Source organism: Ambystoma mexicanum, chromosome 1p (genome assembly GCF_040938575.1).
Source record: "Ambystoma mexicanum isolate Mex_15411 chromosome 1p, UKY_AmexF1_1, whole genome shotgun sequence".
Lineage (NCBI taxonomy): Eukaryota > Metazoa > Chordata > Amphibia > Caudata > Ambystomatidae > Ambystoma > Ambystoma mexicanum.
The window spans coordinates 199,877,886-200,022,064 of record NC_090921.1 but is presented as its reverse complement, the minus strand read 5'-3'; the positions used below and the strand labels follow the sequence as shown (position 1 = coordinate 200,022,064).

The 144,179-nt window shown below is 43.2% G+C and overlaps 1 pseudogene; it reads left to right on the top strand.

The window, feature by feature from the left end:
* Positions 1 to 53,409: 53,409 nt before the first annotated feature.
* Positions 53,410 to 130,856, top strand: LOC138467692 (extracellular calcium-sensing receptor-like; annotated as a pseudogene).
* The last annotated feature ends 13,323 nt before the right edge of the window (positions 130,857 to 144,179 follow it).

The window sequence follows — 144,179 nt, the reverse complement described above, 5'->3', positions numbered from 1 at the left end:
CAGTCGAAAAATCCTTTCTCACATTACCTTCAGAAGTGAACTTTATGTCTTAACAGGCACTTTGCAAAATTATAAGTTGTTAAACACTGAGAAAGGAAGGAGAAAAGAAGAAGAAGGAGAGTGTGAACGATTAAACAAATAGCAAAGAAGGGACTGATATAGCCTTTATATGAACCAGAAAGAGATATGTCCTTTGGAGCCATGAAGCCATGAAGCCATTCCTACCTGCGTGCTCCCTGAAGGCCAACGGATGGTGCTAAAATTGAGGCGAAGAGTCATGCCTGTAAGAGACCTGGCATCAAAGCTCCCTACTATCACGTGACTGACGGTGGCCACAGGGTTGAGCTGCCAGTTTACCACATCATAGCGGGCAGTTGGATTTCCATGCATATCAAAGACACGTGTTGAGCCATCTTCCTCTGTAGTCTCTAAATGATTAAGGTGATGGAGGAGCTGGAAGAGAGAAAGGGGTGAAATATATGATGTCATTAATTCGTTCTCTTAACCAAATCTGTCATTTTTCTTTATTTGCCAAAACATTTGGGGGGTTCCTCTACTGCAAACAAACAAAGCCAAATAACACATTCTTTGAGATGGTGCCCAATTGTTTAAAATCATATTTATCTTATTGAATGTATTCGATTTTAGTCATTTTGATATGGTTTTAGCAAGTTTCATGTGTATTAATTATGAACATGTAATTCGGATTTTTTTCCATTTCTTGTTATTGGACTATGTATATATAATATGTAATCATGTGAAACGTTTATTTATAAACTGTAACACATTAATAATAAATTAAAATTAAAATCATATTTTAGCTTCGTTTTTCTTACCAGGGAAGAAATAGTAATTTGTATTTTGCATAGCAGTGTGGTCCCACCCACAAGGGCCATCCAAGACAGAAATGCTAGGCCTTTCTCCTCTGAACAAGAGTAACCCAAAAGCAACCGAGACACATGTTTGTAATTTGTTGGGCATCATCAGTGAGGTGTGGGTGAGATGCAGCATCTCTCTGGGCATAGACATCAAGTAGTCCACAGTTGGAAAACTTTTCTAACTTACAAAGAGTAAACCCAAACTTTCTACGTTTGCCCTCTTTACGTATGAGACACTGCAATTGAGTATAACACATTGCGTGGTCTGTTGTTAGCACCCGACTCATCCAGGGGCCAGAGCTATTATGAGCAGCTCCTCGTCTGTTTTTCAGAGGTGCAAAATTCACTGTGGACCTCAGATGGGTATTTAAAAAGCAATATTTCTTGCCTGATTGGTGCAGCAAGCTACCTAGCTTTCCAGGTCCTGTTTCCACCTAAGCTTACCCATCCACCATTCATTGCAGTGCAGCATGGAAAGACATAGAGACACAGGCTAGATTTTCCCCACATGATTATAGACTCACAAGTTGCATCCTGTGAAAGTACTCTCTGCTCTGGCAGCCAGAACAAAGGGCTTCTAACACTTGGATGAAAATGAAGAAGGGAGCTTACCTGCTGGGTGTGTGACCTATTTCATATTTGAATCCAATCTTGAAATTGCAGTGAGCATCCCACCTTTCCACTGCTACCTTATTCACAAAGTTGGAGCAAATGTTACATTATCTGTTTTCTGAAAGTATACATCAAGTTATACAAGCCCCTCTTTGATATTCTTGACCATGTGGGTGTCATCTTCACAAATTACGCTGATGACACCCAAATACTCATCCCCATCACTGGAGACCACAAAGTAGATTCCAAAACTGTGAATGATATCTATCTGGCCATTCAGGCCTGGATGGCCCAACACAGGCTTTGCCTGAACGACGACAAAACAGAGTTACTACTCCTTGGGTCTCAACCTAGACTCAACAAGTTGGATCTGCTTTTGACTCATTCATCATCGATGGAAACATCATTAAGGTATCTAACAACACTAAAACCCTTGGCATATACCTAGATTCCACACTGTCTCTAACTAGACAAACTAACGCCATAATCTCCTCCACAGCATACACTTGCAAACTCATCATCGCCTGTAGACCATTCCTTACCACCACCAACTGCACCACTCTAGCTAGAACCCTTGTACTGTTGAAACTCGACTTCTGCAATGCCTTCTATCTAGGGACTGACCAACGGAATATAAACAAACTACAAGTAACAGAAAATAACGCCATTAGGGTAGCCCCAGAAACCACTATATCTCGGACACCAGACGGGACTTACACTGGCTTTCTGTCTCCCAAAGAATCACATTTAAATCATTGTCACTCACGCATAAATGCCTTGCCAAGCAGGCTCTGAAATACTTGTCTAACCTATTCACACGCAACACCTCAGATCGGCCCCATAGAGCGGCCCAAGCACACTGCTTCCTATTACTGAGGTTCAAGCTTCAGAAGATGGGGGGCAGTAGCCTCCCAGTGCTTGCTGCAAGGCTATGGAACTCTTTTTTTTAGCCCACTCAGAACTGAACACTCCTTCCAAGCCTTCGGAAGTAAAGTCAAAATTTGGTTGGTAGCACAGAACCACCACATACTCTTCTAACCAATTTTTAGCAGTGCACCTTTGGTGATACTGCCGTAAATATCACCTGTATTCAACTATCTATGCAACATGCAATGCTTAGGTAAGATGCAATACCTATCTAATATTTTTTGTCTCTGTAACCTTATGTAAATATATGTAACTGTAACCCTCCTAAGAAATGTACCCAGATGCCCACGGGCCAAGTGCGCTATACAAATAAAATAAATACAAAATACAATTACTGCAATCATGAAACTAAAATGCTACCTATTCACAAAGTCTAGAATTGGAGCAAATGTTACAACATTATCTGTATTCTCAAAATAAATATGTAGTTATTCAATAACTGCTATCATGAAACTAAAATTGTGAAATTCATTTACTTACATTGGACACTGGAGAAAATGAAAGAACAAGCCTCCAGTGCCCTTTTAAATGTTACACTGTGATAGGCAATGTCATCTGCCCCATTCTGAAGCTGCAAACTCACCTCTAGTAAACAAAAGGAGGAAATCCGACTGGCCCCCTGTCATCACTCTGCAGGTCTGCCTTTTCCTCAGCCAGTCTAATATTGTTCATGCCAATGGCCTACTTAATGGTGAGCTGGAACATGTGGTAATGGCCTCCTTATGAATATGGTGTTCATGGAAGAAACATGTGGTATTTTAAATACCTTCTATTTGTAAAATACAACCTAATTATGAGTTGGGCTCACATGAGATATTTATGGAATGGGATACATGGAAAAGACTGGTAGGCAGTATAAACAATTACAATTGAATTAATTAAATGCATCCTACCATACTGGCATAGCAGGCAGCATTTGATTGTAATTGTACATGCTGCCTGTCATGCCCGCATCATTGGCAACATGTACCATTAAATGCTGCTTACCATGGTCGTGTGGCAGGCAGTGTTTACAGTTACAATAAAATGCTTCCTACCATACATGAATGGCAGGCAGTGTTCAATTTCAATTGTAACCACTGCCTGCTATGTAAGCATGGTAGGCAGCGTGCACAATTAAATACTGCTTGCCATGCTCGCATGACAGTCAGCATTTACAATTACAATTAAACGCTTCCTAACATATTCCCACGACAGGCAGTGGTTAATTGTAATTGTACACACTGCCTGTCATGCTCGCATGGCAGTCAGGATTTACAATTACATTTTACTTACCATGCTTGCATGGCTGGCAGGATTTACAATTACAATTAAACACTTCCTACCATACTTCCATGGCGGACAGTGTTTACATTTAATAGTAAGCTGTGCCATGTGAGACAGCCTTTGCAATTATGATGAAATGCTTCCTGCTATACTCACATGGAAGGAAGCATTTAATTGTAATTTCAACTGCTGTATGCCATGTGAGCAGTACGCAGTGTCTACTCATTTGCATGAATGAGTGTACATTTGCAGGGAAAAATGTCTATTATCCTGCACATATGCACTTCATCGTGCAAATAGCCAAAACGTGTTGGCAGGGACCTGGCTTTGCCTAAGCGTAAACATACCATGTCCAAGTCATCAAATGAGGATTTAATATACAATAAGCTCATATACATGTACTTGTAAATGGCCCGATCCCTGTAGTTATCTGCATAGCCCGGAGTGCACACAGTCTTTTAATTACAGAGCATTATAGACCTGGACCTGTTAGGCCACAACATTAAAAATTAAATTCAAGGGACATATACCTTACACCTCTCTTCACCTCCCCCACTGCAGCTGTTTTCAAAATGCTAGTCTTCACACCCAATTGACTAAAGATCCTGCTGTACTCCAGACCAGTTTGCCAAAGACAGGCCCATCACAAAGCATCACAATAAGTGTCACACCATCTGTAAAACTTGAAGAGACCAACATATGTGCCATACACCCGATCCATTATGGGTAAACGTGCTCCACATGTAAAGTCACTATGCACTAAACACTATCCTCTTTGACGTAGTATTAGCCTGGAGAAGAGAGAGTACCTCTCATAGAGCCTGCCGTGTCTGAGAAACAAGAAGGAGCGGAGCTGGTGAGCTGAGGTTGTGAGCCAGTCTGCAGCAGCAGTCCAGTCATTCCACATTGTTGTGAGGAGGTGGTGCCTATATCTACCCTAACACACCGCGGAGCGGTGAGCAAAGCTGGTGAGCCGAGGTTGTGAGCCAGTCTGCAGCAGCAGTCCAGTCATTCCACATCGTTGTGAGGAGGTGGTGCCTATATCTACCCTAACACACCGCAGAGCGGTGAGCGGAGCTGGTGAGCCAAGGTGGTGAGCCAGTCTGCAGCAGCAGTCCAGTCATTCCACATAGTTGTGAGGAGGTGGTGCCTATATCTACCCTAACACATCGCAGAGCGGTGAGCGGAGCTGGTGGGCCGATGTTGTGAGCCAGTCTGCAGCAGTCTGCTGCAGACGCGGAGCCAGAGCCGGATAGAACCCGACGTGCGAACGTTGAAATCAACAGCAAAGTCGCCACGACCTAAGGCCCCAGGACGCAAAGAGAAGGATAAGTTGGAAAAGGGGTCCGGTCTACGAGCTCCGTCTACAGAAGTGAACGAGTATATGACCGAGCATATGGACCCGATAATCACAGGCCATACATCGGAAAGTGAAAACAAATTGAAAGAAGCGAAAAATCACGTGCCCAGAGAGGAAAGAACAGCCGTACCTGAGCCGCTGATGGCGGCGACATCGGGTGAGGTGGACTCGAGGCGTCAGGCCAGAAAAAGCCCAGCGGACTGGGTGACGTCCTATCGTAGCAGTGTCGAAGGCCATGAGCAGAACATCACGGAGGAGATGAGGAATCCGTCTTCCTCCGCTGCTTCCGCAGCTGGTTGTACTCCACCATCCGCCGGTAAGGCGAGTGGAGCCCGAGCGAGAGCGGTCGGAGGACGGCTCCCGCCGGGCGCCAAGTGGAGTCCCTGCGGCGGCGGTGGGGGAGCGAGGTGGAGGAGTGGAGCCGGACGAGAACCAGGAAGAGGCAGAAGGCGGCGAAGCCGCACTCCTTCAGACAGCCATAGGAGAGGCTGAAGTCGATACGGCAGAAGTGGAAAACGGCCCTGACGCTCTGGGGCCACATGCCAAGGGGGCAGAAAATTCAGCTGAAACCCCCGGAAACCCCAAAATCCGAGAACTCGAAAAGCCTGTAAAAAACAAAGAGAACGGCCCTAATAAAGTACCGCTGAATGGATTCGGAAAAGAAGAAAATACACAAAACAAAATAAAAATATTGGCATTGATCCATAGTGATAGTAGAGAGTATCACGAAAAGTCGCCAGGGCGGGTGATGCCCAAAACAAACGAGAAAAGGCTGCTTAACAACAGCAAAAACATTATAGAGATCTCCGGAAATGAGGCAGACACGGAAAAGGAAAAGGACGATGAGTCAGAAGAGGTTGACATTGACCCAGAAAGTATAATGGAAGATGAGCCCGAAGACTCCAATAAGGAGACTGATGGGGAAATACTCAAGAGGAAAGAAAAAAAATAGAAATAAAACAAAAATGGAGGCTAAACCAATAAAATCAGGGGCGAAAAATTCCTCAAAAACGAGATCAACAAACAAACTTCCTGTGACGGAGCAGAATGGAAAAAAAAGTTAAATTAAAAGAAAGTGGGGGTTCGAAAGTGACCAAAAGGTGAGGGCAAACTCTACAAAGCCATCAAAGAGGAGATCCAAGACAACACTGCGATTCTCATGAATATGATAACAAAAATGTCACAAGTGGAAAGTTATATAACGGCGGTAGAAGACAGAACTACCAGTCAGCAGAAGAACTGGGAAAGTAAAATTGAAGCCTTAGAAAGAAAAATTGAAACGATAGAACAAATAAATAGAAAACTAACGGAGTCAAAAACAATTCTTAAGTCCAAAAACACAGACTCGCAGATACAGCGTATGGATTTGGATAAAATCATGTCTTCATCTGTAACAAGACATAGCGAAGAAGCTCACCAACCAAACCAAAAAAAGGACCCCAGAAAAATAGTACTGCAGTTAGCGGGCCAACAATAAGCTAAACGAAGAGAAAAAGGTGATCTTTGTAGAGTCGGAAACAACACACAGCAAAATGGGTCCGCAAACAAGGGAGCAGAAAGATAGCGCTACCAAACGGCCGACAGATCGCCAAGAACGGCAGAGGAATTTATGAGTAAGTCCGACCTAATGAACGTATCACAACACGTAGAACAAAATGAGATGGAGATAAAGGAGGACGACCTAAACCAGGAAAAAGCAGCAAACAAGGAAGGAAGTAAGAAAAGAAGAGGAACACTCCGAAAAAGAGAAATGCTGCGCAGGACTGCCGAAAAAAAAATGACTCACACTATAAATCCAAAAGACACTTAAGTGAAGAACGAGAAAAGGAAAACAATCAAACAACCAGAACCAGAGGGAGTCCACGCCTGTATCGAACATCAAGAGAGGAGGGGGAAAGGCAAACAAAAATAAAAGAAGAGACACGTGTATTTTAGTTAGAACAAGTGGAAGCATTGGATGAGGATCTAATACTAAATCGACCAACAGTATTGCAGATAACAAAGAAGATGAAAACTCTATGGAAAATCAGAACAGAAGATCTAAAACTAGTGGAACCATACCACATTGAAAGAAAGGCCAAAGCATATCTGCATGTTAAATCAGCCGGAATCAAATACATCGATAGCTCTGCATTCAAAGAAATTGAACAAATGGGCTTTTGCCTAACAGAAATAAAAAGGAGGGGACGAAGGGAGCAGGAGTATGAAAAGAAAGAAATTATAAAGTACACAAAGCATTATCATTTGAAAACCGAGGACCTATACCAGCACAAGCGCTGGATGAATCCCAAGGCAAAAGATGAAGCTTGGTGGACAAACCAACATATGCAAAGAAATGAAAAGCGACAAAGCAACAAAATTGGGAAGGAGGAAGAGGAAAAAAACAGGCAACAGACCGATTATAACAGGAAATACCCAGACAACGGGCAGGGGTTATGGAGAAGATGAGGGAGGAACAAAATGAGCATCGGACTCATACTGAGCCTAGTTCCAAAGCGCAAGAGCCGAAGAGAAAGGCAACGGAAGCCCACTTGGCGAAAAGGACAGGGTCACCCCAAACGAAAGGCCCTTGGAAGTGGTGGAGTGAAGCTAAACCAGCAAGGCACACTATCAGAAAAGATCAGGGTCAACAGAGGTGTCAAACAGGGATGCCCTCTGGCCCTGGCCCTATTTATCGCTTTTTTAGGCGATTACCAACAATCGGAAGAAAAAATTAGGGCCTTCCCTCCAAAAATCAGAAAAACCAGCATTCCGAGACTACTGTACGCCGACAACATTATCTTAATAGACAAGACGAAAATTGGGCTTCAACGCAAATTAAACAACCTGGCGAAGTACATGGAGGACAATCATCTAAAGATAAACAAAACTAAATAAAAAATCATGGTAATCGAGAAGGCACCGAGAAAAGTAACTAAGCATCTGAACTGGTTCCTCGATAATACCAAAATTGAAACGGTAAAGAACAGTCATGGACAGCTCAGGAAGGGATATGGCAATGCAAGATCTGCTGTGGGATAAAGCCAAATGGCTAACATTTCAAATGAGAGAGGTAGACAGCAAGTTTGGGAAGTTATCATTAATCCCTGCGATAAACTTTTACAAGACCAAAGTTGTCCCAGCACTGGTGTACGGAATGGAAGCCTCGCTGAATATCCCATGTCCACTCTGGAATAAATTGGAAGGGCTTGTTTTGGAAAGCAGTCTTGGGCTTGCCAAAGTCGTCCTCCATGCCGGCCATCAGACGAGAACTGGGATTAGTATCACTAGCCTCGATGGTCGACCAATGTGCCATGAGGCTACATAGGAAAATCAGCATGACCGATACATTACCTGCATATCACATCATTATGCAAGAAATCGAGATCAGAAAATGTGCAGCCCTAAAGAAATGGGTAGACAACAGAAAAGAGAAGCTAATAGAAATATCATGTACAGAAAAGGAACTAAAGGAAAATCCTGACAGAATCAAACAGAAAATGGAAGAGATGGAGTGGATCCAGACGATTGAGAAAGCGGCAGGGAACAAACTCTTAAATCATCTTCCTCTGACCTGCAACAAGAGGAAAAGCCCCCTAAACTATTGTGTCAAATTTCCTGAAAAAAGAAGAGAAATCTCTTCATGAAAGCCAGACTCAATTTGTTACTAACCCAGGAGATCATAACCATCCGGGGATCGAAGAGTGAAAATGCCTGTCACTTCTGCAAAAAGACAGCAGTGACTAAAACCGTGAGACATTTGGTGATAGAGTGCCCCAAAACCAAAAAAAAAAACGAAATACATATCTCCTGCCGTTGACAACAAACCACTGGATGCTGCAAGAAGAATAGCTATCTGGAGAAACGACTAAATGGACAGTGGCCATAGTAAAATTAATAGAACTAGCATTTCTGCAAATCAACGAGATCGTCCAGTCCACAGTTGAACCAAAACAGTTGGACCAAAACTCTGCTAATGGACAAAAGTGAGGAGTGAATTACGGGGAAAGTCTCTGCAGGATTTTCCACATAGACTTTAGAGAGGACAGGACGACAAGTTGAAACAAAATTAAAAAAAAAAAAAAAGAAGGTTCATTCCACCTCTCCGACCCTAGCATGCTAGCCCTCTACATGCTGCAGGATTCTGTGCACCAGCTGGCACACTCATGCAGGTGTGTCCTGAGTCTCTTGAGAGACATTTGCATGTAACAAAATGTAAACAACAAGGTTCTGCAATATGGGAAAGTTACACCACTTCCTTGCCTGTCCCTGTGTACACACATCAACTGTGGAGAACCGATGTTGGGCTTTGCATGGAGCTGGCATTCGGTCTGTCACATTTGTGAGGAAGCAGCGCTCAACTAAGTCAGCATTTGCACGATCATATCAGGCGCTAGTCTGGCTGCAGAAGCATTTCCTTTATTATCTGATCCGGGTTGTGGCTTACGGGTGAGTCATCGGCGTGATTTCCGCTCCATTTAACGAATCGGGTGGGGTGTAAAGGAAACGCCTATGCTGCCCTTTGCATGTATGGCATGCTTGCTGTCATTCCCAGCCGCTGTCTTTGATGAGGGTGTTGAGAGGCAGATAAATACATCATTCATGGCGTCTGTCCCTCCCCTGCCTCTATACCGAAAATATGGGAAACGCTATGCATTAAGGCAACTCTACTGACCTTATCGTGGAACAATAGAGGAAGAAATAAACCTGCAAACTCAAGAAGAAATGAACATGCTGTAACCAAAGATGACGAGAACAAAGGACCTCACTGCCAAGCTGACACATGAGAGTAGAATAGACGTGAAGCAGATATTCACTCACCATGAAGAAACACGGACATTAGGTCGAACATGCATTTAACCATGAAGAATATTACCTGCTCCATGTAGATATGAAGCAGGTCACATATCACAGCGAGTAGAGTGCATCGCTTTGGCATCCGTGCAGAGCCTGGTGACGCAGTTAGAATCCCTGCAGTGCCAAACTCAGCTTTCAGCCTTCCGAGGTCAATAAATGAGCACCACACACCGTCGGTAATAATAAGTAGCGCTCAGATGCATGAGGGCTGGTAGCACTATATAAATGCAACATTGTTATTATATAACATAATAAATACATACACTGAAACACAACACAAACAATATACATATAGCTCATTAAATGCAGAAAGGCAATGGCAATGAGTGGCCATCTTGAACAAAATGGGTGACAAAACTACGTTAGAATGAATGGTAAGACGTGAAGCTGCAGAGAGATTCAACTTTCTGAATAAGCTGAAATACAGATCCAAGGTTATTGTAGAAAAGAGAGGTCTGCAGAGCTCCAAGGAGAAAAGAAGAGAATAATTCCCAAGTGTTAGACATATTTCTCTTAGATTAAATTGAGAATGAACAAAATTTGAAATCCAGGTGCCCATTTACTAGAAGCTAAGCACTGTATGAGGAATGGCTCGTCCGAGTTTCCAGTGGCCAAAGAGAGTAATAACACCTGTATTAATATGAGCTAAAATCACGGTAACTGCAGAGCAAAATAATGTCAACCAATCGTCTCCTCGCACTTAACCTTTAATTGGAAGGCAGTGTCTATTAATTAACTCCACACACAGAAAGGCCCCTGCCTTCACTCCCCACAAATTCTCAAAATTTAGACGCTGGACAAGGCAAAGTTCAAAGCTTGATGCCCTGGCCAGTGGCCTAGGATACAAGGGATGATGTCTTATTTAACTGAACAAAGCAGTGCCTTGATGACGCCCTCCTGCCAATATATTTTGCTCATCTGCTGATGACCTGCCAAGTGTTCAAGGTTGGTAGGACTAATGCCAACAAATCACATCTCTCTAAATGAGCCACCCTGTAACTGTTGCATGAGCCAGTTACCTGTTGTTAAGATGATGCCTGTTTTACCTTTATCAATTCTGGGATGGTTAAAGGTGGGGCCATCAGATAGTTATGTTCAATGAAAAGACTAACCATACATAACATATTTTTAGATAATTCCCCTAAATCAATCCCTCAACCCCATAGGTTTTTGTAACTAAGATTGTGATGTCAATTATGGTGTAGTTCTTGGTTAAAACCTGTTGTTTTTTACTGGAGAATCAGAGCTCCCTTGAGACGTGAGTGCTTATTGCTATCTTTGCTTTATATGGATTGTTAATAAAGCAGACTTTGCCATTTATGTTGACTATTTCAGTTATTGGGCATGCGATTTCCCAGCCTATCTGCTCCGCTTGCACTAGAGTCATTTGGTGCCCCACCCTAAGACCTGATTGTGGCTCATCCTCCTTGATCCTCAAAATGAGTATTCCTCTCTATATCGGGCCAGGGCTGACACATGGCCTGGCCTCCTGAAGGCTCCTGTATGTTATCCCATTATGCACCTCACTGATTATGTGGCCCTAGGAACTATTGACACTCGCTTTGTTAAATCATTATTGTTCTACTGTGTCTTTACACCAGGGCCCAACCCTCTAACCAAATGCTCACACAATTATATTGGCTGGTTCGTCCCTCTGGAACAGTCTCCGTGCCCCCCCTCATACTTGAGCCAGATCTTCTTAAATTGCAGAAACTTCTCACAACTTTCCTTTACTCCTCTTCCTTCCCTCTCCCCCTCCCGTGCTAACTCTCCCTCTGCGACTGGGGCCTGGTGCATTTAGAGTCATACAGGGGCCAGTCCACCCCCACCAGTCCCCCCAGCACTTGCCATTGATATGATATGATAGGTTATTAATAACATGCTTAATACCCAGAGGTTTCTAAGCGTGGACCCGGGGATCGAACCTGTGTTGCTCCGTGTCATTTTGCTTTCAAGATGAGCATGTTGCCCCTGAGCAATCCTCTTGAGACTACCTTACCCAGAATAGCCAAGCATTGTCCTCCCTTTCCACCGCACTCATCCTGCCTTCCCCACTCTTTCCCTTGCACTTGCCGTCCTGGCCCACCTAGCACTTTGACACCCCCCTCCCTCGGCGCACCTTACTCCTGCACTTCTCCCTCTACCTCCTCCCCACTGCACCTTCCACCTTGTCATGCACTTGCACCATAGGATTGTCACAAGGCCAATATAACCGTTTTTGTTGTTCTATTTTTGTAGTTCCCATGTCTCCCCTTTCCCCCATTTGTCTTGTGGCACCTGGAAACACTTCATAGGCGCCATACAAATGTACAATAAATAAACACAATATTGCATTTTTTTTTATTTATTGTTTTCTTGTTAGGTGCTTATACAGGAAATAACATTTTGTTTCAAAGCACCCACAGGGCAGCAGGGAGGAGACATGGCGTAGCTGTACAATTAAATACTAAATATACAAATAAATACAAAAAATACAGTGGGGAAAGGGACAGCTAAACCTACTATGCCTTGTGAGTATTCAGAACGTGCAAGTGGAGGAAGGAAGAGGGCAATGCGGTAGGTGCTGAGATGTCCGTGCTCAACGGTGAGCCACAGATGAAGTGCACAGTATAGTAAGTGCTATGCGCCAGGAGGCGCGTTGGGTGGAAAGTGCAAATCTCCAGTGTGGAAGGGGAGCCGAAGCAAGTGCTGAAGGAAGACAGATGCTGGGGAGATGGTCAGGGGCCCAGTAGATGCATAAGGGTCCAAGACACCAATCACAGCAACTGTGGGATTATGAGAGAAGGGAAGGAGGAGAAAAAGAGGATAGTCTTGAGGTGCTTTTTGAACATCAGAAGGTCCTGCTCAACACGCAGCAGGAAACTGCTCCAGATCAGGGAACAAGCTGAGGAAAGCAAGCAGCCTCATGTTCTCTGTTTAGCTAAATGCTTTACACATAGAGAGTTGGTGCCAGAGGAGGATAGAGGTCTAGAAGAAGAGTATTTGGTAAGAGATAGTTGCAGGTAGAGTGCACGCCGGCCCCAAACAGTCTTGTGGATGCTGCAGAGGGATTTAAATTTAGATTTGGCATATTGTTCCAATGCATTGCTGCACCCCATGGGGATGCCCACTCTAGTCTGAAATTCTTCCTGGAGAACCTCTAAAATAGGAAGAAACAGTTACCTTGGAAGGCACTGGAAGGTAAACAGGAACACGGGACCACATGCAATTGTAGAGAGACTCAAACACACACAGATATGCTGACTCACTTCTCTGCACCAACAAACAATAGAATGCAGATATACCACTCGGCTAATTCAGCCTAGCTGCGCACATAAATATACACCACCATGAACACCCAAATCGGCCTAGTTGCACGCATAGTCTCATATACAAGCAGCTCTGCCAGAATGCAGCTACCCCATGTCATTTGGCCTTGCTGCACACTTACTACTGATTCTCACACAACCTCCACGCCACTCGTAGCATTAGAATATTCTGGCGGGTTGCGCACAAACTCATTGCACCAAAGCGCTACCCTACTCTCTCCACTGACTTGGACTACGGTCGCCGGCGGAGTTCAATCCACAGCGTTTTGAGATCATAACAATGGTAAAAAGGGCACTACACAAATGCACAATAACATAGCAAAACACCCAGCCAATGTTTGCTCGGGCGCTCAGCGGCATAGCCAGGATTGTCTAACAAGTGGGGCATGAAGCTAATGTAGTTGGGCCCACCACAGTGACATTAACATCTGTAAATGCCCACACAGCTCTGCAGAGTGGGCATTTACAGATTTTGAGTGAGCCTTCCCCGCTCAGGCCCTACGCTGTCGATCCCTCTGCTAGTGATAACCGCTACCACTGGGCCCCATTCGCAGAGTAAATATTGTCCTGATGAAAAAACAAGTTGATTTATACTGTCCATAGTTACATTTAACTCCTGTGTCCTTTAGTCAAGTGTTGTTACTTTCCCTTTGCAATCTCTTCATTCCTAGCACTTTTCCCCCTCACTTGTGACCTAGAGTATTGAAGACATGTCTGTCTTATTCTTAAATCAAGCCGGCATGTTCATCACTGCTCACCTGCCAAGGTTTGAATCCAAGCAGAAAAGGGCCCTTCCCTGCCTTGCGGGAAAGCAGCTCGTGTAAGGCCCTCGCAATGGAATAAACTGCAGAGTACACATTATAGGTGACTCTCCAGTAGGGGGCGTCTTTGTCAGCATTGTTGAGTCTCTTCACTTCCTCAGCCAATGCACAAGGACCCGTTTTGTTGGTCAAGACATTGCGCTCCAGCAACAGGCAGCCCAAACCTTCTTGCCAGAATGTTCCGTCTGATGTTTCACCGGGCGGGATAGTGGGGATAACCCTGCTGAGATGCTCTTTAAAGCCTGGCATTGGCCTACTCTGGATGGCAAATCCAATGGTGCCAATGAGAATGGCTGAGAACCTCTCGTTAGAGAGGAGGTCAGAGGTTGACCACGCCTCGCTAGCAATCCAGATCTTTCCTGTCACATTGTGGCGTATGAGCTCTTCCAGCACGGGGAGCAGGTATTTGTCAAGTGAAAATACGGCAATGGCATTGGCTGAGGAGTTCCTGATCACCTGGTCGATGAGAGGTGCATTCTTGTCCTCTTGACCTGTGAGGATGCTCTCAGAAAAAGCGATGCAAGCTCCTGCATGGACAAGCTGCTGCTTCATGAGTTGGATACCCTGCTGGCCATACTCACTGTCCTCGGCCAGAAGACCCACCCACGTCCAACCAAACCGCGTCACCAACTGGGCCAGCCCACGCGACTGGAAGTCATCACTTGGGATGGTCCGAAAAAAGGATGGGAACTGGTTTCGGTCACTCAGGAGTGGACTTGAAGAAAAATAACTGACCTGTCAAGGAAGAACAGACAAAGTCCCATCATTCATATGTTTGACACACATTTCCTAAAACAAATGTTGCTTTTATTTCTTTAAGAATTGAGTGTTAGTACAGTGACAGCTGATGAGTAGAGTGTGAAAGTGCATGCTATATTCCGTATGGTATGCAAAGAGAATGTACATCCCCTAGTGTTCTTTGTGGCAGCATTCATTCTAAAGAAGGCTAGGTGGATGACACCCAACCTCTGGAGGAGATATTGCATGGCACATAACCACCACAAAGTCTAATGCATGACCCTCACACTCCTGGAGCAATCACTCATGTCTGTAGGATTGTGTACCATGCCACTTTACTCTTCTGGGCCTTAATGCAACTAGACAACAGTATCTCCTGACGTGTAATGTGGTAACTTCCACTAGGGGAGTCCCACCCCTAGACCTTCTCCTAGCCCAGGTCTCCTGTTGCTCTACCTCTTACATAAGCAAATGATAGCATTGCAATTTATCCTGCCGCCAGAATCAAGGTAATATTGACCATGCCCCTTTATCCTATATCACCTCGATGTATATAGGTCATCAGCTAGAAATTAGTTGCATATATTGCAGGGGTCGGAGGGCGGACCCGTTTATCCAAGCTTCCTTCCTTCCTTCCTTCCTTCCTTCCTTCCTTCCTTCCTTCCTTCCTTCCTTCCTTCCTTCCTTCCTTCCTTCCTTCCTTCCTTCCTTCCTTCCTTCCTTCCTTCCTTCCTTCCTTCCTTCCTTCCTTCCTTCCTTCCTTCCTTCCTTCCTTCCTTCCTTCCTTCTTCCCTCCCTCCCTCCTTCCCTTCTTTCCTTCCTTCCTTCCTTCCTTCCTTCCTTCCTTCCTTCCTTCCTTCCTTCCTTCCTTCCTTCCTTCCTTCCTTCCTTCCTTCCTTCCTTCCTTCCTTCTTTTCCCTCCCTCCCTCCCTTCCTCACTTCCTCGCTCCCTCCCTCCCTCCCTCCCTCCCTCCCTCCCTCCCTCCCTTCCTTCCTTCCTTCCTTCCTTCCTTCCTTCCTTCCTTCCTTCCTTCCTTCCTTCCTTCCTTCCTTCCTTCCTTCCTTCCTTCCTTCCTTCCCTCCCGAACAACCTCCCTCCCTCCCTTCCTTCCTTCCTTCCTTCCTTCCTTCCTTCCTTCCTTCCTTCCTTCCTTCCTTCCTTCCTTCCTTCCTTCCTTCCTTCCTTCCTTCCTTCCTTCCTTCCTTCCTTCCTTCCTTCCTTCCTTCCTTCCTTCCTTCCTTCCTTCCTTCCTTCCTTCCTTCCTTCCTCTTTTCTCTTTCCTCCCATCCTTACAGGATAGAACATCTATTCTTTCATCTGAAATAGCCAACATTGTTTCGATTCATGTGCTTAGGCCTACCTGAGGATATCTGTAAATGCCCAACAGCCTGGCTAGAGCAATGGAGTGTGTCGAGCTGGCTTCCCCCACAATGCCAGACAAAGGGGGTGTGTGCTGACAACAATAGTTGAGTACTATTTCCTCCTGTCCGGTAAGCATCCACAAAGTCCCCTCTAGCGATCGTCGCAGCATGACACAGGAGTCATAGATCCGGAAGCCCAGGGTGATGTTGGGTAAGAGATCAGGATCCCGGTTTATCTCCTCAATGGCAAAAAGCATGGCCTGGATCCACTGGAAATGCTGATATACAAACCTGAAGCAGATATTGGAAAATAGATGATTGCAGAGTAACAAAGAAGAACCAGAATAACAGATGTTCTGAAAATAATATGCTATGCTGTTGATATTAATGTTTTGCCTTCAAAAGTCTTAATGAATAACCAGTTTGCCAAGAAATTAGGAGCACATATTGTTGACGAAAGCTCGTACGAATCGCAGAAAGCTTTCTCTGCATGGTTCTGTCGATTGATTTATAGTTCACCTAGCAGCCTGAAACTAAACATCATGCAATCATGAATTTTAGTGCCAAGCTGTCAAGCAGGATGATTTTGATGCTTCATTGAATTATTCTTCTGTTAAATGAATGGAGGAAGTGAAACACGTGAACCTTTGGTACAGGCCTGCCACGCACTGCCTCAGTAGTAGTTAGTTAACAAAATTTTTGTTTGAATGACTGAAAAAGTCTTTAATAAAACCTCATCTATTAATGTTTTTTCCTCATAGAATCAGCCGACAGGTGTTTCACCTAAGTCGTCCTCAAGGCCTTTATCTGGAATACCAATTAAGTCGGTCCAGAATTATGCCGCGCTGATTAACTATGGGTAGTCTCTAAAAATGTTCACTTGTTTCATTTTTTTTGAGGTCTTTATGTGCAGACATCGTGGAAGTGGCTACGTAGCTTGCCGTTACATTGTTCTTAGGTGGTCATAGCGTACTCTCGAGTGGTTAGACCCATACATTTTGTTACTTTCTATGGAGGAAGTTGGTTGGAGGCAATGCACCCCTTAAAGGCATCCCGTCGTCCTCCCTTGTGCCCTAAGTGTACTACACACCAGCTGCATGTCCCATCAGGGGTCTATGCAGATACAACCAAATTACCCCCATCCTCATCGACCTTCACTGGCTCCAACTGCAAGTTTAACTTCAAGTCTTGCTGCATCATCTTTAAAGCAGTCGCAAACAAGTCACCCAAATACCTTGCAGAGAAACTCAGCCTCTCTGGTGCACAGCGTAAAACCAGGAGCCAGGACAAGTGCAGACTTGAAATCCGCTGCTGCAACAATAAAAGGACCAGAAAACAAGCCTTCTCTGCCTACCCCCCGAGAATATGGAACCTCCTCCCGTGAGCATAAAACTCGCCCCATGCACCTACAATTCAGAAAAATACCCAAGACCTGCCTCTTCAAGGAGTCTCTCTTCCTCAACACCTAGGCCATCATGCCACCACTTGCGCTACCTGGCTCGATTGACACTGCTTGACCCTCTCCTCCCCGACACCTGGTACTGCTGTACCTCTCCTCTGTGCCCCTATGAATCCTACCCCCCACCCGTATATCTGTTGTGTTGTTACCTCTTAAAAGCGCTCTGCCATGTATCTGTATTGCTGGGTACCTTTGTAAATTGCTCCTTTGCTTCGCAAAGCTAGGTCTGCACTGAATAAATACCATCATGAAAATAATAATAATAAAAGTGTTTTTGAGAAATGGGAGTTGCCTTAGATCTGGGGATTTTTCATGAACGTGTCCCTGTTTGATCAAATTGTTTAAGAAATGTTTAATTAATCACAACTAAAGTCAACGGGTTAGCGACCCTGTCTCAACCCATACGTAGTTATAACACAACAGAGACAGAATATATTTATTCAAATTATTCCTCAATCTTTGTTCCCTTCAACTAACTCACTGTCCCTACAGAATATCTCTTATGTGCCTCACTCAGATGTTTTCTTGCCCTGGTGGTGCAGTGGTGCATCGCCTGTCAAGGTTAGGGGATAGACGAGAGCTCTCGCCCTATCCTCTCGCACTACTTTTACTGATTTGCTAAAAAAGGTGCACACTATTGGAAGTCAATTTGGCTATTTTTGATTATTATTGCTTCCATTTTGTGTGACTTATACTGCAGCACTGTCTGACAGTAACAGTAAAGTACTTTGACAGGTAGGCACTTATTTTGTTCTGTCCCCTAACACATCCAGGTCCCGTTGGTTGAAACCACTCTTGTTTAACTGAAGGCATACGAGATGCACAAAATACTGCAAAACAGGTCTGTAAAAATGGCAATGATCCATTCAAATAAAAACAATAATCAAATTGATGAGTAGCGCTTGAAGGAAGATAATGGCCTTTATAGCAACAAATGACGAATTTAGTACTCATAAGTGATTCTGATGCCTCTCAATTTGCCTGCCAGAGGAGATGATGTGTACAAATGGAGACTTCGTGTGAGTTCAAAAGAAAGTATGACAAATCGTCCACCACACTATGGGCAACCTATGGCCATCCTATGGAAGCTTAAGCTCCATAAATGCCATATCATATCATACATTAAATCATATCATGCCATAGAGGTACATATGTGAAATGGTCTATTCTGCTTCTTCAATGTCACCGTTTGTGAGGGGAATAATGGACAAAGGGTTTGATGTCATTAGCTTCTTGCCTAGGTGGTGTCCAATACAGGTCATAGAGAGCCCGACCGGCACAGGGCTTCCAGTATAACTATTGACCATGTTCACAATGCCCAAAGATATTGAACATATGAAACTGTATTGATTCTGAAAACAGAGTAATTATAGGTCTAAAGCAAATGTGTTGTGTGATCCGAAGTGTTGGATCCTACCTCATCCCTTTTTACATTAACGTTGTATGATGTGTCTTTTTAAATTAACTTCTAATGTAATGTTCATGGGCAATATGAGTGCTCGTGGGCTAATAGAAATTAGCAAGGATGCGTTTTCTTCCCTAAGTTTGTCATTTGACGTCTAACCAGGCTAGTCATTGGCTAAAGATTGGCACTATTGAAATACGCTTTCATCTTGTTATCTCTTTTTTCACTTAATGATCCCATACAATTCAATGTCTGCTTCTTAAAATATTCGTTTCAATATTGCTGCTCACAGTAAACAGGGCCTATAAGGGCCCCAATGACATAAGCCAAAAGTAAGCATTCTATGCCCAACAACGGCAATGTTTTAGAAAAGTCAATATCATTTAACAGCCTGTTCGCAGGTTCATAATTCATGAACCACACTGTTCTCCAAACACGGAAGTAGACAGCTTGATGTCATTTGGCTGCACTACAGTTGTTCCAACGAATGGGAATCATAAAAAGAATGATTCACGCTCTGAAACACTTGTTCGCACTCTGAAACACTTGTGAGCGCAATATAAATAAAATATCATTTCATTTCATCGCCATTCAAAAAACAAGACGTGGAGAGTGTAGTGCAATCTACTCCTCCAGCTGAAAACGGGGCGCAACCAAGCATCAAATTTAAATTGGGGGTCTTGTTACATGCATGAACCCACATCTTAAGTCACAAACGAAAGTCGTATCACACTCCTGGGTTGAAACTAGGCACTGGCATCAAGCTAGACATCAGAAGATAGAGGGTGACTCTCAAGGACCTTCTCCAACAGGCACGGAGGATTTCTTTGACTCTGATTGGAAGGGGCATCTTGCCCTGCATTCATGGCTTTTCTGCAATTTCAAGGAGTGATCACAATGAAATCTAACACCATTTCACAATCCTTGCAATGTACCCAGTGGTATGCATCTCTGTGTGTGCTGATGATAAAATCAGACCCACTCACTATTTAAATGGACACTGATAGTTCAAAATGTTCCATCGTAAAATAATTGTCTATCTCGTCTGCCTCTTAGATACTTGGTTCAACGTCCATACAGTGTTTCTGAAAAGGTAATCTTACATGTGGCTTCTCTCGTACTCCATTTATAGCACCCAGCAGAGGAATTGCAGACACCTAATTACATTTTGATTGTCATGAAACATCTGTTCAAGAGCTACCTAATTGCTAGATTGCACCGCTAACACAGAGACGTGCATCACTACTGATAGATGACATTTTAAATTCTCCTGAGACCACCGCGGATACAGAAATGTGATTGGGGCTGTTTTTAAGAAAGTGGATGTTTTTAAGAAAGGAGAGTTTTGAACACCGAGTGGTTTATGAGGATTATAGAGGATTTTTTTTATTTTATTGTTTTTATTTTTATTTGCATTATTTGAATACAATGGTTTAGCAAATCAAATTATAAAAAGAGTACAACACGTCCAATCCAGATCCATCATGAATTTTGATTAAAAAAAGAAAACCTACAAAACCTACAGAGTTGTCCATAACAGGAACGGGCAGTTATTACTATCCTTCTGCATGGGGTGAAACTCCCTGCCCAAAGATATTGAGAAAGTGAGCATCAGGGATTCAGGCATTCTCGCCACCTCCGCAGTACCCCTTCTTGTATACAATATTTTGTCAGGCGTGGGGAAAATCAGGTGTTAACTCCACATTTGGAGTCGAGGTTACATTTTAGGTTGATACCTGTGATTCTCAGGGGGGTACGTCTGTTAAACGGGAAATCATATTGTGCCTCCTTCTAGTATATATATTGGCCTAAGCCTAGTCGCTCTGCGAAGAAAACCGCGTTGCAAAGTTCTGATTTTAGATCGACTTCGCCGCCATTTTAGGATCATCCGCCATTTTGATTTCTGTTCATATGTAATTCTGTGTTCTAAAATGGTGGACTGTGTTTCCAACTTGTAACCGAGCCTTCCAGACCTTTGTCCCTAAGTTAATGGTTAGACTGTCTGCAGCCCGAATATTTAGCCTTGGTAATGAGACCTTGTCCCGTACATGACTTGTGGTTTTAGGATTGGCTGCACCAACAAGCCTCATCCACGAACATACATCCAGGACAATGTAATGCAAATGTCGAGCGTGGACACTGGCTTAAACACATTGTGAAGGGATATGTGCTAAGGCTTACTACTAAAACCTGGGGTACACTTTGCCATTGTAACTTGTTTGAAATGTAAACCGAAGTAATCCTTGTGCATATTGTTTTATGAGCCATAAGTGAACTCAGCACGAACTCTAGACCACAGATTATTAACTTGCAGAGGGACTGGACATTATTACTATACTGTATATAAATGTGAATGTCCAGATGTCCAGTACCTCTCACTCCATACACTGAATGGCTCGTACTCATTGTGATGTATTGAGGGCCAGATAGCTATCTGAATTTGTCTCTTTGTAACTGCGCAGTAGAATAAAGATCTGTGAATCTTTATAGCCCATATTTAGTGTATTTCCTTTTGTGGTACTCAGCCTCGATATTTCCTTTTGCTTTTACACTTCAACCTATAATCATGAGGTCTTTTTTTTACATGCTATTAATACCTCAATACTAAGAAAATGAAGATTTATAAAAGCAGTTTGTGCCTTAAATACTGCTTGTTTTTACAGTTGTCACCACACTTGTTATGAATTTTGGTGCTGTTTTAAGGGTGAAGGGAGCAAAAGATTTAGACACATGTACGCAAGGCTTCAGTATACGCAGACACACACACTGGACACCTCATTTACTTCAACTGAGCGCCCAACAGAGATTCACTTAGAATTCACCCTGACATTTGTACACACCATTCATCTATATTCTTCCCCTCACTCATCGGGGCCCAGGGGACAGGGAGCTGATATTCACATGGTGGGTCCTATTTGCCTGTCATCTTGCCATTTAGACTGAGAGGCAGAATGTTGGCACATGCTGTGTGCATCTGTAGCTCAGGGAATGTTGGTAGAGTGCTTAAATGAATGTTCTGAATGCCAGCTAGGGGATATGCTTGGATAAATGAGGTGGTTAGTTTTGTTTCCTGGGTCTATTGTTGCTTAACGCCTAAAAGTGGATTACAAAATCGTAAAGCCTAAGTTAATGTGTCATTCCTCTTGAAAACCACATCACCTTAGTTCTTTAAAGTATGGATGCAAGGACGTGATGGAGAAACGTGTGCATGTAGGTCATCACACTGAAGGGAAGTCCAGTTAATGTGATGGAGAGCCCACAGCCTTGTTTTTAAAGTTACTACAACGCTCATATTAACCCTTGAAGACAATAAACATAGACATATGTATTTATAGACCTGCTTTTTTACAGGTCCTGTATTTACTTGCCCTTTATGGCGGGTGAACAGTATTCTAAAAGCACCCACTTGCGCTGTAAAATAAATCATTGATATATTATTTTATAAAGCCACACTGCAGAGGCACCACAGTTCTGGGCACAGTTGTGAGCATGTGTACACATTTGAAATGCAAGAAAAAGGAAACAGACATGATATTCAATAAACTGAGAAGGAGTCTGAAAAGCCATTTCAGGGCAGGCTGGATATGCCGGGAATGACCCGATCCAAGTTTCCACAGCAGAGGGACCCAGCGGAGCCTTCCCAGCTGGACACTGTGGGCCCGATTCATGGTATAATTTTCGAGGAAAAAATTGTACTTGCACGCCAAACTGCGTGCACAACCGCGTTTGGTGATTCATGGAATCGAATGCACGGTACATTTCCTGGACTTGCATAGAGTTTGTGCAGGCTGGCACGTCTCTGGGAGCCGTCGAGTGCCTTGCGCAAGGCTCCACGCAGAGAGTGGGTATGGCTTGCACAGAGGGCTGGGAGGGGGGGTGAAGAACTTGCAATAAAGTGGGTGTTCCGAAGGACTGCCTACAGGCAGTTTGTCGCACGCCCACAATTGCACGGCACAAGACGTATTCATGGATTCGATCGTGCAACCTCTCGGACAGGAAATGTCCATGCAAGTCCTTCATACTATCCGCCACCAGAAGGCACATGTAGACGTAAGTACACTTACGCATAGGAATGGCAGCGCGGAGTTGGGTTTGCATATCAGATTTTACGGCATGTGTACGCAAGCAGGGTGTCGATCCAATTTAGGGGTACACGTTCACATTGTAGCAGGGTGCAGTGATGGTTTATGGGAGTTTGCACGCAGATATTCCGAGATTTCAACTGAGTTATGATTTTTCATATGCATGTTGTCAGGTGCTGGATACAGTTATGGGGGACCCTGTAAGCAGGCCTGCTTGTGGGGGATCCCAGGCACTGTTTGAAGGGTGCATTTATTCGCGCTCGGGGGAGCATGCAAAGGTAGCTGTCCTGGCTGTTTCTTGCTTTTCATGGGTTTGTTTCGGGTGCGACTTGCGAATTCAGTTACTTTGAGCAGTAAATTCCACGAATACGCGGGGCGCAAATTATTTTATGTTTGCACAGGCTCTCACAGTGTCCTTCACGGTGCGCGGCCCCTGCAGGATTTCTGCGTACATTTCAAAGAATCGGGTCCTGTATGTCAGTGGTGGCCCGGCAAGTACTGCAGCAGAAAGGTTTCCCAGAGCGTATCCTCATGTTGGACACTTATGGAAGAAGCTGTTTAGGGCCTAGCAGCAGGTAGTGGGGAGCAGCAGAGTCTCTCATACAGGCCTCATGTCCTCAGAAGGAGCGGGACCAGCAGTGATTCCTTACGTGCTCCCTGGCCTTTGGTAGTGCCTCTGGCATTAAACCCAGGAAAAGGCCACTGTGATTAAGCTGTGCAGCGCCCCTCCTGACAATGGAGAGCCGTCCAGTAAACGAGTGGGCCACAGCAGTGAAAGGTTTTTTTGTGTCCCTCCTGGCAAAGGGCACTGCATTTACGGTGACAGGACCCAGTCTATGGCAGTGATTATGCCAGCCCTCCTGGTATTAGGGTTCCACAGATCCTAGGCAAGTACAACCAGGCATTCGTAAAACAGGCACAGAGCAAGGTGCCATTTCGCCCACTAGAGTCATGGTTTTCCATGCTTACTTTGTGACCAAGGCATATACTTGCTTTTCGGGAAGATTTTTGTATAACAGAATGCATAGGTAAGTGTTCCGCAAAACCTAATATAGTCTTTGTGAAGGATATTGCACTTAAAAAAAAAAAAATGCAATTTGCAAGAGAAATTACCACTGCCTATATTTGCAAAATGTTTTTCCATAACTTCACATGGAGAACACCAGAGGTCAGATTACAGAAACTTTGCCCTGGTGCAAGTGAAAAGTCTGCAGGGTATTAGCACTAGGGCAACGTTTGCCCTATTTTTAAAAACAATGGGACACATTCGAAAACTATTGCACCATGACAAGTGAAGTTTGGCAGGGTATAAGCACCATGGCAAAAATTGCCTTTGGGGCAAAAAGATACATTTTCACAGCATTTTTGCAACAGGGCAAAGTTGTCCCCAGTGCCAATACGGAACGGTATTAGCACTAGGGCAAAGTTTGTTCTTGTAAAATAAGCATCGAAAATGTATCTTTTTTGCACTGGGGCAATTTTTGCCCTGGAGCTTATACCATGCCAAATTGTACTTTACGTGGTGCAATTGTTTTCTAATATGTCGCAGATTTTTTTTAAAATAGGGCAACCAAGAATGAAAAAGACTTAAAAACTCAGCCAGCCGGGATCAAGCAATGAACAGTGAATCAGCACTACGCTCTTATGAACCTGACATCAAACCTAGCGAGCATTCGCCCCCATCAAAGGAAATAACAATCTACAAGCCAACAAGAACCCTCAGGTCAACGAACGAAATCCGCCTGGAACTAAAACCTTACATCAAAAAAAAACTCGGAGGCACCGCTTCCTACCACTTAGCCGCAAAATCCTGGAACAACATCCCAAAAGAAATAAGGAACACCAAAGATCACCTTAAATTCATAAAAGTACTAAAAACCTGGCTCTTCAATACCAGAGACTAAAACCGAAACAACAGTAAGACAAATGACTAAACGTGACGCTGGACAGAGTGGTTCACATGCGAGACTCAAGGAAACGGAGGCAACAACCCCAGCAATCCTTACCATCCACCACCCGCCTGTATAGCTTCAATTGGGTACCACCGGGTTGTGGAACTGGCGAGATACCATCAATCACCACACTAACTGAGGTATGGACACTGGCAGGTGCACTAGCCATGTGGGTGGGGGTGAGGAACATGCAAGGTTGTTAACGGAGCGGGCGGTGGAGGCAGCGAGATGTTCAAGGGGCCTCAAATGCAAAACGGGAAAGAACCTTCAGAGGCACAGGGTGCCCAAGATTACACGAGGCCAACTGGTCAATTCAGGACAGAGATACCAACTAACCAATACCACTAACATTTTCCTCCTCTACATACACCTCTCAAACTCCAAACCAAATACAACCACAAACCTCCAGCACAACAAACCGCACAAACTTCACTACACTGCAACAACAAAACAATAAACACACATAGACTCGCACATCAGTACACGACGACTACCGGCCGCATACAGCACAGGCCCAGCCGACGGACCCACCGGGCTAAGGCTGCCAACAGCACATCACCGCGCTCTTGCTCTTTTCCAGCCTCCACCCACTAACTCACCTTCCCTCCCTCTTTCAGAGCCGCCAAAGCGCCAGGGGACCACTCTGGTGGTGATAGTGCACGGTACAAATCATTAACATTAACATTAACATCAATAGCCCCGTTTTAAGAAAGATTTCCAGGGCCCTGTTTATTACAGAGCCTCTGTTTATTACAGAGAAGACTGTAAAAAAAAAGAGGGTAAAATGTTGAAATGCAACTGTTTATAATACAAGTGTAATATACACGAATTATGTAGAGTGTTCTTGCTTTTGTCTTTTTCTTTGGTGCATTTAGAATAATATTTTGGGAGAAAGGGAAGATTTTTAGGTAATACATGTGGCATGTTTCCCATAAAGATGGAATAATATGACTAGCAATGAAAAATAGCTGTGTGTGTGTTTCTTCTCAGTGTGTGTGGTTTCTGAGTGGAATATAATACAATAGATTTTGCTGGGCGTAAATGAATCAGCAAGGAGGCCTATGGAACATAGATCACTAATGTATATAAATTAGTGATAGTACCACAGGTTATTGAGAATGCTACATGTAAATTGTGGTATTTCTGAATGTAGGTCTGAGGCCTCTATAGGTCACATTAACAGCCTAAGAAAAAGAAGGATTTTGTATGTTGGGGCCACAAATAAAAAAGAAAAATTATGCTCACCTAAATACCACCAACAAAAATGTATACCACTAAATGATCCTGTGTACTGTAATAAGGAATGGTCCCTGAAAGGAAATAAGGCCAAACCCAATCTAAATGCAAGGAGTAGTCATTGCCAAATTACCATTATTTTTGGCAGTAAGAAAATACCGCCAGGCCTGAAATCTACACAAAATATCCTACATATTTATGGTGCGTTGCAGGCCGGGAAAGTGATCATAGAGCACCTGCTGGGCGTGGCAAGTGTGTCTCAGACTACCATTTGTACATTAGAGGGAACCCATTTCATAATAGCAGTGTGTCACTAAAAACGAATTTCTGAATGTCTCAAATGGAAGCCATATTCTCAGAACTAGTGCAATATTTAGAGGCAAAGTTATATGCACATGGGACGTGGTCATCGAACAATGCCACAGAATGGCACGACCGCATTTATGGTGAAGCGCAGAAAGAACCACTAGACAACATTTTTGCAGAAGGCAGCATAATTCAGGTCTGCCTTCTGAGATTATTAAATGCAGCTGATAAACATGCAGTGAAAGATTGTCTGATACGGCTATGCGCCAAGACATGGTTTATTTTGAATAGGTCCCTGAGAATGCAAGCAAGTGATACTAAGTTGGTTAACCGGTTAAAAGCCGACCTAGATGGGACAAGTAAAAAGGACGAAATGTTAAGAGCAGAATTAGAAGGGTGTAAAAAAGACATGCAGTTAAAATGCAGGGATTTTGATATTCAATTGTTCAAAAGCAAGAAACAATTTGAGGACAGTGAACAAGAATTGCTACACTTAAAAGCATTAGTGGACCACATTAGACAAGATAAAGATGATATTGTTTCAGAAATGCAGATTTTACAAAAAGAACATTATGAAAAAGAAAGTGATCTCCAAAATGCAGAACAGGAAATGGTTAAACTGTTTCAAGAAAGAGACAAGAGAAACAAAGAATTCAATGAATGCCAAATGCAAATGTGCGACATGCAAGAGGTAATTAATAAAATGAATGATGAAAGCAACTATTTGCAAAACGAAGTAGCCAGGCTCCTTAAGAAGTGTTAAGGATTTGGAACAGCAAATATGCATTTCCAGGTCCCAGGATAGACGGCAGGGCACCACATTCAATGGAGTTGAGGTGAATTCTATTTCTACCCAAAGAGCCAATGCCCCAGTGATTGGGCCGGTGACTGAACTTGGTTGCAGCGCCTTTTGGGGGATGTGATACACCGATTGGGGGCCGCCACCAATCCCATACACCTGGAACCAGGGTTGAATCACCAAGTAGTGCAATTCCATGCTTTGCAACAAGTAGCCCCATAAAGATAATGAAATCCATCAAAGCCCTGATCAAACCATTTAAAAAGGGAGAGGAATGCTGCATAGAGGATCACTTAGAGGCAGTACATGACGTATTTAAAGCCCTCCAGATACCTAAGGAACAATACTGACAGTATTTTCACTTAACTCTAGACGCTCCCACAGCCAGTATCATAAGGGGATTGAATGAACAGCAGAATAGGACATGGGCAGAGTTTGAAAAAGAGATTAGGCATCATTTTTCTCCTTTCCAATCATTGCAGGAGGCAAAGAAACTTGCTTACACAATCACTGCTGGGCCTAATATATCCCCTTGCCAGTTTTTACAAGACTTAAAAAGGGAATTTTCTCGATTTGATGTATCTTTTAACCCCAACTCTAATGTATTTAAAACTGCCTACTTCTATGGGTACAGAAAGACATCAGATCAAAGTTGGTCTGCAAATTTAATCGTGACAAGTCCCTTGAGTGGATTGTACACCAAAGCACAAAATGATATGAAGTACTCTATTGTCAGGGTAGAGAAAGTGATAAAATGAAAGGCACTAAACCAAAAGTTAAAGAACTGTCAGCAACAGTGATGAAAATCAGGTCAGCCAAAATGTCCCTTGAGTCTGCTCAAAGTCCAGGTAAAAATAATTTGACACCTGAACAAAGGGGTAATCAACAAAGGTTGTCACTTCCTGTACCAATGTTTCAATCACATGATCCTAGTAATAGGGAGAGCTACATCAGCCATAGGTACTTAGGAGATAGGCCCCGGGCAGGCTATCGGCCTGATATGTCAGGTATGAAAAATAACCAGAGGCAAAATCAGGATCAAAGAAATAATGGTCCCTACCAGACATTGGGGACACAGAGCAGATTTGATCCCAATACCATGATATATGGTAATCAGGATGGACCCCGATATGTGGATAGATTAACTGATAATGGGAATCAACATAGGGGTCAGTACCCACTACATGAGAGACAGGGCATGAGGCAGAATATGAACTACGCTCCACGTCAGTACAATGATTCCCCACCAGGGGTCTACAACCAAAGGATGGGTGCACCTCGCTCGCCTACACATATGAATCAAGAGTTCAGGAACAATCCCAATAGAAATCATTCCCCTGAGAGATATCAGAATAAATCCAATATCGATCTAGGCCACAGAGAGAGGATTATAGAGAGATAGAAAGATTCCAGTTTCTCGAGGCCCAAGTGAAAATGTTAGCTGAGCAAATAGAAAAGCTCTGTACAGCACAAAAACAGTAATCAAAGGAGGGGGCTGAAGGCCATAGCAATGACCGGGTGGCTTCTGAAAAGTGACTAAGTACTTATAATACCTGCAGTGCTAAGAAAACAGATTGCTCTGATGTGATTTTCCATAATGACTCTGAGATGTATAAGGATTCAAAAATAAAGATACCGGTAAATGAAAATGTGACAGAAAGTGCAAATACCCTTATGAACGAAGTTCGGTTTAACCTAGAGCTAAATCTAACATTGGAGATTTGTACAAATAAAAAAGGAAAACCGGAAATTCCGAAGGAACAAAGAGACAGATTTAAGAAAAATTACTCATGCATGGGGAATACCAGTGAACAGGGAATGAGTGGGAATGCTATAACTATATCCCTGGGCAATCAGAATTATAACCAAACACAGGCAGAAAAAAGAAATACTCGAAAGGAGGGTGCCGGTCAATCACCTGAACAATTCTTTGAGCCACATATTTTTGAAGAAGTTAAAAGGACTGGTACCATACTAAATAATCACAAATGCACAGAATTAGACAATAGAAAATTGCCAAGTGATGTTGTTACACATGTTCAGTTGGAGGATTGTAATGTGACCTCTGATGATACCTGGATGGATGGGTGAACAGTGGCCACACTCCAATAAACCTCTGAACATGGTGAAATGAATAAAGTCTCCCACACAGAAATGGGAAAAAAGGAAGGAAAAATGTCTTTCCATTTACCAATGTGCTTAGCCAAAAGTGAAAAAGGCTTGAGCAAGGTGAGCCCTGAAATCAGTAAGAATTTGCACTTCCTTTGTGTGTTAGAGGAAGTTGAAGACAGGTATTATGCTCCCATCACTGTAGAAGAAAAATGCAATACATTTGCAATGATTGACACTGGCACACAGGCCACAATTATGTCTAAAGAATTGGTAAAGAGTTTCAATGAAGGGAGATCCCCACAGAATCAGATCACAGTGAAGGAAAATCAAGATCCAGTGCATAATTTTAACGGGGAGGAGGTGCCTATTATAGGTGTCAACGAGGTTGACATAAAATAGGAAAACACAGGATGAAACAAGAGATATTGATCACATCTATTTGTGAAATTCCATTTCTGTTGGGAACAGATTGCCTGAAAAGATTGTCTCCGCTCATAGATGAGGTGAATGGAGTACTGTGGTCCTTAACCAAAAAACCATTGAGACCTAAGAAACAAAAATCACAAAACAGCAATATAAGTGAATGTCACACCGTTGCCAAAACAAATGATGCAGTGGAGTTATATCTCCAGAACAGCTGTATACCTAGCGTCACTGTTATCTTGATGTGTCAAGATAAAATGCAGAGTGAATATGAGAAACAATTTGTACAAATATATTTAGACCCAAGGAAAACATGGCAAACTGTCATAAATGAGCACACATTATGTTTTTATTTAAAAGAGAAGACATGCAAACAGAATACTGCTATTAAAACAGATACAGAAAAACATATCACCACTCTTGCTGAAATACACATGGAAGATGAGCAACCATGGGTTCACATTGGTATAAATGACTATTCTAAAACAATAAAAGCCACTTTAGCAATTGAACAGGAAAGGAGTTTCATTAATGAGAAATAGTTGCAAAAAATAATGGAGAGGGAGGAGATCCTGAAATTTAGAATTAAAAACCAATATGTCTCTGGTTTGGACAGTCCAGACTTTGAAAACCGGATTGCAGGCAGATGCATGCTGAAGATTAGTATTGAACAAAAAACAATTCACCATAATTTTTGGATAGTGAGTGGGACACAAAATGACTTTTAAATGGGCAATGATATCATGCACAGAATGTGTATGGTGTTAGATTTCCGTAATCAAAAAATATGGTCACGCCTAGGTGGGCTGGTACCTGAATTTGAAGATAAAAGAAGGGCTTATCATTGTGCACAGCTGGTCCCATATGCAATTGAATTACAACTGAGGAAGGATACTATTATCCCTGCATTCACCAGGCAGTTTGCAATAACGCTGAAGTGCAAAAATGGACATCAGATGAAGGATCCTGATGCATTTGTGTGTTTGAATGAATCCATAAAACAACAAGGACTGGATTATGAATATATTCCATTGATAGATGTTGGTGAAGGGTCTGTAAAAATTATGGTGAATAATAAAAGGTGCCAAGATATTCATTCAGAGGAAAATTCCTCATTAGGAATGGCCATACAAAAATCACATTATACTGCAGATCTAAATAACATGGTGATTGGAAATATCCCTAAAAAGTATGTGGATGTCAGGGGTGAGTTGCCAGAACACCTGGAATCTCAGCCCAAAGGAATATTTAAAATTCATTCTGTGTACCCTTATGATTCAAATGAGACAGTATGCTGTCATCAAGAGGATTGGGTAACATTTAACTTAAATGAAAATGAAACATAAAATCAGCCCATTTAATTGGAAGCCTATATACCAAAAAAAGTGGTAGAATTACAGAGAGACACAGCCACACAGTTACAAGAAAACACAGAGATTCCTCCACTAGAAGATTTCCTAGAATTTTCAAAAATGGTAGAGGAGCAGATTCTATCGGTTGATGCGTCCGACAGCGATGAGGATAGAAATGAATTGAGGAAGATATTTATGGAGTTTAAAGATGTATTTGCTAAAGATGCTTATGATTGCAGTCTAACAAATTTACATGTGGCCAAGCTACCGGAAGGGTGTAGTAGAAGCCCATATTTGTGCGCCAGTATAGATTACCACTGGCATATTTAGAGTAATTGGCAGAGATAATTAAAATTGTTGAGTCTCAGGGAATTATCAGGCTTATTCATAGCACATCCAACACACCTATTTTAGGTCTGTTAAAGCCAAATGGTCAATGGTGGCTATGTGCAGATTTGAGGCAGTTAAATAAAAGAGTACCAGTATCCAGAGGGCCACTGCCATTCATTGATCAGGGCCTGGCTCAGGTACATGGTTCAAAAGTATTTACCATGTTAGATCTCACTTCTGGACATTGGTGCGTGCCATTGGCAGAGGAGATTCAGAATTTATATTCATTTTCATTTGATAAGACCCAATACACATGGGTTAGAGTTCCATTCGGGTATGTCAACAGTGGGAGTGAATTTGGAATATTTTTGAGAAAGGCCATGCCTGATGCTGCGGAAAGAGGTACCATAGTTTATGTGGATGATGTACTGATAAAAAATGAAAGCTTGAAAAAACATTTTGATGAAATAAGATATGTTCTTGGCCAATTGCAGAAAGCAGGCGCCAAAGTATCTTTACAAAAAGCACAATGGTGCAAGAAAAAAGTGAATTTCCTAGGCCATGAAGTGACTGAACATTGATTAAACCCAAAAAAGAAGAAAGTGGAGGCCATACAAAAACTAAAAGACCCTAAAAGTGTGAAAGGGGTAAAAACTTTATTAGGAATGACGGGCTATAACAGGAAGTTCATTGAAAATTATGCTGAAATTACTCAACCATTGACTAAACTGTTAAAGCTGAATACACCCTTGAAATGGGAAAAAGAGCAGTCTGAGGCAGTGGCTAAATTAAAGGAATGTCTTGTAAAGGCACCATGTTTGGCATACCACATAAAGGATAGCGATTTCTTAATTGAAATAGGTTTCTCTGAACATTGTATGTCAACAGTGTTATCACAAAAACATGATTTGAATCACAAAACTATTGCCTATGCAAGTAAGGCGTTTTCCCAAGTTAAAGTTAAATTCAATGAATGTGAAAAGGCCCTTTTGACCACTGTGTGGGCGTTACAACATTTCCGCCCCCCTTGATCAGGGAGAAAAGGTGATTATCGAGACAAATCATCAACCTTTGCAGTTTTTAGAGAGTAAAAGAATTAGGTCAGGTAACCTAGCACAGTCCAGAATCACTTCATGGACGCTGGTGTTACAGGGTTTTCCTGTTGAAGTGAGATATGGTCAGAATAAAAAGAGCCCAGTTGCTCAAGGTTTGGCAGATCTACATGACTGTGCATCTGAACATGTATCAAACGAAGTAGAAGTGGAATCTAGTTTACAGGAATTTGGGCAATCACCACTCAAAGCTTTTGATGAAAAGACATGCAAGGATTTGCCGACTGTATATGTTGACGGTTGTGCTTTTCACATTGAAAATGACAGTAATAAACAATTAGTGTCAGGAATAGGAAATGTCTGGTTGAAATGTGAAGGCATCCCCAGTGTAGGGATGAGAATTGGGGCTAGGAGCAGTCAAGTAGTGGAATTGGCAGCCATTTATAAATCAATTGCTACTGCAGTTGATAATAAATTTAGTGAAATTATCCTGGTGACTGATTTTGATTATAACAAAATAGTTTTGTGGAATATTTGCCTGGCTGGAAAGCAAGAGGCATGGTTACATACAATAAAAAGCCACTTAAACATGGAAAAATGATACAAGCCATAGACAAATTGGTGTCAGAGAATGATTTGACAATATACTGGAGAAAAATTCATAGACATTTAAAAACTCCAGGAGAGGATAAGGATGGGAATGATAAGGCAGATCACCTGGCTAAAGTTAGGGCTGTGATGGGAGAGTTGCTACCTATTGGTAGCAAATACAGTGGGTGGTGCCCCTTTCATTCAGAGGGCTAATGCTACACCATGCACATGAAGCAATAACTGCAGGTCACAGAGGTTCACAAAAACATTGGAGATACTAAAAGATTATGATTACTGGCCACATATGTCCCAAGATGAGGAATTATATACTAGAAGATGTCTAGTATGTGCCCAATTCCAACCTGCTTCACCAATGCATAGAGCCCCAATAATGAAAAGAGGCTTAACTCTTCCATGGTAAGATTTGTAAATAGACTATGTAGGCCCTGTAAAGAGGTCGAGCAGGGGTAACCGGTATATTTTGAGTGTGGTCTGATTGATGTCAAAATAGATAGAGTGTATTCCTGCACCAGATTGTAGTGCGCAAACAGCAGCTACATTACTGGTGAATCATATATTTTCAAGGTTTGGGTTACCACAAAGAATAGAATCAGACAGAGGAAGTCATTTCACAAGCGCTCTAATGAGTAAGGTATGGCAAATACTGGGAGTGAAAAGAAAATTACACATTGCATATAGAGCTGCTTCTTCTGGGGAAGTTGAACGCTGTAATAGGTATGTTGTGGACATATTAAAGAGGTTTGTAGCAGAAGCAAGTTCCAGCTGGGATTTACGTTTACCTTTGGTTTTGATGGCTATCAGATCAACTCCTGCCAAGGCAACAGGTATTAGCCCCCATGAAGTTTTGACAGGTAGGAAGATGGTGTTGCCGCAACACCTACTATACAGAACTCATGAGCAGACACTTGTAAGCGCATCTACAGTTCATGAATACATGGATTATCGGAGGAAGCATTTACAACATGCATTTGCTTTTGTGCAGCGAAATCCAGAAAGGGCTGCTGACAGTACAAAGTCATATTAGGATAAAAAGACATTGTTGAAAGAGTATTGTGTGGGGGATCAGGTATACAAATTTCATTTTGGAAAAAGTAAACAGAAAAATTCTAAATTTATGGCAGCCTGGCAGGGGCCATTTCGAATTATAGATAACATTTCTCCTATGGTGTACAAAATTTTGAAAACTGAAGGTGAAACAGCAACAGAACAGTTTGTTCATGTAAATCAAATTAAACCATGGCACCCCAAACATGAGGTAAAGAGGCTTGAGCATGTAGAAACAGATAAAGCCTCTTAAATACATGAAAGAGGATAAATGTCTATTCATAGAACAATGACAGAAAAATAAAAATAGAAGTGATTGTTGTAATAGAATGGATGTAAACAAAAAAGACTATATGTGATGATCATTATGATCATATGTTGTGTATGTGTATTTTCTCTCTAACATGTGTTTAATTTCAGAAGGCGAAAGGAAAAGGGCGAATGTATATATATATTTATATATTTCTTTTTGGCAAAAGGGTGAAGTTAGTATTGTGCTATATACTTAATCTGTTTCTTTTCTATTTGATTTAGAATACTAACAAATATTTGGTCGGAGGTCACGGGACCGCAGGACACGGGAGACGATGGAGTCCTGGAGTCCACGCGGATGGATTCCGGAAAAGCCCCGGGGGGGGGGACGAAGACCAAATCTACAAAACAAGTAGCATTGATGATGACGCCAACGATATGGCTGATTATTATGACAACAGGAAGGAATTTCAAAACTTTGGAAGCACAGGTTGTCATTGAGCCTGGACCAGCATCTGGTATTGCGGTAGAAGAAGCACCAGGATTCATCATGAGTGATAGAAGGATGATTTTCCAGAACATTTATATACCTTTGAATCCTAATACTCTGATGAAAAACATTTTAATAATACTGGAATTAAGTCTGAACAGACTAAGGAGTGGCTGGAACTAAGGAAAGAGGACGCCAAGCAGTCGATAAGAGACATGTTGATGCAATTAGAGAAAACATTTGTGAATTCAGCAGACATAAAGAAAAGGAGAGGAAAAAGAGGAGCATTAATGCTTGCGGTCTCATTGGTGATGTCTATAGTTGGAGCCATAATAGGTACCACGATGTCAACAGCCAATGCCATTTCGGTAGGGACGCTGAGTACTAAAGCACAACAACATAGTATTGACTTAGAAATGATACAAAAAACTTTAGATAGAATTAGGGGGGATCGGATGAACAAATAAGGTTTATAAATGAAACTGCAATCATATTGAATGAACAAGCGGATATAATTCAACGGACAAGCAAGATAATTATTAAGCATGACCGAATATTGAATGAGATCCTGAATATAGTGAATCCTGTTGATAGACTGTTGATGAATTACATGAGGGAAGTTCAAACTGCAATTTCACAATTGATTCGAGGACATATACCATTGTATTTCGTTTCACAAGATATTATTCATCAAATAATAGAAAGGTTGACCAGGAGGTAGATTGATGCGGTACAAGTGAAAATTGCATTTCAAATGGGTAATGCAATGCCCTTATATGTGGATTTGGTAAAGTTGGAAATAGGGTTTTTATTATACATCCCATACGTAGCTCCTGAACTCATTTATCAAACTAAGTGGGTACTCAATGTGGGATTTTGGCAAGAAGACAAGTTTATTAAGATCAAGACTCCAGAAGTGGTGGCATTTCAGTCTTGGGAGTCTGAGGTTTACTTGATCCCAAATTTCGAAACCTGTGTAAAATGTAAAGAACAAAATTACATGTGTCCGGGTAAACCGTTTATTCCTGATGCTATAGACACTATTTGTGGTTTGAGATCTAACCCAAGTATATCAGGAGGATGTGAAGTAGTTATTAGCAATATGGGGGGTGGAGAGTTGGCACAAGCTAAAATGGTCAAAGGTAAATGGTTGGTCAGCACCTGTATGAAGAATCTAACGGTAATACATTTAAATCATGGAACATTTGTTGTCAAACAGGTGAAATTTAATGTATTTTACTTACAGGTTCCAAAGGACACAATTGTTTTAATTGGAGATTTAACATTGTTTCATATTACAAATTATATTTGGGAAAGCCAAGTAGAAAACATTGAATTTTTTCAAAGGGATGCATTTCCTATAGGCCCGGATGCGGAGTTCTTATTGAATCATAAAGAGAAGATTGTTGTGAAAATGAATCGGAGAAAGAACAATATCACAGTTAGTAACCTGGGTATAATAGAAGTGGAAAAGTTTAATTGGGGAACCTGGGGGGAACGCTCTGAGGTGGGTTTAGCTGTTCTGATGCTAATAATAGGAGGATGGTTAATTGTTTTGTCCGTAAACGTGAAGATGTTGCTCATGTTATTAGCTACAATAGGGAATGAAAGATATCCCAATACGCATACATTTTAAAGGAAGAAAAGGAGCGTGTTTGAGTTTCTTCCAATTGTGGCTTGGACCATTGCCAAATTCTCAGAAAACGGAGGGATAATGAAGTATAATTTATTGTGTTTTAGAATACAGCGCCACTGAATATGATAATATTATTGCCAGCAATAATGTGGCACATATAGCCAGCCCTATGTCGCTAGTGTAACATATGGGTATGCAAATAGAGACAGGCTGCATATTTAAAAGCACCAGAATATATACATATATATATATTTTTCTTTTTTCTCTTATTTGAAATGCCTCATTTACAGGAGACTACATTAGCTGTCTAATTGACTGACTTAATTAACAAATACTATAACTATTACTAACTCAATAACATTATAATGTGCTCTCCATGTGGAAAAAGAGGCAGAAAAGACATGCTCTGAGAGTCATTTTAAACGTGCATTTAGATTTTTTTTTCTTGCTCTCTCTGTTCACTGTGTTTGCAGGAAGCAAAATCTGCATGCCAGGAAATGAGTTTAGATACAGTTTCTTACTGTAAAATTTGAGCTATTATAGAAGGAAGGAGGATACAGTCTTTTGAATTTGATTGGTGCAGAGTGTCTGCAGTGATTACACGTAAGCATAGGGGGATGCAACAGAGTTCTGCTGTACAAGCTCTGACAGAACTAAATTCAGATCGCTTTGGCTGAGCTGCTGTGAGGCAGGTCCAGTCTCACTTGGCACTGGCTTGAGAACTGCAGATTACTGCATGTTCTCGCTGTGCGCTCCAAACTTCAAGATTACAAGGATGACCCTGGGCCCATTCCTCGAGGAGGCGTGTGCGGGGAGGTCGCGCGTGGGAGAGCTACAGATAGCTGGTAATTATCCAAGTGAATTGGAGTTGTGTGGTATGGATGCCCTTCTATAAATACCAGGCAGGGAGAATAGCAATAGGGAATTAGGGAATCCCTGTGTTTAATTTCCACGTTATAATGTTGCAAAGTGAATGCCATGCTGTCGCTGTATTTTTATCTTCTTCTTGTTACAGATGATGCAAAGTGAATTTCGTTACGTGGCCATGTATTTTGCTTCTGTTTATTACAGAGAAGACTGTAAAAAAAAAGAGGGTAAGATGTTGAAATGCATAATACAAGTGTAATATACACAAATTGTGTAGTGTTCTTGCGTTTGTCTTTTTCTGTGGTGCATTTAGAATAATATTTTGGGAGAAAGGGAAGATTTTTAGGTAATACATGTGGATTGTTTCCCATACAGATGGATTAATATCACTAGCAATGAAAAATAGCTGCATGCGTGTTTCCACTCAGTGTGTGTGGTTTCTGAGTGGAATATAATACAATAGATTTTGCTGGGCATAAATGAATCAGCAAAGAGGCCTATGGAACATAGATCACTAATGTATATAAACTAGTGATAGTACCACAGGTTATTGAGAATGCTATATGTGAAATTGTGGTATTTCTGAATGTAGGTCCGAGGCCTCCATAGGTCACACGAACAGCCTAAGAAAAAGAAGGATTTTGTATGTTGGGGCCACAAATAAAACAGAAAAATTTTGCTCACCAAAATACCACCAACATAAATGTATACCACTAATTGATCCTGTGTACTGTAATAAGGAATGGTCCCTGAAAGGAAATAAGGCCAAACCCAATCTAAATGCAAGGAGTAGTCATTGCCAAATTATCATTATTTTTGACAGTAAGAAAATACCGCCAGGCCCCAAATCTACACAAAATATCCTACAGTTCCTACTGATGTTATAGAGCAGTGGGTGCATTTTTTAAACTTGATTATGATTATAAAAAAAACAGTTTGCAATGTTGAGGCCACTTGCCACTTTATCTCTCAAAATATCTTTCCTGTTTGGAAAGGATATGCTCCGATTAAAATCAACAATCTCTTTCCTTCTTGAGCGCCAAGTCATTGCTTTGTTTTGTTGTGAGTCTGAATAAATTAACACACAGGAACATTAATATATAATATGAAAATTTAAAGAAGTGGGAAATAAGGTTTGCTCTGCTGCTGTTAAACTCATAAAAGATCATGCGTTTATCAGGCGCTGCAGCATTTTTGAGAACCAACTGTGCCAGACTTTCAGCTTGCTGTGCACAGAGTTACAGTAATGTGCTGTTCTGTGCCGACTTGCAATCTCCATTATTTTAGGCCCCACATGGCCTTGGCTGTCTAGCACTCTTGGTAAGTAACATGCCCTATAAGTTTCATTATGCACAATGTTTTTGGAAGCATTGCATAATCCCTGGACACATCTATAGAAACAGCATTCTATAGGGAGCAGTCTTTAAATGGATGGAGAGCCCGGCTTCGCAGGATCATACAGGTTCTGCCAGGCACCAGACACCCTGATTCACACAGATCATCATGTGCCCCAGAGGACCAATCACCGGCGGGCCCTCAGTCTGAGTAAAACAAACAGCCCATCCAAACTGATGACCAGAGCCAAGACTGAGCTGGAGACTGCACAGAACAAGCGCAGTAGGGGGTGCAAGCCAAGGGTGCAAGGTATGTATATCTGCCTACCTCTATCGCCACCCCCTTGCTAGCTTGTTTGCATCACAGAATGCAAATGATTATATTTTGACATGCTCCATTCGTCATATCTTTTCAGTCACATTAAAGTGCAGAACCAAGTGCTAACGCTCTGGGTTTTAAGTATTTTCTTGCATCTGTGGTTATACTTTCGTAAACCAAAGAATTTACAGAACAGACTGTTTATTTTACCTCCTTTTATCCCGCTTGTGAATTGCTGGAGGCAACCCAGCCATGCCTATGACAAATTTGTATCAGAGGTGTAGCTACCTTTTTATGTACTTATATTATTGTTGAAATTTGGGACCTAGCTCGAGAGCACTGCAGGGCTGTACAGAGTATGGGTAGCTAGAATGTGTGCTGCCATATTTGAACAGTCGAGCAGTTCTGAGAGTTAAGGTCTGTGCCTCGGTATGTACATCCATTGAAATTAGTCCTTTGTCAGGTGTTGTAGTAGAATCCATGTTTTGAGAGATTTGGGAAATTGGAAAATTGTAGGGGCATTCTGAGCCAACGCCGAGATCAAGTTCCAGAGCGTGGATGCATGACAAGAGAATGATTGTTTGCGGGTCCTCTCTTTGTGGACGAGTTGTGATGTAAGCCAGTTGGTCGATTTGCTGCATGAGGGGCACGTGACACCAGATATGTGGAGCTTAGCCGCCAGGTATGCTGGCGTGCGTCTTGTGACTGATTGTAGATGATACATTCAGTCTCGAACAGTATCCTGGCCTGGAGAGGAAGTCAATGTACTTTGCGTAGGAAGGGGTCAAATTTCTGTGCACCCATAATAAGACGTACTGCAGCATTGTGGACTGCATTTAGGGAAGCCAAGTGAACAACGTGGAGCACTGTCAAGAGAATATTTCCCCTCCGATGTGCATGACCTAAGAGCCTGCACTATGTTCCGGACGTCCTGCAGCCGGACGTCCTGCAGCCTTTTTCAAAGGTCAAAGATTCGGATCCAGGCTGTTCGGGCCTTCTTCGCCATGTATTTCTGGAAGGACAGTGCTGAGTCAAAGAGTTTTGGATCAAATCCCTCAAGGAGAATATCATTGAGCCATTGGTGGACGAGTCATTTTTTTAGCAGGCAAACCAATGAGGATGAATTCAGTCTTGGAAGGGTTTATTTTGATGTAGGCAGTCAACATCCAGGTCTCTATGATTGCTAGGTAATCACGCAGGCGATTGCTGTCCTGCGTGCAATTTACTCACATGTATAACAGTGTATCGTCCTCATATTGGTGGATGGCATATGTGGATCTTTGAGGAGACTGTGTAGAGGCTCCATGTAAAGGTTCAAAAGGATTGGTAAGAGGATGGAGTCTTGGGAGGCAGTTAGAATGCAACAAGTTTGTCTCATCTGCCTGGTGTCAGCCTGAGAGGCATTAGGTAAACCAATTCAGGACAGTGCCAGATAATCCAATCCTGTCAGCATCGAAGGAGAGAATAATGTGGTGGTCGACAGTGTTAAATGTAGCAGAGAGTTTAAGGGGGATGAGGAGGTATGAGAGGAGCCTATCGATGATTTGGAGGGCATCATCCACCACCTGGATGGTGGCTGCAACAATGCTGGAACCCTACTTGTTCCAAGATTATGCCAATAAACAGAAAGTTCTGAATTAACCAGTAGTTGGCCAGGTCGTCTGGATTTAGGGTGGGGTTTTTCAAAAGAGGTCATACGAGACAAGTCTTCAGGGTGTCTGTGAATGACCAATCTCTGAGGGAGGTATTAATGCTGCTGAGGAGCGTGTTGAGCGCTGGGCCCGACAATTGTTTAATGATAGAGGCAGGGATTATATTGTCAGATACAGGTTTGATATAGGCAACCATTTTTAGGATATCTGGGTGAGAGAGAGGCGAGAATTTGGTCCAGAGGGATGTGCGTCTGCTGGGATGCAGGGGACGCTAATGCTGTAAGTGGTTCATTTGATGGTCTCTTAAATTTTGTCTATATTTTCCATAAGAAAATCATGTTGATTAAATTTTTCTTGCTGAGTTGCTAACACCACCGGGTCGGGTGCAGGTTTGGAACACTGCTTTATTGCTTCCAAGATGGCTTTGCTCCTGTTATAGGCAGCTACGACGGTAGTGGATGTGTAAGCAGCATTGTCCTTGGTAATCAGAATCCCACAATTGGCGCAAAAAAAAATTTGAGGTTGGTGTGGTCTCCCGGGTTATGGTCTTTGCACTACCATTTCTCTAGGGCTCTGATTGAACGTTTGTTGGAGGCTAGCTTGAGGGTGTACCAAGGGGAGGATGCTTTGGTCTTAGCCTGCCTGTTTTTCAGGAGAGCCTGAGTCTCCACAAGTATCAGAGTTGTTGAATAATTCTAGTATGTCTGAGGTATTCCATGTGGTGGGGTAAGTCTACAAAGTTTGCTTCTAGCTCATTGACAGGGAAGGTTTTGAATGTGCAGTGTTGAGTGAGGGTGCGTTTAGCCTTACCTTTGTAGGCCACAAGCAAGTGGGTGAACGATAATAGGTTAGTGTCATGGTCAAGTGGGATAGGGTCTGCAGAGGTGATGTGGGGGGGTGATGTGAAGACTATGTCTATGGTGTTGCCTTTGGTGTGTGTAGGGGAGAGCACAATTTTCTTAAGGACCATGAAACTGGTTAGTACGTAAAGAGTGCTTGAATGTTCTTGTCAGCCTGTGACGCTGGGACATTAAAATCTCAGAGAAATACATTATTTGAATGTTCTAATTTGGCAGAGGTGTGTATGTGGGTGATGTCAACAATGAAAGTGTCACTCCTATGAGGTGGTCTTTAGATGATTTCAAAGGTGATGAATTCCTTGCGCGGTAAAGGGAACTCGCAGGGGTGCGATTCAATCAAGCTTGTTCTGGGAGAGGGGCTGATGGAGCATGGCCAATTTCTCCTGTTGATGATTGCCACTCTGCCTACTGCCCTCCTGGATTGTTGGCATGTTGGATGCAGTAGCCTTGGGGGTTGAGGACATTGAGAACATGTGGGGACAAGGGGGAAAGCATGTTTCATTGATTGAACAGGGCATCATTGCAAAAGATGAGGTCAGTGATCTCTGCTTCGTGAGTGACTGCTGATCGAGCATTTATCAATATGAGAGATAATTCTGCTGATCGATCATTGATCGACATGAGACAGCGTGTGCGTGTGGTGCATGGGTTGTAGAGGAGGAGCCAAAAGTCTCTACTGGAAGTCCCGTCCCTAAGCTACCTATATGTTGGGAACCAGAAACAGTGATAAGCAAGAGACCTGTAATGATGCCAATAATACGAGCAGCCTTTCAAACGAAGTACCTGTTAAGAAAAGCATTCTTTAGGGTCCAAGAAGAGCTGACAGTCTCCTAGGGAAGACCCCAGAAGAGCAAGAGAAGATGAATGAAAGAGCAGACTGGTAACGTCACACAACATAAAATGACACACCAAGAACAGATGACAGAAGAGAAAGTAAAGAGAACCTATAGAATCCTGTCACAAAGTAAAGAAGTGAGTGATCTTTTACGTGCAAAATGAGGATAACACATGTGAAGAGCAAGAAAGAAAATGCAAACTGTTTTATAAATGTACAGACACTGTAACGCAAGTAGAGCTAAGTAATCATAAAGGCCGGCTATACGTAGTGAATAGATTGCAGCAATGCACCAGTGTATACATATGCATAAGAAATCTGGATGTTCCACATCGTGTTTTAGCAAACTGGGACCCCATGCGCAGGAAAGTTGAAAGTGTGGACGCAGTTAATAAAAGTAGCTGAAAGCAAGAAATAATTCAAGAGGGCTTGATTGGCCCAGTGTCAAAAGGCCAGGGCAGCCGAGAACTGGTTGTCGAACTTCAAGAGATAAAATGAATTCAGGAGAAAGGCCAAGCCCTGCCAAGCTACAGCAAAAGTGCCAGGTTTAATTTGTTTTAAAAACCATTAAATTCCAAGAGGAATATCGAAACGTGGTCTCCAGTCACGTGATCTAGATAGAAATAGACTTGGGCGGATGACGCTGAGGCAAGAAGATGCAAGCATGCTCACACTCTTTTTTTATTCCCAGCAGTTGTGCAGTTTGCAAGGCCATGTTGTGGGATGTTTTACCCATTAGTCCCGGCCCTGAACCATTCCTGTGTGCTGCTTGCATCAGGAACATCAGAATGGCCGCTGGAAAGCATTATGCACTCTAAAATCACCCAGAAGTGTACAGGAAAAATCTGAAAAATAGGCTGCCATCCACTTTTGCTATGTCAGTGGTAACACAGGAGACCACTGCCAAAACCCACCATTGGGCTACCCACAGAGCAGCCTGAAACTACTTGAAAAAGCAATGTTGATTGCAAAAGAAACGAAGAGCTGTTTGGAAATCTGTTTTCTTGGTTGGCAAATTTGCAAAAATCATGGTTCACAAACCACACAAAAGATCCAACCTCCTTGTTGGATGTTAAATATCATTTTGCTTCAAGAATCCACCTAATGTCAGCAGAGGTACATTTATCAGAAGAAAATCCACTTGTAAAAGATGCTTGCTTGAGAAAATATGTTGAAAATAGGTGCAATACCGCTACTCGCCTCTGTCAGAAGCGGCGATCTCTAAATCTGTCAGGTTAATCTTGTGTCTCAAAATCTAAGTGTGGGGAAAGAAGGGACTTCCATCAAATGCAATATAGGGTGCCACACATTGATTTTCATGTTGAAAAAGACTGGAATTGAAGATATGTTGCTTATTTTAAATTTGTAACTGTAATTTTTCACCAGGAACAATGTCGCAATTCACTATAAGGTAACCTGATTCAGCTAAAACTTCAAAGAGTTTTTTTCCCACTGGGAACACACCACCCTGTTTCTTCCAAAAGGAGAGAATATCTCATTGGGATGCTATTGAGAAGGGGAGGAGACTCCCTCTGCTGCTCTGGTAAAGAGACAATGGGTTCCAGAAATTAAATGCTAATTCGGGTGTGACTGACACCAACTGCCCAGGAAGACAAGCCCATGTGACTCTCTAGCCCAGCCAAGATCTTGGAGGCGGAGACAAACCATTGTGTCTATTCAGAGAGCACAGAAAATATTGTTTTGGAAAACATTTATAAAAAAATGTACCGAACTGGCAAAAATAACTGGCAAAAATATGGAATTTTGAGATTATTAAAATGAAAAGATTTCTCACAAGTAGAAACTACTCTGGAATTTTTGCGATGTTCAGAGACTGAACTATCAAAATGTGGACTTTGTAGCAGTTGCGATTATGTTAAAAATATGAAAATGTACAGGAATATGTCCAGAGAGTATGTGCATGTATGGGGAAACATTTGTATAGATTTAACATTGAGAAACCAACCAAAAGCGCGAAAAATTGTCATTTGGGAACCAAAATTCTTATGAAGATGGGACTTGAACAGAGATGTGCCTTAATAAATCTGTGATGTGTATATGTAATATTAACAAGTTGGGGATATTATAAATATGATTTTTGGGAAAAATTGATTTTCTGGGTAAGAACAAAGGGGAGGGATTTTCTCTGTACCCTAAACACAGTGTCACTCTGACACATGATGATACATCATGACACACTGTTCCTTTCTCAAATCAGGAGAAGGCGAATTCTGTGGCCTATCAGATTCTTAGAGGGTTGGGCATAGTATAATCAGCCTGCCCACCCCTTTGGAAGATGGATAAATAGGGACTGTTGAGGACCCAAAGCACACACATTCACTCATCACTGATCTACCGGCGAAGCGCTCTGCAGGAAGAACCCATCTCTAGACTCCAGACTCCAGAATCAGACTCCAGAAACCTGAAGCAGAGGCCCAACCCAAAAAGCTAAACTCTTCTCAGTGGGCCTTTAAAATCCTGCAACCTGATTTGAACCCCTAAACTTCCACGGGGCCTAACCAATTCAACAGCCTGGCTGTGCTGTGTTGGCTACCTCTGGCCAAGAACCCTTGCTAGAACCCAAGTTCCAGATCAGTCCAGCAGAGCTGTAACCCAGAACCCGTCAGATCCAGTCCAAGAGGCCGTGCAGACCAGAGTGCCTTGCTGAGAGCAGAACCCAGCGCCTGAGACCTGTCCGGTGGCGAGCGAAGTCCAGTCCAAACCTTTGTCCAGATCTTTGATGGGCCCATTCCCAACCATAGTTGTGAGTATTTAGTGTAGAACTGTCCATAACCAACCTCTTAGTTTAAGTAATCCAACCCATTCCAACAAATCCATAACTGCATTATAGAATCTCTTTTGTCTATCCTAAATCCTTCTCCCATCCACATAATCTTGTGATAATTGTAGTGATAATGATCTGTGCACTTATATTTTTCTGAAGAAAGTCAAGTGTCCTGGTGGACAAAAGTCGGAGCGGAGGCGCCGCTGCTCTGGTGGCTGGCTGTTGGGTATCTTACATCTTCATAGCCCCTTAGTATAAGTCCATTCTTGTTGGTAAATCTTCAAAAGTGCAATCCCATTTGTAAAATCTTGTCCCTTTTTTGAGAAAAATCGACCTTTATTAAAACCTCTGTAACTTTTGAACCATACGTGTTAGGAACATAATTTAAATGTCAACTTGAAGCTAACATCCTCAGCCTCTAAATGCATTCCAACTCCTTCTGCTGTTATCGCGTTTTTCGTGCACTGAAAAGTTTGCTGCGATTTTGCATTTGGCTCAATTTCACCACATGTAAAAACAGCTATTTCTTGCTTTCAACTTCTGAAATTCGTTTTTAATCTAATAATCATTCACATAATCATTGCTGGTGTTTACCTGGACCTATCCAAAGCCACTCTCACTAGTTCTGATTCCTATTTATCGAATTAAAATCATTTTTAGTATTTTTCCCATTCAATTCAAACCACATTTAAAAGCAATTGACCTGTTTTAAAATCATTACTGTTCTCTCTAAGCTTGCTGGAGGGAATTGGGATTGAAACTGCATTAAGTACGCGCTCTAAGTAGTGCTGTTTGCTGGCCGGAGTTCCTGCCCTACGTGCTCAAGAATACAGGAATACTGCCTGACCTTGCCTGGACACTTGCTGATCCCGCCCCTTACTACAGGAAGTGTTTATAATCTACTTCCGGCGCGCATTTGCGCGTGCGCATTAAGTACATACTCTAAGTAGCGCTGTTAGCTGGCCGGAGTTGCTGCCCTACGTGCTCAAGAATACAGGAATACTGCCTGACCTTGCCTGGACACTTGCTGATCCCGCCCCTTACTACAGGAAGTGTTTATAATCTACTTCCGGCGCGCATTTGCGCGCGCGTTAAGTACGCGCTCTAAGTAGCGCTGTTTGCTGGCCAGAGTTGCTGCCCTACATTCTCAAGAATACAGGAATACTGCCTGACCTTGCCTGGACACTTGGTAATTACTTACCTGCCCTCATTTATGTTACTATATAACCTAATGTAAGTATATATTACTTATATATGTCCCTTATTCTTATTATTTCAGCTGATCCCGCCCCTTACTACAGGAAGTGTTTATAATCTACTTCCGGCGCGCATTTGCGCGCGCGCATTAAGTACGCGGTCTAAGTAGCGCTGTTTGCTGGCAGCCGGCAGCTGGTTGCCAGTTACCCTAACCAATACAACCCTGGGCGAAAGAGTGCGCCCCACTGCTGGTTAAAGCAACGTGGCTCACACTTAAATTTCCTTCTTGTTTTCCCATGCTCTCGGTTGTTGATGCTACCTCAGACAAGGTGCTGCCATTCTATCTAGTACATGTATTGGTTTCTGTTTAGTGTGCTTTGAATTAACATCCTTAATTGCATCAAATAGCCTGTATCGCAAATCTTTCTCTCGTAGCATCCCTGGTTTCTCTCTCACTCACATTTCAATTATGGCGAATGGACTAAGAAGCATAAAGGGTAACTTGACCACTCCCTCTTCGCTTTCTTCTAGTATTATTGACTCGCTTATATGTCATGCGAAAACTTCATATGTTGAACCGACTGTCCCTGAGGTCTCTACTGCGACCTTGGTTCCAGAAGAGAAGCCCATGTCTTGTAATGGCCTACATGCTGCTCAAATACATGTCCGAACTAAGTCTCAATCATTCAACCATACTTTGTCCCCTGTACCATCTGTGCCCCCTACCTCTCTCCCCTCCATTAGCCCGGATGTGCGTAAGGCCATAGACAACTTTAAAAGCTGTTCTGAATCACCTTTGCCTCTTGAAACTGACAAAAAGCACTTTGATCTAACGATGGAGAAAATGGAGGCCCTTGACCAGGCTGTTTGCCGTTCCATCGGCACTCTGACACCAATAGTATTCAATTCAACAAAAAAACGCATGTCCTTTCATTCGCACATGCCCAACTATCCAAAACATCTTTTGGACATGAGCGCTGAAATTGTTGACGATATAAATAAAGAGTTACCTCCGTCTCCAACCACCAAAACACCTGAATCTGTGACAATACATGATCAATTTCCTCATCTTTCACCATTACACAACGAGAGCCCCCTCCAACACTCTCCTGATACTTTCCCGGTTATTATCCGGATTCTACACCTTCTTGATAAAGGCCATGATTTGACCCACCTCGAATTGAAGGAGATCAAATCATCTCTCTTATCTATGTCATCAAAGATGGACCGCATCGAAGGATTCATCTTAGCAGCTGAACAATCTTAAACCTGCTTCATCCCCAAATCACTTATTGGTTACTAATCCAGCCCTGAAAAATAAAAATATACAGTGTTCTCTTGCCCCTTTTCCCACCCTCCCGGGGATTCCCCCAAATGTTTTGCCAACCCCCCATGTATGTCTTTGTCAAAACGCTTCCATCGATTTAACAACAGCTATTGAAAAAATTAACATCATCATAGCGCTTCACAACTCTAAACCTATGGAACCCAAAGATAGCCCTGATAGTCCTACTATCCTGGTCAAAGCACTGGAACAAATGCAGCCAGATTCTCAAATATTGGTTCCAACAGAAACGGCCACGGGCTTTATGTCTCGAAGAGCTGAAAAACTCCATCAAAGAGCTATTAAAAGGTATGACAAATGAAGAATAAATGCTTTGACCAAAGGTTCTTGTATTCAAACTGCCCTAATTGACCAACCACCACCTTCAATTATTGCAAAAATAACAGATGAAGATCACATTGATCTTGATCAACTTTCAAAAGAAAGTCAAGAAGCCCTAATTGTGAATATATAATCGCCGATCAAATAGAAATCTGTCAATGAAATCGCATCTGTCAACATAGAAACACTAAAAAATGCAAAAGCGATTAGTAATGTTCCAATAACAAGCAAATGAAGAAATAAAAAAGACACTGCGATATCTATGTGTACGGATGATCTAACTACACCGGCTTCGACCCATTTAACGGGAATCAAATCAAATCTGACTAATTATTTTACGAAATCTGGCAGAATTCGTACTACTCGACATGATGAAAATCTATTATTAGGCTCCACTTCCACCACAACGCTCAAATCTTATAGTGAAGTGTAACCTCATAAGAGCCATAACAGCCCATGATACACGCACCATCTGGCGAACCATTAAAAACAATGATAATCAATTATCACTTTCAATTCCGAATGCCATATCTGAATCTACTTGGCACACGTACATTATAACCAAATTTTGCACCCCTAAGCAGTTCTTGAATATCCGTACCATTTCTTTACCTTATCACGATCTACCTCGACTAAATTGGACCATCGATGACATTAAGTGGGCTATATCAAGATTGAACTACTCTAAATCAGCTGGTCCTGACGGTTTTCCTCCCTGCTTGTACAAGGCAGATCCGAATCTATGGGCCATCCTTCGTAAAACCAAATTTCAGGCCATTATCAACTCCGGAATTATTCCCACTTCTTGGCTCTCGGCTAATATCATTCCGATATTCAAAAAAGGAGACCCATCCTAGCCACGGAACTACCGGCCTATCGCTTTAATTGACACGGAAGCCAAACTCTTCGCTGTTCTTCTTCTTTACGATCTTGAAAAGCATATCGAAATGAATCAGCTATACTCCAAATATCAAACTGGGTTTAGAAAAGGGCTACGTACCTCTCTCAACGCCATGATTATAGCATTTACCATTGGGGGAGCAAAACAGCCGTCTGCAAATCCGGTCTAGATTGCCCTGATCGACATGACTTCGGCTTTCGACACGGTAATACGTAACCTATTATGGGCTAAACTAATTGAAGTGGGAATACCTCCTGTGCTGATATATTGGTTCATTGCCCTACACACGAACACCTCCTATAAAATCAAACTTACTTCTGAAGGATGCACCACAAAACCTATTAACACCGAAATAGGCCTCAAACAAGGATGTAATCTAGCTGCTACCCTTTTCAACCTGTATCTAGCAGACCACGACAAATGTTGGGATGAGAAAAATTTGTTCTCTGCAAAAATCGGCCTTCTTCGATTAAAATGGATCGCATTTGCAGACAACATTATCCTATTCGATCCCACTCCTGCAGGCCTCCAACTGAAATTACAATTATTTGAGGAGTTTGCAATAGCACATAATCTAACCCCCAATCCCGCTAAGACAGCAGTGATGAAATTTGGTGTTCATAAAAAACTGGGAAATTTCAATGGACTATTATGCAAACTATTATTCCTGTTCATACAGATGGGATTTACCTAGGGTACTATCTATCTGAAAAAAATTCCATCAAAATGTGGACTGAAATACTAAATGACAAGATCCGACCCCTGATATCACAACTAAAAATTATACATGCAAAATACTGTAAATTCTGACTAATCCCTTTTATCGAATTCTTCACGTTGAAAATTGAAACTGTTTTTCTCTATGCAGTAGATATATGTCTTGTCGACATTGGTGCAATTTTAGACCAAATTCAAGGGACATCGCTGAAACGTGCAATGTCTCTTCCCATGTCATTACCCAATGCGGTTTTAAGGCACGAGCTAGGTCTAATAGCGTTATCCACTCGATGGAAATGGCGTCTTCTCACCAGCTTTGCAAAAATAATGTACCCGAAATCTAACTCTTTATATGAGGACCTTGAACAATCAATCCACTTTAGACCAACGATCCTCATGGATCATTATTTGACAAAAATACACGCCATTTTACATGTTGCCGACATCACAGTGGATGATGTTTATATTAGATCCGCTTATGCCAAACGCAAGTTATTTGAACTTGATTGGCGTCTAACTATTGATCAGATAGGATCTTACAAACTTTACAAGGAGTACTACTTATTTACAAAGACACGAATACCGCAATATGAGCACATCACCTTATTTCCTTGTAACCACACTCGCAAGGTCTTTATACGATTTAAATTCAATTTATTGTATACTAAAGAAAGGACTGCGAATTGGGCTGTCCTGAAGACGGGCATTGAAAATAGGCATTGCAGATTTCCCTTGTGCAACGAACCTATAGAAACATTGAAACACTTGATTTTATGTTGTCCATATTTTAACTCCCCAAGATCTCTCTTACTCATGGAATTCGTGAACATAAATTTCACTGATTGTTTACCGTTCCTTTGGGCTCGAATGATGCAAGGCAATCACAAACCTCTCATCTTTGCCTTAACCAAATTCTGTAAACTTATAGAAAAGGAATTGGACAAGCATGTTAACTGTGATTTGACGAATTGCATGGGGAACTTCACTAATTAATGAAAAGAGATATGTTCTTGATGTTATACTTTTTTCCTCTCCAATTTTGTCTCTTTTGTTTTTTTCTTTTAACTTGAATATGTGTGTTTCTATTGTAAACATTTTCATTGAACTTTGATTTTACATTGTTTTCCTTCATATAGGAAATGTTTTATGATGAAGTTTTATTGAATTTTGATCTGATATTTTGTATGAGTTACATTGTAATGACCAGTTGATACTTCACTTTTGCAAAGGTTCTGTTGCTTTGTAATAGAACCAAGACAAATAAAATAATAAAAAAACTGCAATTGTTGATTGTTATCCCTGAGACCTATGTGCCCTCATTCCATCTCTTCGTATTGCATATTGGGGGGAGTGAGTAATAACAGGGGGGAAAGAGTGATTATATTGTCTTTGGTTGAATTCATCTCAAGTTTATTTCTGTGTTGCATTCTTTCCCATCCCTGCATTTCCTTGAACCCATACCAAGTTATTCTCTGCTACCTTATTCTTCCTATTCCTACTCCTAATTGATTAAAGAGATTGTTGATATTGTAATATTACCCACTGCTGATCATTGCATAAATATTCAGAAGTGTGATATTCAAATATTAATTATATTTATAAAAGCGTGATCTATTTATATATTGTTCATTTCTTCAAATAAATCTTTTGACTTTCCAAAACAAACCTTCTTCTTGGTTCAGTGAGTCCGGGGGGATTCAAAGAGAGGGGCGTTATATAAGGGTACATCATCCAGAAATAAAATAGTTTATGATATAAAAATATATAAATCCCTCTGAAAACCTACAAGGAGAGACGTTAAAGGAACAACACGCAGCCCAAGAACTAGAGCAAAACATCATCCTTGGCTCTTGGAACACAAGAGGCCACAATCACCTGACGCAACCAGGAGAGGTGAAATCTTGGCCTATTCGACCTAATAAGTTTGCAAGAGACCTGGTTGCTATTTCCGCCGAGCCTGGACGGCTTTGAAATAGTACTCGCACCGGCCCAAAAAGGAGATAGAGGACGTCCTACTTCAGGCTTGCTGACAGCCGTAAGAACTGGCGGAGCTCTCAGTATAGTCCACAACCTGATATCATCTCTGGAAATTCAGGCAACATTGCCATAATGGAAGAAAGAGGACTCTAGGCAAAAAAAATCCAGGCAGGATCGTATCCTATTATTAAACATCTACTGGAATCCACTGATAACAAAGACCAAGGGATTCCTAAATAACGTGGAAAAAATTCTAACAGACGCAACAGAAATGTATGACATGGATCACATCTTGATATGCGGTGACTTAAATGCCACCTGTCCTGCACTCGAGATGGAAACGACTCCTCATAACATGGGTAGTGCACAATCAATAGCGAGAGGTACAGCATGGGCAAAACTGATGGAATCCCGGGATCTGTACAACTTAAATTCCCTTGAATCAGCCAAATCCAGAATTCCAACATGGGAAAGTGCTGTCAGAAGAAGCACAACTGATTACATCTTTGCCTCAAAAGAGCTATATCTCCTAACCAAAAGTTTTAAGGTAGTGAAGACCACGGCCAGTGATCACAATTTACTAACTGCAAAGTGGCCAACAAAAAAAAAGACGCCAGTGATAATGCCGAAAAATCTGGCAATAAACCAACAAGGAAACCGATTGAAAATTACGACAGAAGGCATAGTCTGTATCACGGCAGCTTACAACTGACAAAAAAAAGAAACACTTCAAAAGAAAAACTGGATTACCATCTTCTTTTGATCCCTTACCTACATCCACGACGCAATAGAACTTATGACAAAACTCATTTACATACTCATAACGAAGAACTGAGGATAAAGAAATCAAACCTAAGAAAGGCTACTCGGCTTGCACGAACAAATCCAACACAAACAAATATAGATTCGGCAACCAAAAACAAAAGACTGTACAAATCGTGGATACAATCGATACGATGGAAACTATATCAAGTGGATGCAGAGAACATGCTAAGAGCAGTGTGCAAAAAAAACTCATGAGAGTTCTGGACAATCATAAAGCACAAAATCGCACCCACGGACATAAGAACCATAAACAGTGTCCCAGAAGAAAAATGGAGTGAGCACTACACTGACTTATACAAAGATCCTACCCCAGGGGAAACAACATCAACCACTCAAGACCACTCCAAATGGATAGTATGCTCAGAGGAGAATATTCTGATAAAGATCAAGAATCTGAACAACTCCCGTGCCCCAGGTCCAGATGGCATCTCTAACGCCCACTTGAAACAGGATGCAGAAATTTGGGCTCCACTAATATCAGAAATTTTCAGAAGATCGAGGATTTTGAGATCCATCCCTGACACGTGGAAGACAGCAAACATCGTCCCAATTTATAAGAAGGGCCCTGGGGGACGACCCGAGAAATTATAGGCCGATCGCACTATTAGATGTTCTCGGCAAACTTTTCGGATCACTGCTGTTGGACGAACTCCAGATATGGCAGAAAGAGGCAAAAAACAACGGACCCCTTCCAATCAGGGTTCCAAAAGAATTTGGGAACGTCAGTCAACATTATGCTGATTAGCATCCTAAAATCAAAAGTGTTTGAGGGGCAACCATCAATATTCATTGCCTCAATTGATCTGGTCCAAGCTTTTGACCGCATGAATAGGGAAAAACTGTGGAGAAAACTGGAGAAACAAAAATGTCCACCATCCATTCTTGATCGAGTGAAAGCCTTATATAGCGAAACATCCATCAAAATCCGGCTCAACGAAGCAGGCTTGATGTCTGAAAGCATAAAAACGGCCAGAGGTGTGAAACAAGGCTGCCCTCTGGCGCCGGCGCTGTATAAGGCCTATATGGCCGACATAGCAGATTCCGAAAACAACACTCGATCATTTCCTCCGCAAATAGGCGATTCAAAAGTGACAAGATTGCTGTATGCAGATGACATTCTACTAATAGATCAAACAGCAATTGGACTCCAGAGACAAATAGACAGTCTCACAGCCTATCTGAAGAAAAATGACCTGGAGCTTAATACATCAAAAACGAAAATGTTGGTCTTAGAAAAACCGACGAGACCGAACACAAGTTCGCAATGGTTCGCAAATTCGAAGAAACTAGAAATAGTCAAAAGCTGTACTTACCTAGGGTGAAACTCTCATCCAGTAAAATTGATAAAACGATGCAAGTACTTCTGTTTTCCAAAACAAAAACTTTAGCAGCACAGGCAGTGTCTTTGGATAGGAAATTCGGGAAATTCTCAATTCTTCCACTCATAAACTTTTATAGAGCAAAGGTCTGTCCAACTCTGACCTACGGAGCCGAAGCCATGCCACATCTGCCGAAGACACTGTGGGCTAAACTGGAAGGTATATTTTGGTGCAGACTACTACGACTTCCAAACTCCATTCCCATTGCAATCTCTCGACGCGAACTGAGTCTACAATCATTGGAATCTGTGGTCACGAGAAACAGCCTATTATTCCTGGGTAAAATCATAAGGAACCCATGACCAAAAATCCTGGACATCATACTTCAAGAGTTGAAGAGTGAAAAAAAAACAACGATAACAAGCTGGTACAGTAGACTACTGGAACAAGCTGACAAAATCAGATGCTCAGAATGGGACATAGAACGGATCCCGGGAAAAATAAAGAAAAAACTTAAAATACAAGATTGGATTGAGACTCTAGACAAAGCAGAAGATCTCACAGTCTCCACACACCATACAACGAACACGCAAAAAATAGACGAAGTCAGAAACTATCTAAAAAAGTTTCCAGATAAACGACTGAGAACAACCTTTTTAAGAGCAAGGATAAACTTATTGAAAACCAATGAGATTCTCTTTCGTAGAAAACAGCCAACTACCAAAAACTGTCGCTATTGTAAGAAGATGGAAACCGAAACACTACGCCATCTCCTCCTTCATTGCTCAGGAACGGAAAACCTGCGAACCATCTATCTCAATCCAGACAGAGCTCGGCACCTAACCACAAATGAAGAAACTTGGTGGAATATGCTAATGTGTGGCAATTCCACATCTTTGACAGTGGCTACAGCAAATCTTTTGGAAAAACTGAAGCTGGAGGAAATTAATCTATAAAAGAAAATTTCATTGGTAGTCCAAGCAAACAGAAAACTGCACGATATCCATAATGGGAAACAGTGAAAAACGCAAGAAAATCTGGACAGAATTTGTAAAAATTGTTAATACAATTAAACACAAAAATAAATAAATAAATAAATAAATAAATAAATAAATAAATAAATAAATAAATAAATAAGGGTTTCCATTGGGCATCCCATACTAGGCATTGACTTAGGTGGAGTGCTGGGTTGAAACCACTTACATTGTTCAAAGGCTAATTGAATGACAGAAAGTAAGAATGATGATAGATGTTGGGCTAATCGGGTGGGGAGGCATGGTCAAGCCCAACCCACCAACATCTGGGGTACCATCTTGCATGCTGCTGGCAAGTGGAATATTCTAGAAGGGTACAAGCGTGCCAACCAATTATAGAGGGCCTCGTATCAAAGAGCCCTATTGTTTGTGAAACAAGAAATCGTCGTGTATTTCATGACGATGAAGATGACTTGCACTAGAGGAGGGCTTAGTTGCCCACCTGACAATGGAGGTCCTATCACAACCCACACCCCATAGAAAGTATATGTAGATGTTTTCCGCTAGCCAACCACAATCCAGTATAAGTTTTACAGATTACCACGTTGTGTGACATCAGTGATGATGAAGATTTACTATAAAAGCTTGTTTTTTAAGTAAATCGTTGAGACCTTGCCATGAGACTCTGTTGATGTCCATTGTACTCCCTGTTTTAGAGAATTGTTAATAAAACAGCGTACCTTTTGTGAACTTTCTGAGTCGATCTTTTTATTTCTGTTTGAGTAACTTCTGCATCCCCACCTATTCTATAAGAGCGCCACCTCATCTTAGAGGGCCCATACAGGTTCAAGTGTTACCGTTTCGGATGGTTAGATAAAAGATCCATTGGTTTAGTAGACTTGAGATTTTCAGATAATCTGATACCCTCCGCCATCTAGTTGGAAAGATGCAAAGTTTCCTAGGGAGAGCGGCCAAAATGGTCAAGCCTGCAAGTAAAGATGATATAGGTGGGACGGGCCCTTCTTGGATGAAATCCCTCCTGGTTTCCACAGGCGCCGAGCGGACTGAAGGCAACAGTGGCCATATTGAAGGAGGGGAGATTATACTGAGGGCCTAAAGCTGAAAAACGAATGGTGAGTAGGCTAAGGAGAGTGGAAAACTGTGGGGGTGAGCTTTTGGTAATATAAAGTAATGGGGGGATATTTCAGTGCATGACGAGGAACATCAAGGTGTATGATAAAGAGATACGTATAGCATCTGATAGCCTGTAGTCCTCGCTCAAGGAGTGTAGAAGATATTGGGCCTCATTACGAGGTTGGAGGTAGACTTGCTGATGAAACCGGCAAGGCTACCAACAAACTCGCATCCGGTCTGGCACCTGCAAATGGGCAATTACCATGCTTTTCCAGCCCAGCTAGACCCAGTAATTGCCCTTTCTCTGGTGCCGGGCCCGGTACATCCCCATTCCCATTTGAGCCCCATAGGCCTCAATGGTAATGGGGAAGGTGGTAGCACCAGTACCGTTAATAACGTTAACAATGCTACATCCTATTCTGCTCGCGGGTGCCGGTACAGCCACCAGGTCAGACCTGGGGGCTGCAAGGGCACCCGGGAGCAGAACTCATAGTATGGCGGTACGGTAGCAACAGTGTCAGTAGCGCTACTGGCACCGGTGTTGCCTTACCACCATACTTGTAATGAGGCCCATTGTCTTAACATCCAAGTAGATAGACATAGGCAACATGCAGACAGGTCTGATAAAGAAGACAATTCAAACTTTGTGAATTTATGTTTTAAGGAATTATTGGGAGAAACAGCAAGAATAGGCTGTGTTGAATAGAGGTAAAAAGATACTATCTATCTTGGTTCATTGTCGGCGCCGACCGCAGGGTTGCTTGAAAGTATTGAGAAGTAAAGGCTTGAGCGGCGAGTGTGGAGCACTCTCATATTTGTTATTTTTCTGAAACGTATTGTGTGAAAATGCTGGTAAGTATAGACAGTCAATTGTTTTGGTCAAAATGGGGGAAGTCACACCACTGCTGCACATATGTAAAACCTTGCCAAAACACATGACCAAGATCAAACAGTACAGGGCAGTCTGGGTAAAAGGCACTGCAGATAAGATGTTCATGTTGTGGGGGATCACTCTCAAAAGCAGTATTACAGCACATGACCACATACTTGCATGCAGCATTCACAGGAAAGAAGTTAGAGGAAAGGTTTGATATTTTAGCGCTCTGGAAGATGTATCAGGAGGAGCAAGATGATCGTCACCTGAGGAATGGATGCTTAACCGGAGCAAGGAGAAGGGTGTTGAGCCTTCTGCTCCCCCTACTCCACCGGAAGTAAACAGTGATAGTAGGGAAGATTTAGAACTATATCCGTTGCGAGAACTGAAAGTGGCAACAGGGTATAGTAATCTGATATAGGAGCCACCTCCGTATAGCAATGGTGACAGTTGCTAAGAGAGTAAGAGAAAGGAAGACATCTTTAAGGCCTTGCAGAACAAGGAGGAGAAAAATTAACGATCAAACTTGACCACAGAAACAGAACGAGAGATTAAGAAATGGAAGGGAGAAAAGGAAAAGCTGACTAGATAATGCGTGTACAGAACGACTGGATGGGTGGACAGATTTTGCTTAAACTTGATGGGAAAAGCATCAATGAAGTTAGGCAAGGGGAAGAACAAGCTGAACAAGATAGAAAAGACAGAAAACGAGAAAAAAGGCTGACGGGAAGATGAGAATAAAAGAAAGAATAGACAGAGACGAGAACAAATCTATCAGGAGGAACAAAAAAGAAAGGAAGAAAGGGCAGAGGAGCAACAAAAGCATGAGAGTGCTCGAAGAACAGGGTGGGCTAGAAAGAAAGAGAGAAGGAGAGGAAGCACAGAAATGACATTATAAAGAATGCAAAGATGAAGAGATGAGGAAATGCATAGAGCAAATGAAAGAATGGAAGAGAAAAGCAAAGAGGAGGCACGGGTTAGATGGTAAGCGATAAAATGAAGGGAACTAGACAAAGAAATGGAACAAAAAAGGAGACAAAGGCAAAGCGACATTGAGCATATTCAAAAGGGGTTATTGGAACCATGTCCAGCAATATCATGAAGCCATATAGAGAGGTTTTTCCTGCCACAAAGAGCAACGGCATAACCACTTGAAATAAACCTATAGGAGTTTGCTCTGTTAAAGGAGGCAATGCCAGGACCATCTAGGGTAAACATAGATGAGAGTTTTGAGATAGGAAACATTGGAGACAGGATCAATAAAGTTTATCAGGAAATGAGGTCAAAAGGGGAATTGATAAGCAAGGGAAAGGAAGATCGATCTATAGTTGCTCAGTCGCGAGATAAAGAAGAAAGCCCGTTTAGTCTTGAGTATTGAGCCTTATCGTTAGACTGGCTGACTTTGAACATAGATGACAGGGAAGAGAGTCATATAAGTTGGGGCCTAAATATGTCAGCTGAAAAAAGGGAAACCTTCTGTGAGGAGGAGGGAGAAGATACATGTGGCCTGAGGGATGCACACTGTCAGACAAACAAGTGAGATGGTCAGGTTTAGAACAATCTAAGGATATGACGCCTAATCCTATATCATATACCGAGTGCCCTAAAGGACGAGCACATAGTGAGAGAGGAGAATCGCCACCATATATGAGCAGGTTAAGGTCATTACCAGGAAGAAGGTGATGCAGAACCATTGTCCCTACTATGGATACGCAGACATCAGATTGGAACCCGTGGACTCCTAGCAAAGGCTCTACCGGCCTGGGGGTCCACACTAACAAGTTGGAGGCACTGCTGACACTGTTTGTGATGTCAACCCGACCAGAAGCTGCCTCCTTAGCCATCAGATCTAGACCCTCATGGGAATTACGAGATAACCGGATGGCGCAACCAGAGATAGGCCGTTGAGAGCCGTCTTGGGAATATGTCCCTCCCGCGGTCGATGAGGTGGCCAAGCAGACTAGAATGTTGAGACGAGTGGTTGATGGGGAGCCAGCGGCCGAGCAGCATCTATAGATGCACAATGTAAGTAGTGGTTCACACAAAAAGCACAGTGTTGTGTCAGTGTTGTGTCAGTGGGTTTAACGCATGTGGGAGGAGGGAGGTGTTAACTGTGATTCTGGGATTTATAGTGAATAGTGGTGATGAATAGTAGTAGCACGTGCATGATAGTAGGGACCGGAGCGGAGGTAGGTGTCCCTTTTCTATGTCTAGGAAACGTTCAGTCTTAGTGGTAAAAGCTTCTGGTGAACAACGGGGACTACTGACTTGATAGGCATGGACTATAAACGTATGTACATTAGGTATTCCTATGAATGGGGCGTTTTTAGCGTGAAGCGTAGATATCGTTATCCCTGTAAGGGTTAGCTGAATCTCTCCTAGATTGCAGAAGGTGCATTAGCTGGTTAAGTCTGTTGGAGAAAGGTGTTTCACACGTTAGGCGACGCGGCAGGTGCAGAAAATCACGAGAAATCAAAGAGTATACTCCACCCCGGAGTGGTGGGAAGACAGCTCTGTGGATGGTGGGTTGTGGGGCTTTTCTGTGCGGGATTGAGGCAACGGGTCATTGCTCTGTGTATGTACATCTTGTCAAACCTTTAGCTTGGTGACGTCACCCATAGGTTGGTGCATAGGATGGTATGTTGTGACGGTGAGGAGCTAGCATTGCATCATAGAGATTGCTATAGAGGTGAACCAGTGGCGGTGCGTGGACGGCGCATGTGCATGATTGAGGTGGTGTACTGTAAAACGGCAGTGCTAGTGAAGGAGGGGCTGTACACGGAGAACACCATGTAAGGTGCAGAGCCACTAAGGCTCGTAATACGCAAAAGTGATACATTATTGAATTTTAACGTTTCTCACTTGACAGCAGATTATCGAAATGCTCGACTAGAGCTCGGGTAAAAAATCCTAAAATGCAATGCATCCCTCGTACATCAGGTGGGGATTATGTACAGCGGGCGGTAACACCCATACAACACATGTGCAACACCCTTCCCCCGTATAAGGATAATATAGTAAAGTACAGTGTAAAATGGTCCAAAGGAACGGAAGGCAAGATAGCAAGGCCTAACCGCAGTTTCTCCAAAGACGTGTTGCAATCACTGCTGACCCACTTACAGAGCACCTACAAGGGAAAGAAATTAGCTAACCGAATGCAAATATTTAAACTGTGGCGTATATTCCAGGAGGACAGGCCACGGATGATGAGCCAGCAGGAGGTAAAGGAGGAGGGATCAGACCCTTCCGTTCCTCCTCCAGCTCAGCCTAGTGTAGTGTCCGACGATGCAGATGAAGAAGAGGGCATATACCCATTGATAGAACTAAAAGCAGCCAAGGGGTTTCAAATCCCTACGTATAAACCACTCCCGCAACAAAAAATGAACAACAAGGTTTAGGGCAGGTGGCCGGCAGCTCTGAACTCCACGAGGTGGGACGTCAGCACGTGAAAACAGAGTTTGCTGTGATAAGGCCAGAGGAATAGATAGCAGCACAGATACTTCTGAAATTAAAGGGGCGACAACAGGGACACCGAGGGTGCAACAAAGGCAATAGAAAGCTTGGAGTTGGGACAAGGATGTTGTGGAAGAGCAACGCAGGTAGAGGTGGAGGAGCAACACCAAGGGGACGAGGAAGCAAGACTAGAACGTGAGGACAGCGAGCCGAAACAAGAATTAGCAAACAAACTGGAGTTGCGAGAGCACGTACGGAGAGAGCACTTGGCAATGTTAGAAAGGGAACGAAGGGACATAGTGGAGAGGGATACAAAGGAGGAAAGGCAAAGGGAAGAGATGGAGAAGAAGAGAGAGGAAATAGAGAAGCTGTGAGAAGAGAAAAAGGAGATAGAAATGGCGTTATGGAGGAACAAAACATTGCAGGCATGACGTAAGTATGAGGAGAAGCGACTGAGGCAATTGAGGTTGGAAAGGTGGACAAGGCAACAATACAGAGAGGATGAGGATGCACAGGAGTTGAGACGGGTAAGTGACAAAATCAAAGTAGAATTGGAAAGGAAAAGACGTGATGAGGCGGACCAAACCGAACGGGAGAGCGCAGATGTACTCAAGGGAGGGTAAGCAGGATACGGCGCTGCACGCCTGGGGGTGCCAGAGGAGGAGAACGCATGCAAATTAACAGACATTAATCTTAATACACAGCATGACTCTAACCTAATAACACAGAATTTAAAATGTTCAACTGGGTTCGGTAGTTACATGGACGAAGAGTCTGGCCATAACGATGACCATAGTGTTGAGGAGAGGGAGGGGCCCAGCAAGCTCTACATCACAAGGACAGGTGAAAGGACTTTGTGGGAGTGCAGGTCACAGGAATAGAGGTGAAGAGGGCACGACACAGACAAACCAACCCAAGACATAGCAGAAGGGGTGGCCCCACAGACACTACACAATAACAGACTACGGGATGTCCCAGGGCGTAGGAGGGACAAGGCAATGATTACACAATCCAGGGAACACTCCTGCTCCAGGGGGTGACAGCCTGGGATACATGACCACCTACAACAGACACCTGCAGTAGAGCAGATAGAGGTATGTAGAGATATCGAGTATGAGAGAGGGCCCATCCAAATCAGGCAGTACAGACGGACATCGGAGCAGAGAGCAGCATACTCACAAATGCCTTTACTAGAGCGGGGAGGGGCAAGACCACAATACGTGCCCTGGAAGCACAAAGACAAGGACAATGGCAAGTACTGATTACCCTCATTAAGTGCCTGGGCAGGGAAGTGGATCTATGAAATGGAGAAATTGACTGCTGGGCAAAGACTGGCAGTGGGTAACGTCAAAATCTTGCTGGTTTCCATATTGGATGATGCAGCCGATGAATTCTTGAAAGGGCGGGGTTCCCAGGGTTGGCTATCCAAAAAACAGACCATGATGCGTCACCATTCACTAATTGTAGAGCTGCAGAATGGCAAGCATTAAGGACACAATATCCCAACATGTCAGACTTTGGGTGTTATTAAGTCATGCAACATAGGTGAGAATGAGGACTCTGTTAATTACATTCAAGAGATTCAAGAGCTTTGACACCTTGAAACTCGAGAGACGTGGGATAAAATGATAGCAATCTTTTATCATATCTGGATACCAGGACTACCAGAACAAGTACAGAATAGTTAGAAAAAATTAGTGGGGATGGAGGCAAAGGCATGACCAGAAATACAACTCACCATAGTGCACCATTGCAGGTTATGGCAGGAGAAAGCAAAACAAAAGACAGACGAGAGAAAAGCAAACAAAGCTAAGTAGTGCAAAAGAAATTATCAAAATATGCACTGGAAGGAGTGCTAATAATGAGTCCTAACCCACAGACACAAGCACCTGCCACTCCACCTCAACCCCAGTACCAACAGCAGATGCCATACAACCCCATACAATAATATGCACTGCCCGTGGGAGGAGGGTACATGGGAAGGGATGGGTATTTATAGAATTACCAAGGGAGGGATGGTTTCCAAAGGGGGCGAGGTTTCAGGCCACAATCACACCAACCATTGGGGGGGTTCAGGGGATACACACAGCAAATGTCACAGGGACCAGGAGAGGGAGGGGGAGGATTCCCATGGCAAGCAAGGAAGCCACCCCAGTCCTGGACCTGTGGGCAGCTAGGACATATTTTCTGTGCATGCAGGAACAGGGGGATGCAACAAGGTTGGGGAGAATAGAGGTAGCAGGGTTTCTATGGTGGACAGGATGGCTATTACCCTCAAGACATGCAGCAACAAGAACAGTTACAGAACATACAACATCAGGCCACACACACAGTACAGATACAGCTTCAGGCTGCACCAACAACACCACCCATGACAAACCCCAAGCAACAGCACTACCAATGACAGCACCACTACCCCGATATCCACAGGCAGTCCAACAGTAAACACAAATACAGGACCGTCATTCCCCAGAACCCATGGACACGATGACAATGGTACCTGTCAGATGGTTGGGAGGAGTTATGATACTGGGGAGCATTCCTTTCATGGGGAAGGGATTATCAGTGTACCCAGGGGTGTTGCTAGGGGGGGGCTAAGAGGGCTGTAGCCCCTGATCTTTTGGTTGTAGCACCAGATAGAATCTCAGGAGCTACAGCCAAAAGACTAGCTAGCCCCCAGTCCCAACAGTTCCGACATCAGCGTAGCCCCGGGTCTTTTCCAGACCTAGCAACTCCCCTGATTGTACCCACACCAGGACAGCCCACAGATTAACTTGTTGTGTCCCATCCTGTCGGTCACATCGAATCCAGCAGAGAAACCTCGCATAAGGGTGGCGATATATGACAAAACGTTTTCCATTCGTGTTGACACTGGGGCGACTAGGTTGTGCATCTGGGAAGGGACATATGCATTGTCAGGCCATGCCATGAACACTCAAGGATTCTGTGGGGCTCGAGAAGTGGTTCCATTTACTGATAAAATCTCTCACAGACAAGGGCATAGTATGCTCCACACCAGGAATACACATGCTCACTGTAACACTGTATGTTCAAGCATATTGTACAGTGGGGGGAGCCATCAGACCCCGATATGTTCCAGTACGGGACAGACATTGCCCTTGCATGGATGCCAGGAATGACAGGGAAAGTATGGAGGAGACCAGGTGAGTACCTATTCAGATCAGAAACACCACTAGATGAGAAAGAGGGAACAATTGTGTCCATAGACATCGGGGAATTGTAGCAAGAAAGGATTGGGTTCCAGTACATGCAATTGATGCCAAAGGGAATGCATGGTGGGCAATAATTGCAGTGGCAGAGGTATGCAGGCTAACACACGTGACAGATGAGGAGCTGTTTTCAGAAGACAGAGGGGAGGCAGAAATGATGTTGGAAATGAGTGTGCATTTCTGGTTACGCATCACATACAGAGAGGTTGCACAGAAAATAGCACTGGTACTAGAGTCACCACCACCATTCTGGGAGGAGGACCTAGCCAAGGTACCCGACCCACTATGGACCACAAGACCCTATGATGTGGGATGCATAAAAAGTATAGGTGGAGTGAGGATCAAATTGAAACCCGGAGCAAAGAAGCAGATTAGGGCATTTATGAAACTATCAACGCCCTCATTGAGAGAGGCATTTTAGTACCATCAGAGTCTCCATGCAGCACTGCAGTGTACCCTGTGCGCAAGGCCAATGGGGGGTCATGGTGTTTTATCAACAATTTACGCTCTCTTAACCACATTGTAGAGGCAGAGTACCCGGTAGCAGCAAACCCCACATTGATCCCATGCAGCATTACAGCAGAAGCCACCTGTTTCATTGTTATTGATCTTACAAACACATTTCTCTCAGCACATTACACCCAGATTCACAAGATTTGACCAGCTTTATGTACTGCAATCAGAAATGGAAACACACTAGATTACGACAAGGGTACTGCGAATCACAATCCATCTATACACAGATGGATTTAGGGAACGTCCAGACCGAAAGCATTGTCTTGCAGTACATAGATGATATCCTCATCTGTAGCCAAACAGAGGAATAATGCAGAAAACACTCATTACGTATGCTTACAGTACTAGCAGAAAAGGGGTATAAGGTAGACAAGGCCAAACTCTAGTACTTTCAATAAGAAGTGCTGTAATGGACAGTTGATTTCCAAAAATAGCAGACACATTGCCCCGAAAAGAGCTCAAAAAACCCTAACACTCCACAACCTAAAACAGTGAGAAAACTACAACCGTTTGTCAGCTTATGCAACTATTGCAGAACATGGGTCTTTGACTACAGTACCTACACATGTTCACTCCTAACTGACCTCAAGGAAGCACAGAGAGAGGCAAAGACACTGGGCTGGACAAGAGAAATGACTGAAGCCTTCAATGAGCTGAATGAAGCAATATGCATAGCTCCAGTGTTAGGGACCCTAGATTACAAAAAGGAACTCTTCCTGTTTTCACACGCCGACAGTGTCATTATGTAAGCAGTACTGACCCAAAAAACAAGAATGGGCCATAAGCCAATTGCTTATTACAGTCGACAACTTGACCCAATAATCAGAGGACATTATCTGTGTGAACAAATATTGGCTGCTGCAACATTCTCAGTAGAAAGGGCCTCAACAATAACAATGGGGTGCACAACCACCCTTTACGTGGAACACGACCTCTTTGCGATACTGCATAAGTCAAATAGCACGTTGACGACCTAAAAAGCGTCAGGGTATGAGATAGATAGAGCAGATTTGAAGATAGTAAGATGCTAGAATGTAAACCCAGCACTATTCATGGCAGATGTTTACCAACCAGGAGAATGGGCCCATGACTGCACCAAAACCATAGAGCTGTATACTGAGACACGTAATGTGGAAGAAGATGCTCTTGAGGAGTAGAGGTACTGGGAGAGCCAACAAAGGAGGGTACCAACAAACTACCTTTTCATATCCTCACCGGAGGTCACACACCTGGGTCTCACACCAAAAGCATGTATTCATAAGTCATCAATCTTTTAACAAATATAAAGAGATGGCAGGCTCAATTTTAGCAAAAATAACTCATCAATTTATTATATTTTCTAATAAAACAGACAATTTGGTCACATTTGCAAAAATTCATTATACATAAAAAACTCAAATAAAAAAGACAAATGATCTATAATTTGATCTTGTGTTGCATTCACATAATGCTTGATAATCATCAGTGGTGGTGTTAGTAACACATGGGTGACTTTAGATTAGCCTGATCTTTATTTGCTAAACAATCCCCAATATCTTTGTGTTGACGTGCACCAATCCGTTTCCAGCCTTAATATTTTAATCCCACACTGACTTCTCCTTATTTTGGTTGATTAGTCGTGTATGTAAGGCTTTCTTCAGGACACAGTAATCACAAGTACCGAATGTCACAGAGTCAAATGTGCAATGCCTCGAGGTATCTAAAAAACATAGAACAAACTCTATCAATGTATAGTTAGTCTAAAACAGCCAAAGAGAGCCTATCGTTATTTTTATACATGCATTAAAGGCAGAGATCCTATGTTTTACCTCTGTGTCTGTTTATGTGGGTATGTTTGCGTCAGGCACACACAACAACAACCATGCAGTAGCATTAGCTGCTTGGTGCAACCAGAACACGTCATTTGGTTTGTCATATCACATCAAAGTGATTCTATTTCTTCTGGCTCATATATTCTTATAAGGCCATAAAAACCTGCAGCAGTACAAACACTACCCTGAGTGGACAAAGACGCACAGGAGGGAGCTGGAGACACCTATATGGACAGAATCGACTAATGCGACGAAAAGCTATGTTTCAAGTCATTAGAGACATCACAATAACATAGCTACTGAGAACACGTGCCATCAGCACATTCTGGACACTCACACACCCAACTAAACGAATAACACTTGCATACAGCTCTATGAGTGAGACGGCAGTGACACATACATACTGCCTGCACGTTTATTATGTTGCCATTAGGCTTGCTGCAGCAACGCAGGAACGTAAGAAGCAAGAAGAGCTTGTTTGTATACATGCTTGCAGATTCTTACATGCAAATAACTCCATGGTACGTCAGGAGCACTCAAGGGTCCTGACTGGCATGACACACTAACATATGGATACTATGAAAGATGCATAAAGTAGAAGCCTAGAAAATTGAGTAGGCCATGATCGTCCTAGAAAAACCTTAAGCCACACAGAACGCTGTGCAAGCAGACTCTCTGCGCTGGGAACAAAACCACTGCCAAGGTTGCAATGTTGCAAATGACATTCCTCACTCTGTACCAAAGTAACACCAGCTGGAGGAGAGGCATGTTCTCTGACAAATACAGAATAATTTTGAGCTCCTGTGTTCACAAACATGGTCTCCAAGCACGTGATGCAGCCGAGCTGATGAGGATCCAAGATTTGGTAAATGGGAAGAGCAAACCTTCCCTCGGACCAGACGACGGTTGCAACAAGTTTGTTACACTCTAGCTACAGTTCTGCGTTGGGAAACGGAGCGCTCTCATGGCAGCAATGGTTTACACATGATTATGCAACAGACAAATTGTTGCACATCACAAACACATAGTTGCACATGCACTGTGAACAAGTGTCTAGCGGGCTGGGAACTGAGGTTGTCCCAGGCTTGGGGGCCCGCAGCTTAACCAATCAGAAATCATGGCCCTAGGCGTGGGTAGATGGGGTCACCGACCAATCACGAGGTCTGCATACTGTAACAAATAGTATCAGTTTTCGGGGATGGTCCAAGCCGACGCAGCCTGGTCCAATAAACTATATGGGCTCCTACAGGGGAACTACCACTCAGCAACCTATCCGGAGTGGAGTTAGCTTTTGGAGAAGGGCCCAGAATGTGACGCACGTTGTGACACCACTTGTCACCAAAACTGGCTTGCGAGCCAGAATGTGATAAGATGTGCCTGGACTACCCTCTGTGAATGTTATCCCTATGGTTTGCTGGCTGTAATAAACCCCAGAGTACCCTGCTACTTGTTTGGACCTTGAGTTCTTTTGGGAAAGAGAAGGAGTTAGGCCTTCCATGAGTTTGTCACCCACGGACACCTAGCAAAGGCTTTGCTAGCCTAGGGGTCCACCCGAACACTGTCTTGCATGCTCTGCCAGTGTTATTGTTCCCCATGGTTTCTGCATGCCATACACATTTGGATCAGCTGGTGGTGTTCACCTTGTATCACGGTGTATGTCTGTGCTGATGTGTGCCTGTACACATGCATGTGTGTGTATTTGCATTTGCACTTCTATGCCAGTGGCTTGTTTCTGTGGATGCACTCATGATGTTGATTGCACATTTGAAAGTGATTGTGCAGCACTATTGTCACATTCCTCATGGTCAGTGTTTCATTGTGTGTGGGTGCACATACTGCTTGGCCACATGCATTGTTGGTGCTTCTGCACTCTGGTGGTTTCTGTTCTCCGACCCATGGCACACTGATCATGGAGATGTCTCCTAACTGCCACCCTTCTACTCCCTCAGTCCCTATGTTGCATACCATGCCCTGCAGATGTTCTCCCTCTGCACACTACTCTTTAACGGTTGCCAATCCTAAATCCACTTCCTTCTCACTTATTTGTCCCGCCCAGCCAGGCCACTGGTCACCATGTCCCATTCACATTGATAGACATGTATGCACAATCTACACTGCAGCGCTTGATGACATGGGCTCTGGTGACTCTGTTGTGTATGTTTGTATGCATTAACTCCACAGGGCATGTTTGTCACAATGCATGTTGATTTGGACAGATATGCACATGTGTACCTCGGACTGACTGCGTCTGCGTTACCCAGTATGGTGACTTATGTACATGTTTTTATACTATTGGTTATAATCACTGGTGTGCATTACATGTCTTCTATTTTTACTGCCGCAGTCTGTGGGTGTACATTGCATCGCCACAATGTAGTTGCATGTCTTACATACTCCACTTCCTAACGCTTTATCTGGTGTCCCTGTGTCAGGTTCAAGTGAGCCATGGAATCCATGCACACTTACTGTGGCAGTCTCACTCAGGGGTGTGGTGTGTTGGGGTGTGCCAGTACAGCTGCATGTCCATTGGTTGTGTTATCTAATAGGGGTATATGTTGGCTGATGTAGGGTACGGGTATATGCTTTCAGTGCCTTAGTTGCGTGGAAGTGAGGTACATGTGTCTTTCTTGTTGTGTAATGCATGCTATGGTGGGCTTTTGCCTTGGCTTGTGTGAGATAGGGCTAGAGATTGGCCCTACACATGTGCCAATTATTTGACAGTCTGTCCATCACCTCCCACCAGTCTTGCCCATCATGGCCTCAACATGTGAATATTTTCCCTCTATGTGCCTTCCATGATCACATGCCATGATGGTACGTCCAGAGGTATTGATATCACTATCATCCTTCATAGGGCAACTTCTATTTGCCCTCATCCACAGTGATGTTGGGCATGTCAACCCCTGTCTCCACTCCAGTCAGTGTACTCCTTGCTATGGTCTTCTCTTCTCTCTCTCTCTCTCTCTTTCTCTTTCTCTCTCTGCCTCTCTCTCTCACACACTCTCTCTCTCTCTTTCTCTGTTGTACTGTCTTCCTCATGCACCATGTGGTCCTTCTGCACTGGGTGGTCTATGTGTGTTTTCTGATTCCCCAAATGGCTGTCATGTATCTCCACTGTCTTTAAGTTGTTGCAATGCATGTCTTTACAATTTGAGAATGTGTTTCCGCTGAGATGCAGTGCATGCAGGCCAGGTGGGTACCCTGTGCAGGTAAGTGAAGGGCACTCAGGGTGTCATTGTGTACATTCACTTTTGTTAACGTGTTTTGTGAGGCACGGGTCAAAGTTTGTGGGTGCATGTGTGACATGGTGTTCTTATGGTCATGTGTCTGTGCATGCTGTTTTCACACTCTTTTCACGGTTGTGCAGGTTGTGGGATCGTAGTTGTGGGGGGTAGATCTCTGTAGGGCCTTTCTTGTTGAGTTGTCAGCAGGGTTTCAGGGCCAGCTGTTTGTGTGCTGTGACACTTTTTGGTGGTGGTGGTTTGTGTTTGCTTGCACTTTTCACATTTGTATTGCCTGACATATTGCATCCCATACAATGATTCACTAATAATGTACATGGAAGTCACTATTTAACATTTCTTGGTCAGGGTTCACCATTCTTGTTGTGGAGTCCTATGAATGATCCACACACATGACACCATTGATGCACAGGTTTGGGATGCTATGTTGTCAACAGACATCAGGCTTCATACATTGAGCAGGTTAGTTATTTGCCATACATGTGCCATGCATGGTGCATCCTTGGGATTAAAGCAGCATTTTGACAGCTTCTGGGTGCATGTCAATGCTACCCTCGATTCAATGCACATTTGAAGACTGCATTACCAATCACTTTCGAATTGGAGGCTCTGTTTTATATGCTTTTTATTTTGTATGTTTCTAATTGCTTTGTCATTTCTGCTTGTGTGTTTCATGCCAGTTACCTCGGTGCCCAGCCTTCCGGTATGACATCTGCCTCTGTGAAGTACTGCCTTCTGCAATATCCTGTCTTCAGTGCAATTGGTATTTGGGTTCAAACGTTCTTGGGCTTCGCATCATCGGCTACCATTCCAGTGTTCAGTGCACTGTCCCTGTGCTACGCTGATGATGGCATGCCATGTCATGGAATGGAAAATACAGCCAGGGTGATTCAGCCTTTTATTGTTCTCACTGATTTACTTTTTGTGGGTCGATCATTGTCATGCTGACAGGTGCCAGATGCATGTGTTGAGTATGTGCAATCAGCTTGATAACGGGGTAGGTGTGACATAGATATTCACTGCATTTGAGGGTTCAGGCAGTGTGTGAGTTATGGGTGGGGGTTTGTCAATATGTGTGTTTTGTGTGTCTGATTTTCATGCATTGTGCAGATCTGTATGCATGTGTGCTAGAACACATGTTGATGGTCAGCATGTGAGTTGTTTGCAGTTTGTGCATGCACTCAGGGGGGGACATATTGCTGTGTGTTTGGGTGCCTGGATGTGTTGGCTGTTCTCACATTGATTTGTGTTTCTCTGCCGATCCATTTGTCATCATGTGATGACTGATGGGATTGAAAGGATACTTGCAGTCATATGCATGCACAGGAAACAGGTAAAACGTGCATTTCTCTTGTAGTGCACCTTTGTTGCTCTTTGGTTGTTAATATTGAAAATTAATATTTTGATGTCACTAGGTATTGTGTGCATTTTTGTGGTCAGGGGTTGGTTTGGCCAGTGCTGAGGGGGATGGAGGGAGAAGTGCAGGTAACTCAAAAGTGCAGCCAGCGTGTGAATCAGTGCAGGTAGTTTAAGAAGTGCAGCCAACGGGCGCTCAAGATTGCAGAGAGCAGGGACTATAGGGTTGCAGAAACAGACTACAAGTGCTAGGGGAGCCGGGAGGCAGTGCAAATTGCAGCTGGACATTAGGAGCCTGGACCCAAGTATGGAAGGTAGCCAGGTGACCAATGCATGAAGCAGTCAGGACATCAGTAGGGGAGAGGAAGAGAGAAAGTGGAAGCAAAGAAGAAGTTCTTGAGTTGCTTCCGGAACCGGAGGTGGTTCTTCTCAAGTTTGAGAGAGGCAGGGAAGCTGGTCCAGAGGGAGGCCCCAGCCGAAGACAGAGATCTGCCCCCACCTCTCTGCTTGGAAAAGCGACTGACCCTCAGAGAGTTGGAAGTGGATGAGCAGAGAGCTCGAGAGGGGTGATGTTTAGGAAGAGAGAGTTGGAGGTAATTTGGGCCCAGGCCCCAGAAAGCCTTGTGGACGATGCAGAGTGTCTTCAACTTGATCTTTGCTGCCAATGAAAGCCAATGAAGAGATTTCAGAACTGGAAAGACACGATCCCTGGGCTTGAGGCCAAGGACAAGTCTTGCAGTCCTGTTCTGGATAAGTTTAAGAGGTCAGCGATTAGAGGCAGGGAGATTTAGAACATGGCTGTTGCAGTAGTCCAGCCTAGAGAGGACCAGAGCTCTGGAGACAGTGAGCTTCTGGGGAAAGTGAGGAAAGGAAGACTATGTCTGAGGAGGTGCAGCTGATAGTTTCACTTCTTAGATACATCAGAGATGTGAGAAGGGAAGGAAAGGGTGGAGTCAAAGAAGACTCTAAGTTTCTTAGCCTCACAGGTAGGAGCAGTAAGAGGGTCCAGAGTGGGCTGCCAGAGAGAGAGAGAGGAAAGGAGGCAGATGGTGTTCCAGTGAGGAGGATCTGGCATTAAGGCAGAGATAATTGGCGGCACACCATTCCTGAATTGTGATCAGCTAGTTTGGAATGAGAGAAGGAGAAGAGGTGGCTGAGGGGAGCCTGAATGAAAGCTGGGTGTCATCCACATAACACTAAAAGTTGGACCTGAAGGAAGCCTTGCAGTGGGCAAGAACGCTAGGTATTGGTTGAAAAGCCACAGCCAGGTTAACACCACAAGTGGAGAGAGAAATTGAAGTATGGAAAGACACCAGTTGGACCTGGGAGGGTTTTTCAGTGAGAAAGGAGGTTAGCCAGGCCACTGTTATTTGCAGTTGCTGTGACTGTGTTGGTGATTGGTGCAATGCCATGCTGCTTATGGTCATGACACACTGTGGATTTTGCAATGGAATGTTTATGCTACTTGCTGCATCTGTGCCCATGTTCATTTGGGTGTGTCAACCACTTTTTCTCAACTGTCAATAGTGTCCTGTTCAGTATTCTTTTTTATATGGGGGTAATTGTCTCCATATTGGCTGCATGTATGTCACATGTGGACCCTGACACCAATGCTTTTGCGCTCAAAGCAACAGAAATGCATTTATGCCAGTCATGCACATTCTCACCCTATTGCATTGGTCTTTTGGGGATTGGTGTAAAGGATACTTTTGTAGTCCATTAATGCCTGGCTGCTCATAATTGATATTTGGCAATTTGATGAATGTATCTGTGCAACACACATTCTGGGTAGTTATTTTTTGGACATTAGTGATGTTTCTGTGCCTAATGAGTGGTTTCACTCCATGCTTACCATGGTGTTGGTGGTATACTCCCATTTACGTGTCTTTCAGTTGGCCACACTTGGTGCATGTTGGTTTGTGTCTAATGGATGCACACAATTTTGCTCTCCCATTCTCAGGGTGTTTTTGTGAGGCCGTAGATTGGCCCATGGTCATCATTGTATGGCACCTGGGATCTGGCTGGAACGTGTGCACTCCACAGGGGCAGGATTTTAGGTAAAGTAGGACTGCACCAGCTGGGTACGTGCAGCCTCTCCACGTGCTCTTTGACCAGCCAGGCACCACGGTCGGGCCTGTGGGTGGGGGCGGTGACCCACCATCAAGTCCACTGGGACATCACACCATGTGGCTACATGGTGCAGCACTCATGCTGCCACAATGATCTAGCAAAACACCACCAGAGTGGTCAAGGGAGCGGAAATGTGACTTAAGCACTTTGAATGTGTGCCCACTATGTCCCTAGTCGCTACATGGGCAGTATTGTACCTTACCTCAGGTGGTGTTGTCGGATTCCGTATGGGCGTCATCATGAATGTGCTCAGCGGGTAGGCACTGTCCCCTGTAAATGTATACATGGTTGTCATTATCATTTGTTGCCAGTGTCTATTGGTAAGTGTGCAATGTGCAAGCAGGTGTGTGTCTGTTCATACTCACCAATGAGCCTTGCCAGCTAGCAGGTTCCGGTGTAGTGGTGACATCCGGAAGATATGACTGTTCTTTGTGCTTCCGAGATAGTTGGCATACACTTCAGTTATGTTGCCCATGGCATTTCACACAACCTGATCATTGATTGAGTGCCAATGTGTGCGGTTGCAGTATAGGTGATCAGTTGCTCTTGGGGACTTAGCGCAACTTAGGTGCAATCTATTGCACCAAGCACTTGTGAGATGTGTGCCACAGCATAAAAGTCCTACATGATTAATTGCCTTTCTGCCAGTGTTCTTGGCATGTAAATGTGGCGGTGCAAAGAAGCTTGTGCAGTTATACATGCAAGTACCTGGTGTAGGCAGCGTGACTGCATGGCCTGGGAGATGCCACCTACTATGGCAGTGTTATGCTGGAAGGATCCAGTTGCCAGGAAATGTAAGGCAGTGAGCACTTTTTCGAGGGGGCTAAGGGGTTGAGAGCACATGGTGGGTGATGTTAGCCCAACTTCCCACTCCCTGACCAGGTCTAGGATAATATGGGGGAGGGGGCATGTACCTAGCATCTCGCATTCCGTATAGGGTGGTGCGTGGATTGAAGATGCTTGCCCTGGCAATCCTCCTCCTCCTGCGGTGTCCATGCACAATCGCTCCGACAAATGCTAGATTCATTGTGGCTGCATACGTTTCATTTGGTGTGTATTGTGCAGGGTTTTGACCCATGCTGAATCAATAGACTGGATCGACATGGGGATTAAGCCGTCGCTGCCCATTATCCTATCCCGGAATAAAAATAAATCAATAGACAGGGTAGATGTGGGGTTCAGCTGTCGCCGCCCACATCCACGCCAGGATCTAGGAGAACCATGCAGTTGCACACACCAAGATGGTCACCCAAGGTGCCACCCATTTTTGCCTATGTTGTGAGCACAGAAGAGCACAGAGCCTAAAACCATTGTAAAAGGGGAAAAGCTGATTGCCAAAAACAACCCATAACTGTTGGGAATTCGTTTTCTTCAGGTCAAACATGGCTAATTTATGGGCACAAAATGATTTTACTGCAGAACTACACCAATGCCATTTGTTGAACCTGGACAATATACTTCCATGTAATATCTCTTGTTTGAAATGCTTGAATTCAAGACTGATCCAAAAAAAATGCATGCAGTACCCGCTTTTGACTGAGGGCGGCGCTAGCGGTCTAAACTCTGACAGGGAAACTGCATGTCAGGAGTTGCAGGAGAGGCCTTTACATCAAAGGCTGGGAGTTAATTAAAATCTTAACCACATGCTGTTCCCAGAAGACAATCTGATTTAATTAATAGGCCAAAGGCTCGGAAACCTCTCACCTCCAGAGATTCACACCAGGAGCCAGAATCTCACATGACCTCTTGATTGATAGAAGGCAGACTGGCTGGCAGCCTCCTGGAGACCACACAATAGGCTCTTGCACTTGAATAGATTATGCTGATGTTGACTGTTGACTGCACACAAAGAGCTCCCAGCAGAAGACACATGTGATCACTGACCCACCCAAGTCTTGGAGGCGGACTCCAACACTCTGAGAACTGAATTGAAAGCAAAATCTATATTTTACAGAAATACTGATAACTCTTTGTAATCAAATGACAGGAATGTATAACTTTGAGAGCCTTAATTTAAAAAATGTACCTTCGATTCAAGCCCAAACTCCAATTTGTGTGATGTTCTGGGGCAAAACCCTGCTATTTATTGACACCACAGACACTGTATTTAAGCTAGAGATATGGGAATTTACTGGAGTATGTATGGACAGGCCGTGTATATGTGTATAATTCTTTATGAAAAACCAATATTGCAAAACCAGTTAAAAAACGCAAAATGTTGCCATTTCTGAATGCGAGCTCTTAGGAAGAGCAGAGTTTGAACGGAGTATACCTCATGTGATATGTGATGGGTGCATGTAATTTAAAACCACTGTGTATCTATGAAATATGTCTTTTTGATCAAATATAGATTTGTGTGCAATTTGACAGGGGAGTGTCCTTTCTGCAGGCCATATAATGACATCGCTCTGACACTCCACTTCTTTTCCCCAATCAAGAAAGAAAGGAAAGCTTGACCAATGATAAATTGAGAGAGGGTCTGGCTTAGTGATGCTGCGCACACACCCACTTTCAAAACACATAAAAAGAGACTGCTGGGACAGGTAGACACATTCAATTCCATTTGCTGCGGAGCATGCTGACCGACAACTTCACATCCAGAGATCCTACACTTAGACTTCCAAGCTAAACAGAGACTACAGAACTTTGAACCAAGAAGGCCCACTGCAAGCAAAAGTATTTGTCAGCAGGCCCAAAAATCATTTGCAGACTATTCACAGCCGGACCCAGCTGTTGATTCTGGCCTAAAACCCTGTGCCAGAAAGATCCAGAAGCAGTGCTGTACCCAGAGACCAGACTGTGCCAGAACTGGTGCCGGACAGAACCAGAGGCCAGAGATCCAGAGTGACCCAGACCGCTGTTAGCAGAACCAGAGAGCTGACCCAGATCACTGTGAAGTGCCAAGACCAGAACCGGAGTCCAGTCCAAAACCTGACCAGATCCGTGGCGAGGCCTATTTCAAAAATATATTGTGAGTACCTAGCAGAACTGTGCAGAACCAATCTCTTAGTTAAAATAATCTAATCCAAACTATTTTAATCTAACCAGAACTGCCTCCTAACTGTCACCTGTCATTTTCTAGCTGCAAGCTGTAACCTGTCGCTTTGAACTTTTAAAATTTCAAATCCAAAAAACAACCTTCACAAAATCGTTCATAACTCCATAACCATTTGGGCTAGGAACTTGGTTTTCCTCTGAAAGCTTAGAATCTTACCTTTCCAACAAGCCTAGAACCGACTTCCTACTCCCTATACTTTCTCCGCAATCACGATTCACGCATTTGCGAATTTTGCCGCGATTTGCGATTGAGCCCGATTTCTTTACTTGTAGAAAGATAGCTGCTTTTGCCTGAACTGCTAAATTTCGTCTGCCTCTTAATCACCACCTCTGAATCATTGCTAAAGTGGGCCTGCACTCATCCCTAGAATCTCTCACTCACCCTGAACCTCCTAAAGGGAATTAAAAGCATTTTCAGCATATTTTTCACTGCATTGTCACCATATTCAAAGCATTTTGCCTGTGTTTCAAAACTCCTATCTGTTGTATAAGCTGCTGGGGGGAATTGAACTGAATTCTATTTGGTTACATTCCTAAGAACTGTGTGCTCTCCTCTTCATCTCCTTACATTGCAAAAAGGGGGGGGTGAATTGTCCAAGAAAGTGATTACATTGTATTTTGCTGAAATCCTATCAAGTTATTTTCTGTACTGCATTTTCATTCCACATTGCATCTCTTTGAAACCATAAAAGTATTGTTGTTATCCTATCCATCCTATACCCACTCATCATTGATTATAGTGTGCTAGTGCCAGAATATCCATTATTGATTACTGCTCAGATTAAGTGTGATATTCAATTATTAATTTATTATAAAGTGATATATATATATATATTGTTTACATTCTCAAATAAACCTTTTAAACTTGCACAACAGAACTACTTCTTGGCTCAGTGGGGTCAGGGGGATTCTAAGAGAGGGGTGTTATATAGGGGTAGTCATCCAGAACTCATGAACTGGACATAAAGATATATCAATAAGGGTTTCCATTCAGTATCCCAGACTAGGCATTGACTTAGCTGTAGTGTTGAATTGAATCCTCTTACAGTATCCCGTACGTTATAGATGCACGTTGACGTTTACGCCTGCGATCAGGTGGCGGGAGTGTACCAGGATTTGCGTGAACCTTTTTGTGACCCGACGTTCAGAGTTTGAATCCATGAATTTGTGTTTATTTGCACTATTTTCACGTGTAATTCCTTATTCGCATGATCTGCACCCTATTTTGCTCGCTGCGTAAGCCTGGCTCACACTCTGCTCGGAGTCTTGCGCAAGGCATTCCTCCACTCGCAGTGACTTGCCTGACCAGGGTAAAATCCATGCAAGTACAGGAAAAGTACCACGCATTCGATTCCATGAATCGACTAAAGCGGATTTGCGCAGTTGCGCTCACAAGTACCCTATTTTCTGCACCGATAATTCCACGAACCAGGCCCTAAGTGCATTTATTATCTAGTTATTGCAATGATATATTGACAAAATAGTCTGTCAATTCAGCCAATGCGTGTATAGCGCCATTGCATGCGTTTCCAAGGCTGCCAAACTAAACAGAAAAGAAAGCAGACCCCAAAGCTTTTTTTAATCAATTTTTCCCATAGGAAAACGCTTTTGTAATTCCAGTCCTATGTGTATCCATAATTCTTTTAGATTTTACATGTTTGCGCAAATGATATCGACTTTAAAAAATACAACGATTTACTGAAAACTGCACAGAATGTGTAGCTCAGAATTATACATCAATGCTTTCAAGATTAATAGAATATTCTGCTCTTCGCACCCCTTCCAAACTCCTTTTTGATTTCGCAATCTCATCACACACCTCCTTCTTGAAGCCAATAATAATGATCCTTCAAATAATGTGACGCTGTATAGAATGTGTGCTCCTATAAAGAATCTGACATAATGATGTTAAAGGGGCTGCTGGCGTTATCAGTGCAGTTCTCTGGAAGAAAGGGGTACCCTGCTTGTGTTTGGCCTGAGAGTTGACACTAGGATATCGCTGCACCAGGAAAAGTTGCTGACAGCAAGCTGGGTATGTATTTAATCAGGATGCTGGACTGACGATAGACATTAAGAATGGAATAATAAATAGGAATACTTAATACTTTGAGCAGGGTGCATTACCAACATGTGTCCAGACCAGGACACACTGACCCTTTCTCCCACCCTTATGGCTGATGAGCACTTGGCTTTAACACATAAAACTTTGAATTTTCTAGACGAGGACAGACAAAAACATCTCAACAAGGCTAAGTAGAGTTAACCTGTTAAGATATGATATAATATGCAATTTATAATGCGCCTGTACACAAGTGTTTCTAGGAGCGACAAGAAAAGGGAGGGAAGATAGAGGGAGTACAAGACAAGTGATATTACTAGGCTTTGCATCATTAAGTTCATGCAAGTACGACAACGCAAAGTGCAGGATGTAGGGAGAGGGTGAAGTGCCTGGGAGAGGGTGAAGTGCCTGGGAGAGGGAAGGTGGAAATGCAATCAGGGCAGCATTGCTCTGAGTAAGTGCAGCCAAGGCAGCGCGGCTCTGGTTAAGTGCAAAGAGGCAGGGAACTAAAGAGGTTACAGTTACAGCCCCTAAGTGCGTGGTAGAATGATCAAGGAGGAGCCTAGTACCCAGTGAGATTCCAAAGATAGCCAAGCAACCGGTCGGCTCTGCAGACAGGTAGGTCAGTAGGGGAGGGAGAGAGAGAGAAAGCAGAGCAGAAAAAGAAGGTCTTGAGCTCTCTGCATGGAGAAGCATCCGACCCTCAGAGAGTTGGAGGTAGCTGAGCAAAGGGTTCGAGAAGGAAGGTATTTTGGAAGAGAGAGTTAGATGTAATGCGGGCCCCAGAAAGCCTTGTGGACGATGCAAAGGGTTTTGAACTTGATCCTTGCAGCCACCGGGAGCCAGTGGAGAGATTTTAGGACTGGAGAAATATGGTCCCTGGGCTTGAGGCCAAGGATACATTTTTCAGTCCCATTTTGGATTAATTTCAGAGGGCAGAGAGTAGAGGAAGGAAGATTGAGAAAGAGGCTGTTGCAGTAGTCCAGCCTAGAGAGAACAAGGGCTTTAGAGACAGCGAGGTTCTGGGGGGAAAGTTAGAAAAGAAAGGATACATATGAGGAGGTGCAGCTGGTAGTGGGCCTTCTTGGCAAGGTCTGTAATGTGCGGAGAGAAGTAGAGGGTGGAGATAAAGATGACACCGTGGTTATTTGCCTCACTGGAAGGCATAGGAAGAGGCCTCAGGGAGAGCAGCCAGAGTAAGAGAGGGAAAATGGGAGCAGGGGTGCCTATGAGAAGGATCTCTGTCTTACTGACATCAAGCAAGAGGTCGTTGGAGGCGCACCAATCGTGATAGACAGTGAGGACTGAGGACTGAGCGAGAGCGGAGAGGAGGCTGAGGGGAGCCTGAAGGAGAGCTGAGTGTCATCTACATAACACTGAATGTTAGAGGAGAAGGTAGAGATCAGGTGGGCTAAAGGGACTAAGTAGACATTGAAGAGCAAGGGGAGAGGATAGAGCCATGCGGAACACCACATGTAGAGAGAGAGGTGGTAGAGAGAAAGGACTCAAGTTGGACCTAGGTGGGTCGGTCGAGGAGGAAGGTCAACCACTCCAGGGCCTGATACGTGATGGGTTCTCACAGAGTCGCTTGATCAGGATGGAGCAGTATATGTTATACTATGTATTTGTATCAGCTCCCTCCACCCTACCCCTTCACCACCCCTCTGCCTCCACCTCCACCCATGACTTTTATGCCTTTACTGTGGAGCATTTTGTATAGATGTAACGCCGTATAAAATGGCAAATAGATAAACAAGAATGTGGCCTAGGAAAAATAGAGCAAAGTATAGGCCATTGATTGCAGTGACATCTACTGAACAGAACTTTTACTTCATTTTGAATATCAGTTCTGTTTCTCCCCTGCACTAAATACATTCCATTTGCGAGTTGTTGCCTTATTTGCATTCTGACTTAGAAGACTTGACTTCTGTGGAAGATGAAGTTCATCCAAATGCAAATTGGTCGAATCAAGAGAGCTGTGCAGGATCCCCAGGGACTGTCAGGATAGCTCAAGGGCAGCGTGCTTGTCTTGGAAGCAGGAGAACGCAGCCAATTCCGGTCCCGCACTAAGAGATTGGTCTCCGGTTGAGCGCGTATGATTAATTAATTAATTAATGAAGCCCCCATAAATCATTGATCTCCATCCTTTGGTTCTCCATATGTTTTGGACTACAAATCCAATCCGTCCTAGCCAGCATAGTCAATGTGGGGGTAGTCCTAAAGATAAGGAGTGTACCAGCCACTTTTCGATACTAAAAAAGGGCAAATACTCAAAAAAGCCTGTCCTCCTGCTTTCACAACTCCATGGATATGTTTGTACCAATAGTACACATTAGTGCCCTAGGAAAAAACTCCAGCTTTATTACTGCCTGATACCCAAAGTATCTTTTAATATGCATGAATAACTCGGTGTAAATGAAAATCTATACAAAAAAAAATCAGCTTTACCCTTATTAAATATTCCCATTGGGAACTGAGCCGTTTTCATTTGCAATTTACTTGAAGTTTAAACTCAATTTTCCGGCAACACCTGCGGCGCGCACCCATGTGAAGGCATCGGGTGGCGCCACAGGATTTAACTGCCGTGCGTCAGCGTGACCCTATTGCCTAGTCCTCTTGTCTTTTGAGGCGTTATCGTGCTATTGAGAAGCAGACTAGAATTTTAAACAATGTTAGATCATTGGTGGGATTTTATAGTAGCTTTTAACCAAGAAAATAGGGGTGGTTGAACATTGCTTTTTATATTTAGTTTTACATTGTAATACTTGTTTTATAGTGCGATCATCTAGAGTAGACTGCTTGAGAGCCTTCTTGCTAAACTGAGGTGTTTTCATTTGCACAAAGCTCTTTACTTGGAGTTTATACTCCATTTTCCAGCAACACCTTCGGCGCGCACCCGAGTGACAGCATTGGGCTGCAGCACAGTCTTTAACTGGCCAGCGTCAGCCGGAAGCCTGACACAAAGCCTGTTTTGGCCTGTATACGGCCTGGACGGCCGTCGGCAAGGAGCATTGGCCTGTCCTGGGTCTTGGTCGTGAGTGCTCAACTGTATTCCGTTCCATCAGGTTGGTCACCCTTCCACTGCTATTTCACTGCTCTTGAGCAGGTTATACAAGTAACTATGGGTGGCTATAAATATGATGCAACTACTCAGCCTTCTAAATAAAACCAGGGACTTGGGCATCTTTAGACCTATGAAGGAAGTACTAAAAACATCTACTAGCGCCAATAAAATAGGACTAAAGGCAGCTTTAAGCAATGCTCTGTCTGCTTGTGCGCATTGGGCTGAAGTGGCCAAGCTCATCGAGGAATACAATCTAGATATGCTCCTGATTACTGAAACGTGGATCTTGGATGTCTCTCAGGCATTCTTTCATGATTTCTTCCCAGAAGATGTCTTATACAATCTATTAATCACGTGTGTAAGAGAGGGGGATATTGCAGTCATTTATAGGACTTCACTACAAGTATCCCATTTAAATATTCTTGAATCGGATGATGATTTGCAGTTGAGACAGATGACTAAGTGTCCCCAAAGTCTTCTGTTAAAATTGTGTTGAGATATAGACCCCCCTGGACCATATAGGACATTTTCTGGAAAACCTGGACTCCTTTTTAACAACTACAGGGGGCAAATACAGAAAGATATCATTTACAGGTGACTGGAATGTTTGGCTAGATGACCCCACAAGGCCAGATTCAAAAGAACATTAGGGAATTTTAGAAAACCACAGGATGTGCCCACTAGGAACCTTGCCATCCCATGTTAAAGGCCACTGTCTGGATGTGCTTGTAGTGAGAGGCAATTATACCTCCTTATCAGAGAGTTTACCAATTCACTGGTCTGACCACTTCGCTCAATTTTTTACCTTGATCCCTCCTATGGGGAATAATTAAGACACTAAAGATAGTTCCTCAATACTAGTCTGTAAACGTAAAGATCTGGATAAGATTTCATGAGCGGAAGTTAAGGAATTATTAGACTCTGTAGATAACTCTTTACTAATTGAGGAATTCCTGACAGCTGGGACAAGGATCATGGATCTGATGTGTTCCAGTAATGTACCTTTGAAACCCAAAAAGAAGAGGATCTCCAAACCTTGGTACACCCAAAACCTAGTACCCGTGAGTAAATTGGGTAGTCTAACATGGCGGAAATGGCGAGAGAACAAAAGCCCTAAGAGGGTTGGAAGAGCAAGAAGGGATCTGATCAGTTATAATAAAAAGCCATTTTTGAGGTTAAAAGACATATCCTACACAAAGAAATAGTGGCAGCCAGAAATCAATCAAGAGAACTTTTTTCTATTGTATCTAAGTTCTATTAACCCAGCTGGAAGGTTTTTACTATTGAACCATCCGTGGCACATGCCAATATTTTTAATACATTATTTAAGGAGAAAATTGAGATTATTAAGAAAGACATCGTAGCTTAAGCCAGACTGCATCCCGGAACTCCCCAGAACAGGTGGCTGGTCAGTCCCCACTAGGAATAGCGCCGCTGGAGATAGTAAGCTCGACTTTCCATTTTGATTTTCATCCAGTATCTGAGAATTATGTATACTCGCTATTTAAAGGTTTGAAACCTACAAACGACTCTATATTTCCTTGCCTGCTTATGCAGCAAAGCGTATGGCTCAGGAAATTACACCATTTCTGACTGAGTATATTAATAAATTGTTGAATCAGGGCCCAGTTCCTCAGAGGCTAAAAAACACAATTCTAACACCATTTAAGCAGTAAGCCCCGAGCAGGGGGGGTCATTACCTGAAGTGGTAATGCCCCCCTGCAAGGGGTTTATTGCTATTACTACCCCGACCCTTCTTAAGTCCTGGGTACTAAGAGCATTTTGGAAGAGAAAAGAAAACATTTAAAAATATGGCTGCCAGGGAAGGTAAAATGAAGTCAGTTTTCACTTTCCCAGGCGGCCATTGTAAAATGTAAACAAAAAAATGTCTGCCATGTAAATGGGAGAAGGGACTACACGTAGTCCATTTTCTCTTTCCATGGTTCCCATTAAACAAAGTAAACAAAAAAATGGCTGCCGTGGAAAGGAGAAGGGACTACATGTAGTCCCTTCTTCCTTTCCATGACGGCCTGTCACAGATCGGGAGTGGTTGCGCTGGCAGAAGTGTTTCCAGCGTGTCTGCTCCTGAAATGGACTAAAAAGAAGGTAAGTGGTGGTGAGGGGCGGGGAAGGAATTATGTCTATGGAGGGAAGGGAGAGAGGACCACACTTATCTCGTTCCCCGGCAGGGGATGATGGCTGCCTCCATCCACTAAGCGGCTCAGAGAGGGGGGATTACCGCTGGTAAATCCCCCATTCCGGGCCTCCTCATTGGCTGAGAGGCTGCCAACCCCAACTCCCTGCTGGGTACTAATATTGAAAAAACCTAATCTGAATCACGTGACTCTCCAGAATTATCCACCAATTGCAGGACTCCTGGGGCCTGGAAAAATCCTGGAGAAGGTTGTTACTTGGCAGTTGCAGGATTTTCTGGAAAAAGATTCATTATGGACCCCTTTCAATTGGGTTTTCAACCTAAGTTTGGAACAGAGACGGCCTTGTTGGCCGTTCAGGACTACCTTCTAGAGGTCGCTGACAGGGGTGAGCTTTCAATTTTAGTGATGCTGGACCTGTCTGCAGTCTATAATATAGTCAACCACCTCATTTTGCTTGATCAGTTGAACATGGTTGAGAGGGTTTCTGAGCATGCTATCAAATGGTTTGAATCGTTCCTGATTGACCATCAACAATAGATCAAAGTTGGAGGTTTTGTCTCAGATCCCACTAACATGGAATGTGGAGTACCGCAGGGGTCGTCACTGTCACCATTACTCTTTAATCTGTATTTACAAACTCTGATGGAGATCCTGAGGCATGACAGGATGAATTATCATTCCTAAACTGATGACACCCAGATATTCATCACAACTTTCACTTTCACTAGGGTTAAACACTGCCTGGAGGAAGTTACTGAGTCTACTAACCAGCTTCAACTGAACACTTAATAAACAGAGCTTATATTGTTTGGACATAGACATCTACTCACAGCCTTCAAAAAATGGTAAGTTCCTAACATTTTGGGCTTGGAGCTGGGGTTCGCTTCCAGGGTAAAATATTTAGGTTTTATCTGGCAGGATAATCTGGGTACCGAGGGCCAGGTAGGCGGTAAAGTACAGGCAATGTTTTACTCATTGAGACTGCACAGCAGGTCATACCATATGTCCCGGAAGAAGACCATGCAACAGTGGTGGGTTCCTTAACAAATGCTCAGCTGGACTACTGTAACAGCCTGCTGGTGGGCATTCCAGCTCAACAACTCCACCAGCTTCAAAAAGCCCAGAATGTGGCTGTTAGATTGGTGTGCAGGCTGGGTAAATCAGCCCATGTATCTCCATCTCGTCGAGCACGTCACTGGCTGGCAGTGAAAGAGCGTGTTAAGTCTAAGGTGGTGTGCCTTATCGTTAAATGCTTAAATGGATTGTCGCCAGCCCACTTGAGAGATAAGATTAGCCGCTGTCAACCTTAAAGGTGTTCACGATGAAAAGATCTGTTGCTCTTTACTGTTCCCTCATCTGTTTGTGTGTCAAGGAGTGATAGAAGATGTGCTGTTTTTGTCCCAAACTGTGGAACAGTATTCCAAGAGAGACTGGGCCCTTTGAGACACTTCACCAATTCCTTAAAGCATTCAAACGTTTTTGTTCAAACAATAGAGTAACATCATGTGACGGTGGCCGCTCCTGCTGCTAAAATTGTTCTCAGTCTATACTCTGCTTCGGTTGATTGTTAATTACAGCTGCTCCACTTTACGTTTTGTCTGTCACGAGCCCGTTATAAATACCTGAATCAAATCAAATCAAATGGTTCTAACTTTTTTACTTCCTAAAAATCATTTAAATAAATAGCGTGCAAAATACTACTACTTCAAAATCTTCTCTGTAGCACTGCGTGGTGCCGGTGAGTCACAGTTCAAAACATCTGGCGAGCCTCAGGTTACAAACCCCTGCCCCTCATGGACCTGCAGTGGCGCCTGTTGACCTGGTGAAGTGCAGCATCATGGTCCTAAAGGGGGACAGGGTGGATAAGGGTGTCTTTTTGCTCTACTGCCCCCTAACTCAGTGCCGGGATCCAAGAGCTTGACGCTTCTCTCATCAGTCCCAACCGGTGCAGCAAACACACCTGCCCCCACTCCTCCCCACAGAATACTGTCAAGGTCCCAACAGGATTCAGGACTGGAAATGAACACTCTCTGCACAATTGGCCTAATGTCTAATTGGTAAAGCAACGACAATCATCCTAACGAGCAAGTGTGCACTCATCCCCTTCCTCCTCACTCCCCCGCTCCAGTGCCCTGGCATGAAAATATAAAAAAGCACCCATGACTAAGCAGTGCCAGTGTCACCTATGAGGTTCTGGCGAAGGAGGCTAGCAGGCACCAGGGCAGGTCCAACTTTGCAGACACGACATGGAATGCGCCTGGCACTTTAGCTAGTATCCAGCACTCCCACCTCAATATTGATTGCTTCTGATTAATGTAGATTTCACCAACAATAAAACACAGCCATTCAGGGCATTATTAATTTTTGCCTTTATTTATTTTGCATTTATTTACCGCGTACATAACCCGTAGGTCGTGCTCTTTTTTTTTCCTTCCATGCACATGATTCGAACCTGTATTTGCTCAGCGTGGTCTTGCTTCCACGAGCCGCGGGTTGCCACAGAGCTATCCTCCCGCGCGTGCTTGCATGAAGTTGGTATTGTGTTTTTCTTGTTAGTGGTATATATCAAATAATGGTGTTGCCAAAATTATCCAAGGAGCTAGCTAGTCCGATAGCACAGCGAGTAGAGCGCTCGCTTTGACATCTGTACAAAGCCTGCTGATGCAGGTTCGAATCCCGACAGGGCCAAACTCAGCCCCTTATCCTTCCGAGGTCCATACATGAGCACCACACACCGTGGGTAATAATAAGCAGCGCTCAGAGCTATATAAATGCTAAATTATTATTAACTGATTAACGACAATACACAGAGATATATGAAGTGGAGTTTTTTTATGTAAAATGGCTAGTCATGTTCTCCTTATACTTTTGAAACTTAATTGTAGATCCAGAGTCAATCTGTGTTGTTTACTCTTGCTTAACCTTGTTTTAAAACCTAATTGTAATTTCCCCTGTGTGTGCAGTGAACATGCCAGCGATGACGTGGAGCCATCCTTGTGTAAGGAAGATGGGTGAGGTCTTCACACGCGCTGGTTACGTTATCTGCGCGGTCTGCTGCTCCGCAGAGCTGCGCAGGTCCTCCTGGTGCGCTGCCTGGCCGCCAGTGCCCTCTTAAACAATTTTGGGGCCCTGGGCACGGACATCTTTGGGGCCCCCCTCCACCAAACCAAAGGAATTATGGGATCACGGATACTGCTCGCGCCCCCCACCCGTCGTGCTCACGTCCTATAGGTTGATATGCTATCTCACAACATAATACGCACATTTACTCCCTTTAAGCCCCCTTGCCCTCTTCATTCTTGCTCTAATCAGAATGATATACAGTAGCATTTGAAGACCAACATAAGCAGTCTGTAAAGGGGTTACTGTTCTAGTACATACAGGATACCTTTGATCAATAACATCCATGAAGGTAGATGTAATATTATTGCAGAACCATATGTAAAAGGTACATGAAACCCATAACAGACAGAGAACTCACATTAGCTGACTCACAGAATGCAAAAGTGCTCATGCATGGATAGAGACCACCAATTGCAAGGACGGAGAATGCTACACATACCGTAGCATGGATAGTGGAGGCAGATTAGAAGCTACTAGGGAGGTGTTTTTATCCAGACAGACTGAGATTAGAGGTGGGGTATGATTTTCAAATAGTGTTGCCATTAGATATCAAAGAAACAAATGTCTGTGGTGTGTGATATAAATATGCTCACTATTAACACAGTGAAACCATGAATGAGGGTTTTATGAAGATCATACCATGAGAAGTAAATCACTTGGATGGGCTGACAATATTGAAAGGTTTAGGGACTGGCAACATTGAGAGGTTAGGCAATACAAGATTAAATGAGATGCCCAGGATCACACATTGGTTAAGGGGTAAAGGGGTGAAGCTGGGATTTGTGCCAACTCTATAATTTCTGCATTTGAACACTTTCTTTTCCAGTTTTTACCATAACCTAAAACAATCTCACGTTATAATAAAACTGACTTGGAAAGTACACAAATCGCGTTACCAAACATGACCATTTTTAAACAAAATATTATAGAAGGGTGTTATGCAAAATGGGAATGATTCTAGCTTCATTCTCTCCATCATCAAGGGAAGTATATAAGAACCAGCATACCAATCTATGTGAATTAACACATTTAATCTGGGTTTCTCTTTCGTACTTTAAAGCTTTAAAAATGTCCAAAACAATGGCTTGTGACATTTTCATTTATAAACGTGCATAACAACCTTTGACTTTTACCAAAAAGCAAACCGTTTTTTGTGTCAAACAAGCAGACCTTAAAATGTGCTTGTCTGAGGCCTGCAACATATGGTCCACTCTCTTCTGTCTACCAACCTTTCCAGCCAAATGGCCTACATAAGAAGAAAGATCAAGTAATGGGCTAAACGATACCAGCAGCATGCAAGAAGGCAAACCTCACAGAAGACAGCACAGTAACGTAAGATATTTTAGATGATTTGACCAGGATCACTGTATCGTCTGCTGGCAAATCCAGGATACAAACATGAACGTGTTGTTTCATAGTCTTGAATTTGGATACTTATTCACCTCTTGGACTAACAGTTTATGCCATCGTTGGAGGTGATTGCCTAGGTTTTACAACACCCCATCTGAACAAACCAATTTCTAGACCTTCACTGAACAGACAATAGCAACTCCTATCTGGTACAGGTACATTGCTGATAATAGCAGATGTTGTTCTGCAAACCGAGTACTGTAGGGTATTTTGTGAAAATTTGGGGCCTAGTGGTATTTCCTTACCGCCAAAAATAAGGGTAATTTAGCAATGACTACTCCTTGCATTTAGATTGGGTTTGGCTTTATGGTGGTATAGTGACTATGCATAATTTCAGTACACAGATACATTTTGTTGGTATGCATTTTGTCGTGGTATAGTGGTAAGCATAATTTTCTTTTCTATTTGTGGCCCTAATATACAAAACCTCTTTTTTCTTGCTTGGTCTGTTCGTGTGATCACTAGAGGCCTCGGACCTACATTTATGGATACCACAATTTCACATATAGCGTTCACAAACCCCTGTGGTATTATCACTAATTTATTGACATTAGTGAGATTATATTTCCAGAGGCCTCTCTCTGCTGATTCATGTACGCTCAGCAGACTATTGTATTATGTTCCACTCAGAAGCCACACACACATACCCTTAGTGGAATCACGCACACAGCTATTTATAATTGCTAATGACATTATTTCATCTGTATAGGAAATTTGGCATGTATATTAATTACCTAACAACCTCCCCTTTTCTTGTTTGATATGGTTTAAATGCACCAAAGAAAAACAGAAGCAAAAACACCCTTACACAGGCGGTGTGTTATAATAGTTTCATTTCAAAATAATACATTACCAGCTTTGCGAGGCATTCCTTTCTAAAATAAACAGAAGAGAAACAAATGCAATAATACAACGCATTTCATTTTATATTTGCAACAATGAAAAGAACAGTACATCAATATGACAGTATTTAGATGGCAACATTATAATGTGGCATTTAAACACAGTGATTCCCCAGCGATATCTTTCCTGCCTGAAAAAGACTTCTTTCACACGACACTTCCTCAAATTTTACATGATAATTACCAGTTGTTTGTAGCTTTTCCGCACGCGGAATCTCCTGGCTTGTCGCCTCCGAGAAGTGACCCAGGGTTTTCTTGTTTCTTTAAAGCACACAGCGAGAACATGCAGTTCAATCTGCAATCTGCAGTTCTCAAGCCGGTGCCAAGTGACCAGGAACCCCCAGTCTTTGAAGGTCAACAGTGCAGCTGGAACGACACCTCCCAGCAGCAGAACGAAGGCGACCTCACCGCAGCTTCGCAAAATGTCTTCTCCCCTTCATTCTCTCAGAGCTACCCCAAGAAACCTCTGTTACATCCCCCAGGCTTACGTGTCACCAATCAAATTCACAATATCATATCCTCCTTCCTCAACAATAGCTCATTTTTACAGTAGGCAACTGTATCTAACTGATTTCCTGGAATGCACGTTTGAAAATGAATCTCAGCCTGCCTCTTTTTTCTACATGGAGAACACATTATAATGTTAATGAGTTAGAATCGGTGTTAGTCTTTGCTAACTAAGTTAGTCAATCAGGTATCTAATGTGGTCTCCTGTAAGTGAGGCATTTCAAGTGAGAGAAAAAAATGGTGTGCTTTTAAAATCTGTAGCCTGTCTTCATTTACATGTCCATATGTTACACTGGCAACACATGGCTTGCTGTACCACATTACAGCAATAATGTGATCCCACGCAGTGGCGCTCCATTCCAAAACACGCTAAATTATACTACAGTACATATGCAGGCAGTTTTATAAACTTCAGACATAGGAAAGGCTCAGCCAGCCTTGCTGGAATGTGAACCATTGTGGCACTCAATTTATCAATACGCATTTCACAATTGCCTATTGCACATGATCAACATAATTCCCACAGGAAGGAAAGAATGCTACAGAGTTGTGGTATAAGGAACGCACAAACTATCTATACCAAAGTGAACACAGAAAGCAATACATGATGAATTGATCAAGGCAGATGAGCTTGCCAAAACAGAAAGGAAATGGGTTTAGGGCCTCTGCAGCACCCCATAAAATATTCTGACTTGTGCTATTTAAGACAAGTGAACAATGAAATCTTACTTCTCCAAGGTGGGGGCCCTGGGCAAGAGCCCCTTTTGCCCTTCCAAAAAAACGTCTCTGCTGGCAGCCAGCCAGTGCATGGCACCCCGGGGACAGCTTACAGGATCACAGGTCTCGGGAACCTCTGAGGAAGGGGACATTCAGATAGGAGGGATCTTCCCGGTCCACCTGCAGAAGCTCTACCCCACCGCCACTTTCCGAGAAGATCCTGGGCCAATAACCTGTGAGAAGTAAGACTACACGCTGCTGTGCTTCCATATTAAGTTGCTGTTTCGGGTCTGCGCGTCTTGATGGCAGCATGCAACGTTGTTTATAGGAACCAAACGCATTTCATAGTCTCCATATCACAGCATTGGGTCAGTGTCCATGATTACAAAAAAACAAAACGTGATTAACAGCAGAGGGCGCTACTGAGCAATACCATATTGGCACAGAATAAGGGTGCATAGTTCCCCATATTGATGCAATAGTCGCCACTATAGGTGAAGATAAAAGTGTGATCATTTTGGTGCACTGGCGGCGGTGTGCTTGAAAACGAGTGCTGCATAAAAGGAATACCGCGTAGTGACAAACCTGTGCAGCTATAGGAGTGATTGGAGGTAGGGAACGCTGCATGTGAGGTTTGAGGTGCACTTACAGGTGTATGCATGGATAGGATGGCTGTACATGAGGAGTGCTGCTTGTGAGTATTAAGGTGCATTGACAGGGATGCGTGTATGGGTAGGTGGGCTTGAAGATGAAGTACACTGCACACGAGGAGTAAAATGCATAGATATGAGAGCTGGAAGATAAGGAGTAATGAATACGAAAAGTATGGTGCACTGACAGGGATGTGTGTGGATTGGAGGGCTTGAAGATGAGGAGTGCTGCATACGAGAAGGAAGGGGCATTGACATGGATATGTATATAGAAAGGGGTGCTTGCTGGGTGATGAGTACTGCATAGGAGAAGTAAGGTGCATTGACAAATGTGGTTATAGATTGGAGGGCTTGAAGGTGAGGAGTGCTGCATACGAGAAGTAATGTGCATTGACGGATGTGTGTGGATTGGAGGGTTTGAAGATGAGGAGTGCTGCATACGAGAAGGAGGTTGCATTGGCATGGATATGTGTATAGAAAGGAGTGCTTGCAGGGTGAAGAGTACTGCATAGGAGAAGTAAGATGCATTGACAGGGATGTGTGTGGATTGGAGGGCTTGAAGATGAGGAGTGCTGCATACGAGAAGGAGGTTGCATTGGCATGGATATGTGTATAGAAAGGAGTGCTTGCAGGGTGAAGAGTACTGCATAGGAGAAGTAAGATGCATTGACAGGGATGTGTGTGGATTGGAGGGCTTGAAGATGCGGAGCTCTGCATATGAGAAGGAAGGGGCATTGACAGGGATGTGTGTATAGAAAGGAGTGCTTGCTGGGCAAAGAGTACTCCATAGGAGAAGTAAGGTGCATTGACAGGGATGTGTGTGGATTGGTTGGGTTGAACACAATACTTACATAGAACATCTCTTTTTTTTTTGCTCAGGACAATACACCACCTGCTGGATCGTCTCATGGGGAAAGGACAGCGATCTGGTCAGACCCCAACCTCAGTCATGGTGTTGGGTGTCTTAACCCACATTCAAGTTATTATGCTGCAACATTTGGTGCTGTGGGCTTAGAAAATCCAAGATGGCCGAAAAGCCCATTTTTGCGCCAGAATCCAGGAAAACCGTGCAGTTTTTGCGCACACCAAAATGGTCGCCTAACCTGCCACCCACCAGTGCGAGCGTGATGGGCCAAATGCGCCATGAGTGAAACGTGGTGCCAAAGGAAAAACAGCAGTGCCTTTTAGCTCAAAGAGCGCTTTGAAATCACCTTTGTTTCTTTGAAATGCAAGCTAAAAATGCCTATTTTAAACATTGAAAGATATTCAAAAATCTCACTGAACACCAGCAGACATTTGGCAGAATATAGTCTTGTGTGCATACAAAATCTGGAAAGATGAAGAGCCCAAAACAATGTTTATAACAAAACTGGCCAAGCTGTGGATGTCAGCAGCTTAACTGAAATTGGATTTAAAACCACTAAAATTTAAATGTTTAAAATAAATGAGTGACCTACTTTTGAGCGTCACATAGGTTGCAACTGTTTAAAGGTCATAGTTTTTAACTTAGAATCAGCGTTCTAGCTGCATGTGTAAAAATTGTAAGTTTGATTTGAACAAAGAAAACTGGAACAAAAGTGACATTTAGCTGAAGCCTGGCTTGAAGAGATTGAATTGTGCCCAGCAACTACCCCCGACAGGAGTTGAAACTTGCCCAGCAGCTGCATTTGCAGGCCTGGCTGCCTTCTGCTGTTCCCACCAAAAGGAGATTACACCTCTTTGATTGAATCAGGGGAGCACCTGGGAGCAGGGAAACAGAACAATGAGCTTTCCTTGGCTCAGGCAAATGTTAAATTAGGGGGGGTCGTAAATGGCTTCCTCTTGGAAGAGTTGGAGGAAGTGGACAAACCAGAAATTCCACCATGTGCTTTGGGAAACCACACCCCTCTGGGCCAGAGCAAAATTTTAAAAAGATGGATAATTCATAGTACGGACTTGTCAAAATTATATAATTAATATTATTCTTGTGATTTTTCTGTGCACATTTTAAGAGGTGTTAGGACACTGTGGTATGTTCCTGGAGGTTAGTAGCGGAAAATAAGGTATTACTCCGAATGTCTGTGTGTTAAAATTCTGACACTTTATCGTCTGATGCCCATATTCCTTGTGCATGTTTGTGTAAATTCTGGAAAAGTTTAGAGGTTGTGTTCTTGATGAAAAGGGCAGAATTCTGTCATAAGTGGACACGACATCTTACAAAGACAGGGATTGGATGGTTTGGTGTTACAGAAAATATGTTAACTGGACATATAATATTAGAAAAATGGTACATAAATATGTATTTGGATCAAGAATAGATTTGTGTGCAAATTGACAAGGGGAGTGTTCATTCTGTATGCCATAAAATTGATGCCTGATGACACTCCATTCCTTCCCCCAATCAAGGGAGAGAGGAGAGCTTGGCCAATGATAAGTTGTGAGGGGCAGGCTTAGTTATGCCCACGCACACACCCATTTTCAAAAGACATAAAAGGAACACTGAAACCCAGGTAGAGACTTCACTTTCCCCTTTCTTGTGAAGCGCTTTGCAAGACAAGACAATATCCAGAAGAACCATCTCTAGAACTTAGAATCCAGACTTCGGAACTTGTAGCAGTGAGGCCTGAACCACCAGCTGAATCCTTTTTCAGCAGGCCTCAAAATGTTTTGCAAATTATTCAAACAACCGGCCTGAGCTGTTTGATTCTGGCTAGAACCCTGTGCCAGTACCCAGAAAGCAGTGCTGTATCCAGAATCCACTTGATCCAGACCAGTAGAACCACAGATCCAGACCGCCATGCAGTGCCGAGTGCCAGACCAGACCAGCAGAGCAGAGCTGACCCAGAGAGCTGTGACTTCAGAACCACCCGGCAGGAGTCCAGTCCAAACCTGACCAGACCTTGATGGCTTATTTCAAATTTATAGTGTGAGTACTCAGCTAGAACTGTGCCAGAACCAATCTCTTAGTCTAAAATAATCTGATTCAAACCATTTTAACCTGTCCAGAACTGCATCATAGGAATCGTGTGTTCATTCTGTCATTTCAAAGCTGTAAAAGTGTCATTTTGTCATTCTGAAGTTTACTTTAATTTTCGAGAAACTACCTCCACAAAATCGTTCGCAAATTTTGAAACGTACGTGCTAGGAACGAGATTTAACTTTCCAACAAGCCTAAAACCGACTTTCTATTCTTTATAGTTATTTTGTAATCACGCTCGACGCACGCAACTAACTTGCCGCGAATTGAAAAATTAGCTCCTGTCAAAAATAGCCGTCTTTTGCTCGCAACTGCTGAAATCCGTTTTCCCTCTGATAATCATTCCTGAATCATTGCCAGTGTGACTTGAACTAATCTTAAATAGCTATCACCTACCCTGAACCTCCTACAGGGAATTAAAATCATTTTTAGCATATTTTTCCCTTTTTTGCATACCACATTTAAAAGTAGTTTTGCCTGAGTTTAAAACCATCCCTGTTTCTCTAAGCTTGCTAGGGGGGAACTGAAATTCGTATTGTATTGTGATTGTAATCCTGAAAACTGCGTGCTTTACTTCCATCTGCTTATATTGCATAGGGAGGGAGTGAATTGCCACAAGGGGAAAAGTGAACATATTATCTCTTGTGAAACCCTATCAGTTTATTTCTGTACTGCATTTTTATTCATCATTGAATTTCATTGAAATCATAAAAGTATTCTCAGCTACCTTATCCTCCCTGTACTAACTCCTAAGTAATTAAATCAGTGTGCTAGTGTAACATCATCCATTGTTGATCACTGTCATATGCCTAAGTGTGCTATCAAATATTAATTTATTCATAAAAGTGTGATATATATATATATATATATATATATATATATATATATATATATATATATATATATATATATATATATATATATATATATATTGTTTACTTTCTCAATAAACCTTTTAAAGTGCAAAACAAGCCTACTTCTTGGCTCAGTGAGGTCAGGGGGATTCAAAGAGAGGGGCGTTATATAAGGGTTTATCATCCAGAGTATAACTTGTCATAAAAATATATAAATAAGAGCTTCCCTTGGGCATCCCAGACGGGGCACTGACTTAGTGGGATTGCTGAATTGAAGTCACTTAACAATGGCTAGCCCCAAGCATCAATGCCACTTGATTTGCCTCTCCTTGTCTGGATGCCAGTTTCTATCTTTCCCACGTTTCCTCCACATTCCAGGCAATGTTGGTTCTCCAGCTATTTCTTTTAACAGTTCCCACTCAGATGATTTCAGACAGCTTCCCTTTTTCCCATTGTGCATTCCCTTTTAAATTCCCTTTTAAATCCGGGAGGATAGTTCAGCGGCAGCGTGCGCGTCTTGGAAGCAGGACGACACGAAGCAACAACAGGTTCGAACCCCGGGTCCGCGCTTAAAAACCTCTGGGTGTTTAAGCGCGTTATAAATACGCAACTAAGAGAAAAAAAAAAACAATTACGCAACTAAGAAAAAACAAACAATCCCTGTAACAGCGCCTCGATGGCTGTGTGAGCGCTTTATAAATGTTAAATAAATAAATAAATACATAAATAATCACACCGCAAATTAACTAAATGTGGATGTGACAGCTGATTCGCTGACTATTCTGGTTGGACATCTGTTGTCCTCCCCTTTTCTAATGGTTCCTTTATGTTCTAGGCATCCTCCCTGTGAGTTATAACTCCAGCCCTTTGAAATTGCATTTTTGACCACTTCAGGTACGACCATAAAAACTAAAACAAAGCAATTTCTTTTTACTTTCAAATAAGTCACAAACTATATGTTTCCGAAATGGTCTAATCATGCTGGACACAATACAGTGTGCCCATTTTGGCAAAAGGTTGCAGTTTTGAATTTTCATGATGTATTCAAACAGGGGAAAAGCCAGTATCACAAGATTGTATATACATTTAATATGCGACCATCTCCCCAAGTCTCTACTTTGTGATTTTTCTTCTTGGAAGCCATCATCACTTTTCAGCCTATAACATTAATTCCCCAAGGCAAATTTGTATCAAAGTTGTCACAACAGATAGGTCTTTTCACATACGTTTTTCCATGATAGCTGAATAATTTCTGTGAGAGTTACAGTTCTATAGAAAAGAGACAAAGTATGACCCTCCATACAATCCTATGCAAAAATAACGGCATGCATATTGTTTTCCTTCAATCAACTGCCATATTTGTGTTCCCAACATCTGTCTGTAAGCCTGGCCTCTGGCCTTCATTGACCCAAGACTGCCATAAAAGAACTTCAAATGTCTTTCTCCCAGGGCCAATGCCCATCTGCCCTTATCTTCCTTGAACAGGGGGTATAACTCTGTCCCCTCACTCAAGTGGTAGTCTCCAGTAACTTGTCACTTCTCATTTAGATCCTGGAATTCATCAGGAATCAACTTTTAATTCTATATATTTTTAATGGTTGACTTCCATTAACTGGGTCTTTTGTTTTCATAGTGGCCATCAGTTCACCACATAAAACCTTAGTCCGACACAAGCTCCATCCCTTTTCTTGGCTCTGTGAGCTTCAAAGATAGTCCCTGATATTCGGATAAGGGTGGGGGAGGTGTGTGGTGCCTGAACCTTGGAATCTCCTGAGAAAATATATTTTTGGATACATACCCAGAAAACTTGAATGTTTTAATGATGCAATTCCTTTACACATTAGCTTGCTTTATTATCTCGCATCATATCATCAACGTCCAACTTCACACTGTAATACACATTTCATTGCTTCAGGACAGGGAGTTTCCTCTTTAAAACGTTCCTTTCAACCCAAACTGCAAACTCTATACATTTCTGTGGCAGCTTTCTCTTTGGGAAGAATAATTTCAATGTCTCAATACCCTGTAATGGAAGGTAGGCCTAATTTCTTTTCAGCCTTGTCATTCGCACACATGGCATGCATAATTATAGTCTTCCTGGTTCTGACAACACTGCTGGTGTATTTGGCAGTGTTGATCGTTCCATGTTGGCCATTTAGTCTGCCAGTCAACAGTGTGCTTTCACATTACAGGGAAGTATTTCTGCCTTTTTTAGGCCATTTTCAGCCAGACGCAGTTTCCTTTTGTCCTTTATTATCATGTTATAAATAGTGTGAAAGGCAGGGGATGGTATACATATTGCCCTATTCTTCAATGGGGAACGTCCCGCTCTCTCTTCTTCCTCTGGGAGTTTGTGATCTGGTCTCCACCTCCTGATTTTAGGTTCCAAGGGTACAGAAAGGAACTCCTCCCATGATTCCCCCCAGATTCCTCTCCAGAGTACCAGGCGTCCTCCCAGGTCTCCACTTCTTCCGGAACCCAGGAAACTAATTTTCTAAAGAGAGGAGCAAAAAGAATTGTTAAGCATTTTTGTTTGAATCTTATTTCCCCAGATAACATTTCAGGATAAATTGCATTGCTTGTATTTCAGATTTTCAATAAAATAATCTTTCCTTTTCTATCAAACGTTTTAGATGTACATTTTATATATTTTAGTTTCCATCCGGGGTTCTGATTTTACCTTCCCTTTCTCAGATTGTTCCTCGGCCCAAAATTCATTGCGCTCCCCAATCAAGCTTAAAGCTAGTGTGGGATGACAGCTATTTAACTGATTGATAGGGATCAATTTCTCTTCCGTATATTCTCGTTTTGGGGTGCTAATCTTATAGACAACAGGCAATATTTTGTCCACAATCTCAAAACTACTGCACCAAGACAGAAGACATTTCTGTTCTTTGGTCTGGGGTCTCTGGAAATTGTACAGATACACTTTGTCAAATACCAAATACTCCCTTTTTGTGGTCTTCAAGTCATAGTAATGGGAGGGACTGCATGATTTATGGTCACGTGGACACTTCAGTTATTCGCAATTTTGGTGTCCCATAAGACTCTATTGATGTTTGAAGATTGAAGATTACTGCAAGTGGTAATAGTTCTGTGTGGAGGAAATGTCATCCACACAAAGTTAGGTGGTTTTTAACAAGTCTCTATTTTGAAAGTCTAAGTTTGGCAGTGCAGTAAAAGTAGCAGTAATCCTATTACAACCCTTTCTATACAACACCACACAACATTTAATGGGTCACCAAGTGTATAGTGGTGAGCATGTGCCATCCTTTCCCTTTTTGTTATGTTCATTTCTTTCCCCTTCTTTCCATACTTGGGGGCTTTTTATGCCTTTGCCCAGGAAAATAAAGATAGAGGGAAAGTAGTGTGGGGTCCCGTAGTAGCTTGTCTGAGTTTGTGTGCCTTTGCAGTGTTTTGTGCAGAGTGTCAGGAATGGGATTGCTGAACGTGTTACTCCTCACTTTCTGGATGTACCTACTAAAATAGGTGCTTATGGTGTCTGAAAAGAGAGTGAAGAGAGCAACAAATCTAGAATAAGGGGACGTGGATGAATATGCCTTGCTATTGAAACTGCACGACATATTACAGTTCTGATCTTGAATACATTCCTAACTTATCAGGTATCGTGTGATTTCGGTCATTTATTTAAATTGAGACTGAGGAGCATTGGTTCAGGTCGGTAAGCCCCTGTACGTAAAAATCAAGGAAAGCTGTAAGTCAGTATTGAGGTGCTTTATCTGAGATTTAGTTTGAGCTAACACTGTAACATAAGTTGATGTAGCTTTGCAGGTCTGAGTTCTACTCATTAGCCGAGATTGGGATAGGTGTTATTCAGGGAGCATGAAAGAGGGTCAGGATTGAGGTGCATTAGTAGAGCTGTGTCTGGGTGCCTGGTCAGGAATAGCAGGGGTTGATACACAAAGGACTGATGTATTAAATAATGGTGCAATGTAAACTGGCGTCAAGGTTGTAGTAGCAGAGCTGCCTGTGAGTCTTAGTACTGGGTTAGCAGGGGATGATGCTGACTTGCATTGAAAGAGCTGTGTGCAGGGATTTCACTAATGGAATATTAGTGGTTGATGCTGCAGCGTATTTGAGATCCCCAGGCCCACTGTTCAAGACACTAAGTAAATACTTTCCGCTGCACACCTCTGTGTAACCTATCATTGCAGAAGTAAAGTGAGATGTTGTCCATCCGTAAAATTTGAAGTAAACTCTGTGAAGACATGCTTTGTGCTCCTGGTTACTATTGGTTGTGCCTAATATAAAAATACACCACTGCAAAAAAACATTAAAACAATGCAATAGTGTGAATGCACTGGTAATAATGTGCTGATAATGTATGTGCCAATGCAGAAATTATAGGAGTAAATCTGGACTGGTTGTTTTACTTTCTCCATGCTGGGGATTAGAAACAAGGCTGCCGAGTTAATCCCCTTTGACTTTAATGGAGGATACTGCAACAGTCTTCGCATGAGGTCGGGCAGAATATTCCAGAATGGGGTGCAGCTGAAAATTGCTGCACTTTGGAAAATGCTTGAGCGAGGTCGCCTGAAGTTATACACGGAGGGAGTTTTCCCTTGAACCCCCCCTTTTGATGATTGGCAACGCGTGGGGACTTACAGTGGAGGCCCCTGACATCTGATCTGTTGGCCTATCCTTCCATGCTCAACCATACACAAAGACAATTTTCTGTGGGCTGTCCCATCAGTGGTCTCCAACCCATATGTGCCTTGAAGCTGATATTGTATGCTCGGCGCATGAGAGGAGAAGCCGGCTTGAAATGCGGGTGATGCATTCTATTCCACTCCACTCCATTGGACTGCTGCGCTGTGGTAGCCCAGAGAATAGGGCTATCTAGTGGATGAGATTGGATGTTCCAAGACTAAAAAAATGTGAAGTACCACTGAAGTTTTCTCTTAACATAAGTGTGTTCTCACACCTCTGGAGCTATAGTCGGATCCATTCTATGGATGGTATTGAGAGGCACTGGACTGCATCTGAGTACAGACACTTAGGGCCACTGTGTTAGGAGGTGGAGTCCAGCTGGGAAATCATACACATGTTATCTAAGGATCCCTTGTGTGGTGGCCTGTATTGGATTATCCGGTAGAGCATTGGACAGGCAAATCAAAACGCTTGGTTCAAAGGATTATATTTACTGTGATGAAGGCTTACCAGGGTTTTCCCAACTTTTCCCAAATAAAGTTGGTTGTCAAAATGATCTATTTTTCTGTTCAGATTTCCTTCCCAAAACCTTAGTTAGTATGTCCTTTGGTTTAATGTGACTCATCCTCTGTGAAGTATAGCTATTAAGGAGCATCGAGAGAGTAGGGAGCCACCCCAGCACTGGAATAGCAAAGGGTGCCATAAATTATGTTATATTATGCTATCTCGCCTCTGTATAGTGCCGATAGCACATTTGTATGGCGTCGAAAGGGCGTTTCCCTGTCAGAGAGACAATGTATGAGTATGATACAACATTCAGTAGCGGTAGACAGGAGCAATATCGGCAGGATATTCGGGATGAGGGCACGGATATAAAAGATTCTTTGGAAGGTATGAAAAGGAAAAGGCAGTGAAGCTATGTGTAGAACTGGAACAAATTAATTGTGGGACTCCACTGTATTGTAGGGGGTGTAGCACCAAAAGCAGAGATAGAAGAGGTTTAATCGGCACAGGGAAGTATGTCTAAAAATTACTCACTGCATGGTGAGCCTGGGTTGAGTTGAAGCCATAACCAAGAAAACACAGCTGGCAACACCCTTCTATTTACTTCCCTATACCCCAAACAACAAATGCTTCCTAAAAAGCAAGCATAAACACATCATATTTTCAGGTTTCCTCGATTATGTCATGGTTACCAAAACCCTAAGCTTGATTGCCCAAGGACAAGGAGCCTGTCTATGGCTTAGCCGTGGTCAGACATTTGAGCCTTCCACAGCGGCACGGTGAGCCAAGTCATGTGGAAACCTTGCCCAAGAAAACACACATGCAAAGAACCTCTACTTACTCCCCTAAGCCTAGAATGGCCAGGTTCTAAAGGTAGGAGAGCTGGAAGGAAATATGACCACATTTACCTGAGGATAGGATTTCGGCCACTGCTTTATTGGGAGCAGATTGAAGTGAAGATTAAGGTTCATTTTCGTTATGAAACTAAAATACATGGCAGGTGGCCAAAGGAAAGGGAGCTAAAAAGAGGATGGCAGATGTCTGCCTATGTCCTATAGGGCAATATGTAGACCATCAGCTGAAGTCTGTAAGGCATCCTCTTTTGCATTCAAGAAATGTGTGTTTGCATTGATATTTACGTGTTGGATTCAATGCTATTATTCTGTAAAGCTGAGGGAATAGATGACAGGGTAGGAGACATATGAGTTTATATAAGTAGATGTGTTGATGTTCTAACATAGTGCTTTGAAACCTTTTATTGGGATAATAGAACATAATATGCTAAGACAGTTTGGTGCATGACTTTTCAAACTCCATTGCCTTGTTCATCAAATGGTGGAAGCAGAATGATGGCAAGGAACAAAAGAAAACCGTAGCTGACTTCAGATAAAGCACTACCTAGCTGACTTCTTTCTACCTCAGCTGGTAGCTGTGGCACTGTTTACAACCCATGACAATATCCATCAAAATGTTCAAATAAAGGTTTGTCGAAATATCAGTGAATTCGAGTGTGTGTCTGATTTGGGAATTTGTAGACATGATTTGCTATCTATAACTGGGGAATAATAATTAAGCATTTCACAGTCTCTAAATATGTATCAGAGGACATTAGTTGAGAGGAGAAATAAGTATAAGGCATTTAGCATGGCCATCCTGGGTCATTATTGAGCATCTTGGGTCTATTTATCTGGACTGTTCCCTAAGGTTTTTGAATTATAAAACTCTAAAATAAAATGTATTAGTTTCTCTGTCCCCTTCCACACCCCTCTGATTCGCAGTACTTGACATTATGTCTCTTTTAAATTTGATGACTTCACTTGGCCTTCTAGGTTTGGCCTCCAGAACTATCAGTGGCTCCAGGCCATGGTATTTGCAATTGCTGAGATCAATATGAATGCTGACCTCTTACCCAATGTCACCCTCGGGTTCAAGATTTATGACTGCTGTTTTGCCCTGCAACTGGCCTTGGAGGGCACCGTGAGGATAATGACCGGGCAAGAGAGTCCAGTTGCGAACTACCTGTGCCGAAAGAAACAACCCATCGCCGGCATCATGGGGGATGCTGGGTCAACACGATCAATCCTCATGGCACAAGTCCTGGGTCTGTACAAGATGCCACAGGTAAGGATGATTAACTAGGTTCTAGTCCTCCAGTAATGGTCATGTACATACTGTATGTTTTTTGTGCAACGTAGTTTTAATTTCTGGCGCAATGGTATGCATACTCACTCAAGGGTCAAACTGTTCTCCCCACTTCCACTGTCACCGTCTGTACCACTGTTTGATTACAAACAACATAAAATGCAGAGATGCATTTCTAAATGCATCTCAACTTTTTCACCACTTATCTATCAATATAATTGCCCTTCAGAAGCGGTTTTATTTTACAAAATATGTTCCCATCTTTCAGTTTCATTGGGGAACATAGTTCAAACCTAAAACAGCAAACAAAAAATTACTTTTCTGTATAAATCCACAATATAAAAAAAAAGTCATCCAGCCTGGGCTCCCTTCCCTCTGCTATGCCTCAGAAATGTGCTCGTCCAAGATGGCGATCTTGGGTGACATGCTCTCTCATTTTGTAATGCACTAATAACACATCTACATCATTTACATATATTTACGCATTAACCCTTTCAGTCAAAACCATGCCCCAGCTAATCAGAGAAGTACATCCAACTTCACTTTCTTCCATATAGGTAATGCTGAGACAGTTTAATGGTCCATAAAGTGAAATATGATTATACAAACAAGTCATTTAATACTACTGGTTTATTCACTGTCTTTTGTTGGTTGGTTCCAGCCTAACCATTTTCATACTGTACTATTCATTTGCTGCTATCTAACACATTTGAATGTATTTATTTGACCGCTTCTAGCCAAAACTATTGTACACATTGGTTTAGTCACTACCAGCCAAATCTACTGTTCACTCTGTTTTGGTCATAACGAGCCATCACTATATATTTGTGATTTTTAATGACCTAACATATTCCTATTGTATTTGTGGCCATTTCTGGCCTATCATATTCATAAATGCATTTTCATGATTACCACCTACCTGCAGTCTAACTGCCCCTACCTTGCAGCTGTGTTCCCCCACACCTGTATTCCTTCCCTAGCCATCCTCTTTCTGTGCTTCATCTTGGGACTTTATGTATGCCCCTATGCAAATTTTCAACTTTCACTCTTTCTTTGCCTTCCACTGTACCCCCTCGTTCTCATTGCCCGAAAACAATACCTGGACACTACTAGTTCTCTCACTGCAACATCAACTACCCCTTATGCCTCCTTCCTCCTTCATCTCCCTACACTGATCTCACCCTGGGAGTCTATAATGCCCACTACCACTGTGATGAAATGTCCTTCCCCAGTGATCACTTTGATTGTCACCTCCCAATATATCTGTCTACCTCATCTCACAGAAACATGGATCACCGCTCACAATACTTCCACACTTGCTGCTTTGCACTTGGGCTCTGTCAAATGCTTACACACTCCCAATCTGTCAAAGCAAGGTGCTAGGGTCTGCCTGATGATTGCACGTACCAGTTCATCTGACCCACTTCCCCATCAGACGTTTGCCTCTCTCCCTCTGAATATTTATATTTTTACCTTCTTGTCTCTAGCCCTCTCCCTATCATTCTTTTTTTTTTAGTTTAGATATTTTATTATTAAGAATACATTGGCATATAAGGCGATATGATGGATACAAGAACATGTTATATATAAGATACAAGGTAAGAAACAAAGTGATTAATCTACAGAAGAATTACTAATGCAAAAAGGCCTCATATGCTATGACTATAAACTAAATACTAATGCATAGAATGTAAATTTAAAATTAAACTTATAGGTGTAAACAGTATATGTTATGAAAAATTCAACAAATAGCATGTACTAGACAAACAGAGACCAAAGGAAGGGAAGGGGAAGCGGAAATTATTTTTCAATAAAGTATACAGAAAAAACAGCAACATATTAATGTTATACTTTAAGGACTAGGTTGTACGTTTTCTAAATATTCCATTAATGATTTCTATTTCAATTCATGTTTACTTTGTGAGAAAGGGGACACAGCATTGCATTTCTCCATTCTGTGGATGTTACATACAGAATTCCACCGAATTCTAAAGTGCAGACAAAACTCCTTCCAATTAGATGTGATAGTTTGGATAGCTATTGCAATTGAGAGATCGAGAAGGTTTCTGTTATACTTATCTGAAGCAGGTTGAACAGCTGAGCTGCCCAAATAAAGGAAAGAGAAATAAATATCTTGTTATATATGAAAAATGGATTTAAGGGTACTCCATGCAACTTCCCAGAAAGATTTAACATGGATACAATTGAAAACAATATATCTGAAAGTACCTCTTGTACATAAACAGCTCCAACCGTTTTCATCTTGTGAAAGACCACCTTTAAAGATAATGAACAGAGTAATAAAGGCCCTATGGTGGAAAACATATAAAGTCTGAAGCAAACCTCCCAAAACAATAGCTTTAGAAATTATCTTCCATACAAGAGGCCAATTTAATTGGGTGTCCGACAAGGAGCAATCAAGTTTCCAGGCATTTTGAATATTCCATGGCACTTCATCATCTGATAATATGTGTTCATATTTTATAGAATATTGAAGCAGTGAAATGTTAAATATGCTGCACTTTATTAGCTTGATAAGTATAAACATTGTGTATTAACAAGTAATAATTTACCACAATAACATCAATCACAGTTAGGTATTGGTGCATACAAGTCATAGGAATATGATATTTGGCTACCATATTATTAAAAGTAAGAGGCATCCCTTTAACAAAGAAGTGTCCCACAAATGTAATGCCCAGAGAGAGCCATGGCTTCCAACATATAGCTTTTTTATTGATCTGTATCAGGGGGTTCATCCAAATATATTGAGAGACAAATGGAATTAGTATGGGAGTAGATGGAAGTAAATATGATCTGGGATAAGTAATGGTGGTGATGATACTGTTACTGGTGGTGAATCTTTTGGTTTCTTTGATATATGGACAATCCAATAGGATGTGGGGGAAAACCATTGCTCTCTCAAACAAAGCCAATTTGGTGGATTTAGAATAGTGGGGTAAACCACAACTGAGCCTGGCGCAAAACAAATGCCACATGGTATTTTTTAAAATCAGGAAAACCAACTCCTCCATCTCTTCTATGGGCTTTAAGTTTACATAATAAAATGTTATGTTTCTTTTTTCCCATAGGAATTTAAGAATATATGAGTCAAGGGATTTAAAGAACAATGCAGGAAGGGATATAGGAAGCATATATAAATGATACAGTACAATTGGAGCAATCAACATTTTGATAGATTACAGCCTTCCCCACCATGATAAAAACAAAGGGGAACATGAACTAGTAAAGTCTTTTGACTTTAGACAAGCCCTTGCAGTATTCTGTTGTATAGTGTCTATATTAGAAGATCGTATAAAGACCCCTAGATATTTCATACCAGTGGGACATCATTTCATTCCAAAATGTGAACAGTGATGTTTGCAGCAGTGCACGTTCAATGGCAAAACATCTGATTTATCAATGTTGAGTTTGTATCCAGAAGCTAAAGAAAATTGTGTGATATTATTGAGTAAGTGATTCAGGCATGAATCAGTAACATTCAATAGAAGTAAAATATCGTATGCATAGGCAGCAGTTTTAACTTGATTAGAATAAAGTACCTTCACCATTGAAATAAAAGAGTTAGGGATGCCATGCCATTAAAAGAGCTTTAAACATGTAATTCCACTCTACCCTATCAAAAGCTTTTCGCATCGAGCACTTTAGCAGCAAAAGGACTAGTAGATTTTGTAATGATATTAAGGATATTTGTGAAGAGTCTGATATCTGCTGAAGAAAACCTCCCCTTGGCATAGCCTACCTGATCATTTTTAATTAAATTTGGAAGAAAGGGATTTGATCTATTGGCTACATTTTTTGCAAGAATTTTGCAATCGGTATTAATTAGTGATATGGGTCTGCAATTTGGGATTCATTCTGGATCTTTGTTGGGTTTAGGAAACATAATAAGCATTCTTCCAAAAAAGACCCCTTAAATTTGTCATTGGAGATAAAGGAAGTATAAAGTTCATAAAGATTGGGTACGAGAAGATTTTGAAAATGGTCCAAAAAATCAATCGTGAAGCCATCTGGGCCTGGGGCCTTTCCTTTTTTAAGATCTTTAATAGCTTCATATATTACATTTACATGTATAGGGGAATTTAATGTTTGTAAATTAGTGTTAGTATATGAATTGTGATGTATATTGGTAAGGAAATTGGATGCATAAGTACTATTAGGTGTTACTTCAGAGGTATATAATTTTTGGTAGAAATTAGTGAAGGCTTGTCTAATTAGTTAAGGATATCTTTATCCTTAAGGACTATGTTTCCATTTTGATCTTTAATAATCATAATCCTAGCTTTATCTTCTTTAAATTTGAGATATGAGGCAAGTGATTTACTGGATTTATTGGAGAATTGATAGATTTTTGATTTGTATTTTAGAAGATTGGTACAAGAATATTGCCGTGTATCAATAAGGCCTAATTTGGAGAAAAGATTAGTGAATTATATATGGGAGGTAGATTTTCTAAAGCATACACTAGGAGCCTCATTATGATGCGGGCGGAATGGGTTTAATGGCGCCGGTAATGGTGCAGGTGCCGTTAAACCCATTCTGCACTATTATGAGGATGGGGATTGTCCAGGTCCGGTTTCCCTGAATGGGGAAATCACGGGCCCTCCTAGGTCGGAATGGCCTGGTATTTCCCCATTCAGGGAGCCCGGACCCAGCCCCGAGTTTGGAGGCAGCCATGCCCGTATTAAGAGCATGGCTGCCTCCAAACTCGTGTTGAGGCCCTGGATCTTTTGTCAAGAAGAGAATCCATAATCTTGTTACAGTTTCCACACACAATGAGATTTTTAGGGCACTATTTAAACATATGATTTCTTATTTGAATCCAAAAAGTAGGTAAGCATTAGTGGGACCATATACATTTAAAACAGAGTATTCAGTGGAATGAATAAGGAGCTTAACTAAAACCCATCTTCCCACCTCATCAGATTCTGTTGAGATTAATTTGCACTGGAGGTGTTTATTAATAAGGGTTATAACTCAACTTTTCTTTCCACTGCACTCGAAAAGACTTGGCCATTCCATAGATGCTTCAATTTGGCAGCTTGCAGGTGTTAGACATGAGTCTCTTGTAAGCATGCAACTGATAGTTTAGCCCTATTGAAATGAGGTAGGATTTTCTTCCATTTAACAGGGTTACGAAGACCCTTAACATTCCACAAAGTTATGTTAAGACTCATACGGAGCATTCACAGGGATAAATGTACACACATAGTCATAATAAGCAAAGAGTTGCATAGATAGACTAATGGGAAGGAGACAGGAGGAAAAAGGGGAGACAAACAAGGCAGACATGGAATGTTGTAATATATATATAAGAACTCAAAAATAATACTGAAAGTAGTGGCTAACTGGAAACAGCCACTCCAAACCATGTCAGAGTTAAAACAATAAGTAGTAGGCTGAAGAGCCAGATCAGGAAGCACTCATCCAGAATCTTGCTTCGGTGGTAGTATCAAACGGTAGACATAATTTCCTGTGTAAGATGTTTTTTAAGTAGGTTGTCTTGATGTGTCCATTTCTTCTCTTCTATGGTTTTGTATAAAGCACTGTAGATCAGCTGGATCTTGGAATGAGAATGAGGGCCATTGAGAGTGACTTTCAATGAGGCTGGATGCATAATTCCACATCTGGCATTTAGTTGCCTTAGGGCTGGTCTAAACATCAGCAGTTCTTTTCTCCTTACTGCTGTGGCATTAGAAACGTGAGATATGAAAATCTTATTGCCTGCCCACGCAAGTTGTTTTTTTTTTGGACATGGGTATAGTCCAGTATGGTGAAGATCATAGTTCTAGGAGCACTCCGAGAAGGGTTTTTATGACCCACACGATGGGCCCTTTGCATATTTAATTGCATGGAAGACGGAAGAGCAGAAGTATCGAAAGCATATGTTATAGGAAGTGGCTAGGATTATCATTTTCAATGGTTTCCGGAAGGCCAACAATACGTAAGTTGTTCCTCCTACTACACTTTTCTAGGTTTTCAGTTTGCTTTTGGAGGTATAAAACCGAATTTCCTAGAGCTGCCCCTCTTCCTATGACATCCTCCGCATCGCTCACCCTTCTTACGGCTTCATTTAATCTGATTTCAAATGTAGACAATTTATCATCCAGCATTTGCAGCTTGGCCATAGTAGCTACCATGTAGGGTTTGAGGGATTTGATTTCATCTAGAATAGCTAGCATGACAGGGTCTTGTGGGTCATCTTTGGGCGTAGGAGAGTCACTTTTATGCCTCTTAGGAGCACTGTTGGAGGAAGTTGTTGCTCAGTCCTTGAGAAGGCAATTTTTTTAGGCCATGCTGATGTTGTGTAAATGGTGCGCTATGAGAGCAGTCTTCAGCTTCACACTAAATTTATGAGTCCTGTACTACATAAATGATGTACTTTATTAAGAAATACAGCCTATATAATAAACATATTAATCCATGTGCCTACTAGCTTGTAAAGCAGCTTTTTACCACAGGGGTATTTACTTAAGATAACAATAACATCAGCACTTTAATAAACTTCTTAATATGGCACTTCAGAATGCCATTATTCAAACCGAAGTCTGTTGTGTCACTTTTTTATTTTTTGCAATATGCATTCAGGTATCCGTATGGGTTTCTGTGCAACATGTGTAATATCTGTGCAATGTTGTCCACCAATGTATAATTAGGAAGTCATATTTTAAGCTCTGTTTTCCATCATTAGATAGATGGAGCAGAGTAACATAAGAGCAGGGTTGAATACATTATGGATCCAGATAAGGTGTTTTGAAGAATGCAATTTCTAGTAAAAAATTGCTGCAGGAGTCTTTAAAACACTCTAAAATAATGAATAGGCAAACCGTTTATGTTTCAGTGTTTAAACAGTGCTTTTTCTCTTTGAAGATAGACTTACTTTCACTTGTGCATAAAATCGTTCCCCTTTCTATGCGCGGCTCCTTCACGTCGCGTCTGCTGACCAGCTAACAGAATGCAACAGCTTCTTTATTTACTCTGCATCAGTGCTTAAGGCCGCACTTTCCGGCTCCAATGAGGAAGCTCCGTATAGAAAACAGGAGCGCCTGTGCACGTCGGAAAACACCACACCACTTTATGCTTCTTTGAACCAGGAACAAGCGTATGAAGTAAATTCTTGCTATATTTACATTTTAAAAAACACAAAGGGATTATCATAAGAACGCAGAAACTGGAGACGGAATCTAGGCGTCCATTCCGAAACAGCGCTAAGCCACACCCCCCCTCCTGATCATTTTTAACTGCAAGCCGCGGGGCAGGGCGATCTCTCTGTTCCCTAATACCTTCCGCACTGGTATGCCAGCCATACCCATCCCAGACTTCAACTTCTCAAACATGAATACGGCTCACCAATTTCTACTTGACTCTGCCCACAACCAGCCTCCTTATATTGCGCTTCACCTTAGCTTCTCTCCTCCATCTTGTTGTCTACCTGATAAATTGATCCTACACCCTCTGGCCATTACCTCCTTCATCTCATTATCTCCTTCCTCCTATAATGTCTGTTCCCGCTTTATCATTGAATCCACATTTAAACTTGACCTCATGGGGCTTTTTGTAGACCACATCAGGTCCTTACTCCTAGCTGTGTCTATGCCCCTTGCTAACACCATTGAGCAGGCCTCTCTGGATATACCGGTGTAGACCCACATTAAAGGGGCTTTAGCTACATTTAGTGGGTTTGGACAGAACGATCGTATCTGAAATGTCGAATGCACGTTTAGTGCGCATTTGGCATAGTAGATAAGATCTAAGCCCATAATACCGAAAAGGGGTGCAGACTTGCCGGGGTGTCCCCTGCACCCCCAGTTCGGTATTATGGTCTGTGGGGCTTGTGGGTGTGTCCTCCACATATATTATAGACAGTGCTGAGGACTAATAGCCAAAATCCCAAAAGACCAAATAGCAAAATGTGGGCTAGTGGGCTCTGTGAATTTGTAAATCAGTCTTTTGGGATCCAATATTATAACGTACATTCTACTATGTACATTGCAGAGTTTCTTCGTGGAACCATACGTAATAGCTTTACATAAAAGCTACATTCATGGCACTCACCTCCCACATCCTCCAAGCCTCAGCAAGTTAGATAGATACCAGGTACCATACGTAATAGCATTGCATAAAAGCTACATTTATGGCACTCACCTCCCACATCCTCCAAGCCTCAGCAAGTCAGATAGATACCAGCTACCATAGCTCCAGGCCAATTAAAGGTTGCAGGTGCTGGCCTCAGCTTCCTGACAAAACAGAGAACCTCAATGACTGCTTGCAATAATGCAGTAGAAGACTCTCAGCCAAGGTAATTGTGTGACCTAACATTGAAGAGACTACCTCCTACCAGTGTGAAGGTTCCTGAGTTCCTGGTAGCTAGTCCCATCAACAAGACCTTCAATGTGGTAACATTCATTGCCATTTTCCTGTGTTTGCAAAATGACCCCAGGCCCCTTTGGAAGTGTCCTCATATTCGAACGTTTGCCCCAAAAGAACTGTGTCACATGTAAACATAAGGACTGTGCTAGGAATTCCCCCCTGTCGCTGGAACATCTGTAACCATAGCCTAGGGTTGGTGTTCCTGGTCGATGTAAAAGTTAAAAAGAAGTCATACCAGTAGGATTTCCTAATACACCTGTATCTCACTAAGGCCCATCTATTAGGCCTTAGCTCCTGTTTGAAGCTCAAAAGTAAAGGACCCATACCATTGTTTTTTTTTTTTTTTACTTGCCATTGAAGTGGAATATTGCCCATATCCAATTGCTGAGGCAGCAGAAAGAATGTCATCTAGAGGCCATCACCCTTGGTGTTGGAATATTTTGAAATTGTTAACTGGTCAATAAGAATAATTCATATTCCATACGTAACCCCTCCCAGGAATGCAGATATTAAGATATTTTCCTTTAATCATGAATGCTGGTGATCTAAAAGACTTTACTGAAAAATCTCCTTGGGCCAATCTACAAGGGAGATAGGACATTAATGGGATGCGTCCATTATAGATCCCTTTTTGAAACCGGTAAGCATTTTGGAGCCTCCCCGGGAAGCTGAAATGTATGGAGTCTCCAGGACAGTATAGAATACATAGTCTAGAACGTGGTCAGAGCAGATCCCATGCAAATAAGTATCAAAGGGACAGAGATCTGAACCTGGAGCTATTGTAGGGCATTACGAATATGATAACTGTTTAGACCTTTGCTTTGTGGTGCCGCAGTATCACCTAGTGCTTGGGACATTCAGATCATATAAGTGCAGTGAGGGGATGTTAATCGAAGATACACATTTTGGTTCTGCAGTTTCCATCTTAGTGAAAAAGATTCCAGCGTGAAGTGCTTGAACAGTCAATGGGTCTTTGCTGTTCGGCCCATCTACTGTTCACTTGGGAGATCCAGTGAGGAAAGTTTAAAGTGCTTTGTGATCCAAGCAATGGGGCAGATGAGGACTGGCAGAGTGAAAGCGGGCACAAACAATTCAAGCCCGCCTATTTCAACACAGGGAGAACACTGAAGGGGCAGTAGTAGAAGTGGGGCACACAGCACACAAGGGACAAGTGCTTACCTGACACACCTCATTATGGTTCGGGAGGCTTACTGGAAGACGGAAGGAGCCGCCTGCATTTGGGAATGTTTCATTTACATCTCAGGTCACGTCAGGTGGAAGAAAGCTTGATAATGTTCCAAAATGTGCAATAATGTCGGTTATGGTAGAATACACACCATGCTGGGGGCAAGTGGGGAAGGATCAAGCCCCATCGTCTAGTGGGAAGGCATGCTTGAATAAAGATGACTTGGCCCTCATTACGAGTCAGGCGCAAAATTGCTGATGATTCTGTCATTCTGGTAGTACCGTTTCCGGCAAATGTAACAACAGAATCACTGGCACTTTACAACCCGGCGGGAGCGCGCAACCCACCTTGCTGGAATCAGTGTCAACAGCATGATGGAAAAACTGTCAAAATCAACAAATGCCGGTGTTTCTGTAACAACAAATGAAATGCAGGTAACAACGAGTAAACAACGCAAAGACTGGCAATGGGGCGACCGATGATGGTAACACTGGCAACGGAATCATCAGGACCAGAAGCAGCATCATCGCAGGAACTGGAAGCTCGCTTGCAGACCTTTTCCAAAACCCAATCCATATAAAATTGCCCACTAACTGTAGCCATCCACTCACTGAAACACTGGCACCATGTCAGGGTCAGCCAAGGCATGTGTCCCTGAGTGTCTGTCAGCGGAAGCCATGCTTGTCAGAGCTAGAGCTAACTGTGTTGACAGGTAAGGGTAGTATAGCTCAGTGGCAACATGCTCGTCTTGGAAACAAGACGACACAGAGCAACATAGCTTGGACCTGGGTCTGCACTCAGAAACCTCTTTGCTATTAAGCGCGTTATAAAAAAATAATTATAATTATACAATTGTGGGCAATGCGGATTAACTTTTGCCACTAACTACCGGTGAACCAGCCCACATGGAAAGTCAGCAATACCAGAGGAGGTGGCCCAGAATGTCTCGGATGTTCGCCCTGTCCCCCTCCTCACTAAAGATTGCCAAAAGAGGTAGAATGGCCCCCGTCTCAGAGTCAGGAACGTGCTCTCTGCCCACCCCAAGGAATCCCTTGCAACCAGAGGCGTGATGGCATCCACACTTAAACTCATGTCCTGGGAGGAGACATGCAGCCCAGCAGTGCTGCACATGAAAGGGATCGAGGGAGAAGGAACAGCAGAGGCCAGGTCTGGGACGCAAGCAGAGGGCAGTGAATACGAGCCACATCAAAACACAAAACCTGGGTTGACTGTGAAATGCACCACACGCATCAAGGAGTCAGGTCCAAGTGCATGACACTGAAAAACAACTACTACATGAAATGCATGTGCACACACATATGGGCACATGAGTATTGGTCATGTGCACAAAAATACAACATGAGAAGTTGCACATACACATAGCACACACCAGAACAAGGGAGCGTGGCAGCACTAAAACCAACATGCATCCAGACCACACACACATGCACACATGCATCATAGAAGCCCTGACAACCAGACACTCCGGCAAAGTTTGTATGCAGTACCCTCTGGGACCACTACACACAACTATGACTACAGTTGTAAGCAAAAGCAACCTTTGGTGTAAGTCTGTACTACATAGTTTTTGGTAGCAGAAATGAGCAGCCAGGCTTATCTCAAGAGGGGACGGTGAGCTGTAATGATGTAACACAGAGGTCTACAATCAAAAGTATTCAAATAAACTCTTACACTCAAGGTTTCTTGGAAAAACACGTATTCATTTATTTCACAGTCAGTTAAAAAAGATTCACTATAAGGAGGTAATATATATCACGCACAAATATACTTCAGTACTTTACACTTTAAGTTCTTCAGGCACTTAGACTACTTAGAAGGAGGAGCAAAAATGGCATTCAGAGTACTTTGAAGTAGGAGCAAAAAGGTATAGGTTAATAAAACATCAATAAAATAAGATTACAAATATTCTTAGGCAGTGCAAATATTTTGAGTTCACTGGAGGAGTCAATTCAATGCAATGGGTTAGGCCAAAGTCAATGGGCTAAAGTCTTGGATAGGATAAAGCAGTTCTGGTCGTTAAATGGAAATGTCTTTGCCAATGTTCTCAGAATTCGTTTGTAAAAGAAAGAATCATATGTTGGGTCACAAGCTGATTAGGCCTGCAAGTTGCAAAAGTTTCACACACTTTCACAGTGAGAGGTAAGTTCTTTCGGTCAGGTTTTCACAGTACCTTACAACGAAGAAAAAGATGCAGCTGAAGACTTCTGTTCCTGGCAGTTCCTGTAGATCTTGTTGTTCATGGCCATCCAGTCGTGGGGACAAGAGGGAGGAGGTTGGGCGACTCCTGCACTACTGGGACTGGTTAAAAAGCTAGCAACTGGCAAATCTTCAATTTCGGTAGCTGTAGTCAAGCACAAAAACTGGTGTCTGTCTCCCTGGTTTTTCGGTTTCCTGCAGCACTCTGAAGAAAATACAACCAGCTCCGAGAATGGTATCCACGTGGCTTAGTGTCGAGTTGATTGGTCCCACCATCGCAAAGGGAGAAGTACTCCTTGCAGTGGCTTCTCTGTCGAGGAAAACGTGGTGATTAGGATCTGCAGCAGAGCTTCACCGGGCAAACCAATGGTCCAGGAGTTGCAGCAGCCGTCCTCTTCAAGCTCGTCTTCGGTTCTTTCGTTCCAGTGGTCGACTCTGCCATCCAAGGCAGGAGACTCGCCTTTTATTCAGTTCTCTCCCATTCATTCCAGCCTAGCTGCCACCCACCCAGCAGGGTGGCTGTCCTTGCTGGACAGTCAGCCAGCCAATCAAGTCAGAGTGCATTTGGTTCTCCTAAGAGACTAAGCACAGGGAGTTTCGGGCACCTCCCTCACTTCCTACCCACCCCAGACACTCGGGCGCCAGAGGAAGTCTTCAGTCCTGAAGCCTGCCAAAGGCGTAGGAACAAAGGGACCAAACCTGGTTAAGCGCACAGAGACAAAGTCTACAAGGATCTTTCCAAAACAAAATGGCAAAAAAAGAAGACCGGGATCTGTTTAAACAAAGGGGGCTCAGACGCCATCTTGAAAAACATGGCTCCCACGATTTAACCCTACCGGTGTTCGTGGTCGAGAAAAATCATGGTAGTTCTTGTAAAACCACTGCCACCAGCCATTTCGAGAGGAAAAGGTAGCATTTAACTGCTACATGAGTTTCTAGAACCAAGGGGATACTAAGTAACCCCTCCAGCACTCTATTGTAAGATAGGGTGTGCTGAGTCTAGGAATTTAAAAATAGTAGTGAAGTCAATTACACTTTACTTTCTCTGGGAAGGTATTTAAACCTTCGGACAGCCTAAAAGGCTTCCCTGTGACACTGCACTGAAGGGGCTGTGTAACACAAATAAACAAGATGATGCCTATGGAGTTGGTTAGACTCCATAACCAAAAGAAACAAACATAGAAAACATATTGAAATGAAAGGTTCTAAGTCCCAAAGTTTAGCAAAAGAGCTGCAGGGCTCTAAGGTAGAAGGAATTGGCACATTTATGAGAATTCTCCCTAACACAGACACAATGTACAGGCAGAATAAACCCAATGATGTATCTGTGTTTTGCAAGTCCATTGAGGTGACACAGAGGTGAATAACTGTATGCCCATCTCTTCCTGACCAGCATATCCTCTGACAGCGACCATGCTGGACCTTCAACATCCCAGCCAGTCACGCAAAAGAAGAGAAGCACACCCTGTGGCATCACATCACAGCCGATGCCAGCAGCAGCGGTGCAGACCTAAGGCCCTGTGACTGTGGTCCAGCCACCTGCCCCTGTAGGGCAGCCAACTGTCAGTTTGGCCCAGTCACCTACCCCTGCAGAGCATCCCTTGGACCGCCAACACAGCCAGTTCCCAACCAACATCAGCAATCATCACATCCCGGATCATCGGCAGATGTAGATGCTGTTTATGAAGCTGAGGACAGCACACACGGCTACCCGGCCCACATGCCATACAACAGGCAAACCTTCAGCCCCTCCAACCTACATAGTCCACCTCCACCATACGTGACATAGATGCATGCATCCACAGAAAAGAACAGAGGGATGAAGAGATGGCTGACCTGGTAAAGCAGCAGCTAAGGAGTCCTATATGATGCAGGAATGTGTGCTGGCCAGAAGCCAGCACTGTGCCCGTGACCTTGGCCGCACTACCTCCACAATGGTTGTGCTAGCACAGCAGTTCCCGGGAGGGCTACTAGAGCATGTCAGCTCTCACGGAGTCCCTCACCCATGCTCTGCAGGCTGACCTGGACTTCAGGGATGACCGGGGATCAGACTCCACTCTCCACCGTCACCACAACAGCAAGCTTACAGCAGGGAAGCCGAAGGTGCCGCTCCCAGTGGCTATCCGGGTCACCCAGACAAGTCAAGGTCCATGACATCCAAAAAGCCCAGCAAGTAACTGTGAACCACAGCATTGCTGACATTATATGAATCGTGGGTGTGTTTCAGGAGGGTGTGTTTGATAAGGGTGTGTTTGGGGAGAGAGTATTTTGGAGAGGGAGTGTTTGGGGTTGGAGTGTTTGGGCAGGGAGTGTTTGGGGAGAGGGATGGGTGCACATGGTGAATTTACCTTGTTCAAAGTAACTACATGCATATTGTTATGCTCATAAATCAATGACTGGACATTGGTGTGGTCTGCTTTATTGGTGCTGCGTGCCACATGCAGTGAGGGGCATGGGTCATGTGCAGTAGATGGGTGGTCAAGAGAAGTTGTAAATGTCTTCCTGACGGGATACACGCTCATCCCTGACATCCATGTGTACGTGTCATTGCATGGCTGGAGCTGCCTCCCCATCTCCATCATCTTCAATGTCTGCTGGTGGCATGTCCATATCCGGGGGAACGGGTACATTTGTCTGATGCATATATTGTGCAACATCCCACAGGCCAGGACTATCTTCCCCACCTTCTCTGGCCTATACATGACTGATGTAGGCATCAAAACAATGTCTTGAATAGTGCAAAGGTCTGCTCAGTAGTTGTCTGGTTTTGAATGTGTGCACGATTGCAGGCCACTTCCCACTGAGTCTGTGGGGCTCTCACAGTGGTCATTAACTATGCCAGTAGTGAATAACCAGAATCACCTGTAAGGGATGGGACACAAGGTGAGCCATTACAGGCCTGTGGCTGGACAAGGTTGGCTCAATGAATGTCTGTGTGTTCGACACATGCATCTGGTACTGTGTACTAGCGGCCTCATGCACCTTGCTGCACCCTGTGATAGCCACTACTGGACATGCTGTCTCTACAGGGTTTTAAGCACCTGGGATGGGTCCTGTGGGCAGGACTGGACTGGCCACCGTACTGTGAGTCACCCATATGCCTGTGTGTCAACAATGTCCAGGTTGGTCATTGACCTGCCCCTGCCATGGCTGCGACTGTACACAGTGCATGGCACCCACAATGCAAGTTTCACTGTCATTGCCTTGCATGTTCATTGCATCTAGGCTCACATGCATGGAGTGCCTGGAAGGCCAATCCCCACTTTTGTCCCAGTGTGGCTATTCATGAAATTGGATGGATGGGTAGCCCCTCTCCCTTCAGTTCCCACTGGGATACCAGCCCTGTGCTATATTGCAGTGCCGCCATAGCACACTGTGTATGCACTAGTGAACACTGTGCAGTGCATGGAGTGCATTGGCGTTCAGTTTAACATTGACATATGATGTGTGTGGGTGATGGTGCACAACAGTGGGTTTGAATGTTACTGTGGATCACTCGCAGTTGTGGTGTGCCCATGCATGCACCTAGTCTCATCAACGCATGTGTTACATGGACTTAGGTGGGACTGTGTACGGGTATGCTGGGATTTATGAAATGGCTATGATGCATTCTGGTTCCTGTAGTTCATTGCATGTGCTTGTCTATATGTGCTCAGAATGGGATGGCCTGTACCAGTGATGTCTTGTATGGTTAATGTGAGTTGTGGACACTCGATTGTGCATGCCATTTATGGTCCTGCATTGGCATGGTGACTGTGGGACATGAATTGGTGCCAGGCAACACACCCCCCTTAGCCTGTTACCCGTGCAGCAATGTGTGTGTGGTTCTGCTTTTACTCACCTAATAGCCAGGTCCGCTGTCATCCCCAATAATGCACCATGTACGTCAGCAGGGTGCTGTTCCCTAGGACCACTGAGTTGTGGTTTGGTCCTGGAAAGCAGGTACAGCAGTGAGTGATGGTGAGGTCGGCATCACATGTCACCTGGATTTTGATTGAGTGGTACAGCTTACGATTCCTGTACACCTCCTCTGTGGTGTGGGGTCCACAAACCCAACATCTGTGTAGTCCAGTGCTGCCAACACATTTGGCATGCTCGCAAGTGCATCCAAGTGGGCCTTGTTGGTGTTGACCTGTGCCTGGGTGGTTGGGAGGGCAATGTGCTTGGCCACATGGCACAGGAGGGCATCCTGGACCTGCACGAGCACTCTGAAAAATGCAGGCTGCTAGATGCCATGCAGCTCACTCAGAGTGCTGACGCGTGCCTGTGGCAAGAAATTGCAGGACTGATACCAGCTTCAACAGGGGTAGTGTAGCCATCCAGATACTTATGCTGCTCTCTATGTCATCCTGGGTGAGCTCAGCCAGTTCCAGGATACTTTCCCTGTTTAGATTGTACAGCGTATGCATCTGGCCATCTGTCAGGGCCAAGGGTGTTACCCTTGTGCGGGCTATTGCTGCACGCCCCTGTGTCACTACTTGAATGGCATTGTCCCTCATAATCCTTCTCCTCTTCCTCCACTGACTGTCCTCTGTTGCCACTGATGCAGCTCCTGTTCATACATCTACACTCCAGCGTGCAGCACGCCCAGGCCCATTTCTGCAACTATGAGTGGTGGCATGGTTGTGTTGGTCTATGTTTGTGGTGTGGGTGTGGTCCATTTCAGAAGTTTTGGTTCTTATTGGGTGTACCTGGGTTCATTGTGTGCACCTGTGGTCTGTTCTACCCCACCTGCACCCATTTTCCGCCTGCTCTGCAGAGCCAGTGTTTCCGACATGAATTTGCCAGTAGTACTGGCATTGTTTTGCCAGAGTTTCTGCCATAACTATTCTTGGAATGCCACCTTATTGCCACCTCATGCCAGTGTTTCCAACACGTGTTATGGTGGGTCCCGATATATACATTGGCCCTCATTACGACCTTGGCGGAGGACCATGGTGCTATTAGCACCATGGTCCATGGCGCTAAGGTTGCAATTCCGCCATGGTGGTTGGCGGACTTACCGCCCCATTCCGACCTTGGCGGGGCGGTAAGTCCCCAATCCCCATTTACCCTTCCCCATTACCATTTTTGCCCCATAGGGCATAATGGGAGTGGGGAAGGCGTTAATTACGCCACCGTAAATTACGGTGGCGTAATTAACTCCATGGTCCCTTAGCGCCATGGATTTTAACACCTGCTAAAAGCAGGTGTTAAATCCGCCATGGCGCTAAGGGACCTCGTACTCAGGCGGTAAGGGTCGGCGCTGTTAAAGCTGGCGTAAACCCCTTACCGCCTGGGTCGTAATGAGGCCCATTGTCTATGCTACCGGCAACGGTTGCACAATGTGTGCTGTTCCCGGCGTCATAGTTACCAGCATTACATCGGGTAGTATTAAATAGTGCAGGTAAACAGAATTACCAGCATTTTATTTCCGAACCGCCACACTTGTGATGTGTTTTCTAAAATTGGTTTTCTCTCAGGCCTAGCAGAAGAAGTTGATTAAGAAGCTGCACCACAATCTGTTTTTCTATTCAAACAAGGAAATTATATAAATAATATAACATTATAATGGTCTCTTGTGAAAATTGCACACTGTTAATTTCTAATGATCACGTCCAGGTCATATTGCATGGACTGCCTTTTCCTGTCTCTGGAACAAGTTACCATTGCAGATAAGGTGTGCCCCTCCACCTGCCATCAGGAAGGACCTGAAGGGTCTGCTCTTCAAAAACCTCTTGACAATCGCTGATCACACAACGCAACCCTTTTCTCCCCCCACTAGAGGTCGCCACACCCCTGCCCACCCTAACCACTACTGCACTGTACTTGTAACATCCTGTGTGGATCCCTTTGTACAACGGTACCTTGCTTTCCAGATAGTTTTGTGTTTTATAAATCACATATACTGTAGTCATGATAAGAGCACTAAACATATCTCACTATGCACATTTTGAAACCAAAAGTAAGTAAACGGATTATTTTCTGATGACTATCGTCCCAGCATGTACATTTTGGCACTCCCATTATAATATTGGATAATGTATTAAAAAGTGGCAAAGATTGCAGGGACCTGTTCTACAGCATCCTTTGCAACGACGTGAGTGGATTTGAGTAGACACGACATTGCACGTGTTGAGTACTTTACCGAGGGCATGCATTATGGTACAATCCCCCATTGCTTATTTTTATTAAATCCTAAAATGATGAGGAGAAACCCATCTCTGAAAGGGGCATATTTGCCTTTTCATGGGCTCCATGCCAAAAGCATAGCATGTGCATGTGCCCCGTTGTATCAGTATTCTGAGCTACAGTGCCTGTTCTACCAGTGAAACAGAGCAGGTTCAGAGGTCACATGTGGACTTTTGACAGCTGCAGTGACAACTCCAAGTCCATGCAGCACAGGGACTGCATGTAAGACATCAGCCACTGTACCAAAACCCTTTTAATGATGAGTAATATTCTGGTGGAAGATACTTATACAAATATACAAATATAAGCCAAACCTGAGTCATGGTATGGTGGATGGTATATCTCATAATTATTACAGCCACAGCAATTTGATATCAAACATGTGTGAACCCTGTGAGCCCAGCTCAGTTGTGAAAGGATTATACAGATTAGCCCCAGACAGGCTGAACCTTTCCACTGACGGCAGGAATGCAGTCTTGGTATTGCTTCTCTTTGTTTCTCTGTGAGGGCAGGTGAGTGACACCCTCCCCAGACAGTCAGACACTCCACAGGAATATGTACTGCTAACAGGAATCAAAGGGCATATCCATTCACAACCTGAGTAGATTCACTCAAGGGTGCGGCATATTTATTTAAAAAAACTTCTTGTAGCACAAATAACTTTGGTTGTGATGTCAGAGGGTAAAGACCACTTGTTCCAGGAACAGAGATTGTATCCCTAAAGATGACTAGCTTTAGTCCAATCTTCCGTGGGGTTTTGCCTTTAAAATAAGGGGTCTTACACTCCTTCTTTGAATGACTCTGGGACAAGCATACAAAGCAGAATTCATTTGATCTCTGTTGGGAAAATTGATATTTCCAAAGTCCACCACCAGTGAGGTGAAGACTGAGAGTCCAAGGCAGGAGGATGCTCTGTCCCTTAACCATCCCCAGGAACCTGCTGTTGGGACAAGACCTGCCTCTCTGCCACCTACAATGGCATCCAGGACCTCATCCTGTTGAAGGGCTCCTGCAGTTGTGTGTCAGCCTCCATCATTTTGGGAGCCAGGGACGAAGGAATACACTTATCCTTGAACCCTTGCATTGGGACTGAAAGCATCCTAAAATCCAAGACAGCTTGTACCACTGCTTTCATCGCTTCAAACTGCTCTAACTGCTTTCAATCTGGGTTCACTGCATCTTGCACTGCAGGTCCCACCGGTGCTGCCTTTTGTCACTCAACCAAACTCTTCAAATCAGCGTGCTCGCATCCTAAACCAGCTCAATGCAGCATTGTGCCATACAGAGCCTGTCACCTGCTCAGCTTGAATCAACTGCTTATCATTGGACCCCGATCCCCAACTGCTGGGGTGTCACTCACTGACTCCAACCAGCTGTTGCACAAACAACTCTACTCAGCTCAACCTCGAACTGCCACGTCTTTGTCCTGCAAACCAGCACATCAGGATCACAGCTTCAAACTGTTGCGACCATCGACTCAAACCACAGGAGCATCACTTGCCGAACCCACATTTATCCTGATGAGTGCTCCAAGCTGCATTACCTGAATGCTGCCTTTGAACAACTCTTGAGCACCGTATTGGTCCCAGCTCAAGGCCAGATAGCTACTTGGATCAAATAACTCGCTGCACCCGAACGTGGCTCCTGCTGCTTCCAAAACCTCTCAAAACCTGTTTTTGTTGTGTCAAACTGCCAAGAACCACAAAACGTTACGATTGACCGCTGACGGTGTCTTAGAAACTTATGGCGGAGGATGGAAATTTGTGTTTTGATGTGAAAAGCGCAACTGTAGAGAAAAAGGTAGAGATACAGAGCAAAACCTAAAGAAAAGTCTGAGATGAGAGCGCTAAATTAAGAAGGCATAGATTGGGAAAGTCATTGTGCGAGAGTGCAAGAAAGAAATAGGGTGACAGAAGGTGTTACATAGAAGTGTATACCATTATGGAGGATAAATACGTGGAGAATGGAAATGTGGTAAGGATAATGAATGTGAATGATAATGAGCATGGGTGGGAGAGGAGGGGAAATCAGGAAGAAGGAGACAAATGGAGGAGAACAAAAATAATAGGGGAGGAAACATAAATAGTAAAAGGGCATGGAAACGGTGAAAGAACAGTAGAGAATGAAGATTAGGAGAAAGTGGAAGAGTGAGTGGGAGAGAAAAACAAGATGGTGGTGGGAAAGAGAAAGAATGAGAAATATGGTGAGAGAATGAAGATTTGGAAGGTTCTTGTGAGACTGAATGAGACAAGCAAGAAACAAGAAGGAAGATGGTTTTAGAGCGGGAGATAGATGTATAAAGAAGAAGTCTTGGCATATTGCTTTCACATAAAGGGCAAAAAGATCCAGCTGACTACCAAAGAGATTGAAAATCAGGAGCTCACAGTCTCACTATCTCAGCGGTTTAATACACAGAAGGGTCAATACTGCCCTTTCTATGCATATTTCTTGATGGGACACCATTGGTGTTAAATGCTGATGTCTCATATTCATTCCGACCCCCCAATTAGGCTTGGACATGCAATACTATTATCTTTTACAAACATGGTATCAGAACACTACATGCAGTATTAATAAAATGCTTCATTTGATGTGAGCCCTAGCAGTGGAAGTCACAGAATTCAGAAAAAAACATTTCAGATTTTCAGATGCAGTAACAGAATTATGGCATATGGAAATACTTAGCCAAATGCCGCCTAACTCATAATAATGGCCTAAGTCACGCATAAAACCATGCAAAATTGCATCTGTTGTGAACAATCTTTGTGGCTTATATGAATGCATGCGAGCCTATTTGTGGAACATGATATTTGGAAAAGAAATAGTTTTGTTGAAATGACACCTATAACAAACACACTGGGCCTCATTACACTGCCGTTGCTACCGTACCGCCATACTACAAGCTCTGCTTGTGGGTGCCTGTCAGCCCGCCAGGTCTGACCGGTGCCGGTGCATCCGACGTCCCCATTCCTATTGAGCCCTATGGGGCTCAAATGGGAATGAGGATGTACCAGGCCCGGCACCTGCGAAAGGGTAATTACGGGGTCCGGCTGGACCAGAATAGCCCGGTAATTGCCCATTTGCGGGTTCTGGACCCGGATGCGAGTTTGGAGGTAGCCTTTCCGGTTTCGCCGGCAAGGCTACCTCCAACCTCGTAATGAGGCCCTATATCTCCAAATCTCAAGGAACTAATAATATTTATCTTTGGTTTCTAGGGAATGTCAAAGATACTGATATATGGCATATTTTTTTCTTTTTTAATAGATAAGTTATTTTGCAACAAGTCCACTCCTGAGTGACCGAAACCAGTTCCCTTCTTTTTTCCGGACTATCCTCAGTGATGACTTCCAGTCTCGTGGACTCGCCCAAATCGTGATGCAGTTTGGATGGACCTGGGTGGGACTCCTGGCTGAGGACAGTGACTATGGACAGCAAGGTATTCAAATATTGAAGCATGAGCTTCACGCTGCTGGGGTTTGTGTGGCCTTCTCTGAGAACATCATTTTGAGCAGGGCTGACAAGAATGCTTTTCACATTGTACAGGTGATCAAGAACTCAACTGCCCATGTCATCGTCATCTTCTCACTAGACTCAGAAATGGTGGCTATAATGGAAGAGATCATAAAGCAGAACGTGACTGGGAAAACCTGGATTGCCAGTGAGTCGTGGTCAACGTCCTCGCTCCTGTCTGAAAAGAGGTATTGCAAAATGCTGTCTGGCACCATCGGGTTTGCAATCCACAGTGGAGAGATGCCTGGTTTTAATGAGTTTCTTAACAGTGCCCAACCACTGAGGTCTCCAGATGCTGCCCTTCTGTTGCATTTCTGGGAGGAAGTGTTTGGCTGTCAGTGGCCAGGTCTTTCGAATTATGGAATAAAAGGCTGCACGCGGGCAGAGAATCTGAGCAGACTCCACATTGACTACAATGATGCTTCCAGTTTGAGGGTCACCTACAATGTCTACACTGCTGTGTATTCCATTGCACTGGCTTTACAAGATCTGCTCAACTGTAGGCAAGGAGAAGGCCCGTTCCAGCATGGGCTGTGTGGAGACATCTTCATTTTCGAGCCATGGCAGGTTAGACATCCTTCAGTTTATAATTCAGACAGATACATCTCCTCAATGACTACGCAGGGCCTTGAATACGAGATATCCTGTTCCTGTTATTGCATTGTGAATTTGCAAAGCTCTATGTGTAATGTAGGGCTCATAACTAAACAGCCAAGGATAGAATTTGAGCTATGGTCCACAGTACCTGCTGAAAGGCATTGTATTTCCCCTCAGGTCCTATTAATCTTGACCCACACTTTTACAAACAATAGCACTAAAACCTCTCAATGCCTTACCTGGTCTGAATTAAGGCAGGAGAGTCCAAGGTATGTAATATTTGACCACCAGCAAACTTCTAGACAAAGATAGCAAGAGGAAACACACTGTTCAGAGCTATGCCGCTATGCCACTATCACCGCAACCATGCCAGAAAGCTAATTTTAGTAAGCTGTAGCAAGTAAGACATGTTTGTTATGGAAGGGACAGTAAGTGACACCTCAGCATGATCTTCCTCTTCTCCACACTCCAGGTTCTCCCTTACGTCTAGAACGTGCACTTTAAAACAACCGCAGGAGCCGAGGTGCATTATGACAGGAGTGGAAATCCTCTTGCTCAGTATGATATCATTAACTGACAGAAGAGCAGGGACGGCACCATCTCCCACGTGAAAGTGGGCAGCTATAACTCCGGTGGCCTTCCAGGGAAGTCCCTCCATCTTAATGCCGCGGCTATCCAGTGGGCTATGGAGGCGGGAAAGGTAAAGTGCAACTTCAGGGTTTGGGTACAGCCATAGATGTAGCAGTCTTTGATTATGGGGCCATCATCTCCATTCATGGTCATTTACACATGTATACGAACCTGGCTACCAAGTTCTCTGTTACCATTTATCAAAACTCACCGGCCCATCCCACGGCATGTCCAATGAACGTGAATGTGCGTGGCACTATACTGTCTTTTTCTTGATTTCAAAGCAGCATTCGATTCTATGTCTAGGATGCAGCACAGGAAGATAATTCCTCCTGAGTTGTCGGTGGCAATCAGGGATCCATATAGTCATTATCTTGCATTAGTTAAGGAGGGGCTCGGAGTGAGACCTCAGTGGTAAGTGCAAGGTATATCATGTCCATGTTCGTATCCAAACGTTGTTTGGCTATTTTTTATTGACATCACCTTGGAGGTGAGGCCACTGGATACAGCACCCCAAAACTAATTGCTGAGGGTGTGGTCATTCTTCACAGATAATACAGTTATTAATGTTCCCTGTACCCACAGTTAAGCATACCAGAGAAGGGGTTGCAAGCTTCCCATTCATCACTGCCAGGCAATGGAACTCCCGCTCGCTTGCCCTCAGATCTGAACCTTCACACCTCGCATTTCGCAAAGCGATCAAAACCAGACTATTCACCTAAACCTCCCAAGAAATCCAGTAATGTTACCCAGGACCACCCACATGTGTACCCAGACTACAACAGATATATATATAATTTGCTATGTAACGATATGCTACACCCTAGGTATCCTTGTTCATCTCTATCGCCCTCCATATAATGCATCATGCACAACTAAACACGCATACGTGCAATTGTAACTAAGTCAAGTCCATGTGCAACAGCACCACAATGCCTCTGGGCTGTTTTGTGTGCTTTATAAATGCAAACAAATAAATTAACTCCAAAATGCCTTCCGGATTACCAAAACAACTTACCATCTAGTATAATTATTATAAAAACTGCAAACTGAAGGCTCACATCATCGACACCAAAGACAGCTACTGGATAATGTGTTTAAACAGCACAAGCAACACAGGCACAGCCCAATGCTTCCCTCGGGCCTATGACTATGGGCCCCGGAGCATTACCTGACTTGCTAATGCCCCCGCAGCTCGGGGCTTATTGCTTAATTAGTTGCCAGCAACGGTCAATGAGCTTGTTACAAGCAAGCTCATTGGCCCTCGCCGGGCCTTTCTTTGCAGGGAAGGCTCTGAAGCCCATCCTTTTCCACCGTGGCCCTGGGTTCCTTCCCGGAGTGGCCGCCATGGTGTGAAGGGACTACATGTAGTCCCTTCTCCCTGTTCCATGGCAGCCATTTTTTTGTTTACATTTTTTTTTTAATTTACTTTAATGGCTGCCATGGAAATGGAGAAGAGACTACTTGTAGTCCCTTCTCCCCTTCCATGTTGGCCATTTTCTTTGTTTGCTATTGCTGACACGGAAATGGAAAACAGACTACGTTTCCCGGTTCACAGTGGCCTTTTTTATTTTATTTTTGTGGCTGCAAAACACAACACATCTTGCAATCGAAAATAAAAACATGAGTCTAAGGTCTATCGGGCCGGGGTACTAATGGCAATAAGCTTATTGCCCTATTGTACGCCCATGAAGGTCGGACCTTACACATCTGACCTATTTCTGATCAATTATGGTGTGCTGCTGGTTTTCCCCTTGTCGCCCCTGTTGTATAATATCTATTTTCAACCTTGCATGTCTACCCATTTTAAATTCCATTCATATGTAGATGACATGCAATTTAAAGGCCCTCTTTGGTCACTGCCCCTTGATCCTATTTGGTCTCCTCACTTTTTATGTCAGTAAAGTGCAAAATATTGGGTTTCTCTCAGATGCAGACCTTTCTCTCACAGTCTAAGTCAACAAGCTAGAGTATCCTTTATTTGGTTGCTGATGCTCAGGAAGACCCTTCAGCTTGTTCCCAAAGAATTGCATGATCTTGTGGTGGGGGCCCTTACGAATTCCCATTGCGATTAAGCCAGTGCCTGTTAAGTGGGCATTTATAAAAGTATTACTGCACGAGATATAATTTTATTGCAAATGCTGTTTTCATTTTATTTTCAAAATCCTCAAATCTGCTAGTGTGTCTTGTTATCGAAGACAAATTCACTGGCTGCCTGTTCAGCAAAGTGTCTATTTCAAACTGCTTTGCCTTACTAAGAATTCTATGTGTGACCTAGTGTTAGGACAGATTTTCTAAAGTCCTACCAAGACTTCATAAAAACAATACCTGATGCAGTACATAAGCTCCACGTTTACTATACGGCTGTACCACCTCAGGATGGGGGTAGCATGGACAGAGCAGCCATGCTTATTTTAGGAGGAGTGCGAGAGGGCTGTAGCTTGGTACAAAGAAATTGTAGCATACATTGGATCCAAAGAAACACTGAAACACTATGTATTGTACAAATAAAGAGTTTGTTTAAATACAAGCAGTCCAAGATAATTCTTGGGTAAGTAAGTACTATAACATCATATGAACACAATCATGAAAACCGTCTTATTACCTGTGGTATGCAAGCCAAGGTATAACCTTATTTAGAGGATTAAGAAGCAAGTGAGTCAAACCTATGGTTATACATTCAGGATAGTGGTATACTATTCTTGGGGAATAAGAAAAGGTTGGATATACTTTTAGAATACAATCGTATTTCAAGGGTAGTAGACCCTGTCAGTCATGCAGTGACTCTCAGATATGAAATCACATAATAAACCAACCCTGTTATAAGTATACACCTCGCAACATCACATTTTAGTACTCAGTTCAGAGCTAGTAAAACAACCCATATACTTTCTGGAGGGGCCTTAAACTACCCTATGGTAAGTATGAACACACAATAAGTATTTTAGACTTCCCTAAGCAGTTCAAGGAAAGCAAATCCCAATTACACTTTAAGAAAGACACAACATGTAATTCGAGGTGATTGACCTATTGGTACATAACTATTGTTTATCTAATAGCTAGTTATACCCAGTATACTTTTAAGAAGAATATAATACAGTTTCTAGGGTACTAACTTTATTAAACTGTTTTAGAACAGCACTGAACCAATTCAGAGAAGCACAACCCAGGGTTACAGGTTTAGATGAGCAGCAGCTAATCAAGGTGAGTAAAACCCACATACCTTTCAAAGGAGCCCCAAAGGTAGGTATAAACCCTAAGACCGTTCCTGTATAAAGCAGACCAGGGAAAGCAACACCCAATCCTACACTTTAAGAATGACACAATGATATTCAAGGCAGGTAAACCCTGTTGGTAAGCTTTTACACTCATTCAGTTAAGCAATGATACAACCGTACCAACACATATTAATTTTTAAAAGGGGGGAAACACCATTCAAAGTTAGTAAAGCAACTTGCACACTTTTTAGAGGTGCAGAAACTCAAAGGTAAGCATACACTTAATGATACTTTGTGACATCTTCTTTCACAGAGCTACATTTACCACACTAACCTCTTTAGCAAGTAGGTACATTTACACTTGTATTTCTTTAAAGGCGGAATCCTTTTCTTATCCAGTCCTTCACTAGTCTTCTGCATGAGTTCCTTCAAAGTCAGAAGAGAAACCCTAGTGGTCTAGGTGTCACCTGTAGGCAAGTTGAGATACGGTTCAGTTTTAGGAAAGTCAAAGTTCCATAGGAGATCTTCTTAAACAAGTAAGGATTCACTTTCAAAGTTAGTTAAACGGTTCAGGGACTTCACAGAAGGCTTCCTATATGCGTTCCAACCAAACGAATCACTCACTCAGCCTCAGAGAATGCACACCAGACTTAAGGTAAAGATTACCAAAGCCCACACAGTACCTTAGGAGAAAAGAAGAGCATTGGAGTGGATATCTTCAGGATGTAGAAGCACAGGACCCAGTCCTTGGAATCTTGGTCTGAACGAATTGGACACTGGATGGATACTTGAAGCAGCAGTCCTCAGAGGATGCATCCAGACAAGGTGTCTTCATGGATTCTCAAGGTTCTGTGGATTTGGCACCTTTTTTTTTTAGCGTCCGGATGAAGAGTGAATATCGCTGGTCGGATTCTCTTCACTTATCTGGTCCTGCACTCTGGTGAGGGGACTTTAAGGATTTAAATTGTGTCTCCTGAGATCCAGTAGGAGTTAACCAAAGTTTCGGACAGACTTAGACTTAAGAAAACCATACAATGAGGTAACGTTGAGGTACACCGCACTCAGGCTTGAAGTTCCAAGGTAATGGTGGTTTACAGCCCAGCAAGGTCACTGCATGTCGTGGGATGGCTCAAATTGCAGGCGTTCCTGAGACTAGTGGATCTAACTAGACCTTAGGTAGGAGCCACCACATTTGGGTCCCCCAGGTCAATTGGAAGGAAGGGTTACATCAGGCTCTGGTCACACTGAGGCTCTCTAGTCACTGGAAATCGCTTCAGACATCCGTTCTTCATCTTTGCCTTTGGTTTTATCTCCAGTGGTCGACTTGCCAGCAGCTTTCAGGTTCTGAGTATTTATCAGGAACCACAGCACAACTTCTAAAATCTATTCCCGCAGTTTATAGAAAGGGGCAGAAAGGATTCCTGCCAAAGACAAAACTTCCACTGAGGTTGTTCTCACCTAGAATGGCAGAGGAAGACCTCAGAAACTACAAACAAATGAGAAAGGACGAAAAAACAAGGAGCCCACTGTTTTAGCAAAATGGTGGCCCTTCTGTGCATTACTGAGGCTGATTTAACAGCTGTGAGTAGTACCACTAAATAGTCACTAAGGTAAAACCACTGCCAACAGCCATTCAAGTAAACTTGCAATTGTAACACAAATTCTGCCAGGTAAGTATGAAAGGGGATACATTGTGATCCCCAAGCACTCCACAAAAGTACATTAAATATAAATTAGCAGGGAAAGCCACAGGGGCCAACCAGCATAAGCTATAGGGAACCAACTATACATACACTATCGAGAGACATAAAAAGGTCACCCATAAAAAGAGTAAACAACTAGGTGAGAGGGGCAAAAGATTCCCACTGGGGTTGATACAGATCAGGAAGATTTTTCATAATTATGAAAATCTTACCTAACACCTAGCACACCTCCCTACATATGCATGAAAATGGATTGGTGCTTTGATCTCACTTCCATTCTTGAGGCAACATGTGATTCTCAGTATTGTGTCCTAAACTTTGGAACCAGCTTTCTCAAGGTTATCTGCAATTGCCCTTCTACTGTTCCAAAACCTTTATTTTTCAATAATGCTTCTAGATACAAACTGAATGTAAACTTCATGTGCACACATAAGTGGGTCTCCTGCGATGTGATGACAAATAAAAAAAAAGTACAAATACAAAATATTAAGTTCTATGTATCTTTCTCTATCTGGGCTCAGACTACAATCTCTTACCAGCAGAAGTAGGGAATCTACTGAAACATCACATGAATTCACAAAGGCAAAAGCAATGCAGCAATGTATATTACGTCTAAGCATGGAAAAATGCTAAAAAGTGATGGCAGATTCATAGACTGCAGTAATTTAACCAATGTGCTATCATGAGACATATCTTACCATAAATATGTTTTTCTTCTTAGATCCCTGTGTCTGTGTGCAGTCCCAGCTGCTTGCCAGGATTTTGGAAAGCTGCTATTGAATGAGAGCCCACCTGCTGCTTTGAGTGTCTTCCATGTCCTTTAGGAGAGATTTCCAATCATACTGGTATGTCTATTTAACCCAACTAGTTCTACGTCAATCGACTTGCTATATAACTAAGATATTTGTTTGCAAGTTCTTATGGTTTCCTTGTTTCAGACTCTGTAGAATGCTTCAAATGCCTGTGGGATCATTGGCCCAATGAAGGAAACGATGGATGCATCCCAAAAAATGTGGAGTTCCTCTACTATGATGAACATTTAGGAACTACTTTGGCTGCTACCAGCATTTTATTTTCCATGACACCAGCAGCCATCCTTGGACTTTTCTTGCATAAGAGGAACACTCCTATTGTCAAAGCCAACAACCGCTTCCTCAGCTACATCCTGCTCCTATCCCTCACTCTTTGCTTTCTATCATCCTTGGCTTTCATTGGTTATCCTAACCCAGTCAAAGGCCTCCTCCGACAAGCAGCCTTTGGTATCACATTTTCTCTTTGTGTCTCTTGTATCTTGGCTAAAACCATCATAGTGGTCATTGACTTCAATGCCACTAAGCCCAACAGTACATTAAGAATGTGGGTTGGTCCACGACTATCGTACATGGTAATCTGTATTGGTACACTAATTCAGTTTCTTCTGTGTGCCTCTTGGTTGAGTCTCACCCCTCCTGTCTCACAAAACAACATCTATGCACAACCAGGAATTATAATAGTCGAATGTTATGAAGGTTCTCCCATTGCTTTCTGGTGCAAGCTGGGATATCTTGGACTTTTGGCCACAATTAGATTCATAGTTGCATTCTTAGCAAGGAAATTGCCAGACAGCTTCAATGAGGCCAAATTCATCACCTTCAGCATGTTCGCCTTCCTCAGTGTCTGGCTCTCATTTATTCCAGCTTATCTGAGCACCAAGGGCATGTACGTGGTTGTCATGGAGGTTTTCGCTATCCAGTCTTCCAGTTAGGCATTGGTCTCTTGCATATATTTTCCAAAGAGTTACATCATCCTGATGGGACCAGAGATGAGCTCAAAGGGGCATATGATTGGCAGGGTATAATGCATCTAGGAAAGGCTGCTGAAGATATGGCACCGTTTGTTTGAGAAAGAATGATTTCCATGTTGGAAATTGATTTTAGATCTTATATTTAAATTGCATGGCAGCATTACGCTAGTACTGCATGTATTTGGCGGAGGATGGCAGTACACATGTGTAGCAAATCCAAGATCCCCTCTTTCACATCACTGATATCTTGAATATTTGCATTTATAACAAGTTGTGATTATTCATTCAATTTGAAACGTGTATTTAGACTCCACACCAAGGAAGTCTCTTTCAGACAATTTTTCTATCCCAGATAGTGTGTTATTCATGTGAGAGCATTATATTACAAAACAGCTGAAATACCTGTTATCCATGTATATCCCAAACATGTTAAATTGTCAACACTTTTGGGAATATGGAAGCCATCCTGGAAATTCACACAGAGCTTTTTGAAAAATAAATTTGGATTGGTGAGTGATCAGTGTGAGATGGCCTTTGACATGCATGATATGCTTCTAATATTTAAAGGACATTGCATAATACAACTGTCAGCAAGGCAAACACATTGTTTGTGTACTTACTAACGTGTGCAGCAAACAATAAATCGCATTTAATCAGTATACATCTTAAATACTTTAAAAATAAATTAGAATTTAAACATTGCTAAAAATACAAGTAAACACGTATAAAATGTTATCCTGGTGATATTAAGCGTGATTGTTCTATTGACAGATAAAATTCAGATTTTTTTTTTAAGGTTGGTCTTTTTACAGTTTACACGCCCAGTGATTTGGTTCCACAATACAAGGCTTTCGTTATGTAGATCAAACCCCAAAGACTACTTTGGGTTAGCTTGTCAGTTTATAGATAACAACAGCATCAAGAAACGAGTTTGCTTGGTATTTATAAAGTATTGGTAGTAACCATCTTCACCTTAAGGCAATGCATTTGGTGCACACGTGTAGAAAGTGGTTACATGTTTGCTCAAGAGAAGGCCAGAAAGGGCAGGACTTATCAGGTGATGTAGACCATTGTCAGGTAAACATGGCTAATGTGAGTACATACAGCCTACGTGCTCAGTATAGTACTTTGTTAACGAGTATCGTTCTGGTATCTCTCTGGGTCTCAATAGTTTTGAATGTGATACATCCAGGGAATTTAGATAAACATACAGAGTCAAATATCAGTGTTTCTAGATACATGGTAGGAAGCTTGCTTTTCACTTCCTTTGCTTTAAAGGTTATAAGATGACGTCACTGGGCAGTGTGATGAATCCTGTGGAGTCATCACTGATCCCCAGCCTAAAATCTCCTCCCATGTGGCCAGTGGACGGCAGCCGCTAACTGATCCTGGAGGTGGTATTATGACGGAGGATCGCATGGCAGGAGATGGCTGTCGGGGAGATGTGCTGATTTCCTCAGGAGGGACGCAGTATTCTAGTGTGTGGAAGACCCTACAACTCCAAGATCCCGGATGGCCTATTGTTATTATACACATCCTTCTAATTGTAGAATCCCAAAATCCCTTCTTGACAAATACCCTCGATAGGATATTATTCATATCTTACAAAAACCCAAAATACAACTAATGTTTCCTATTCATGATGATGTAATAGGCAAGAATCCCAAAAAGAATCTCCTTTAAGTCTCTATTAATCATATGAAATACAACTCCCATCGTGTCTCAGGTACTGAGACGAAGACGAGGGCCAAGGAGTTAATGTGGATTGAGAGAATCCCTAAATACAACGTGCAGTCTACTTGTTGTAGAAGGAATCAGCTGCATGGGAAATTTAAAGAGGATTTCTACCGACAATCAGGCGTTGTGTGTGGAATCGGAGAGAGAAGGCGCAGTCCAAGCGAAGGGCAAAGCAGCAAGGAAAGGCAGACATGCTGGAGCAGACTGCGTGGGAGCAGGCAGCTGCTCTCGGGCTGCCATTCTTCATCCTGTGGTACCAGCGTGGCGAGAGACTCAGAGGAGTGTGGCAGGCTCCAGGGAAAAGCCACAAGGAAATCAGCAGCAACAGGGAAGCTGTACTGGGCACAAGAAAGGCAGGAAGTGGCTATGTTACCCACGAGTGAATGCGAGAACTGGAAGAATGCTGAAAAAAGGTCTGCCAAGCAGGAGACAACATTCTTGCCTTGAAACCTCACTCCAGCAGGGTGCAGGAGGTCAGATAGGCAAGGAAACACTGGTGGGTTATCCTGAAGACAAGCACATTTGAAAGACTGTATTTGCACAATTCCTCATACCTGAAATGTCAATATGAGGAAAGCTGGAACAAATATAATTATAAGCAAGTAAATGATGACAAAGAAGCTGAAAGGTAAGATTTGCACATGTCTCCATGCATTATGAGTTCATATGGGGAAAGTCGGAGCAAGCATTGTCCTAAACAAATAAGTGTTGTTAAAGAGGCTGATAAGTGTAACTTGAACAAGTCTTCATATGTGAGCGGTCCATATGGGGAGCTTGAGGCAAGTCAAATCCAAAGTCAAGGAAGTATAGACAGTATAAGAGTGTTACTGTGAGCGAAACACATCAGGCAAACTCAACCTTTTGGAGGAAGATACCTGGCAGGGGAGTAACATGGGGATCTAGAAGAACCAGAATGGGGGGGGGGGGGATTGTTGGCAAGCGAATATACCAGGTAATCCCTACAACCTATGACAAAGACAGACACAGCGAAAGGGTTCTATGTTCATTCCTCAGCCTTTTTTTGGCTGCACCTTTTGCTGGAAAATGTTTGCTGAAAAAAAAGAATTGCTTTTTCTTCTTTATTTGGGGGTGGTCCCCCCGAAATGCTCCTCCACCAATAGTTTATTTCCTATACACAACCCCAGCCTACCCCTTATATGGCCCCCCCATATTTTCTGATTTTTTTTTTACCGCAATCTTTTTCAGCAAAAAGTGCTGCGAATAAAACATCAGATGAATGAACATCATACCAGCGAAAGATACCTGGCAGGAGAGTATACCAGGAGATCTAAAGAGTCAATTGAAGGCCGCCTCTCATTTCTGACCCCTCACAACATTTGTCATGACTCGTTATGCTCCTTGGTCAGACTGATTAGATCCACATCCAGGATAGCACCGGATTGGTCCTCAATTGAGATTGGTCAACTGTGGTCCAGTGTATTTCAATATTGCCAACAGCAAAACTACCATTCATTCAGAAACACTCAAGCAGCAGTATAAGTAAAATCTCCCCATGAGGCTAGGTGTGTTGCTTCTTCCTTGACCTGATGCTACTGTGAGTTCTCTCCTTAACTTACTTTTCTGAAAATTCTCTTTGCCTTCCCTTTCTCCCTACCTGCCTCGCTATCTGCCTTTATCTTCTCTTATCTTATCTTCTCTTTTGCTTATTCCTTTCCTCTGGCGAGATTCCTTCATGGGACGTCACAACTGTCCTTTCCTTTTCCAGTGTGCAACTCAATCACCATTGCCTGCCAATACCTTCCTTTGCGCAACACGTTCCCCACATACCAGAGAACTTCTACTTCTCTCAACAATCTCTTCCTCCATTTGTGATTGCCAATATTATCAGGGTAGACTTCAGTACCTCATAGACTGGAAGGTTTTTCCCCTTCAGAAGCACATGAGAACCAGCAACCTCTATTCATGTCTCTGAATGTGTGAAACATTTTCATAGAGTTAGACCCTGGGAACCCGGACCCTCTCTGCGTGAGGGAGGCATACTGTCAAGACTCGTTCACCATTGCCTGCCAAGACCTTTCTTTGTGCAACGCATTCACCACATGCCTGAGAACTTCTCAACAATCTCTTCCTCCGTCTGCCTTTTTCATTTTAAGCCCTACCGGTGACTTGTTTTCCTTCCCTGAGTCACACCGCATTATCCCTCAATGTACTCCCGGTATTTCCTACGCACTCCAGTATTGCAGCTCGTAGCATTGCCAATGAATTACGCTTTGTACTCTCCATGCACTCTGCAAACCAATCTCAGTTAGTACATTACCTTTCAGCACTATTCTTTCATTTAAAACCGAGTCCAATAACCCAGGGTCTCACATTGATTCTTACTTTGTTATCATTTCCTTGTTTATCTGGACAATCCTGCATTATAAGACTCTGTGCTACAAAGAAAACACCTACCAAGGAAATACTCTAGGAACTTCCCATTGGGTTTTTTCCACAGTAGGGGTTCCCAGGCCCCCCACCAGGCTCTGGTTCCATCCCTCAGGAACCAGCGAGGGCTGTGGAAGACTCCCCACTTTCATCCCAGACAGGGTTTTGATTTTCAGGTAAGGTTCATATATATTTCTGTATAATCATTTGTTACGTGGTCATGAAAGAAAGCAACACCTATACTCATAAAGGACCTGCAAATCCAACAATTGCTTGCCTGGATGCAACACCTGACTGTTGAGGTATAAACACTCAAGGCATACAGTTCTGTAGTAAAACAGATGGTCACATATCCTCAGGTGCCTCTCGATGTGCCTCCAAGCTTCCTCCCTTGTGGTAAATATGACAGTAATCCCAGAAAACTGAAGTTTTTAGACTCCTGCATTGTTCAGTTTTCATTTAAACCCACATATTTTCCATCAGATAGGGCCAAGATTGGCCATATGATCTCCAATTTAACAGGAAGTGCTTTGGCATGGGCCACACTGTTGGTGATGTCTAATGACGCCATACTAGATTCCGATCACAAGTTTTTCCAATAGTTTACAGTCGATGTTTGGAAGGCAAGAAATAATTATTTACGCCCAAGAGCATCTATATGACTTCAGGCAAGGATCCATGGAAACTTTGATGTATATAACCCAATTCAAACAATTGGCACATGAAACAGCTTGGCCTGATGATGCTTTAATAACTCTATTCTGTCGTGGACTCAATGAAGAACTAAAGGATGAGGTATTCAGACAAACATAGCCAGAAAATCTATCAGAAATGATTACTTTAGTTATGCAATTAGAGTACCATCTGCAAGAGAAACATGCAGAGAAAAGAAAGGGAAAGACTCTATGCAATACTGAAGGAGCCTGAATAATTCCCAAGACTATCAAAGAGGATGATCCCAAGCCCAAGTAGGAGTGGCTAGAGCACCGTTATCCTCAGAAGAGAGAACAAAATGACACAATCTAGGTCTTTGCATGTTTTGTGCAGCTAATAACCACTTAATTAATCACTGTGCCATTGCTCCTCCTAGTCGTGCGGGAAACACCCCCTTCAGGTCGTAAAAGGGAACTGCAATCCGGGAAGGTGCTTTATGTTCCCCAAATCTGACATTGATGGTTGTGGTTGTGTTACTATACAATTCCATGATTTCATCTTAGAAAACATACCTGCCCTAAGTAACTGCGGAGCCGCTGGCTTATTTTTGGATGACGACTGGGACCAAAGACATGCAATTTTGTGCAAAGCTTGACCCAATGTCACTCCTGGGGAAGTCAATGGCACCCCCCTCTCTTTAGGCCCTATAAAGGAAAGTATGGATCCCTTAGTAATGACTTTAGTCTCTCAAAACAGGATAATCTACTTTGATCTGATAAAAGCTGTCTGTTATCCTATAATATTAGGCCTTTCATGTTTGTGTCCCTACAATCCATTTATTAATTGAACAGCTGGTTCTCTTGTTCTTGGCTCCGAACATTACATACAGCATTGTCTTACTAATGGTTCAGTTGGCATACACTCACCCTCCTCTATTGTTTCTAGGACTACTAAACTGATTCTGGTCGATTGCGTCAGGACTATTCCCAGCCAGTACCACATGGTTCATGTGGTATTTTCTGATCAGGAATTTAAAGAGCTTCCGCCTCATAGACGTGATGATTGTAACATCGAATTAGTGCCTGAAAAACCAATCCCCGGATGTATATCCTGTCCAAAACCGAGAAAGTCGCACTCAAAGAGTATCTAGAAAGAAACTGTCACGACCCTCAGCCCTGACCCCCACTGGCAAGCCCACAAGCCAGGTGGAATCAGGGCTTAGATCTTTAATAAGGCCAGACTTCCACTTTTCAAGCCATCTTGGGGCCAGTCCTGGCGCCTTTGGTGCCAGGCTCATCAGTTGGGAGAGGCATCTGCTTAAGGAACTACTTTATTAAGGCTTTCAGCCAACACGGATACATCCACATAGCTAGGTTCCTAGACCACTGGTCTAGTGCTTTGGTTGCGGTGGCCTCGGGACTACTTTACCTGGACTACTTTACAGGGGCTATTTAAACCACACCCCGAACAGGAACACACGCTTTGCGTTACTTTGCTTCTAGCAACGTGATGCTCACCGTGTCCAGCTTCTTGCGAACCCGACAAATTCCAGACCTGAAGAAAAAGAAACATTGTTAGCAGCAGAATCTTACCTGCAATCTTCATCCATCTCTGCTCTCAGCTCCTGGGCATCTCTGTTGGAGGAGTTTGCCGCCTGGATCGAGGAACCTGAGAAAAGGAGAAAGACATTATTAACGGAGGTACTAGAGACATTATAACCATAAAAGCGCTTAAAGACTTACCTGGCTGGTTACTTCTCGACCGGCACTGCTCTGGAAACCCCATCTGCGCGGGGTACTCTCCGCAACCTACGAAAAGGGAAAAAACACAGGTCAGTGAGGACAAGGCATCGCTGCGCTACGCAAAGCGCCTCCTTACCGCATCATAGCGCTATAGTGCGCCATCATCTCCCTGTGGGAATCACCACATCCCGTTCTCCGAGTGGACACTCTGCGCCCCTAGAGGAGATAAAAAGAGACATTAGAACAGACAAAAGGCATGCAAGAAATACAACACCATTAATTGCAATAAGACCTACCTGAAAGACACTACAAGGGCCGCAGTCAGTGAAGTAACTGGACCACCAGCGCCCACAAAACCAACGTGCCCATGCCCAGAGAGCAGGACGGAGAGCCCACTGATTCCGGCAACCAGGTGAGAAGAGAACCTAGAGGGGCTGGAAATATAAGGAGGTGGGGGATTAAACTGCTTACCTTGGTCGCCCAGTCCTGACATAGGCCCTCATTACGACCCTGGCGGAGATCGTGGTGCAATATGCACCATGGAGCACGGCGGAAAGCTGCCAATACCGCCATGGGGGTTGGCGGATTTACCGCCCCATTCCGACCTTGGCGGGGCGGTAAATCCCCATTCCCCATTTTACCCTTCCCCATTCCCATTTTTGCCCCATAGGGTATAATGGGAGTGGGGAAGGCGTTAATTACGGCACCGTAAAATACGGTGGCGTAATTAACAACAAGGTCCCGTAGCGCCATGGATTTCTCCGCCCGGAAAAACCAGGCGGAAACCGCTCCATGGCGCTACGGGAACTTGTAGTAGGGCGGAAGGGTCCGCCGCGAATACCGCTGGCGTAAACCCACTCCGCCAGGGTCGTAATGAGGGCCATAGTCTTCATTTTTCACGCAGAATTTCCTTGACACCGAGACCACAGGGGAACCATCAGGAAGGGCATCAGCGACCAGCTGGCTGGGTGGCGTCCCCGTAGATACCAGGTGAGCGTAACAGAAACCCACTTAATGGCTTAATCACAGAATCCCACTCACCTGCGGGTGCTTTGCTATTTTTTATACCTCAGCAGAATACAACTGAATTAAAACCATTTCTCGATTATAAGGGACTCATCGATTATAAGGGACTCAATAAAAATTAATAACATTCACAGATCAATACCCCATGCCACTTATCCCACATATCCTGGAAGCGGTAAGAGGAGTTACCATTTTCACAAAGTTAGATTTAAGAGGTACTTATCACGTCATTCATAACCTGAAGGGAGATGAGTGAAAATTGGCTTTTAGAACACCATTAGGGCATTACGAATACTGTGTGATGCCCTTCGGACTTTCGAATGCCCCAGCAATTTTACAGAGATTCATGCACCATGTAGTCTTGGACCTGTTGCTCCATACTGTAATCATGTTTATTGATGACATTTTGTTTTTTTCTAAATCTCTCAGTGAACATATCGTACACGTGCAAAAAGCCCTTTGACGATTACAATCCAATCACCTTTTCGCCATATCCTTTTGGCTCAAGGTACTCAGATGGATCCTGACAAAGTAAAGCTGGTGGTGGAATGGCCTGCTCCCCGCACAGTATGAGAAGTCCAATGTTTTTTAGGATTCTCCAATTTTTATCAGACTCTAGCTGGGGAACCTGGTGTTGCCCGCTTCCTGATCAACTGGTGTCTCATGTGCCCCAGAGGATGTTGCTCTTGTCCTCATGTCAGCAAGTATTGCTTCAGTTTGCTCTGGCATCTCATTTGCCCTGGAGATAGTTGCTCTTGTTCTCTGGTCGGCAAGTTGTGCTGCTGTTTGTTGTTGTGTTTCAGAAGCTCTTGATACTGATTTTCGCTTTGCATCAGATGGAGCTTTTCCAAGTCTTGTTCGTTTTGTGTGTGGCATGTTTCAGTCACTCAATGGCTTCAGCACATTTGAGCAAAGGAAAAATCCTGTAACCTTGCCATTTCCCATATTTCAAGTGGCATGATCATTTTTTCTTTTTTTTCTTTCCTTTAAAAATGCTTTAATAAACAATTTCGAAATGTATACATTTCAAAGAAATAACCAACACATCGAACATTTTGCTTCAGACACTTTTCAAAATGTTGCCTCCTTCTAGTACCTATTGTAGTGAATCAGGGTGAGTATCAGTAAACGGGGGCGTCTACAGAGTGAATGTTTTGCATCCAAACATAGACTACAATGTTGCTTCAGCCAAATGAGGAATCCATGCAAAACTTGGTAGCAGTATGTTCAACAGTGTGGTTATGTATAGCCAGACAAACATACACACACATCCCAACATTTATTTGCATGTAAGATTTTTGCATCCAAACATAGACTATGATCTTGCCCCAGACGAAAGAGGCTTCCATGCAATATTTGGTAGACGTTGGTTCAACGTTGTGGATTTGAATAGCCGGACAAACATACACACATACATACATTCAGCTTTATATATTAGATTCATACCTCCATTTTCACAATCCATTCTACCTATTACCAACCGTCAAAAAAAGGGAAAGAAATGTACACGGAATGATGAAGCCCAGGCTGCCTTTCAATCCCTAAAACAAGCGATCACCGTATTACATCTCACGGATCAGAACAGCCCTTTTATTGTCGAATTTGATGCATCCTGCAGTGCCCTCGGAGTTAAGACAAGTCGGGAAGGACAGGGAAGAATACCCCATTGCTTACCTCTCGAAAACACTTACCTCCTCTGAGATTAACTGTACGGTTCTAGAGAAAGAATTACTGGCAATAGTAAGAGCTTTCCAAAAAGGGCAACATCTACTATTAGGATCCCAATTTCCTGTGGAAGTCAGGACTGACCATTATAACCTAAGGGTATTACAACATACTGAGACACAAAATAGCAGAGGGGCTAGAAGGGCATATTTTCTATCTTCCTATAAGATAACTTTTACATTTGTCCCAGGGAAAGGTAATGTCATGGCGGAAACCCTTTCCCTCAAACCCACTCAGGCACATTCCGTATTTCAAACTGAAAGAATGTTTCCTGATTCCTCTTTTGGTTGCAGATTTTTCAGAATTCTGAAAAAAGAAACCAAACGTAATCTTTGCAATATACAAGATCAAGTTAACAACTTTAATCTATCCTACGAAAAGGATCTCTATTTTCATAAGCAACAAGTATTTGTCCCCACTGAAACACTAAGACAGGAAGTCCTACGAATGGCACATGATACTGTTGTAGCTGGACATCGAGGAATCAAAGCTACCCAAGCCTTTATTTCTAGACATTTCTGGTGGCCCAATCTTGTGCAAGACATTAAAGATTACGTAACATCCTGAACCATTTGCCTGCAAAGCAAAAACTCCAGATATGGCCCTTTTGGGTTATTAGTACAACCCAAAATACCCAGCAGACTGTGGCAACAGATATCGACAGACTTTATTGTGGATCTTCTCTCGTCAAATGGTCATACGACTATTATGGTTACAGTTGATTCAATTACCATGTTAGCACATTTTGTATTTATGCTCCAGGTTCCGTCATCCTCTCAGATGCCAAACACTTTCTACAATCCATCTTCACCATACATAGTCTCCCAGATACCATAATATTCGATAGAGGGCCACAATATACCTCCAAATACTGGACATTGGTTTGTAAAACCTTAGGCATACAACAAGCCCTAAGTTCTGCCTTCCATCCGCAAACAAAAGGTCAAAAAGAATGACTCAATGCTTGAACATTATTTAATATGTTTTGTTTCTGCTTTAAAAGATAACTGGAGAGATCTTCTCCCCCTAGCAGAATGTGCAAATAATAATACTCATCACAGTTTTATAGGTAACAGTCCTTTTTTTGTTATACCTATGGTTAACATCCAACGAGCCTACCTTCATGTCCATTATCCACTTCAACATGTCCATCAATTGAGGAATTGATAGACAACATACAAGGACACAAAAAGGCTCTCACCGCTCTCACCACCTCTAGAGAATAACAGACCGAAATATACTGACTACAAATGAACAAAGGAACCCACATTGAAAGAAGGAGACAAGGTATGGCTGGCTTTGGAATGTCTTCCCAGACAAACATCCACCTCCTGTGAACACAGAGTCAAGTCCAGAGTATGAAGTATCCGGAATATGTCAATGCCAATATTATTGGTGTAGCCTCCAGTACCTTGTGGACTGGAACATTATTGCCCTTCGGACCGCACATGGGAACCTGCAACCTCTATTTACGCACCTGAATGTGTGAAACATTTTCATAGAGTTAGACCCTGGACACCCAGACCCTCTCTGCATGAGGGAGGCACACTGTCATGACTCATTCACCATTGCCTGCCAAGACCTTTCTTTGTGCAACACATTCCCACATCCCAGAAAGCATACACTTCTCTCAACAATATCTTCCTCCATTTGCCTTTTCCATTTAAACCCCTACCGGTGACTCACCCTCCTTCCCCGAGTCACGCCGCATTATCCCTCAGTTTACTCCGGTATTTCCTATGCATTCCAATATTGCAACTCATAGCATTACCAACAAATTATGCTTTGTCATCTTTCTTCAACTCTCTCCATGAACTCTGAGAACCAATCAGTTAGTACATTACCTTTCAGCACTATTCTTTCATTTAAAATAACCCAGTCCAATAACACAGGGTCTCATGTTGATTCTTACTTTTTCCTCCTTTCCTTGTTTATCTGGACAATCCTGAATTATCAGACTCGGTGCTACAAAGATAACACCTACCAAGGAACTACTACAGGAACTTCCCATTGGGTTTTATTCTCCTGGAGCGTTTCCCAGGCCCCCCACCGGGCTCTGGTTCCATCACTTAGGAAGCGGCGAGGGGTGTGGAAGACTCCCCACTTTCATCCCAGATAGGGTTTCGACTTTCAGGTAAGGTACATATATATTTCTGTATAATCATTTGTTACGTAATCACAACAACAGTAAGAAAAGCAAACCTATATTGCCTAGTAAAGTTTGAATGTGTTTATACCAGGACTATTGTTTGCTCCTAGAGCAATCAATCACATCTCATAACATAGGCTGTGAAGTTAACTCATTGTAGGCCTACTTCTTCTTTTTTTTTATTAATCTGTTTATTTGAATGTACAACTTTTCAAATGAATTTTTCTTTATACAAAAGGAATGCAAAATAAAACACATAGAGAAAAAAAAAGAAAAAAAGAAAATACGCTAATTAACAAAAAGACGCAAACTCACATCACAATACAGAGCAGCTGAATGCATATAAAAGAGGAAGAGCACCAGATCATCAATCTCTATACGATGGGATGCATACATAGGGAATAAATACAAGAATACATTATTTAAGACCAACTTATTAATGTCATTGCAACAAAATGTATTAATTCATAAAAATAATAAAATATCCAGGGGGTGATTCATAGAAATTCGCACAAAAGTGGCGCACGCGGCCAGCACACAGTGTTCCCATGCGAATGTCTGTGCCAGCCGCGTGCGCTAAAACTGATTTCTGCGCACAGCGTATTCATGGATTTTAGCCTCCAAAAGCAGCCGTGGCGTAGAGTGGCGCAGCGACCCTGCAGCAGCACCAGTTACGCCCCCAAGAACGCCCTCGCGCAAGGAAAAGCCATCAAAATACCCAATCCAGCACAAAGGGCTGTGCCAACCCTGGACCAGTTTACCGGACTGCCAAACAGCAAACGCCAAGCGGGGAACGTGTATTACGGGTTTCGCGGTAACTTCCACACGCGAAAGGGCCTGTGCGAGTGGGGTACGTGTATAACTGTTGTTCGCATGAATTTATACATATGATTGGCCTGGGTACGTGTATTTCAGGGGTGCGCGGGAAGTTGTACACGCAAATGGCCTGGATACGTGTATTCCAGGGGTGCGCGGGAAGTTTCACACGCGAAATGGCCCTGTGCAAGTGGGGCACTGTTTTCCTTCAGTGCGCGGGAAGTCTTGCACAGGATTGGCCTGGGTACGTGTATTTCCAGGGTGCGCGGGAAGTATTACATGCGATTGGCCTGGGTACGTGTATTTCAGGGGTGCGCGGGGAGTTATACACACGAATGGTCTGGGTACGTGTATTTCCGGGGTGTGCGGGAAGTATTACACGCAATAGGCTTGGGTACGTGTATTTCAGGGGTGCGCGGGAAATTATACACGCGAATGGCCTGGGCACGTGTATTTCAGGGGTGCGCGGGAAGTTATAAACGTGATTGGCAGTGTGGTCCTCCCAGGTGGCCCCTCCACACCCTTCACGGCCCCTGCAGGCATCCCACACCACAAGGGACTACCCTGCACCCCTGGTCATGTCCCGCAGGCAGCCCATCCACCATGGGCATGCCCCCCAGCCAAGCCACATGTCACGTTGCAATATGATCACCAACACATGTCTCCCAGCACCCCCACCCCCCAGCAGTCAGGGGCACCTGCCAGCAGGCCCCCACACATGTCTCCCAGCACCCCCACCCCCAGCAGTCAGGGGCACCTGCCAGCAGGCCCCCACACATGTCTCACAGCACCCCCACCCCCAGCAGTCAGGGGAACCTGCCAGCAGGCCCCCACACATGTCTCCCAGCACCCCCACCCCCCAGCAGTGTGGGGCACCTGCCAGCAGGCCCCCACACATGTCTCCCAGCACCCCCACCCCCCTGCAGTCAGGGGCACCTGCCAGCAGTCCCGCACACATGTCACCCAGCAACCCCACCCCCCAGCAGTGCAGGGTACCTGCCAGCAGGCCCCCACACATGTCTCCCAGCACCCCCACCCCCAGCAGTCAGGGGCACCTGCAAGCATGCCCCCATTCATGTCCCACTCATGTCCCCCTGCACCCCCACCCCCCAGCCGTCAGGGGCACCTGCCAGTAGTCCC